The sequence below is a fragment of the Anopheles stephensi genome, chromosome 2 (assembly GCF_013141755.1).
Source record: "Anopheles stephensi strain Indian chromosome 2, UCI_ANSTEP_V1.0, whole genome shotgun sequence".
Lineage (NCBI taxonomy): Eukaryota > Metazoa > Arthropoda > Insecta > Diptera > Culicidae > Anopheles > Anopheles stephensi.
In genome coordinates this window covers 6,965,277-7,109,455 of record NC_050202.1, presented here as the reverse complement: position 1 = coordinate 7,109,455, position 144,179 = coordinate 6,965,277, and the positions used below count along the sequence as shown (strand labels likewise).

The 144,179-nt window shown below is 44.9% G+C and overlaps 1 protein-coding gene across 7 annotated transcripts; it reads right to left on the bottom strand.

The window, feature by feature from the left end:
* Window positions 1-74,573: 74,573 nt before the first annotated feature.
* LOC118507974 (zwei Ig domain protein zig-8-like) lies at window positions 74,574-123,155 on the bottom strand. Of its 7 annotated transcripts, none has more exons than XM_036047308.1 (12): window positions 122,524-123,152; window positions 119,953-120,569; window positions 106,079-106,486; window positions 105,369-106,007; window positions 98,434-98,574; window positions 91,969-92,114; window positions 91,679-91,749; window positions 88,212-88,375; window positions 79,646-79,857; window positions 78,813-78,918; window positions 78,429-78,479; window positions 74,574-77,219 (listed from the first exon to the last, which is right to left on the bottom strand). In XM_036047308.1, exons 5-12 carry the CDS (start codon window positions 98,504-98,506, stop codon window positions 77,098-77,100), a joined length of 945 nt encoding a protein of 314 aa, XP_035903201.1. In that variant the 5' UTR covers window positions 98,507-98,574; window positions 105,369-106,007; window positions 106,079-106,486; window positions 119,953-120,569; window positions 122,524-123,152; the 3' UTR covers window positions 74,574-77,097. The 7 variants fall into 7 exon arrangements, with proteins under 7 accessions (XP_035903201.1, XP_035903205.1, XP_035903206.1 ...); XM_036047312.1 differs by having other exon boundaries at window positions 105,369-106,361; window positions 106,472-106,486; XM_036047313.1 differs by lacking the exon at window positions 105,369-106,007 and having other exon boundaries at window positions 106,472-106,486; window positions 122,524-123,155.
* Window positions 123,156-144,179: the final 21,024 nt, after the last annotated feature.

Here is a 144,179-nt window from a genome sequence, read left to right as displayed (position 1 = left end):
GATCGGTCTGGCATGTGTGGGCTACGCTACATAGCGCTACATGTATCCGAATGTGACCGAATTAGCTCAATCGCGGTGGCCAGTTGGGAGCTGTCAGCTTCAGGGGGCAGCCGAGCTGCATGATAAATAAATCCCCCACCGTAAACCTTTCCCACCACTCCCGCTGCTTACTTGCACCGGGGAAAGAATGAGTCCACGTGGTGGGGACAGTTTTGGGTGAGGGAAAATGGTGGGACGGAATTGCTTAACGAACGGCTCCCAGTAGCTTTGGGCCGTTGTACAATTTATAGGTGTAACAGTGTGGCATCGGGATTGTGCTTAAATTAAATGCGCCCTCCCCCTTTCGGCCCATTCTGCCTGGTTAGACAAGGGTGGGTCGGATGGGCAGTTTGGGACTACCCTTTTGCAAGGGAATGTTTTATTTCAACCTAGAGATGCCGCCCGATTTCGGACACATGTATAGTTTCATGCGAGTAAGGGCTGGTACGAAGCAGAGGCAGAGCAAAGAAGCGATCGTAATATTGGCCTCGGCCTGGCTGGTAAACACATTGGTACAAGATACATGGCTGAGCTGAAAAACTGATTTGAAATGATTTCATATTTATTGCCCCATTAGTGGCGGCCGTTTTACTGGGGCCTGGATCGTTTAACCCCAGGAAATAGATCATCGGGCTTAATTTCGGGAGGGTTTTCTCATTTAATGTAAGACAGCTTTATCTGAGCTATCTTTTGGCAAGGAATGTTTTCTTCAATTTTAAAGCCATTCAAAGTAGTTTGGGTGCTCTAAGGTAGTAAGTTGATTTCCGAATGCTATAACAATTCATATGGAGGTTAAGAACGTTATGAGAGAATTATAGCGTGCTCAGCGTGATTGACAACTAAATAATGTTCGTTTATGGTCGTTTTTATGGAGGTTATTACAGATAAAAAGTAAATTTCTGTCTATTTTTATCTCCTATCACAAACAGCCATATAACATGGAATATGGCCCCCCACGAAATCGGCTCAAATATCCGGTAAAATTGAATCCAATTTCAAACAATTTGTAGCAGTATAAAAAAAAAATCACTGACTGCACTAAACACTAATCTATAATTACAAATTAATGCATTCACACAATTCCGTGTACGCGCATACCGGGTACGCACAACACGGTTGTGTGTAAAACCGTACATCAATAAATCATAATTATTGGTAATTTTCCAATGGATCGGATAATCATTATTCATTTCTAATAATTTCACGCCGGAACGCTTAGCAATCGGTCCAGGACTTTGTTTGGTTGCGGTTTTGTGGCAAAGTGAGAGTGTGCGTGTGAGTGAGTCAGTGTAAGAGGTCGGAACCGGGGGTATAAATAAATGATAAATGACAAGCACAGAAATAGTAGGGTGGTTGGAACTTTTCGGTCGGTGAGTTCCAACCTCCGTTCCCTGCCCCTTGCGCTCCATTTCCCCATTTAACACAAAATGCCTTTTTCCAATTGAAATGCTTCTCAAATTGGGCTTGCTTGCTTAGGCTTGACGACGGGTGGTTATTATTTGCCTACGAAAGGCTCTTCATTTACAAGCCTGTCAGGGTGTACGATCTGAACTGGCGGGCTGGTAGCCCGAATCTACCTGGCGAGTGCTCACCTGCTAATGACCACTTTCGCCTCTAATTTACTCGACACACAAATGGGAGCTGTCGGTGTGCAAAGTTTTCCGTTCCGTTCGCTTCCCCTGCTGGTTCCGACAGGCAAAACTAATAAAGGAAATAAAATCAGGTTCAGAATGAAGGGTCGCTTTTTTTTGTTGTTGGCCGTTCTTCAGCATTCAGTGCCGTAAGGAAATTTGTCACCCGGCCCTAGTAGTGGGATGGAATCGGAGATGGACGTTCCTGGATGGAATAAATTCCGAAGATCACCGTTCGGGGTCGGTACCGACCAATTCATCACCGGCTAAGGAGATGGCAAACCGGTGCACTGGCTACTAGTCGGTCAGAAGTGTTCGTTGATGAAGGGATGAGCGGCGAAGGCCGGGCGTAAGGGGGGGGGGGGGGCTAAATCTGGTTGATTATAAATTTTGTTTTAAACTCCATCCCAGGAACCCAGAAGGTTCCCGGGCGCTTCCGCTTTCGAGCGAACCTCCGAGCTCCGTGGGGTCACTCGGTTCCGGTCGGTTGCTGCTGAATGGGACGGGTTTCATTGATGAAAGGGGCGCGATGGAAGGAAGGAGGGGGAATCGGGGGTGGAGTGTTATATTGTAGGGATTTTTAACTGACCGTTAGAGTTGCTATCTACCCTTCAAAGTTTCGTTTGGAGGTAGAGAGAGGAGGAGATAATGGGGAGAAAGGAAGCGAGTATAAAATATGACAGTCAAATAAGCTTGAATAACTGTGGAACTATGCAGTTTCAGTTGCAGATTTATGTGATTGGAGCTTGTATGCGATGTGTGTATGTGTGTGTGTGTGGGTGTACAGATTTTTTCTCCTCACCCTACTTTTATGGAGAAGTAGCAGTCGATGTGGATGTGGAGGAGGAAAGAGAAGTGGCTCAAAATGCACATAAAATCACACCGAGTGAATTGAGCCGGGTTGGGTTTTTGGTGCGATGGTTGGAGATTTTTAACGTTTCCCCCCATTTGCTCGCTTGATGACGATGATTATACTCACTCCATTTTGATGGCCATGATGATGATGATGATGGTGATGATGATATGAGATGAACGAGCTAAGTATACACCAAGCGGTAGAGAATTTCTGCTACACGTATTTATTCGTCGTTAGCAAATTTGTTGAGTAAAAGTAAGATTGCAGTACAGTGTGTTGCGCAACAATTCGTTCACTGGGTGTGCTTAGTCCGTTAGTTTGGGTCTGCAAAAAATAATGCAGTAGGGTTAAATGGAGTTCTTTCGTGTACTGTGAAATGGAGGTGCCCAGTCTTTTATAAAAAATGGATTACCAAACAATTAAATATTTTGGTACTGTATTTGAAAAATCCTTTTTTTTTAGAAATTGAAACAGTTTCTTTTTCCGATTGTAACCCAATATCCGGATTCAAAGTAGCAAATCATAGTTTGTGAAGCGATTTGATATGATGGAGACGCCTAGTCTTTTGTTCGATCGAATCAATTAGCAGGTTGTATTCCGAATGGAATGTCATTGGAAGACTGATGATGTTAGCCTTACTCAAGTAAAAATGTAAAAGTTACCATCACCAAAATACTTTGGAAGGAAATTGTTTTACTTTTGATACACACTGTACCGGTGCAGTGCAGCTGCAACCTCAATCCACCTTACCGACCGATGCGTTCCCGCGCTCGGTGGCACGTGCCGGAAATTTACCGACTTATGTTGTGTTTCTTTTTTGTGATCCGCTTCACGTTCGCTGCTGCTGCTGTTGTGACATATTTTTATGTGTGCTTTGGAACTCCCCGAACCAGCTAAGCCTGCACACACACTCAAACACACACGCTTATGCTCGTTTTCGGGGGTAAAAGATTCCTCGTTTTTTTTTGCTACCACTTTCGTTCGCCGTTGGATTTGCGTGCGGATGTGGTATGTGTTTTTGTTCAACTGTTTATTTATTACCGTTTCTCCGTACCGGCGTCGAACGCTTAAATCCTTCCAGTGGGCTGGAAACCCTGTACGCGCTGTTCATCTTGCTGTCGCCCGATTTTGCAGCATTCAAAACGGGTTTGTAGGTCTTTTTTTTTGCTGCTGCCGTTGTTGGTCGGATAGCTTGCAAGTGCTTTGAAGTGGAAAATATCGTGATCCTTCGGACGGGCATTTCAGAGTGAGGTACAGTAGCAAAAACAAAAAGCGATTACATTTGCCCGGTAGCAAATACAGTCACAGCGAGCAACAAATGTAAGGCAAATAGTTGGTTGAAATTAAAAATTGCACTTGCAAGAAATACTACAGGCCTCAAATGAAGAGTGTTTGATGTGTATCGACACTTTGCAACTGGTTCGATGATGATAACGCTTTCATTGAAAGAGCTGCACCGATGTGGAATAACTCTTTTTCGTACATTAATTTTGTAGAAAATTTTCAATGGCTCCGTTATCGATTAAAACTCAGCGATGTCGTTGCCCTGGGTAGCTGATCCAGAACGGTGGGCAAATACAATTCAATGGAATGGAGGGTAAAGGCATATTTTTCCCCACATACACACACACACACTTATACATTCTCTTTTTGTAGTGTTGTTTTGTAATAAAAATATTTGTACACCACATTGTACTCATCTTTGAATGGGCTGCATAAAAGCGGTTCTGCTGATGGATTTAAATAAACCATCCAAATAGTCAGAACCGTGCTGTTTGCACAGGTTTGCTGATGAATTCCGATGCCGATAGCCGGAGCACTGCCTTGGCAAAACCCGTATGGAATGTAATAGAGCAAAAACAAGTGTTCTATCATGCATACGCCATCCCGCTTGATCATTTGAACGTGAAAAGCAATTCAAAAACTATTTGTTTTTTGGGGCAGATGAATGAGTGTATAAGGCCGGGAAACGGATTGTCCAAAACGTACACGTTTGTCTAACGAAATTCGAATACCAAACGGCCTAAGGGTGGCTTTGCTCGGACTTACAGGTTCCGAAATTCGTTGTTCAATTGGACGCTTGCAGCGGTCGTTCGGTTACCGATCCGATCGGATCCGTCCTGCATTGCTTTACTCCACGCAACGAATAACAGTGTGCAACGGCACTGTGCAACGGTTAAATTTCGAAAGGAAAATAAAAAAAACACGGAAAGGAAGCGCATAAAAACGCATAAAAAACCCCCGGTGCTATAAATGGTGCATAGTTTCAGTACCGATCAATTTCGGACCGAGCAGGATTAGTGTACTGAGTCGCCAAAGCAGTGCAGAGATTTTCTCCGGCCGGGTTTAGCCTTTTTTTTGTCGCTCCACCTTTTGTGGAAAGAGATATATAAAACAACGAAAACCCCCCGTACACCCGGAATGGTGCCGTAAATTTGCGCATGAAACTGCAGAAAACTCAGGTTTTCCCCGCAAACGGAATGCCGTCGGTTGGCCCTTTTGCTTTAGCAGGTATGTGCGGTACGCGGCACAATAAATGTTGTCATCACTACAATCTGCCGGTATGGCGCAAAATTTGGCTGTATTTCAATTAGGCGTAGAAATTTCGGTGTAATTGTTTATCGCTTAGACGACTGGCTGGGCATTCTAAAGCGGGGGGGAATGTTTTTGGAAATATTTTGGTGAAGCTTCAACAAAACGAAAAAATAGAGAACACTCGCGGTCCCACCCTGTAGAGCAGCAACATGATTCATCGGATAAAAGGGATTACGTGTGTGCTGTGCGATAACTTGTTCATGTGACAAATGGGACAATTCGTACGCTAGAAGTAGCTTAGCCGGTTGTTTGTTTCTGTTTGAAAATTGTTACAGCGTTTGTTGTGCGATTGTAGCTTAAAATGTGGAGCTTTTCAGACGAGAGTTAGAGAGTTCGCATGAGTTTTAAATGATGGAGGCGCCTAGTACTTTGTTAAATAGAGTGTAAAATATTAAGTAGGATGATGAACGCTGTTTTCAAAGTGACAGGAGATAATTATAATATATTAATACCAGAAATACTCTTGGTTTATTTTATGGTTGCTTTAAATGTTGCATCTAAAGTTTGAAATCGCATATTTTGATGATCATTCCTGTTGCGTGCGATGGAGACGCCTGGTAGTTTTTAAAAATCGTGCAGTAAGGCTAAGCCGTTCAGTTATAATAAAAACAAGTTTTAAGCGTATAAGGTAAGACACAGGACAGAAAGGATGCCATGAAATATCTAACAAATATATCGAGCACAAATAATCAGGCAGATTTGAAGTGGTGAACGAGTGACGGGGTTGATGGAGACGTCCAGTAGATTATCACATTGCTACAGTATTTTGAATAGATTTTATCATCTCGAAGGAAAAAGTTAAGATTGTTGCATATAGATACATTCTACCGTTAGCCTATTCAATATTGCAAAAAAAAAACATTAAAATAGCTCCCAATTTAGTTTGCTTGACCAAAGAAACCGACACAAAACCGACACGTGCCACCGGTAGTAAGTGGTTAATGTGGGAGTAATTTTTAATTGAATTAAAATAGCTGAATGTCCTTTTTTTTTGTTCCCACATTATCTTTGATGGACTTGTGCAGCTTTCGGTTCTGCATTTTTTTGTTGCTCCCTCACTCACTCTCTTTCACTTGCCTAATAAACTAATTGTACACTCTGTTTGTAAATGTCCTTGTAAGTATGGGGCTGGCGAATGTGCGGCGTTAGCTTGTGCTAATGGCATTACATGCAGAACGAGCTCGTTTACCTGAAGCCCTTTTTTTCGTAGCTGCTGGTGCTGCTGCTGAAAAGAACGTAAGGTTGCGTTTGAAAGCTTCCCGGCACATGTGATCTCCGTCCGTCAGTGTGAGCGCAGACCCCGGATGTTCTTTGGTTTCTTCGCCCGCTAACGGTACGTACGGCGTCTCGTACGGCTTTGCTTTCATACCCGGCGGTTGCCTTGATTCGGGCGCCCGGGGTGGGGCTCGACCGGATATCAGATCGAATGCGGTGCGCGGATGCGGAGCGGTCGGTGGTTGCGGTCACCAGGGGTAAAGACAGACGAGCTCGCAGGTCTAGGTGAAATAGCAATTACGTTTTATGCTTCCCGCGCTTTACTGCTGCCTTCTCTTTCAATTATGTTCATTATGTTCGCCTCTCAATTAAGCTCTCTCCTGCTCTTTGCCTCTCGCCGTTCACCTCCTGTTCTTCTCCTGTAAGGAGTGTGGGTACGTGCCGTCTGTCTTTCCACTGTCTCACCTGCGCTGGTGGAGGGTTTTATGCAACGTTGGTTCAAAAATCGCAAACAGAGAAGGAATCGGTGGCACTGGCTCTAAGATGTTGCGCCTGGCGGCGAGTCGAGAGGCTTTCACGCTTTACGCCGTGAAACTTCACAGCGCTCAAGACGATTGGGAAGGGAGTGTGGGGGTGAGGGACGATGTTTGCACTCCGCTCTGGAGCGCTGGTCTTGCACGTTTTTCACCCGCCGAAAAACTTCTCCAGCACCTGGCTGGTCGGCGGTGGAGGATTGTTGTTGAAGATTTACCACGAAATGACGCAATTCCACAGACGCGAGCTAACATCCCGTACTCTCATTATGGGACACCGGAAGGTGAAGGTGTGGTGGGTTGCAGGCAGTCGGGGGTCGGGCAGCTTTTGTTTTTCGGGTACCGTTCGTTCGTGGGGGTTGATGTGAAAATTTACTTCAACCTGCCTTACCAAACGCTGTCGGTAAGAATACGCCGAGTCTTAAGGACCGAATCGTGCAAGATCAGAGCATAAAATCCTTTCGGTAGTACGCGGAACAAGGGACAGGCATGGGCAAAGACCGCTACTTAACCTCACAACCGGATGGGGGAAGGATGAAAAGGGCATGCGGCCAGAGAGAAGGAAATGTGTTAGGGAAATGTATGGGAACCACTTGACGGAATGAGACCATCCGGTCCTTAGCACCGTACCGTACCAAACCCCGCAAAGGTCATCTTATCCCGGCCCACCGTACGGAGCACGTAAATAGGGAAAAGTTTTCTTCTATTGCTGTTCCTGCTGCCGCCTCTATTGTACTAAATTACTGATTTTATTTGTAATTCACATAAAAACAGAGCCCTTTTTATTTTGATTACCCATTGCGCCTTTCGACCCCTTTCGGGCCATCCCGCTCCCTCTCTCACCGCGCTTGTTTGCTTTTCGTTTTGTAAATCGAGATCAGTAGCGTGGAGAGGATGAGGGTTCCTTTTACGGAGGGGTTAGTGGAAACTGTTCGAACAAAAAGCTCCGGCAGCTGTTGGGATGGGCGGATTGGAGATGATTTTCGGAACAAAAGCTCGGAACGAGGCACAAAATAATCTCTCTCTCTCTCTAGCGCCGGGAGCGTCTCTCGGCGGACGTTGTGGAGGTAAAGTAGAGGCATAAGGGCGCGTGCGATCCATTTGTCGATAGCCCTTGGGCGCTAGACGACGGTATGCGAGGCATGAGCTGCGTGCGTGCGTGTATGTGGCTGGTTTTATCGTCTTATCCATCATGGCTCGAATGTCATTGTGCGTGATGCTTTGGTAAATCGTTTCGGAAGCCGTATATGCAGAGCTGAAGCCGTTTGACTTGCTGCTGCTGCTGCTGCTGCATGCTTTGGGTGTTTTATTTTATTCGATAGCAGCACCACTCCACCGGTGAGGGGTCGTTGTGCAGGAATAATTGTACTCGACATCAATGGTGGTGGTGGTGGTATGAAAATGTCAACCCCGGTGGTAGCATATGGTTTGACAGTATCGGCTAGACCGAAAGACACGAAAAAAGTGTGGAAGGAAATTTTTAATGTTCCAAAGGGTCTTTATTAAATCGTAAAGGGTAAGCACTACGCTTAAGACCTCGGCTCGGCTCGTAAAGCTGTATTGGTTCGGGTTGGTTTGGTGGTTATGCTTTCTAATTGTTTAATTGTTGTTAAAAGATTTAATAAGAACGAATCAATTGAGAGAGGGGTTTTTATAGCATCCATTAGTCGGGTAGAGTAGAGCGATTGTTTTACAGCTGTCCGGATCGTTTTGCAGAATAAAATGATTGTTTGGTGGATTTTTATTTAAATTACTGTACTTTGGACATAAAAATGAGGATTAAAATGTTGTTAAGGAAATTTAAATAATTTTGGAAGGATTTTGGCACACTGGAATAAGAACATTTTAAGAAGAAGTGCAGGAGCGCCATCTGCTGGAATCGCACGCTACCACGCGATATTCATATGTTAGATAAAATAGAGGAAAATGATTAGCTTTTTCACTTTTCCTTTTTAGCGATTGAAGCTTTTGCGAATAAAGTGCACCATATTACTGCCATCGTGTATTGTTACCCAGTAATAATATCATCAAACAGTTAAACTAATGTCACTAGCTCCATAGTTCTCCGTACTAACCACATTAGTCTTTCGTGTGCTCGATTTCTTAACAAAATAGTTCCTCGCAAAAGCAGCAAGACACAGCCTCGATTGCGTTTGATGGGCTGATGGCAACTTTCCCGAACGCTATTTACATCATTATGCAGCAGGCAACGCGACACGGTTGTGTAAAATAATTGGACATTTCCAATACACACTCCCACCTCGTTCATTAGTGGAAATACCGTGTTCCCCGAGTTTCTCAAGAATGGTTTTCGGGTGGTGGTAGTTTTACATCACCACAAACACCATCCCAATACGAGCTCACCCAAACGCATCACCAGCTGCTCCAACCTAAATGCTGCTGGTTAGGGCAAGTGGCGTGGAACAAGCTGCAGCGCTTTGTGCCGTCATTTTGCGATTATGAATGCTTGTTTCTGTGTTCGGTAAATTGCACCTGATGTTTTTTAAACCGTACGTGAACCCGAAACGTGTGTGAGTGTTTTTGCGACAGCACGGAGGGTTCTTTTTGCCGGAGCAGGGCGCGAGACTGCTCGTGGAAGCTGAATAATAGGGAGGTTTTGGTTTAGAGAACCGAAATGGAAAATTGCAGCCGAGCTGCTGACAAAGCGTGGGCTGTCAAAAAGTTGCGCTTTGTGCTAAAGAGGGGAGGGCCGCCGCCGCTTTAAAACGTTGGACATGTTGAGAATGGGTGAAAATTCGGACATGACATTTCATCAACTCAGCAGGACTCTATGAAGGGAGCTAGCTATGCGGAAAATATTCGAAATGGTTTAGTGGAATTTTTTAAACTTATTGTTTTATTATATTAAAAACCCTAAATAATTATGCTTATCTACATCAATTCACCCGCAATGTGTGGTAGAATTTATATGAACGAACATAAGCGTTCAGAGGAATGCTTCTTCTGCTATTTCGATATTTGCTCCAGCAACTCACGATTGGAGTTAACCGAACCAGTGTACCAGCTGTTGAAGAGTGTACCATGCTGTATTTGTGTGTGTGTGTGCATGTGCTTTTCTAATGGGCGCACAAAAGAGGGTTGTGGTGATGTGAACGAACGGGCACGGGTTTGTACCCACCGACATTGCTCCGGTTCACAGTGCAGCGAAATTGTGAAGAGTTTGAAATTTGCGGATACGGTTGAACGTGACTTACATGGTTGAAATCTGTAGCAGCTACCATTTCCACCGAACGCTTGTCCGACCTCTCCTCGTGTGGGCGGCTGGGGGGGGGGGGGAGGAGAATGTTCCGCACGCCACCGTCATCAGCATCAACGGCTTCATCAGCATCAATATTAGCTGCCGTCGTTACTGGTCCAAAAGTTTATGCTTCCAGCTTTTGGCCGGCAAGAAATTACGTAACCGGTCCCGGGAAAACTTCGGGGGGGCAGGAATGGGAACCGGATGTGTGGGGGATCGGAAAGGGGTTTTCATCGTACGCCCTCCTGATAACCGGGACCCGGGAATGTATCTTGCTTTGGATGCTTTGGTCGGTTAGGTTGGACGGATGGATGGATGGACGGATAGGAGAGAGACCGAGTGAGAGACATTCACCGAGAGTTCAAGTTTCTATTTCCGTTCCTGAGCTGAAGACGATGATGTTGATGATGGTGGTAGCAGCGGCAGAAGTAGTAGGTTTCCCTAGCAGTAAGCAGAAAGACCTCCCATCCGCCCAAAATCTTCCATCCCGAGCTCTTGTTTGGCCACATCCACAGACATTCCCGGAAGAGCGAGCAAGTTTCGAGCGAGAAGGAAATTCGTACGACATAATTGTCACACAAGAACTTCTGTCTGCGGTTGTGTCTATAGTTATCCTCCTCCGTGGGGCTTAGCATGTCTCCGTGTGTGTGTGTGCGCGCGCCCCATGAAGACATTTTTGACAAAACTGCAACAGGACTCGGTAACGAGGCAAACCGACGCAAGGAAAAAGATGGTGGCCCGTGTGCGAAACCATTTGCCATGACAACCGAAACCCTCCGAAAGCCATCGTTTCTTGTGGTCATTTCTGAGTCATTTTGCCATGCCCGTTTCGATCGTCGACCGGTGTCGCCTTGACGGCACCCGGTACTTCGGCGAGCTTCTTCGTGCAACTTTCCAACCACAAACCTTCGCGCGAGGCTCGGCTGGACAAAGGGTGCGGGGAAGGGATCAACTCTTATTATGTTGCTCCGCTTGGCCAGGTTGAAAGTTGTCAGCGAGTTCCCGCGGGCTTCCAGAGACCCGGCGCACACCAGTGAAAGCTTCTTGTGATTGGGGGATCTTGTTAGCTTCCAATGTGGAAGAACTGCCCCGTTTCGTCATGTTGGGGTGGTGGATGATGGTGGAAACTTTTTCGATACACCGACCGATCCAGCAACAGAATCTCGATAGAACTCTACGCAAGACACAAACAGAGATGGAGAGGAGGAAAAGAAGGCACATTGGCGCGCTATAGCAACACGGTCCAAAATAAGGTGAACGAAATATTTTCCAGCCAAAAAGCAAAGTTTTATTTTAATCAAGCAACGAGCGCTTGAGTTTCCCGTGCGCTTCACAAAACATCACACGAATCAATTCCGAAACTAATTTAGTGACTTTGGGACCTCGGTTCGGGTCGAACTGAAGAGAGAGAGAGAGAGAGGGAGAGGGAGTGCGGAACTTTCGATATCACTTTATAAACGGCTCGATGAGCACTGCTGATTGGGATATTTTTTGGGTGAATTTTCTCCAGAGCAACGACAAAAAAAAACGAAGTTCGGGAAAAGCGATCCATTTCTTTCAATCCTTGGAAAGTGTGAAATATTAAGCATCCGAAGGGACGGGGACGACCGCGGTTGCCTTAGTACGACAGTCTTTTGAGAAAGCGATGATTTAAGAGGTAAGCTACTTAGCTTGTAACACAAACGGAATGGAAAGGAAAACAGCTTTCTTTGCTGGGTTTTTTTCTTCTCCGTCTCGCTGTACTTGTGTCGAGTATCATGAACGAAAGGCACCGTCGGTTTTTTTTTGTTGTGTCGATACAATTGCTTTCCGGATTGACAGAAAATCTGTGCTGAGGTTAGGTGTGTGTATACTTTTTTCCTACCTTCTCTTGTTAAGCTTTGCAATGAAAAAATAAAACATTTTTGTAAACATCGCTACTGACTTGAGACAGAAGATCGCTTCGGGACGTGTTCACTTGGAACGCTCAAGAAGTCTGGAATGAAGATTGAACCCGATTGAACATTGTGTGTGTGTGTGCAACTCCCACACGACCAATGGAGCTTCCAATCGCGCTGTATTCAAATTGGGGAAGCATGAACTGAGTTGAAGTGTTCGTGGAATTTATGAGGAAATTCTGAGACACATCATACCGGCAAAGTAAGACCACTCATTCTCGCTTGCTCTTTTCGAATGAATGGATAATGATCTGCCATACACGTCCTGTGGGATGTTGTGCGTTCTTGGTAACAAAGTTAATAGAATTGGACATGCATTGGCTGTTTGAGTAGAATTTAAGGTAGCAAGAGAAGGAACCAACTTCCTTCAATAATCTATCCTCCTTATTTCATGGTGTAGATATATTTGAGCTACGAACTTGGCTGCTCTGTAAGAAGCGAACTAGTACAATAAAATTGAAATTGTAGTGAAGGCATGTGTAAAAAAGAACTCACTGGTCAACATCACAATCTGAGCCAACTTCTTCAACTGGAACACCTATCGCGTATCTGACACCATGCTCAATGCCATACGATGAGCTCGACGAACTGTACAATAATCTCTAAATTGAGTGGAGAATAAAAGTCGCAAAGCTCCCTACCGAGTCAGGACAATTTAATGCAATTAAATATTACCACCCAGCCCGTTAACACTCCTTGGGGTAGTTCACTTGGACACGGGAGGTATTGCAATAGCAAAGAGGGAATTAGTGATGGCCTGAAAGAAAGCAGGACCACGAAGAGGCTGAAGAGGCCACGATGATTAGGCGACTCCTGGGGCTTATTAGTAATTGTTGTGATAAGAAAATAGCAGCTCTTATCAAGTTTTACCTAAAAAAGTGGTATTAGGTTTTGAAATTTCCCAAAATATCGATGTGCTCGAGCTTGTGATGATGATAATGACCCTGATGGAAGACGGGCAATGAAAAATGCTTGAGTAATGCGGGTTCCTTAGCAGTAAGTATCGAGCAGTGTTTGTCCCAAGCACTTGTTGAGGCTCCGGGATGCTTAAATTAAAACAACCCCGGAAAGCAATACCGATCGGCAAAACAACCGGGCGCACAAGCGACACATTTCCCCGAATCAATTCTACGTGATGTGTGATATGATTTTCTACCGAACTCTTCATTACAATAGCCCTTAAAGCACAACATGTACAACAGAGTTGTGGTTGATGTCGTCGCTATCTACCGGGACAGTGTCTTTCTCGGGAACCATCATGTCAAAATGGAACCTGCACTCCTCTCTCCTACGGGGCCATCGTACAAAAATAACACCCGTCCTCCCTTCGCTCCAATCAAATGGGGCGCACGGTTTCAAATGAACGAGATTTTAATTGAAATGACTTGCCGATGAATGGAAGGATGATGGTTTTACGGAAAGCAATATTGTTGAGTGCAGTGTTTCGTTGAATTTGAAGATGGTCGCATGGTCCACCCTACGACCTTGGCATAATAAGTGTATGTCAGTGTGTGAAATTCTTAAATCTGCTTACGATTTCAGCTCTCTTAAGTGGGGATTGCTATTGATTGAATGTTAATAGCGAAGAAAGACATTATTAGAATAAAAGGTTAAAGAAATGGGTGGCCATAAACTTGGTAATAAATCCAAACAGAACGAATGTGCTGTAAATGTGGCCCATCTTTCTTGCGGGTAGCCTACCATCCACCAAGCACGATGCAGTCACGATCTGCACGAATGCCACTTTCGATCAGTTTGTGCTCCACCAATTGACCCTTCGGAATGACATGTGTCTCGTGCTGTCTGTAGCTTGCTTCTTCCCGTGTCAAACTGCTGTGGAGCTTGTTGCAGAACCGGGTGTGTGTTTTTTTTACACCCTAGCTCCATTCCAGCTCACGTTCGTAGACGAGCCCGCTTTCAACGGGTCTGGTGCAACATCGTTCACACGCACGTCGGATTTAGAATAGTAGCAGCAGCAGCAGTGAAATAATGTCTTCCCGCTCCTGCTTAAACGTGCCCCCCCCTTGCTCGTCAATATGGTGAAAGATGTGTGGACAGGGCCACAACGTTAGCTCACCATAATGAATGTTTCGTTCGGTTGTTGTTATTTGTGTGATTTCTTTTTTTGCTAGTAGCTGAAGCTGCTGGGTATGCTCCGTTCCGGAGGGTTAAGTCGAAGGCCCTTGGAACAATCAACCCCTCTTTTGTCAGCTGGTACGCGTACACACAAACACACATACACATAAAACAGTTCCCGGAGCGTGTCGTGTCGGTGGCGGGAGCTTTTCTTAGTCCTCGGCCCACCGTTTGCTTTTTTCAGTGTGTGCGATCGCTTGGGAAAATTGTCCCACAGCGGCACACAGCGGCACAGATTGGGTGTAAACGGATGTTGCGAATGTTTGCTACATGTGTGTGTGTGTACGTGTACGTGTGTTTGGTTGGTTGGTTGGTTGGATGGTTGTCTGTATAATCACATCCCAACCCAAACTCACCCCCCACGTACGCTGGTGCTGCTGTTCGTGTCCTTACGATGAAGAAGGAACCACCAGAACTGTCCGTCGTTACTGTTATGCCTCACTTGAAGGCTTCCAGCTTGTTCTCCAACCAGTGGAACGATCGTGCTCGTCAGGAGTTTTTTTCCCCCCAAAAACTCGGCTCATGCCCCTTGTCAGAGCGGTTGCTAGAATATCCAAACGCGTCGAGTATATGCGGAACGGTACCGAACACTGGAAGCTGCAGGAATCGAGTTACGCTCGGCAAAAGTGGAAATGTGGAATGTCGTAATGGTTTTGCTCGGCTTGCCCAAAAAAAAACGACCAAAAGGAACGAAGAAGACGAGGCAAAACGCTGTATGCACATGTGCTGTGTGTTGGTGTCTTTTGGCGTTTTTTTGTGTGTGGGTCTATTTTTCACATTCATTTTTCTTCTTCTATCGAATCTAACAATCTTGCCACAGTGCGAACCACGGCCACGGTACTGCCGTGCACGGTTGATGTACAGGACAAATAGCGTCGCGGAGGTTCGCCGGGGAGGAACAAGGCAAAAAAAAGAAGAAAAACCGTTCGCAAAACTGTCTTCGCAAATGAAGCTCGCATGTCGCTGTTTTGGCAGAGCGGGAGACAGACAGAGGGAACTGGGGCGGGGTGGGGAAGACAGGGAGGGGGCGATATTTTGTGATGATTCGGAGCAGCTTGTCAGAATTTTCTGATCAACTGAACATTTTGGTCCGACACTCATGATCAAACCCATTGGCCGTACGCGCTGGAGCTTTCTGTCAAAGCTTTAAAAGCGATTTAATAACATCCGTTCCCATGGTATGGTGGATCAAATTTTGATAATGGTGGAGTTTGTTAAATATTTTCAGCTTTGAATTAATTTTTATAAATCATAAATAAATTAATAAATACCTTATTTTAATTATTATAGTTAAGTTAAAAGCTCCCCATGCATATATGTTTTTATTTATAAAAATGTCCATGTCCTAACTGATTAATTTACGAATAAAATTAAATTGAAATTTAAATATGTTTAACGCGTATTTCATAGGAAAGTTTTTAAATTAAAATATGTTTAAGCATGCGGAATGAATTCCATTTCGTTTCATTTTCATTTATAGAATTGTAATGAAGTAGGAAATTTTATTTTATTCAGAAAATGTTTATATGTGAAAGGAATACGGCTTTTGAAGTTTAATTAAATTACCTCATCTATCATTCAAATCCCATTTAAATATAATTAAGAACATTAAGAGGCATAATTGTTGTATATAATCTTTGTTGACCTAATTGATGAGGGATTGAACTTAAAATGAAAATTAATTAATAAACGTTTTATCAGTTAAAAACAAAACATGTTTTTCGAAATCAATGAATGAAAGTATTTTTATCCATAGTTTCTGAAATATTTTTCAAAACGATACTAAAAATCAGCTGCTGTCTTCCACTAAAGTTCTAGTTCAGTGTGCCTGTAGCGCACTATTTCGGTTCCAGCTGTACCAATCCTCCTCGATGTTTTTGTTCGGTTTCCTCGTAGTTTGTTGACTGTGTTATCGCGTGTGGTTGCAAGAATGAAAAAAGAACCCACCATCCAACCCCCCCCCCCCACCCCCTTCACCTACATACGAAAGTGCAGTTTTGTTATAGAAAATGGAAATCTTCGGCTAGCCGTGCCCAATCGTGATCGTGATGGGGGCAGTAATAAAAAAAAACCTTCTTCTCTCCCCAATGTTACGTACGCTCGTCGTGTGTGGGAGAAGCATAAGCACGTCAGGTGATGGTGTGTTGGGCGCACCGAAACCGAACGGCGCTGGTGCGACATGTTGTAGCGCGCCATGTTTCGTGGGGTCTTAATATCAATTTTGATAAGTAAATTTCCCGTCATTACCCTTATCCGTGTGGGAACAGGCTTTCGCTTTGGCACCCAGTGTTGGCACAACGTGTTGGCCATCATCAGCGAAACATGCCAAGGTGCTGTGTGTGCTGTTTCGTGGAATGCCAGAGAATTAGGCTTGTTTCGGGAAAAGTTGGCGTGTGCATGTGTAGCTGGTAGTTTTTCCTCGCAAACATAGTCAGTTGTCGCTTCAGATGAGAATGCGATTGATCGGGAGGGCTGTAGGAAATGTGTTTTACGGCATCGTTAGTAATTGCAAACATCACCCTTAAGGAGCGAAATTCTTTCTCAAAGCCGAAACAAACATCTAAACGTGTCGCTGATGATGTTATGCTGATAAAAAACGAGCATCTTAAGCCGGGGCGTAACGTACCATTTTTGTTGTTCAATCCACTTTTCCATTCGGGCTGTTGTCTTCCAATATTACTATCTTTCAATGTTACAGCTTTTTATGAGTGTATTATGGGTGGTTTATTTAATTTTTATGCATCTTTAAGTATTTTTTCACTTAAAAACGGCCAGGGCGTGTTACAAAACATCAGAAAAAAGAAAAAAGAAAAAAAAGAGATGTAATAAGTAAAAGAAATCAAATAAGCATAAGCATAATCAAATAATAAAAATTTAAAAAAAGCGAGCAAATATTGAATAAAGAAAAGAAGACGAAAGGAAGAAGAAAAAGAAAATACAAAATAAAAAGAAAACCAGAAGATGGAAAATAATAAAATAAGTTAATGGAAGAGCATAAAAGTATAAAGAAGTCTAAATAAATGTAAATACGTTTTAAATGATTAAAGTCAACTGGTGATCTTTGTAAGTAGCGCTCAATCCAATAAGATTCGTCCTGGCCAACGATTGTAAAGTTGGATTTAAGTCCTAGCGAAATTACAGTTGTACTATCGACTCTGTCGCCTTCTTCTTCTCATCCTCTTTTCATCCACTCTTCTTAATCCCACACCACCAGCACCACCGTGGTAGTAAATGAGCCCTTATGATGATTCGTAACATTTGCGCACCTACTATAACTGACCATTAACGTTGACGAATCGGTTTTGTGCTTGCACTTAATTGGTTATTTATGCGATTGGATTGACACATTATGCAGTGCGGCCTGTGTGTGGAATTGCATATTTAATGGGATTAATTGCCTATTATCCGTACTATTTGGTGCTGTACAGGGAGAGAGCGAGAGCACATTGGTGGGACGGTGTCCGGACGGTTTGTAATACCATTTCCTCAAAACAACACGCTAAACACTCCTTTAAATTTTCCAACGGCGTGGTTGGAAGGGTGCTTTCGTGTGGGAATAAATTTCCCGGCTAGTGCTTGAACGCCGGACGGGTTTTCATTTTTCGTCCGTCCGGCTACCGTCGGCTCCGAGTGTCCTTACGACGAACCAAATGAAAAGGAATCCCATTTACTTCCTCACAAGTGGCCTCCGTTGATTGCGTGTCAATTGTGAGCTGGGTGGTTTGGTGTGGTGTGGTGGGTGCATGGGTTTGGGGGGAAACTAATGGTTCAATTAGCTCACCAACTGATTCTCACCATTCGTTACGTGGAAAGCACCGGGCAGTAGTTGTTAGAAATGTTGAATGACCATTCCCGGGATACGGCCACCGGCCCCAAAACCCATCTTCGGGTGGGAAATCTTGGCAGGAAATCTTGCAACCGTCGAATGGGTTGCAATGCAGCTGACAAAAAAGGGGTGCCTTATTAAAGCAGTTTCAATCTTATTAAAGTCGGAACCAGGAGAACGGAAACGGAGCAGCCATTATCGTGTGCGCAAACAGGTGAAAACAAAAGCCGAAGAATAGCATTCGCAATTGGACAGTAATTGAGTGTGAGTAGGGGAGGGAGTGGAATGGGAAGAAGGGAGGGAAGGGAAAAGGAAGGAAGCTAGAGCTGACCGCACAACTGTTCCGTACACTGGGCCGTACACTGGCCTTCATGATAAATTCTCTTTGAAACGAGGTTTGAGTCGAGTGCAGCAGCTACTTTAGCTTAGCGAGCGCTCGATTTTCCATGATCAAAAGCACACACACACACAAACAGCACGAAGCAGCAGCAAATGGCAGACGCAATGAGAAGAATCCACACTCCGCACACATAAACAAGTAGTGGCCAACATTAAACTAATCCCGGTCTTGACATGGCCGGGAACGGAGCGACCAAAGTTCGAGTTCGAGGCTGGATTTGAAGGTGTTGCAAACACGGGGCAGCGCCACAACGGCGTGCCGGTACGTCGACCGCCGACAGGTTTTGCCTTTGACAGGTTTTGCGTTTTGCGAGAGTGAAATGGATACGAACGAGCAGGTACGGCACGGTATGCATTATGCAAACTCACATCTATAGCAAGGATAGGTGGCTGTGGCTGGCAGTCGAGCTGGCTTTGACTGGGTTGAATATTTTTCCCGTATCCGATCCGTGTATCGTACCGAGGGTAGCTTTAATTCCATTTCCCAAAAAAAAAGAAAAAAACTCTGGGATACGTCACAGGATACGCTTGACCGGTACGCGGGACAACCTTCCGGAATTACGCATGTATGTGTGTGTGTGTATGTGGGCCACTTTCTCCCTATCTCGCCCATCTCCTTCCACCACAAGGCCGACCGTGCCGTGCTGGCGTAACTAAAACAGGCGAGTGAATAAAATCGGTTCAGCGGATAAGAAAAATATATTTGCACCACCGGATAGGGCGCAGAGCGATAGGCGGCAGTGTATTGTAGTGCACCGGTGCTTATACGTAAGCTCGTGTGTGTTTCTGTATGAAACTGTGTCGAGTGGCCGAAATATAATGCCGAATTTATTCAACGTGAGCTGAATTATGGAAGAATGTGCTTCGCCGGGGCGTGCAACTGCAAACCGTGTGTATGCGGTAAATGGATAATGGCCAGCTACCAGTGAAAACGTAAAAAAGGCGCCGAAACACACATACACACACAGACACAGATATCGGATAAAAAGAAAAATAGAGGAAGACAAAATCATTGCTGAAAGCGAACCTACGGGCATATACGTGCGGAAGAAAAACGACCAACGAGCCTGATTCAGAATCACTCTCGCACGGCTGACGTGTGGCTAACACGTGGTCACACTTCATTCTGTATGTACGAATGAAGCCGTGGGCCGAGGAGCGCTTTAAAACGAAAAACAAAAGTCCAAAAATGAAAAAAAAATCCTGTGTTGGCTCTTCAGGTCACTTTTGGCACTGTTGGTATGTGTCAAATTATGGGAGCGATAGTAGGCCATGGCGAGGTAAAAATGAAAGCACTCTCACACACACACACACACACCGTCGTGGTATGGATAGGGAGGCAGGATGCAGTACGGACAACCTTTTGCCACGGTAAAGCCACCGGTGTCGGTGTCCATCATTCAGCAAAATGGCGCGTCCGTCCGGTAAATGAAGATGAAAGCAGCAGCCAAGTTGGCAAAAGTCGATGGTTCATTTTAAAATGTGCGCACACCACCACGCACATTCCACAGCGGAAAAAGCGGAGGTTTCACCCATCTGGGGTCCATTTTTAGTCGGTTTTGTTTCACCGTGGTGGAGCTTTGAGATTGTTTTGTTTTTGATTTTCCAGCGATGGGTACGTGTGCAAGAGTCGAGTGGGGCGGTTTGTGTTTTGGTCAATTCGCCGGGTACGCGGCAAGCCATTAGGTCGAGTGGCACCGGGTGTCTGCGTGTATTTGTGTGTCATGGTGGTGACATGGGGGGCAGGAGGGATTTTCCATCACGGTGGAAAAATCGACATATCAACCTGGCTGGTGCCAACGCCGGTCACCCATTCATTCTGCGCACTGTACACTACTGTGCTTGCTCTCCCCCGGCACATGATCTCGTTTGCTTGATGGAAACCTACCTGTTTTCCAGGCCGGTGATGGAGAAAGCTTTTCCACCGGCTCGGCACGGGCGAAATGGGTACTCTGGCACGGGCGGAAGATATCGTCCGCAGGATTCGACCGTAACTAAAACCCTTCTGACTGGCTTCCGGTTTTTGTGTTTGGTATTTTCCTCACCAGTAGCTTTTACCAATTTGCCCCCATTTCGACTGGTTCCCGGTGCACATTGGGCGGGGTGTGGTCAAATACCGGGAAAATGGAGTTTGGAAAAATGCTGTAGTCATGTAAAAAAATTTTCAGAATACTATAAACTTATTTGAGTTGTGGGAAAATGGTATCCTAAAAGGAGAGTCGGAAATAAAAATGAATCCTGTTTTTTAACTTTTACCGTACAATTTTTTTATAAAACAGGAAAATATCAGGTTGCCTCAAACATAAAAAATGGAAGTGGAAAGATTTGTTTTATTATTTTCAAAATGTTTTCCGAAAAAGATATATTTTTTTATTTGGTGATATTAAAAAATTAAGGCGCCCAGTTCTTTGTAGCCTTTGTTTCATTAAGGGGCTCAGTGAACAGTTAGGCAAGTGTTCTAATATTTCGATCACTTTAATTAAATGTGAACAGTTGTTAAATTTAATATATTTATTTTTATTTTGACTACACTTTTATAACGATGTTTGTTAAACAAAACAACAAATGCAAATGTCCTTTCAACCCGCGCCGTTGGCCCGACGTCCCCCCCATAGTGCCGTGTGCTGCGGTCCACATTTATGATTAAAATCTGGACAGACGGACGAAATGATATGTGAATAATTGATTCACATTTTGTGGGGCATTTTAATGCAATTCTCGGCGCTCGGGACGGGATGCGAAAGGGATGCCCTGTGCATGACAAATGTAGGGTTTGCCGGCCGTGTATGCAGGAAGTCCGTGCCGTTTTGTATATGCAAAGCCGATTCCAGCATTCCCATTACCGTTCCAGCTCGTACGCCTTAGGGAAGCCGTCGTAAAGTGAATTTTACCTGCACGCGGCCCGAAATGCCATTCCGGTATGCAAGTGGGGGTGGTGGGAGTGTTGTGAGCGGAAGGAGGGGGTTTGAAATCCACTCTTGCCTCACTTCCGCTGTGGCCGAGCGGGGAGGAAGTTTATGAGACGGACCAGAAAGAGAGTGGTGATTTATTAGGTCCTTCATATGCCACTGTCAAGGTGTGGAGTGTGTGTTTTTTCCCTCGACTTCTCTACTTGAAGTTCCGTGTGATAGTACTTCCTTGCGAAATCAAACATATAAAAAACCGAATTGTTCCTGAGGATGTGACAGCTTCCGCTTAGTGATTGATGGAGAACGAAAAGAGCACCAATTTCTTAGGAGATTTTCAGCATGCGCTAAATAATTCGCCTTCACTGAATAATTGGTAGCCGGTAAGTTGACCAACTTGACCAACTTTTGTGACTTTCGAGGTTGTGTGTGTGTGTGTCTGTAAGCAGCTGATCGCTAATGAACGAGAGCACACTAAGCGGATTTGAAGGTGAAACTTTTCAACCATCGCCCGAACGGAGTAATCGGCTTGCACTTGGGAAGCGAGATTTTTCATCCGATTCATTTGCATGGCCAAATGGTTCTTGAAGTAAAATTACGTTAATGTAGCTTGTGGTTGCTGGTGGGGAGGAGGGCATGATTTCCCGTTCCCGAGAGCGGGAGTATTCAATACAACTCAAGCAAAAAAAAAACTGTAAAAAAAGGCGAAGCGAGTTCCTGTTCTTCCCTGAATTCAAGGAAATTTTGGACTTCGAAGGGCTTTAACTTCGAAAGTACTGTATCGTGTTTGAAAAGGGAAGATCGATACCCAATAATATTCCAACCAGCACCAGGTGAGCAGCCAGGCACCAGGGCGTTTAAGCGAGATTTAAAGAAGAATGATTGTAACACAAATCGATTTTTAAGCGAAAAGATAAGCATAATAACACTAAATCGAAAGTACAACAGCGTTCAGGAGGGCTTTCAGGCAGGCTGGCTTAATGAGCTTAGCTCGATTGCCTATTCGAGGGATCAACGCCGGTAACACGAACGACCATTTCTCGGCCGAACTCCAAATGTTTGCGTCCCACTGCAGCGCCAGCCGCCATTACCGAATTTCAATTTTATTTGAACAATAACATCGTCCACGTCGATTCCGTCCCTCGGGGGAGTGAAGTGGTTGGGAATGGATTCTCTAAACTGGTAACTGAATCAAAATCTACCTTTGTTTACCGGTCCGTTCGATATCGTGCGGACCGGCCGGATGTCGTGCTTACAGCTTCCGGTCCGCTGGTAGTTCTTCAAAGCATTTCTTAATTAAGCTCTGTCTCTCTCTCTTTCGCTCGGTCTCCATGCATTATTACCGACGGGGGTTGTTCAGTAGATCGGTGGTCCCAACCAACAATTGGCAATTCGATATCGTGCTTGGAAGAAAATAACCCAACCCCAGGGGCCCAGCTAAGGTAGGGAGCCCAGATGTTCCGTTTGCCGCATTCGTGCTCGCATGCCATTATGATCCGGTTTTTGAAAAGTGAATCGAAGGTTTACATCGTGCAAGCCTACGGCCAGCCTGCGAAAGGTGGAAAATAGATCAGATCCCCCTTTCTGGGGTGAAGCGTACGGTGGTGGAAGATTATTGAATAAATTAACCAGCTGCCAGACGAGGGCTCTTAATTTCTTCAGTAATTTTCAATACCTTGAAGACATTCTCGATCGGAATCTGGGAAAGATGTATTCCGCCCGGTGCTGGATTGTGCCGGCTTGCCGTACCACCAGGTGGCAGACATTCAATATCTTCCCAGCGGAAAACCCATCGGAACTGTTGGGGTGTGTCTTTGTGTCTGCGTGAGTGTGAAAAAGGAAATGAAGCGAACCGAGCAAAGCGAGCTAGCAAACCGGCACACGGATGAAGTAATCGAATGGAAAAGGTTACGGCAATTGATTCAAAGAAAAGTGATTATAACAACGATAAGGTTCATTTGGCGAAAGATTAAGGGCACACCGGGCCATATCGGTGTGGCCTGAAACTATCAGGCCCCGACAGTCTTCCCAAGCTCCCTGTTCGAAGACTTGTTCGTGCATTACAGCAATGATATTGAAAGGCTTAGGCTTTATTGTTTTAGTTTCATCCGTGTTGGTGTTACGAAAGTTTTCCCTTTCGCTGCTGAAACGTGGAACATGCTTTTTGGGTCGAGGATCGCTTTTAACCTGTTGGCTGTTTTGCTGAAACTACTTCTGGGTTCGATTCTTCAGAGACGTTCGCTTCGCTAGCATGGTGTGGTAGTTGGCAAATTTGAAACAATTCAATGAAAATCACCCCGATTTGCTTGGAACGATTGGGCGAAGTGGGCGAATCGGAAGCTATTAATGTTCGCTTTGCGTTCGCACTCAATAATCGTTTCGTGAAACTTCAGCTGGTCCAGCTGGAATCGAAGACAGAGAAACGTTGAGCTGAAGATGAGTTGAGTTTAATGTTAACTTGATGATGATGATTGCTCTCAATTTCTGTTTGCGTTGGACAGCAAAGACAGTTCTGTGTCTGCGCAAACACTTTTACTACTTATTAACAGTTTTACGCTGGAAGGGTCTCATTGCACCGTGTCTTCTCATCGTGTCTAATTGAATGGAGTTCGTAGATCAGGAAAAGAGATTGATCTAGGAATTCGATTTCAAGGACATGGTGGGTCCTTTGCTTTTAGCCAATCTAACATTTTTAGTAAACTCTTCCTTCAGGAGAAAGACTATAATATTGAAAAGCAGACAAGATCTGGTTATTTGCGATCCTTCAAATATCCAGAGCTAGTGGCTGACAATGACAGAGAGCCAAAAAATTTAATCATCTTGCATCATGGATTCATAAGCAGGGACTTTTTCCTGGACTGAAGATCCTGGGCAAGAAACACTTTGCTCTACAGAGCTCTATGCTAAGATCGTCCATAGTCAAGCAGCAGACACGATCAAACAAAAGGAATGTTCTTTAACTCAATTTCTGTCCAATAGTTCATCATTCTCCATCCAAGTTTATTAGACGTGAGCAGGAAACTACACCAAATTTTATACCCTTTTCGTATTGCCTGCTGAGCTGATATTTGCTTTGCGTCTTTCAAAAGACGAGACATATTGAACACTCAACAAAGATCGAGCTGATGCTTTCATTAAGAAATTTTGTATGAAGAGTAAGGTGGTCTTTTACAGACTCTGGACTCGAAACAGTCTCAGAAAGCCAGAAATGGCAGGCCGCGACCATTAGAGGTTCTAGTGCCCAAGAAGAGAAGGAAGGCCTCGAGACATTTCCTAGTCAACTTGATTTCCCGTATGGAATAAGATCAGAGTGCTGAACCTACGCAAGCTCTAAGCTGAACTTGCGTACATGACCAACAATAATCGAGCTAAAAAAAGCATCGTAACATAGATAGACAGAGAGCTGTTCAGAAGATCTTTCAAGAATACGAAAGATAGTTAAAACTCCACGTTGCTCTCTAGTTGTATTTAAAGCGACAATTTACTCACTTATCACAGTGCGTCACTTGCCATTCGCATGTCGTGACAATGGTTCCAGAGCTTGTAAATGAAAAGCTCCTCGTTGTAGAAAATGTAGAGTAAACCGGGTTAATTCTCAAGCGCAGAGCAAACCTAATTACATCGCAGAAACCTTCCTTCACTTCAATCCCGATTTGCTTAGTGTACATCGTCGCTCAATTGCATTGCCTTTAATTAGATGTTTAATGTACTTGTTTAGCATTTTCTCCCGAAGCAAGCGCACTGGTTAATCGCATTATAAAAGTGGTGTAATAAAATTACCCAAAGTTTTTGGCCAACTGCAGGTGGGAGGCGATTCGGCGGGGAGAGCGGATGCTCCCGAATACAATAGCCCGCTCCAGTGCAATTGTACTAAAGCGCGCTGTGCTTTCGCCATTTCAAACAACTATAGCACCTTCCGCAAACAAGCACAATGCCGTACCGTCTTGGTCGTCGTCGTCGATCGAAATTCACGGTAAATTGATGAACGACCGAAGGCAAGCTTAATTTCTGTCCATTATTAAGAAAGCGAACCGGCGACGGCGACCGACCGAGGATTGGCCCTGTCTGCACGTAAATTGAGTTCGAAAAAGCAGCCGGCAGCGCCACGGCGCCAACTTCAACAAATCCGAAAAATATTTCGTTTGATCATCGGCGGATTGGGGGCAGGGTTGGTTCGGTGTGTGGGGAAACAACACGGGACAACGGGTAATCAAGGAGCCTCATCGAGAGCTGCTCGTGAGCTGTTCAGAAAAAGCGGTTACCAAAAATGTTTCGACAAGTTTGGGGTAGCTGCGAGGATTCGCCACTGAAGCGAATCCGTTGCGTTAGACTCGGATGATGATGGGCGGTGGAAGATAAACTGTGGGGGAGGTGATGGTAGGAAAAAGTAGCAGTTTTACAACAATTTCCCTTCGGAGCTCATCGTCTTAGCTGGTGAAGGTGAGCGCTTTCCGGTGGCACGCTGGATAGATTGCGAAGGCGACGAGGATATTGTAAATTTGATAGGACTTGTTTTAATTGAATTCGTTTTGGCTCAGCTGGCAACCAGATGGGGTGCAGGTTCGGGTGGGTTTACTGGCGGTGCTAGTGCGACTACTAGGTCGGTTTTAGTCGTAGCGACCGGTAGCTGCCAAACGAAGTACGAAATAAATTAATACGGAACACACCGCTACACACTGTAAGACACTCGATGACACTCGACTCGGTGGTGCTATCCTCGGTGCACTTACCGGGACGTGGATGGGTTTAGTTCCGGAGCAAAGAAAAAAAAAAACGTTAAAGGTTTAAAATCCATTTAAACGTACCGGAGAGGGTTCTAGATTCGCCCGGAAAGCTCGACTCCAAACACTTATGCGCTTATTACTCACTTCCCGCTCAAGTATAATGCGCCATCACTCAAACCAGTACCCCAGCAGCAGCAGCAGCAGCATTCCGTGTTGTTTGTTTGTTTGATCTTGCATCAACTCCGTACCCCGTTTTACATGTCTTAGCGGGTGGGTACCAGCAGCGCAGCATTTCCAAACTGTGATGTGCATTTCTTCGGATTCGGTGCTTTGGCCAAAGACGTTTGGCAAAACACAAACAGGCGACCTGGGCGACCCTTCCACGATGATCGTGATGTGTATCGTGTACAATTAAATCGCAAAATGCGCAACCGAACGTGTACTCGAACAGGCAGCTTAGAAGAGGGAGGGGGGGCAAGACTTAGTCGAGTCGAGAGTCTTAAGCTAGCGCCGGAAAGGATAAGCGACGGTAGCAAACGCAAAGCAGATGAGAGAAATTCCTCATCTGCGGAACACGACGTGACTGTCGGGCCGGGATAGATTGAACAACCGAAAGAGGGGGGTGAACGGTGTCACGTGGGGGGTGAATTAAGAGGGGAAAGCACTGGGAAAACTGGGAAAATTCAAATTGAATAATTCATGTTATCATGTTGATTCAGCAAAAGCAGCCGTTGAAGCGAAGCGAGCACGGGAGGGGGCCGTTCCGGAAAAGTGTAGCGTTTTTCCTGGGCCGCCTGTATAGAACGGAACGTTCGTTCGAAGAAAATTCGGTTCACTGGAGCATTCGAGGGTTGTAGGTTGGAAAGGAGGAGGGGGGGAGGTAAAGGGGTTTTGGGGAGGGTTTCTCTGAAGGATGGGAACTATACTAGAGCGGAATCGCATGAAATGTTCCTGCTGCGTGCAGGATCATCCAAGCACGGAATGCGAATTCGTGCACCTCTCGCTTTTCCTCACACTCCTTCTAGCGCTTCTGTGTCTACGATCGTTTGCTATCTCGTGTATCGTACCCCTTCCCGTACCACCATCCTCACCCTTTCCCACTTGTCCCGGTCAGCAAAGAGATCGGTTGGTGTGCAACACTGCACACACTGGTTGTACAACCCTCTCGAAACGTTTCCCTTCAAACACACACACACACACACTCACTGTACGGAAGAGGGACTGAATGCCGAAAATTTTCATTTCATTATACAGTTTTCGTAAAGTAGCGGGTAGTTTGACGGTCGGCCGGGGACACAGCGGTGTGACAAGCGGCGTTAACGCCATTCCACCGCATTTTAACAGCCCGGCTACGGTTGATATTGCCAGTTTTTGCTACTTCTCTTTTTTTTTTTGGTTTCACGCCCCCTTTTTTGTGGGGGGGGGGAAAGGGGGGGTGGGAGGGTAGAGGCACGGAATTGCAGTTGGGGCAGCTGCAACTGTTGGCCAATTTGTGGCCGACAGCGAGAATCACATCTGTCGAAAGTGAAGACGTTTTTAATTGAAACTTGAAAAACATATCCGAAATGGGGCTGAAAGGGAGGAGGGGTTGGGTGGTAGAAGGGGAGGTGAATTGAACTGTTTGGGGGGTGGTGAGCGCTTGGTACGTTTCATTTGCTACTGTGCATGGATATTTTTTTTGTGATTGTAGGTCAGTTTATTCGTGTGAAACTCTGTTCGATACTGACCTATTACTGTGTGTGTTGTATTGGCGAGGTTCTTGCTTTACCGTGACTAATGGGTGTGTGCTGTTACGGAACTCCAGTGTCGAAACATCCAGCCTGCGCGTAGTGATGGTTAAATTAAAATGACGTACAAAACTCCGACTGAATCGGGAAGTGACTAAAAACATGCGAGGGAAAAGTGGAAAAGAAGGTAAAGAAGAAAAAAGAGAAAACAAGAAAGAGAAATAAAAAGGCAAAACAAGTGATACCAAACTCAGCAAAACTTAAAAATAATGCAAAACATGAAAATGTATCAAGTAAACAGAAAACTAAAGAAAAAAAAAAAACGAGGAAAAGGTGACAAAAAAGAAAATGCAAACGATTGCATTTGAAGCGTGAATAAAAAAAAGCAGCAAAACATGAAAATGACAAAACTGAAATCAATTCAAAGAGCATTCCACAACATCCACTCCAAAGGATAGTAGTGACAGTGAAATTAAAAATGGAAAAATCTCGCCTCCCGCAGATTACCACGATTCGCTGACCGAATGTTGCTGACTCATTATTATGCGTGGAAATGGTTTTATTTTTCCACCTTATCTCCTCCCCCCTCTCCCCCTCCCCCTTTTCAACACCTTCCTTCCTCCCTTCTCCGCTTCCTCCACCTTCCTGTTTCTGTTCCTTCCTGTACGGACAGCACCGACCGATTTGGGGTTCAGCGAGGTGTTGAACAACGCGGATCGAAGCCGTGTGTATGTTTTGGTTTAAATTTTTATTCCGAAACGGGGTTTTGCGTTCTTTTTCTCCTGTTCGGAAAGCACGCCACTTTCGATGAGTGTTCAACCACTGATAGAGCGTTCGCTGAACCAGCGAACCTTTGCTCCGCGCATATCAAACGACCACAGGCACCAGTTCATTTGAGCCTTTGCCTGTAGCAGGACTAGTTCAAGCTACTTTTGTGTGTGTGTGAAAGCTTTTGTGCAAAAGGGGGGAAAAAAGAGAAAGCATTTTATACTGACCAAATGCACCGTACACGATCAGCGACCGATCCCGTACAAGTCGACCGTTTCCGGTTAGCACAATCGCGCCCGCCGAGATTGTTTCAGTGTTGTTGATTTTAATTTATTATTTTGCATCCTTTCGGCAAGAATCGCTGGATGCCGTTTTCGGCGCATGAATATGCAATGGAGCGTGTGACATAGGCTAAACCGGGCGGGATTACGATTTGTGCGGCACTTTGATGATGCAGCTGCCGGCAGAGCGTGATTTACTAATGTGCAGCCCGGGGTACATGAGTGTCCTTGAAGTTATGACATGACATGAAACGGCGAAATGCGAACAAATAAGTAACGCGAGGATAACAGTCAGTCAGCAGTTTTGCTCGCGGTCGTCGGGAGTTATTTATTGTCTTGTAGGAGAACTGTTTACGCTCGACGTTAGGCAACCGGCGTGGGACGCTTTTGGTGGTTTTTTGTTGGAATATAATAGGAGCTTTGCCGATGAAAAATAGGAAATTCTGCCTGATTTCACTTTACTCGATGAAATTTACAAAATAAAGCGTTACGAAGCGTTACTTTGGTGTTGTTAAAGGTAGTTCTTCGTTTATGTGTCGTCTTGTGCATGGCTTGGTGCTAACGTGAGTAACTAGAAAATCAATAAAAATAATGACCAGCATCATCTACGACCATTTGTGGAGCAATCGATTCCATGCATAGCACTGAATATCTTAGATCTTTAGCAGGAAACGTAGATATTCCACTGAAAATCATTATGATATTCTTGATAGTGAGAAAAAATAGATTTAGTAGTAAATGCTGTGCTTGTTTTGCTCTCGGTGCGTTTGTGTGTGGCTATGGTCCTGGAAGACTGAAATATTTCTATTCCAATTCCAAAAAAAGCAAACGAAAACATTCGTGCTAGGAAGTCTTTCAGCTGGAAAAATGTGCCAAACTTCGAAGGAAATATCGACCACGCTCGCTCGTTTTTGTTTCTCCTTATTGGTATATAATTCCAGGTATTGAGTGGCAAATTTCTGTCTAGGAATTCAATTTGTTTAATAAATTACAAAAAAACAAACGAGTGCTACTTCCTAAAAGCAAGAATAATTAAATATAACTCCAAATCAATTAAGTTTATAACAATGGAAACAATAATTGCTAATTATGTTTAAATAAATATGACAATCTTTCTCCCTTACTCGATTCCTAAAGGCCAATGGTCTTAATTCGAAGAATTCCACTTTGATTGCGCTGGGTGATTTTTTCACATCGGCCCGTTACAATTGCATCCCAACGAAAGTGGGAACGGGTAGGCGAAGCAATTAAATCTGTATCCGTACGTGGAAAGCCTTACACAACGATGGAAACCATAAAAAAGCCCCTCCACCCCATCCGTCGTCGACAGACAATCAATAAGATGCACGCTATCTTTCCCCACATTTCCCACATTCATTTGCGCCGGACTTAGCAGCCCCCGTAATCCCTGTGTCGGAACAGCAAGTGCTCACCAAATCAACCGTTAAGTCGAACTAACTGAAGCGTATATTTACTGGTGTGTGTGTGTGTGTGTGTGAGACCAAGAGAGAGAGAGGGGGAGAGAATTAGGGGTTGTGTTTTGTTTTTCCATCGTCCGATACCAATCGGAGCACCGAGGATGGAGCATTCGGACACTTCTTCGCTTCACGCCAACCAAACCGTTCTGAGTGCACACATAAACACTCAATGATGACGGCATTAAAACCGGTAACCGGATCCATTCCGAACGGAGTTGGAAGGGAACGTCGGGCAGTAAGATGATTTTCCCATCATTTCCCCCTCCTCCAAACTCGCCCTCGCTGCTCCACTGTGTATGCTGATTGTGTTTTTGTCTGTCTGAAAGAAGCTCCGGTGATTTGTCTGAAGCGTGGCAATGATAAGAGAATTAGTGGAAAGCAGTATCTACATGCGATTAACGTGTTGCTGGATGGATTTTCCCCGGGTAAGCGTCATCCATTTGGGCTTAAGCTTTGCCTTCTACCTTGAATTACATCAGCTTTGTCTCGCTCTCTGTGTGTGTGGTTTGAGACGAACTTTACGATTGCCGGTGCTGGTGCGAGTCGAACGATCCTTTAATTCTTTAAATTATGAGCAGGATTAGGGTGCGGGATTACTGTGTCGTTTGTTTAGTTTACATTAGGTGTAATTTTGCTTCACTACTTTACTATTGCTGCGCCGGGCTGGTTGCATTTGCTGAATTGCTTAAGCAGATGTAGTACGAATTGTAATTGAATTCATTTGTGCTCCCGATGGCTGGTTAAAATGGATGGATGGTGATGCTTTTCTTTGGAGCGTAGACACATAGTACCCGCAATCCAAGCATCCTTCCAAAGTGGCTGGGGAGTTCGTGTACCGAGAAAAGCGGCTCTTCATCAACTTTGTTTACGCCACACACTTACACACACACACACTCACATCACGCTTATCTATCATGCACGTGCCTCCCTTTGCGTTTCTTTCTCGGTGGCATCGTTAAGCGCCGAGTAGGCTACTTGTAGGTTGGTTGGGTTGGCGCACTGTTCCTAGTTCCTGCCGACCGGGGCGGGCTTTGCTCATTTTCCGTTTCGGAGATGTGCGCTCTAGAAATCGGTGGCTTCAACCCGAAAATCATCCATTATTCTTCGCTCGTCAGGCAAACACTTGTGCCTACGCACGAGCAGCCCGAATGTTTGTAAAGTCTGCGGTTGACAGTGCCTGCTACGTATGCCACCGCTGATGAGGCAGCCGTGTGCAGCTGTGGATACGTTCCCTGGCTCGGAGTGCTTTGAGCCTGAAACGTGCACCACAGCAGGAACGGTGGAAGAAAACAAGGATGTTTTCTTAGCATTAGAAACAATCAACACTGAGTCGGTGGCTGGCGGGGGATTGATTCGGGGAGCTGAGTTAGGACGGGGAGATAAAAATACCGTCTTTCCGGCAAAATCATTTGCTGTAAGTCAATAAACTTGATCTGTTGTTTCGGGTGCGCTCGACATGGTTGGAATAATTACCAACGGGAAATAAAAATAAAGTTCGAGAGAGGTGAGTTAAAAGTGGTGCCCGGTGCCTGTAGGTCACCGAGATATTTACGTTTTACCCTCTTTGGATTACGATTCTTTGTATAGAATGGAGTATTTACGATACAGGAACACATTCTTATCCCAAGTAGAAATAGAGCTACTTTCACTATAAATAAGCCAGCGTGAAATGTTATGTCTAATCCCATCTTTTTGGCTACCATTTTCATGATGCAAAGAGCATATCAAGTCACGCAGTCTGTTCTATTCTTAGGGAACAGAAAAAGAACAAACCCCGAATAGACAAGAAAAAAGCGTGCAAACATTGTATGCCATGCGTGTGTGTGTGTGTGTGTATGTGTGCGTGAACGAGCCTCCGAGTTCCTAATTGTATCGAAATAGAATGTGATGGATCGTTGTACATGATGAACCGGGCGCACCACATGGCCCCACATGGGATGGTGCTGAAAGCATTATTAATTAGCCTGCCCGTACGAGCGACACACACAACTTAGAGGTGCTTCCTTTTGTCGTGAGCAAAACCATTATTAGTAACGAGTATTTTCTCTCGCTGCTTGTTAGGTGGGGTTTCTTTTTCTCGGGGGCCAACCAAAAAAAAAGGAAGGGTTCGTTGTGATGTGTTAGGTGTGTTTAGAGAATTCTTTCGGAGATTCGTTTCTTATTAGTTAATTTAGGGCAGCTACAAGGCTACCCATTATAGGTACGAGGAGTCCTTATTCCTAAAGGGTGTGTTCTAACGCCTGAATGTATGCAAAGAAATTCTTTTTTTAGGCAAGATATTTTTGAAGGGGTTAGTTTCGGTGGCATGACTAGAAGATATGTCAATATGTTGGGTCCTTTGGGAAAGACCTTCGAGAGAGCTCTCTTTTAGAATCGAACCAAAAATAGTCTGTGGATCATTGAGATAAAAGTAGTGTAGTTATCTCAAGAAGATAGAGTACTGATATTTACTATTCTTTCTGTTCTAATTCAACTTCGAACTTTTGCCTTGAGAATTGACCTCCCTTGACAATTGCGGAAAATAGACATCAATTATCAGGTTTTTTTCTTGGGAAAACCCTGACACAGAGATTCATGAGGCTTTTCGGTGGGGATCGTCCTCTGGGTATTGTCAGACTTTTACGGACTAAAATCCCCATTATCCCCATTACCTCCGAAAATAGAAGAATAAGTGTTCTGTTTCTTGGACCTGTACGCAGCCAGTAACGAAGAGCTTAGCTTATGGGGTTTGGTGCAATAATTTAACGATCATCTACGATTACTGATGGAGTTGTTGATAGATTTTCAGCGTTGAAAAATGATCGTCCAGCCTACGACAGTCACGGTATGGCCAATGCTACCATATTAAACGGAAATTTTCCCTGATGAGGAGGCTCATCCTGTGAACTGTCATGTTTCTATACAAACAAACCAGGACTGATCGAACAGATTCTATGCTTTTCTCAACCAATATCCTCGGTTGGAGCACATTAGGGTTCAGAAATCAACTTTGGACACTTGACCAGGACATGGTCTGTAGTTTGTCTAAGATTTAAAAATTCTGGACATGTTTCTTGTTAGAAGTGTTTGGTTCAAGTTTTAAATCTCAAGTTTAAGTCAAAAATCATCTAAGTCTTAGCTCTGTAGAGCATCTTTGATGATGAAGTCTGGAGGTTTGATAGGGTTTCGATGCTGATCTCATGAAATGAAGCTGGTTGGCACATTTTACCTGCTAAGCTAAACCCTGCACCGTGGTGCGTCACGGTTAGCTTTTGTTAAAATTTGTATAGCAGAAAGATTTCTCAGGAGAGTTCCTATCGCTATAAATACAAGCCATTCAATCAGCTTCTTGGAGATTGAATTTATTAAATGATGCTAAGAGTATAAAACACGACGCAGCTAGCAATACGCTAAGGCACCTAGGTAACACCAAACTAGCAAACTGTACCGGCATGACACCGCAAACACACACACACACACATGCTCACTGAATAATGCCATCACGTAATAATTAGGCGATAAATATGTTTGCCCGTCCCATCGAACCCATCGAACCATAATCTTTGCACCTTTGCACAGCCACACAGTCGAGTCAAGGTGAACGAATCCTTACGTCAGATTGGCGATATACCGCTTTTACTGATATAAGATTGCTTATTTTGTTTGCAACGCGTGTGTCGTGCCGGTGTGCCCGTTCTCCCGCATTTCCCGCACATCCTTCAGTCAGCCGGTGAGTGAGTTAGTGAGTGAAATCCTGCCAACCTTATGAAATATGCAATTTAATTTCGCTGCTCCCATTTGGGAATTATTTCGTGGAGCGTGTGTCTTTTTCTTTCGGCGGTTTTTTTCTCTTGTCAGCACTCGCTTCACTAGAAACGTTCATCGTTTACAACCGGTGTGTGTATGCGCGCGTTCCGGTGTCTTTAAATTGTTTAGTTTGTGGCCGTGTGGTGGTAGAAACGATTTTCCGCCGTGCTGTAAATTGAACCGCTGCCACGTCTTACGACGCCCGGAATCCGTCCGGTGTCGAGTTGCTTCTATTTATCCTTGAGCGTGTTCTTTGGCTGTCTGGAATTCGGTTCCGCTTGTGTGGACCCGAACCACCGACATCGCTTTTCCGATGTTGGCATTTGTGCTGGTGCTGGTGCTTTGTTTTTGTTTTTTTGTTGTTGCTGCTCGTTCCCGTTTCATTCACGCCGGCTTCTGAAAGTCGAGTAAGATTAGATTATTTATCGTGCACTAATTATGACACCCAGCGATCGTTTCGCGTTCGCTGGCGGTGTGGTGGTTTGCGAAAAAGTGTAGCAAATATACTGCGACGAACCCTCGCTGCTTCGTCGTACACCGTGGGGAACGCTGTCAGAGGAAGTATTCATAAATATTGATGCACCGTGGTGTGGGCGGATGTGCTAGGACGAATGGTCGATAATGAGACGTGCCTTAAGACGGAACCGTCGGTCTTGCAAGAAACGGCCCAGGGTAGCATTATTGAGGATGACTTCATTCAGGCCGGTGGCTCGGTTGGGCTGGGAGAAAATAAATGGTTCGAGCGACGGCGCTCGAGCCCGTCGCTTACCGGGCCGTGTCTCGTCTCGTACAATCGTACAGCCGAAACCTTATCTAAAGCGGGGCAGCAAGGCAGCAAAATTCCCAACCCAGTAGTGGGCTATCCTGTGGTGGGAGCCTCGGGAACACTCATTGCGCGGGGCAAAAAGGCTTCATCAGTTTCTGCGGTACACCAGTGCCGGCATGATTTGCATTCCATTTTCATTCACTAATTACTGCGAAGGATTGCCAATGAAGTGGCAGCAGTGGCAGGGGATACGGCGCACCACACACTGCTCATCAACGTCCCGTTCCCCGTGGGGCGTAATGGCGTAAATAAAGTACCACTTTCGATGCCACTCCCGTGGCACGCCTGTGATAATTGTGTTCGCGTGCATATTTTTCGGGACGAGTGATTTTTTTTTGTTGTTGGCCAAAACCGTGGTGCACTTCACCGTCGGTAGTGTTTCATTAGCGACGAACTAGGGATAGTAGCGCGCCGCGTGTGTGATAGCGAAACCACGAAGTGCACGATGGAGGCGCCCAGTACTTCATGCCGATTTGCATCGTAATGAAGATAAACATCAGTTATGGTGGATTGATCGAATTATTGATGATGTAGCCGACGAGCAGCTGGACGGCTTGTTTCGACACGCATCACGCATCCGATTAACTCTGGCACAAACTAGCGAGGGACTGGTTTGGGGAGGACGGGCTAGAGGGTGAATTTTTCTGTTGCTGTTGCTATTTCCTGTTGTTGGGTGTGCAATTCCGAACCGCAACCCTATATACTCACAATGCCCAACGGCTGTTACGCTTTCAGATTTTAAATGTAAATGGTACTGTGGTGTTGATCGGGACGGCAAGCATGAAAAAAGGTAGCTTTTTTAAATATACAATTGAGCTTTAAAGATACGCGGAATGCAAATGTATAAAAATTCTTCGGCTTTTTTATTTTTAAATTTTAAATTTAATGATTAATTTGCGTAAATTATTTAATACTGAAATTTTTTTTAATTCTATGAAATATTTTGATTGCAATGCTAAATTCCTGGTCACCATTGAAGCGTAACGGCTAAGTAACGCTTCGTCACGTGGTGTGAAGTGACACGATTATAGATCGCTCCTTTGAAACCACAATACCAGGAATAGGGATATAATTGGCGATGGAAAATAAAAAAATAAAACCGCACTCGAATTGAAAATAAATCGATGACTTTCAACAAACCCTCTGACCAAAAACCCGAAAACATTCTTCGGTGCTTGATTTATGTGTGTATCCTCCGGACAAGAAGAAAAATCATCACCACCACCGCCGACAATCCTACGCGAACGAAAACGAAAACAAAACCGTACCGAAATAGCGCCAGTGTGGCCACGCACCGATGATACAAGGGGCACATGGGGCAAAATAAATTAGAATGATGATGCAAACAACCATTCATGTGAAGCAGACCGGGATGCGTAAACTGTCAACCTTCGCTACAAAAGACCAATATTAACTTTACGGCGGACCTCTGAAGCACGGTACCGAAAATGCGTGTGCACGCACGCACTTTCGTCCGGGGGCGTCCCTGGTAGCTGGAATGCTCCGAGCTCGGCCGGTCATCCGTGAAACCGATCCACTTCCTTTCCAATCACGTGCAAATAACAGAGAAAATTGTCTTCCGAAATCGAGGAGTTTTGTACTTTTTTAGCTGTTTTTCCCTTCTTTCCTTCTCGGTTGGTCTTTGCGTTGGTTCTTTTAGCGTTGTATGCGCTTCAGTTGCAAAAGGAAAAGGGTTTTGCAGGTTGGTTTTTTGTCTTTTCTTTTCTCTTACTGTCCACCAGTCTTTTTGGGGAATTTTTCATGATGAAAAAGGTAGGTCATAGTGTATTGTGTGTGTGTGTGTGGGTTCCTGTGCCGAAAAACCTTGACGAATTTGCACGTTTTTGTGCTCCGAGTGTGACAGAACAGTCAGAAGCCAACAAATGGATGGGTGAATTGTTTTGTTCCAATGCTTTTTGCGCTTCACAGCGGAGGTCGGTTCGGTGAAAGCTTTAAAGTTTAATGGTCATGGGCGTAGGCAGTGTGTGTTTATAGGGTTTTATTGTTAAGTTGACGTGTGTAGAGAGTGAAAATGTTGGGATTCGTAATACGTGGTTTCAACAGTACATTTCGATGGACTGTTGAACGAATTCAAGAATACAAGAAAATAGATCAAACATAGCAAAAAACTAATGTTCAGCCATGTAGCCAATTGGTATTAACGGATGAACTTTCAGACGTCTAAACCAGCCTTCGTATCCCATCAGGATTCTCTATCAATGACAAGGACTGATTATTGTAATATATGATATTAATAAGCAAAGTGAAACGAATTAGATTTTCGTTAAGCCAATTAGCAGCTAAATAAGAAGAATATTGTGACCACATTTGGCATTTCAATAATCAAACGCTCGGCGGAAAATTATCCACAATCATAAAGTGTACAATTAGCTTTTCCTTAGAATTACTGTTTTGTGTATAAATAAAACAGAACGCCTGCTGGTGTGAAAATGACAGCCTTTCTCTGTAATATTTGCATGGGAAATATCAGGAAAGCCCTAAGCTCTGTTCATGGATTTGGTGCCTAGATTCGGTCTAAATTAGAATTTAATTAATTTACCCGAATATGATAAAACTATAGTTTATGTTTGGAAAAGCGTGTTTCAATGATAGATTATACATAATGAATTGATGTTGATTATACGGCGCGGAACATGCCTGTGTATAGTGTGAAAGGCTTCACATTAAGCATAATATGTAAACGCTCGGAACCCCGTGCAGCAACACGCTGATAGCAAGCAACCAATAAAAAAGGAGCGATCCAAAAGTCGGAACATCAACCACCACGGGAGCAAAGCATCGGCAACGATTCGCCAGTCAAAGCTCGCAGCCACCTCCCGCCGATGAAATAAAATAACGAGCGCACACATATTCAATTGCCCGCCACTAACGATCCGGACGTGAACCTTGCTCCGTTGCACCGTTGCACCGTATTAATTAAGCTAATTGGTAGCGAGACGAACGGCACCGTGTTCGGTTTTTAATCGGATGATCATAAATAATGAATCATTTAACGATATTTGACGGCTTTCTGTGACCGGCCGAATCTGTGACGCGGCACGATTTGGAAGCGAGACAACCGAGCCCCCCGTCTCCCCTTTGGGATGGTGGATTCGTGAAGCTGGTGTTGAAAGAAGAAATTTCCCACTCCCAGACCTTGGAACACGGTCTGCAAGGCATCGGAGGGCGGCGGGATCCCACCAACAGTGGGTGATTATTTTCCCATTTTAACTCACCGTGGGTTTTTCCTCGAGTGTTAAAAAGCTTATTGAGAATGTTGAAATTGGAGTAGTGCGTGCGCTGCAAAATTGGGGCTTTTTATTTTCGCGCACGCATCGAACCCATCGAGATGGGGTTCGGAAAACAGGGGTTTAGTGGAACACTGCCCTAGCCGGGGGGAAGCTTGTGTGCGGTCTTGCCACTAATGATAATTCGAAATGAATTAGGCTGATCCTTAGCCTTATCAACGGTGTGAGTTTGGTGTTGGGCGTTCCGTCCATCTAATCGTGCCTCATCATCGTGCCGGGCCGCATTGGCAGCATAATAATAATAATCATCATCATCTACACGATCGGCGTCACTATTCGGCTTATCGCGGTTGATAAATTATCGTAACGCTATATACGCTGCGCCCCAAAGGCCTCCACTCCCACGACCACTTCTTATCGCCGCTCGCTCGCAAAACAATGCGCCAACCGGGTGGGCAACTGTTTTGTAGTGTTTTGTTAGCGTGGATCGACGGTGCACCACGGGTTGCTGCTTGGCTGAACGCATACAGCGCGGTTTTCCGTGGAAAAAGCGATCCGTATATTGTGAGCTGGTTGAGCGTGAAAAAACTAATTTAAATCCGTTTGACACCCGTTTGTTGCGTTCGGGGTTTTGGCTGCTGATTAGATTACGGCTCGTGATGGTGTGAGCTCAATAGCTAGCGATATGCGCTATTGCGTTACGGCGATGATTAGGTTAAGTTTGCTAATGAAGAAAATGAATTCATGGGCTTTATGCAAATGAAGAAACCGGGGCACGGAAAAGCACATTTGATGAAGATATTGATGGATGGAATGAAATAGGAATGATAATATGAGGAATATTTTTTAACAGCAATATGCTCAAAATAAAATAAATTGACAAAGTCACATATGTAAATGAATAAAATGAAATAAGAACAAGTACAAAAAGCTTTGTTTTGTAAATAAATAAAATAATAAAGAGTAAAAAAGCTAAACACCAATATAAACAGTGTTAGCCGAAGGACTGGACCGAACCATAAGGATAAAAAACAAATAACAAAAACTACCAAAAGCTAGTATAGAGTTGATTGAAGAAAAAAGTTAAAAATAATAAAAAACAAAAGTTCCTTTTAATTACAATAATCATGGATAGAAGAAATGAAAAATTATCTCTTTGTTTCCCGCGTTTACTATCAGTCAACGGGAATGCGAGCCATTTTTGAGCCAATTATTACATTATGCCGTTCGTTTACCGGAATGTCAAACAAACCATCGCACTGCATGATTGAACAAAATGGCAATAACTAATGTATCATTAACCTTTCCCTTCCTTTCGTTTTGTTTTTGCATTTTGAATAGAACGGAACAAAAGCAAGCAAAAACGCGGAGCATTTGCTCATTTCCAACCGGAAATGTTAAATAAACGACATTACAACCGGAAAAAGGGCGAACAAAACGGCTACAGGCACCGGGTGCATAGCGATGAAAGGCGGGCGTAGGATTTATTCGTCGCTTTCTGCCCACAAACGTTTAACAAATTATAAGCAATTCCGTTCCGGCTGGGGTTTTTTACGAAATGGGAAAAAGAAAAACTAAAGTGACCCCCCCATACACGGCGATGCCTTTCCGATCATTCCGAGTGTATGAAGGAATAAATTTAATCGATACTCCTCATCGCTGCCATGCAAAAGCACCCGGAGCACCCGAAGGGAGGAAAGCTAGATGCCCGGTGCAGGAAATTATGTACGACAGCTACACCTGCTCCGGACTGTCCTCATTAGGTAAGCGGGCGGGGAGGGGCGATCAGAAGCACGCCGAGTGCAAGAACAGGGGTGAGTTTTCGGTTTCGGTCGAGGTGCAATGTTAAATGCCCTGACTTCCTGCTTAACTAAATGGCCACCGGGACACGGACCCCGTCGGCGTGACGGCGAAGTGCATGGCGTGAAGTGAAAATCAATTTTCGCACCTTTTTGCAAACGTAGGAGGCACCCCAACGGAGGAGGGGAAGGGTACATTTTTCCCATGTTCGCTGGACATTATTATCCCCCAGGAAAGAAAAGGTGCGAGACTGAACCAAACAGCACCAAATGCACAAGTTTTTGGGTTGAGAGTGGAAAAACGCGATGCAAGAAAAGTAACAGCAGAGAGAGAGAGAGAGAGAGAGAGCGAGGGAGAGGGTGAAAAAAACATGGGAAAAACAAGAAAACTCATACAGTCAGGAACGTGGGGCGCTTCGTGCACCTACAACACGCCACGTTGATTGAAGTGAAGTTGAAGTTGGGGTCGGGGTTTGGATCGCTCCAAGGGCAAAACTAGGTAAAAACGGACCGCAAATACTAATTCTCCCGCCCACGCTTCACACCTGCACATTAAGCCACCGTATCAGTGTATGTGTGTGTGTGTGTTGCAATGTGCCAGTCCGCTCGTGCAAAACTTGTCGGTGCGCAAAGTTTCTAACATTATCTTCCGGTGTGCGAACAGGCGGAAGCGGAACTACAAGCGGAGATGGTGGTGGTGGGATGGGCACCAGGTCGTGGCGATGGCGGCAGGAAATTACCATACTTTAGTAAAGTGTTGCAACTTTCGCTTCCGGTCGTCCGTTAATGTTGTAATGCGGAGGTGCACAGGTAATAGGATCTCCTGCACGGTTGGTAACGTGCGCCACCAAGCGTAGACCGGGAAGCCTTCCTAATGTCATCACTCATTACCGCGATACTGCAGGCAGGCAGGCAGGCAGGCGCACCAAGCACGGTGTGCGGTTTCATCACCGATCCGATCCGATGTCTCTAGCAGTGCTACGTGTTTCTTAAGAGGTTGGACAGCTTTGTGAGATACGGTTCTTTGTGTGTGTATGTTTTTTTGTTCTACGTTCAATTTAAGAGCAATGGATAGCAAATCTTTAGGACCGGTTTGGAAGTGTTGGCCGACTGGTAAAGCAAATTTTAGGGACGGTGCCGTGGTGACGTGAGCGTGTTGTTTTTTTTCCCCAATTCCGGATATTCTGGGGCACACTGTGGCAGCCAACCAGCCAGGCACACAGCTTGGAAATGGAATTCAATTTTCGCAATACAAAGAAGCAATCAAACTGCATATTCATTGCAGTGCTGCCACGGGTTTGATCCACGCCGAGACACGAAACCACACTTGAACCCGTAGCACTGCAGTGTGCCGAGCGATCGTCCCATCCCGTACCCAGGCCGGCCCTGGGGTTGGGTTTTGTGCGCTGGTGAGCTGGCTTGCTGGAGTTGCTGAGATGCATGGCTTGTGTGTTTGTGTGTGTTTTTTTTGTCTGTGTCACCATGAACACTATCGGCAACAGTGAAGTGAAGTGAGTAGCAGAAGCAAAATAACACAAGTACACTCAGCAAAAGACAAACAGCGATGAAATGCACGAATTGATAAGTTTTGCTGTATGGGCAACATAGTGGCACGGTGGGCTTTTCGGAGCAAACGTTCCGGGCAAAAGTGTCGTCTGATACTATTTTCGTGGTTTAAAACTGGTGGATATAGGGATGCTTTAATACCAATCGAGGATTTGTCTGGTGAAATAAAGGTGGTTGCTAGCATGAAAGAGCTGGTATCGAATCCTATTCGGTCCGTCTATAAGTACTCAGAATTGATCATCTAGCAAATCACCATAAGTCAAAGAAGCCAAGAATGGCTGAAACCCTTTTAAAATAAAATTAAAAATTCTAGAAAACAACAGGATGACCTCAAGGTCCTTCTTGAGACTCTTAGAATCCATAAGTTGGCTGAATATCTCATATTTGAATTTGTTATGAAAGAAATACAAAGCTAGGTTGGTTTCATCATACAGATTTTTTAAAGATTTTACCCCTTCAAAATCCCGATGTGCGAAACGGCACGAACGTCTTCCATCTTTGTGATACAGTCAGTCGAAATAAAATGTTGCACCGAAAGCAGGAAGACAATAATAAACAAATCTATTTCATGTGCAGTGGATGCTTTCTTGGGGAACGATAAGTATAGTCTACAAATAAGATGCTTTATCGAAACACCGTTTGCTACCGGGAGCGATCGTTCCTCCACAAAGCGATAGGTTAATTATAGCAGGTTAATTAAAAAATAATGCTCTCCACGTCAATTATTCTATCACCCCATGTTCTTGAAGCTTCAAGCGCTTCAGCTTTAATGTACAGTTAGTCAGTTCCTACGGACACGGCGTCCAAGGTGACATTTTGATGACATTTCCCTGTCCATCCATCCGTGAATGGATGGTTGAAAAGCAAAAACACAGGGCGAAATGGTTTTATCTTCTGCCGGTACATCCATCTACAGGCCGGCACGGTGCTCAATTGCTCGGCTTGCGTGTCTCCTCTCTTACTCTCTCTATAGATCGACAGCGAAATGCGATTCACCACAATCAGTTATTCAAGCATTTGCCAGCTGCCTGAAACGAGGGAACAGTAAGGGAAAAATTAAACAAAAACCCCTGATGTGATGGAATGTAAGCGTATCGAGTCGAGTACGGTGCTCTCAATCTGTGGATGACATTTTGTAATCTTTCCGAGCACGGTGCTCATCGCAATCACCCGACCATCGGCCATCGGGTGCGACCAGGGAAATGCAAAAGTGGAAATGATACTCTGCCTTCCAGTGGCTGTGTGCGAGTGTTCGCTTTGTTATTGTATCTGTCTTCCGAATCCGAATCGCATCCGTACGTCTGGCCGGGTCTGCGAAGGATCTGGATCGGGCGCGGGAGCATACAATTTCTAGCTCTACCGTCTCCGATCAGGCATGGAACTGGGTGTGTGTCTGTTTGAGGCCGTCTCCGTCGACTATAGCCTTAACCGCACAGAAGCAGTGAGTAACATGATTCATGCTGAAAGTAATTTCCACATTCGCCACGACAGTGTGGCGTACCGGTGGGGGGGTACTTGCTGTCGGAACACATCCCGCCTTTTCCCGAGCAAACAGGCACTGGGTGCAGAAAAACCCATGGGCCCACAAGAACTTCAAACCGCCGCCGGAATTCCTTGACGATCGGGTGCGTGTTTGAATGTGTTTTTAGCTTCATTATTCTTCAGTACCGGTGGGGTTGTGCCTTGTCGGTTTGCTCCTATCCCTCTCGCCTCCCCCTTCTCCAAAGCCGGCCATCACCGCGAAGACAGACGGCCGTGCCTGGGATGTACGCAATATGTACACGGGAAGGTATTTGTGCTTAACGAAGCTAATTGAATAAAAACCAAAGAGCGCAACGAATGCGAAGTGAGTGCTGGGGATGAAATAAAGCGGAGAAAAAGCAACAACAAAAAAAACAAAACAAACCCACTCACACACATACACTGCTCAGCAGCCGTTGTCCGGGGGGTTTTCAAGCACGCCTCCTTGGAATTTTGCAAACGATATACACAAAGCAGGCGACGTTAGTTATTTCCCGCATTTGTTCCCGCTTTTGTGACGCCTTCTGCCACGTCCGGAGTCGCAGTAGGCTGCTGCTGCGGAAATGTAACCATGTGCGTGTTAAAATTTAACATCTCCAATCGGATTTGTTTCCGGTTGCCAGGGATAAGTTCCGGCCCAGAAGGGTGTTGCGCGGCTCGGAGTTCCAGGAAGGTGGGAAAAAAATAATCTTCCAATAACGCAAAACACCCCAGAAGATAATGGGTGGAATTTGGTTTAAAGGAGCCATTGCTGGTGGTGTCGGCTTACGCCTGCAGTTAGGCAAAAGGGTATTTTTAAATTATGCTATAAAAATAACCCGTCGGTTGCAGCCGGTTGGGATTCCATTCTCGCGGAACAAAGGTCCACCGCTTCGTGATTGCACTTAATGAGCGGCGTTTGTTGCTGCGTGACATTTCACACTGAGTGAGGTTTTAATTTGCAATAAACGATTTGAGTCCCCGATTTGTGGTGCGGGATGGATGGGTTTTTAAATGACCCATTAATATACTCGCATTGGTCGGTAAAATGGGCTACCCCATTTGTTCTAAAGTGATTAGAATAGAATGTGGGGATTGATTTATTGGGTTTTGCTGGTTCGAACACAACTCCATTTCGCGCCATTGGAGGCGTGCTGCTCCCTGCACGCCCCTAATCCAATAAATCATTTATCAAGCCTGTTTTTTTTTTGTTACTGTTGGCATTATTCGCGCGAACGAGCATCCTGCGCCTGTGCATAGGAATGCAAAAGTGATATCCAACTTCTTTTTTTTTTACTCCCCCACCCCGAAAAGCATTCAAAATGGAGGGAAGCTCGATAACGGTAATGAAGTTAACAGACTTTTTTTTTCTTTCGATCGCCAACTAGTCAAAAATCAATTGTGCGTCGAATTTTGACACACAGCTCTTGCTGCTCCTATTCCCGGGACTCTGCTCGCAGCGAGTTGCACGCTACCGAATCATTTGCATGACGATTGAGTTAAGCGTTGGGCGGCTGATGGAACGATGAGCTCCCGGAGGGATGGGAATTAGGGACTGTGTAACTGTGGCAAGCTGCAAGTTTGTGCTTGTTAAATTTGCTTTTACAATTTGCATCCATTAGTGGATGGTGTGTGGCTCGCTGTGCTCTGGGGGGAGAATATTTGCAAACCGAGAGTTATGCAGCTGGATGTAGTAGTTTTCCAAGGGGGCGCAAAAAAAAAACTGGGGGAAAAGTAAGTTATGGAGAATGAACTTTATTCGATTGGTTCCGGCATGATTGATAGAATTTTTGGGAAATGGTGAGCGCGATGGGAGTAATTGAGGCTGGAATTGTTTTCAAATATCGATCTCTATTCTTTGAAATCTGTATAGAAATTGAAGCATTATTTTAAGGCTTTTTATTGTTTATTGAGAAAAATAATCGACAACTTTCAAAGCTCTGTTTGCATTCATTTGTATCCGCTTTGTATTTCTCATTAGCTAACACGACATTGATCATCTACCAGAATTTATCACCCAAACAAAACTCTGCACCCAGTCTCTACTCCACTGAATCAACACCAAGCTTGGCAGCGTGTCAAGAACCGCAGCGACTACCACCTACCAACCGAACCTTTATGATGGCAAGGATTCTTCGCTGGAGCAGCGAAATAAAGTTACCGTACGCTGCGTGATCGCTTTCTTCGAGCACTCGGCTCTTGTCATCGGACTGCCGTTTGCTTTTGCTGCGAGATACAAATCCCGTACGTGATGAAACTAACAAAACCCGAACACAGCGAGCTTGCTGGGAATTTTCGGGATAAGGCACCCCTAGCCGCTAGCGGCCGGGATCTGGTTACGTTTCCAATCGAGAATTAACGTCATTTAAGGTGACTGTCGTTTAGAATAAATCGGCGAGCTGTGGTGGTGGAAAGGGGATGGTTGGCTTTTGAGGCTGAGGATATTTGTGCCTACGACTCATGGGTTCCAGGGTATGTTCCATTATTCGTTCGATGAAAGTGGTTGGAATCGTTTAACTTAATTCGAGCCATGATAAACGGCGTCGGATTGAAATAGTTTCAATTATACTCCACACATACTGACACACGTGCTCCGCACAGCTTTTGCTATAAATAATAAAAATGAGTATGTGCAGCTTTATGGCAGCTTTCCACCGAATCGCGTATGGCTGTTAGCTGATAAACATAGGTCATTGACGATGGTTGTTTCCGATTTGTGTTTGTGCCACTATCAAAAATAAATTTTATTTCTCGTTTCACCATAAAACGGGGCGGGTTTGTTTCGGGTGGTCTCCACCCCACTGTGGGGCGTATCTCATTATATGCATATCATTACGAAAGGCAAACAACAACAACAGTAGCTGATTCGGTGTCTGTGTCTGTGTGTGTGTGCGCGAAGAAAAGGCAACAACGCTCAAAATGATGGTATAAACATAAAACCCCCGAGAATGGTGATTTTGTTTGTATCGGGTTGTGGTTGTTTTCTTGTTTTTTTGTTTTGTTTGAAGGGCGGGAAAAGCTCACACCCATAAAACATGACCCGTGCAGCAAACGCCCCCGGACCCCGGAGATGGAATGGTGCGAGCGGGCACCAATTTATGGCACGGTCTTTCACCGTGTGGTTGAATTCTTTCTGCTGACCCCCTTTATGCTCTCTCTCTCTCTCTTTCGTTCTCTTTCGGTTACTCTTTTACTGGCACTGCATTTTCCGGTCGCATCTTGATAGTGTGCCAATGGTATGATAAATATATGTAAAATTAAATATTCATTTGCTAGTCCATTAAGCGATTTTTGAATTAATTTTCGTCCGATTCACCAAATGTTTGCTGCTACGGGCCGCTGGCCGTAAAATATTTAACCGGATGAATATCGTTTCTCTCTCTCTCTGTGTGTGTGTGTGTATTGATAATATTTTGTGCGTCAGAATAGTATGTCGGCCTGATGCGCGTTCCGTTACGAGCGTGGTGTAATCGTATCAATTGATATTAAATTGAAATAACATACAGTGGAGCCAACCGTAGTAGCAGTATAGAGAGAGGCCGATAAAGGATTGACAGAAATATTGCAACCTTTGAACCGAACCCGGCGAACGATTAAAAATTAACTGGAATACGTAATTTACAATTATGCAAATATTCGTTTCTGTACTACACGATTGATTGCCAACAGCGGTAGTGAATGCTTTATAGAGAACTAGACAGAGGACGCTGTACTCGCAACGCTCTATCATATGGGTCATATTTCTGGGATTAAAATTAGTGTTTGATTTTTATTTCTATAAATTGAACAGTTTTTGATAAATTCTTTATGTTTTTCAATGTATATTTACTCTGGTGCAAGCATCAACGTAATCTCTCCTCTAGGTCCATCCACGACTACTCTCACGTGGATAGCCTTACAAAACTTTATGGGCTTGGTCGTTCGGTGCTAGTTTCATGACATCAAGGAGCCTGATGAGTCTGTACGATAGTGAGATTACTTACTTATCAAGCACTTCAACCGCCTTGCAGTCTTGGCCTGCTCCTACAACCCTCGATACCGCTCACGGTTTAGCGCCGTCGTCTGCCAATCCGTTATCCCGGCCGTTCTGGCGGATGCATCAACGCCATCACTCCATCTCAATTTGGGCCACCTACCACGCCTCCTCTGTCCGTGTGGACGGCCTAAAAGGACTTTACGGGCTGGGTCGTCCGGTGTCATTCTCATGACGTGACTAGCCCACCGGAGCCTGGCGAGTCTTATTCGCTGCACGATGGTGAGATCATCATACAGCTCGTAGAGCTCGTCGTTGTAGCGGCTCCTCCATTGCCCTATGACATTACCTTACAGCTTATTGAGAGGTTCAATGATAGTCCAACCTCACATGAAGGGCTAAAGATCCTGCTGAGCATCTTTATCTGGCACGTAGCTAACAGAAGTTAGTCAGTTTTTAAAAGAATCCTCATCAAAGGCTATATCAATTGAAAGGCGTTTTTGAGAATTGAATCTATCAATCCTGTGTTAATCAGTGTCTGTCTTAGTAAGGTCGCTAGTGGTGCCATCGTGTTGATTGTCGCCTCGTTAATCTCCTACCCAAGGTTTTGAACTACTTTCGTTAGTTTCAGCGTATGTCAGGATCTGAGATGACTTGTAAAAGATGGCCTCCAAAGCTTCAACCTCCGAGTTACTAAAAGCGCTCTTTAACGCCAGATTGAAGAGAAAACAGACAAGTTATTGTAACCTATTAAGAGTTTAGCTGCCGCTCTGTTGGACACATCAGCTTTTTATAAGATTTTCTACACCACTACTTGCTCCAGAGATTAAATACCGTCTATAATTTCACACGGCTAGTATTATGTCGATAAGTTCCACTGAAGGTCCTGAAAGAAACGAGGATGAAGCAGCAGCTGGTTTCTGCGAAATCGCTTCTACTACTATTATAACGCGTCATCGCTTAACCCTAAGCAAGGCGTTTATCCGCTATCGAGCAACAACACGCAAATATGTATGTTTGAAGTGCTTATCTTGAAATTTTACGCGTATCGCTCCGATGAAAAGCTGTTCCGCTAGTTCCAGGAAACAAATTTATCGTAAACGAGGACGATGATTTTTGCCCATTCAATCGGGATGCTTCGTGTGTTCCCGTGGATCAGTGGCTGAGTGGATGGTTCCGAAGGAAGCCTTGCGGGCAATTTTACCATCCCAAAGTGTATGATGACATTATTCCACAAGGAAGATTGCGAAGGATTGGTAGATGGTGTCCGTGTTTTCCACCACCACCACCACCACCACCAACAAATCGGAACGAATCTTGTGTGCACTATTGCACCGTAAGTCTCATCCTTCATTAAATTCACCCGGAGCCGGATGTGATACTAACACCGATAAAGTATGTATGGATGGATCCCGTTCTGGCCAAGACATGGAACACGTTTCGCCCCCCCCCCCCTCCCCCCCCCCCCTGATGTAGCAAATCTGAAATTCCAACAGTTTTACGAGGCATCCTCGGGTGCTGCTGTCGAAACTGTTTTGAAAGGCGGAAGAATATCCAAACCCGGGGCGGACGAGTAATGCAGAAACATATAAAAACGACCAGAGCTACCGCTCAATCTTTGCCCATTACTTTCGGGCTGGGGATCGTGTGGAACCAAGCTAGAAAACTAAGAAGAAAGTCAACGGAAGAAAAGAAAGAATAACAGCAAAACATCAGTTGATGCGCTTCGGGGTACAGTGATCGAGTTTGAGGATGATGTTCGGGCGGTGGTTCTTCCCTGGGGGAGGAAGAAGGGAGAGTAAAGGGAGGGTTGGATGGACCAGCGTAGGGAAAAAAGGGTTCCGTTTTTCGCATTTATTCAAATGAGAAGCAGTTAGACGATGGTATCGAGTGCTTCGAAAACCCCGAACCGAACCTGGAACGAGATGCTGTCGCTTCAGCCAACGGGTCGGGGAGACCGGGGCGAATGAATCCATAAGCTGGTTTTATATGATGCGATGAATTTAATATTACTGTAAAAAGGTTGGAAATACATCTCCGCATCGCATCCCCGAACCAGGCGGCCGCTTGGCGGGATGGGTTCGTAGAGAGCAAGAAGCTCTTGGCCAGCGCATCCAATGATATGAAAGAAAGTGATGGGTATTAGTGTGTATGTGTGTCCAACGGGTGTAACGAGGGCAGGGGAAGGAAAGGGAAGGGAAAGAAAAAGAATAAAAAGCTGTCCCATGGGGACAATCGTAGGAAATGGGTTCGGAAATGTTAGCTACCACTTCTAGCTAATGCATGCATTTTAATCTTCATCTGGGGACGTTGACGTTGAAGGCCACCTCCCTTTGCAACTGGTCCGACTGAAAGACGTACAAGTTATAGTTGAGAATCTTGTTGATTCCCTTCCCGAATTGAGCTCCTCTTTCTATCTCTCTATCCTCTGTCCCTCCCCGCATTGCTCAGCATCCACAGGACGCGATGGATTGGAAAAGGTTTAATTTAGCAGCCACTTGAAGCATGTGACTGTTGAAAGCAGCTTTAGCAGCACCGTGGTCGATCGTGGTTTGAGGATTCAATTGCTTCACCACGTACGCACACAGACACACACACTCGGAGCACTCTAACGTGTGAGCTCAAACGTCAGGAGGACAGGAGATTAAAACGGATTCCCGGCTGTTCGGGAATGCGACGACCGGGTACGCGCGTTTCGATCGTAAACAAGCGGCAGTCGAGCTCGTGCGTTTTTGCATTGACACCTCCGCTGACATTTCCGTTTCGATCGATCACGGGCAAACCTCGCCCGGGCGCCGTACGACAATAAATATCATCGCGGTGGGATTTAAACCATATAATGTTCGTACGCTCGAGGTGCATCCTTTCGCAATTTCCGGCGAGTGCGAAGATGGTGACATTCAACATTCATAAAGTGTACCAGTGGTGGTGTATGTGGGGATGAATCTGCTTAAAACGGTGAGGGAAATGGAGGAATGAGTTGTTGAATGAATTTTACTTCTTTAAGTGTTAAAAACTTTTTTTCCGAGACGGTGCTTCACAGAATTTAGAATTTCTTTAATTGTAGCCTTTTAAGATTGTAGGAGAATTGTTGGACTAATTCAAGATAAGGCTTTTTAAAAGGGGTCTCGTATAAGAGACCCCGCTGAATTGTAGATCAAATCTCCAATTAGTAAGGGACTTTCATTCTGCTTAAAGCCTCCAAGGTGCATGATCTGCTCTATGAATCTTAATAAAGATTAAGACTGTCTTATTTGGAATAAATGCTGAAGCGTTTGGTGGAGTTATGGGTTAAATTTGACAAATATATGAAAGCCTTCCGAATATGACCTGAACGCTTTAATCAATATAGAATTTATTTGCAAGGCAAATGAGATCTCAAAGACTCGAAGCCTCTATTAATAAATGACAATTAAAAAAAGATAAAGAATTTGTTTCATGTTCCAGTGTTCACATTCGCCTCTGATACATCTGAAAACTTCCTGTGAAAACTAAACTTTTTCTCTTCGCCTTCGCGTATCCAGCCCATAAAATCTTTTGCAGTAATACACTTGTACAATGGAGCCTTAAGAAGGCAAGAAGGCTTGAAAAAGTCAGGACTAGTATTTCAAGAACATTAAACTATCTCAATTAAATGAGAGAATGAGTCGTTATCAAAATTGAAGAATTTCTTCGGTTATTGTGAGGTCTTGTGAATATTCTTGGACAGGCTTGAACTGCTTCTCTAAAAATCTTAAAACCTTATCTCGTCTCACTGCCTATCATAAATTAGGCAGAATTCAATTTCAATTATTCCACTTAACTTTCCCGAGAACGGATTCACTAGTAGAAACACTAGCATTTTTCCCGAAACATCGAGCAAATTGACTCGGCAAGAATTTACAAATTCACTCCCGGGATGGAATGTAGCAACTCTTTGTAAGTGGAATAGACTGAATAGACGAATACGAAGAGCAACGAACTGACCGGCATCATTGTCGAAAGTGGAGCTATTTAAGTTGCTGAACAATTCCTCGTATTTACCTTCGGTAACTCCTGGGAAAGTATTACGATCGAAGCACGTGAACGTGAAAGCCTACAATGGTTTCCGGAAGCTGTCACTTTAAACTACGCAAATGTTTAGCATTTTCAAACAGTTTGTTCGGCAGTACTTAACTTAGCAGAGAAAAAAAATAATGTTTCACTGAAGCTTTTCATTAGCTTGAAACATAGAGCTTCCATCTTGTGACTGGTTGGTTGGTGAGTAAATTAAGATGAAACCCCTGGCAACATGCACATGCGTCGGGTCATTCTAAATTAAGAAAAGCCATTTCCAATCACTCAAAAGCTTAAATTAATTAGACGATAAGACGATTAAGGATTAATTTAATTCAATTACTAGAGTGTCAATCGAACTTCTGGTAATAAAGAATAAATTCCTTGAACCAAGCCGCCATGCAAGACAATTCGAATAAATAAAGATAATTGAACCCCTTTAAAAGGGACTCTATTCATCCACTCAGCTTAATCGAAACAAGATTAACGAGGTAATGAATTACAAAGTGAGTCCTGGAATCAAGTGAACCTATCTGTAATTAGAAAGCAAACAAACGATTACCGAGTGGCAAACAGAGCGTTTTTCATGTAGCTTAACTCCTAGAATTTTGCAAATCCTTTCGCAATAGAAAATAACGCTCATCGTACAATGCGAGCAGTAAAATCTCCCAATAATTATCATTGCAGTACGAATTCATGAGAATAAAAATGTTTATGGTGAATTCATGAGAATAAAAATGGGCTACAGTTGTCACTTCAAATTACGCAAATATTTGACCATCTTATCTCAGCTTGTTTGCTAGCTCTTAACCTTTGAAAAACTGATTTTGAACCATCCTATCATGAAGCTGAGTAAGCAAGTGAATAAAAGATGATAAAATTCAAACCACCACCTCCGGATAGTGCCGGGGGCAGCTTTCGGACGCCAGCCAAAACATTTATCAACACATTTTCCGCACACAATTATGCAACCGAGTGATTATAAAATTTTTGGACGGGAGGGAGAACATTTCCTTCGAACAGTGTGCCAATTAAAGCAATACCAAAAACAACACTTAGCTCATTCACCATCGGCCACCAGTGTTTTGAGCCGGTGTGCCCGGCACAATGATCGGATTTGCTTTCGCAGCCGGAGCAACGATTAGCCTTTCAGGGAATTATTGCTCGATGGGGAAGCGAGCGATGTGGTGGGGAGGGGACGAGGGAGTTCGTGTAGCTGCATGGGGAAAAGTTTGTTTCCGAAGCTCATCGTATCATCTCCACCGGCTGAGCTGGTTACATTAATTGGAGTTAGCCAGGTAGTAGTAGTAGTAGTCGCAGTGGGCCACACGAACGCACGTCACAACAGAGAACCTTGGTTCGACAATCTGCAACTTTATAATATGCTTGGGAGGATAGTTGTAGTGCCAAACCTTGTGCTTGTGCTGCCGGTGGGCGTATATTACATTCATTACATCTGCTTCCTGATGGATTCTGGCGTGCGTGGTTTGCAAATTCCATCCATACTGCATGGATAAAATTGCATCCAGCAGAAAAGTTGAGCGATTTCAATGAAGAGGAGGTTGGAATTTTTTCAATTAAGACAGTTTCTGAAGGGCTTTCTGTTTACTGCCGATGCAGTGCATGATACACATTGGTATGAGCTATACGGCTCGTTCATGGGAAAAGTTATAAGGAGAATGGTTTTACACTAAAGAATGTTTCGTTAGGTTTGAAAATAATTAATTTTTTGTTGAAAATTTATTACAAAATATTTTACAAGTGAATAAATCAAAGAATTAGGCTACTGATAGATTATTTAGGTGGTAGTGAGAGCTCAATTTGGAACTTGCTCTACTATCTAGGAGATCAGGAAACGACTGAAGAAGTTCAAGGAGTTTCAATCCGGCTGCTTGTGGTTATTAACTTCAAATACTAACTTCAAAGAGGAACAGCTCTTCCAAGATTCAAGCTTTAATATAACATTTAAAAATAAGACACAAGTGGAAAAAATGCACAAGTGTCTATTGGATAGAATTCCTCAGAAAATGCATGCTTTGAACTGTTGCCCTTGGGCAAAACAATTACAGGAGATCAATTCTGTCAACAATTACAATAATTAAATTGGGATTTTTTTAGAGAGGGAGACAATTGGAAAAGGGGATTCCCTTAATCTTCAACACGCGTTCTTACGTGTATATATTTGATTGATTCTTGCAATGGCGTTTCGATTCGTTCAAGGAAGCTTAAAGGCATGGATTAGAGTACTTCTAGCGAAAAAAGCCTTTAACTCTAACAAGAAAGATGTTAACGATTAGCCAGGAAGCCCACAAGTTTTTACCAACTAATACGCACGTTAGAAGGGAAATTGAATGGATTTTGAGTATTCGATGTATTTACATAGCTCTCTGTAAGGCTTTACTACAAATTGCAAATTTTCAAAACTAAACTCCAATGCATATGGGATCGTTTCTATGGAAATCAACGCCACGGCTATGTGGCATGAGTCTGCCACATCCTCTTAACGCTTATGGAAACCGTAAACCGTACCAATTTACAGAAATGAAAAAAAAACTAATCATCGCCGTAACCACAACATGCGTGCGGGAAAACGCGCGTTTCAAAATGACCGAAAGAATCCGCATCGAACCGTTTCGGGGGATAATATTCCCCGGCAGCTAACACTACGCGCACCACGCGGTTCCAGGTACAAAGCTGAAGTAGCACATGCGAGCGTTAACTACACGCCACCCTCGCCCGAAAGGCCTCCGTCAACCGACCGGGATGTTATGCCAATTTCCAGCTCGATCTGGGCAATCGGGATCGGCGTTTTTCCGAATGACAGTTGGTGGCATTTTTCGAGCTTTATGTGTGCCATCATAACCATATCGATGGTTCGCCGTACGCAACGCGTACCACCCATTACGCAGGGAAACGTATTGCAATGTGACAACTGTTTTGTTTGGTCCTGTGCGAGAGTGTGTGCTTGAATGTGTAGCGGAATCCTGTGTTGGATTCCTGGGCGCGTGTGAGTACACGCTTTCTTTGGCGTGATTGTCCCAGGATGGTCCTGCTGGATTGGCTAGATTTTGGGCCAGGATCGAATTTGTGTTTTTTTTTGTTCTCCTTCACACCACAACTGCAAGCTGTCTCCGGTTAATGTCATCATTTGGCACCTTCTTTCACGCTTGCTTCTGTGTATGGGACTCGGTAATCGGTGGTTGGTGATAAGCAGTCGTAGAAAGGCGCTAGGAGGGGATAGAAACACTCCGATTTGCAACCAATTTTCATGCAACACATTTTCTGGATGGATGATTTTGTAGAGTGTCGAAAAGAAAATTATAAAGGCTATGCGTGCGTGAGGTGAAGGAAAATTGAACACCGATGTTTGTGGGATGTGTTTAACAGTTATTATGCAGCAGCTTCGTTTACATGCCAACGGTTCAAATGCGTTGTTTGCTTTTGGAATGGAAGATTGGTTATTGGTGTATTTTAGGTAAAATAAAATATTTTTTAATGATTTGAAAAAACAATAAATCTAAAAAATATATATAAAACTGAGCTAAACAGAAGCTGGCTAGCGTGGAAGGGGAAATTCACAAAAAATGATGATAAAAACCCAAAGAGAAACAAAATATCCCAACAAACCATATAGCTCGACATCGTGCAAATATAAGATGATGAAGAAGTTGGAAATGGAATATGGAAACTTATAAAAATAAAACTAAAACAACAATTGAAACTAAACAGCTTAACAAAACATGAAGAACAAAACTTATTCTTCATTCTTGCCCTGCTCCTATGCACGTCTAAGAGACAAGGCCTGGTGTCCAATCCGTTTCCAGGTATCCATCCGATCTCCCCCAGGTCTGACTTCACTTGGTTCAGCCAACGAGCTCGCTGCGCTTCTCTACGCCTCGTGCCGAACGGATCGCTGACGAGCATCTTTCTCGAAGGGCATGAGTCCGGCATCCTCATCAAGTGCCCTTACCAGCTCCACACGCTCTGCTCGCACACACCGCCAAAGTGTGCATTGGAGTGCTCCGCCAGCATAGTCCAGGACTCGTGCCCGCAAAGGACTACCGGTCGTATCTGTGTGCGATATATGGCGCATTTCGTGCGTTGTAGGAGTCTTCTGGATCTCAGGAGTTTGTGGAGCCCGTAGTAGGTACGATTCCGCTTACATTATTGTCCGAAGTCACGATCGTGCCAAGGTAGCAGAACTCCTCTACTACCTCAGGATCGTCACCGTCAGCTAATACTCTGCTTCCGAGCCGTGCCCTATCACAGTCAGAGCCTCCGGCAAGCAAGAAGAACAAGAAGAACTTGCTCAGCAGATACGTAATGAAATTGAATTTGAAACCCTGTAATATTGTTCTATCGTTTCTAAAACTCCGACAAAGGACTTGCTAATCTTGCTTGCAATACCACGTAGCACAAATAATGGCGGCAAAACGCAGTGAAAAATCTATCAGCAGTTTTAAATAATACTATCGAATTAAGAAAATGATTTCCCCGTTCGAATAGGAATTAGTTAATAGTTCCCGGCGGTATATTGGCGGCCCGTCAAATTCGTGCTCTAGCTGGCTCCACTCACTAGGTCAATAGCACCCATGGGACGGACCTGTGGTAGGCATTTCGGAATAGCTCTGCCAGCTCTCACGGCTAAAAAACAGAATAACTTCAAACCATCATCAACACCAACCAACCGCCATGCACGGAATGCAAAGGGCAGCATTCGAGCTCCGATAGGGGGAAAAAAATCCCGGGGCTTTCCTTGGTCGACAGACGAGCAAGGGGATGTGTGTCGGTGTGCGTTGTTCCGTTTCGACTCTCGCCGGCCCAATCTAGTACTACCTCACGTACGTGCGCCAGTACGTGAGAACCTACGGTTCGAGAACTCCGCCTCATGGTGGGATGTTGCGGGCTCCGGTGTTACGGAGTTTGGGTTATCGCCTAAATCGCTTCTGCCTGCGTCGAAATCGCAGTGAAGCTTGACTGTAATTGATGTCAAAATCAGAAACCATCATACCGTGCTCCCGTGCAGCCGGGGGGGAAAGGCCTTGTACCACGGGGAACGCTGGCCTCGGTGTACATACATACGGTGGAGCGGGAGCAACTTTTTGGCTACGGCGTTTTGTGAAATGAAATGAATGGGAAGCTTGATTGAAAGCTGGAATTGAATCAAGTTTGCTAGTGTTGTGTGAAGTGAGGCGAACGGCGACGGTTCAGGGAGGACTCTCTCTCGCTCTCTCTCTCGCTCTCGCACTGGCGCTCTCTCGTTCGCATCAATGTGCCCCAAGCGAAGGGTTGAACATGAAAGTTCCGGGTTAGCCGGGTGCTCGGAATCGATCTGATCTGCATGCAAAAGGGCAAAAGGCCTCCCTCACCTTAAAAAGGCAGGAGAGAACGGGACAGCGAGAGGGAGACGGGGAGTAGGAGAGCATGCGAATGTTGCAGCAGTTACGACAACATTCCAGCGTTTCCGATTCCGGGACAGATTTTCGCGTTTCCTCCCGGCTAGCCCTTCGGCCTTTAGCTGGATATGTAAAAAAAAGCCCGTCAGCTAGAGGGAAAGAGATGCAAAGTGAGAGCGAAAGAGAGGGATAAAAAATATAAAAAAATAACGCACACACACACACACACCGAGCCCAGCGAAGGAGGTGAATCGAAATGTTCACTTTTTTCCTTGGGCGACGGAAATTGGATTGCTAAATAAAGTGTTGACGATGGAAAAGGGATCGGCGAAAATGGGGTGGGCAAGGGTTTGTGGCGGTGGTTGGGGTTGGTGGGAAAAAAGGATTGAAATAGAGTTGCGAAGCGTTTGCGCTAGCAGCGAAGGTGATGGAGCGGTTGAATAAACGACGATCCCAACCCCAAAAGGGTTAACATTCTCGATGGCTTTCGAAGCGTTCGGCCGCGGGTCGCGCCAGGGCGCTGGAAGGGCGACTGCGAAGGTGGCAAGCAAAGTAAGTCAAAGTATTTTGATGGTTCATGTAAATGGGGTTGTTTAGGTGAATGACAAAAAAATACACACATACACACACACGCATCAACTGCAACAACGAATCGAATAGAATAGAAATGGGGAAAAATGAGTGCAAAAAAAAACGGGGAAAACCCACTTCACTAGCCATGTGAAAAAGGCTGGTCAGTAAGAAAAGTAAGATGGACACGTGGCGTACACAGAGAGAGAAATCAACGTACGCACACACCCACGGAATACGCACACCTTATGACCTTCCCCCGGGGCCTCGGGCAGTGTACCTCGTGGTACACGCCCAAATGTATGTAGTTGTGCCCAAGTAAAAGTGCTCTTGCATTAGCATGTAAAGGAACTTTAGTGTTCTTCGATCGTGAGGCGATTGGCGCGGGGGAAGCAGTTCGAGGTAGGAAACAATTGGGAGGGAAGAAAATTCGACGAACATGAAACATGCATGCATTGCTCGGCACGAAATAGATTTCGTTCGAAGAATCAACCTTTTCTACCCGGGCCCAGACCGTTTAGTGGGTGAGCTGTTGTTTTGCCAAAGCTTCATTCACCTGCTGGCTGTGAGTGGTCTCTTTTTGCGTCCAAATTTTCCAGGTACACTGCGTCCGGTTTCTACAGAAGTGGCCCTATTTTTGTACGAGTTGTGCATATCTCAGCTTTCTTTTTTCGGAAGTCTTTAAGTATTAAAATTTAGATATTCAGAGGATTGAAGCTAGTATTTAATATAAATAATCAAGTGAGTAGATTCAAGCTGTGGTCAATGCTCTTAACCGTTGATTTTTTTAAAAAGAATTTTCTCTTACATTTCTCATGCATTAATCCAATCTATACATCCTTCATATAACGGCAAAATTTAACTATTATTCTATCTTTGGAAGATCTTGGAGATTTTTCTACCAAACCATTATTCTGGCCATTCTGGCTGATGAATCATCGCTATCACTCCATCTCAATTTGGGCCTAGCACTCCTCCTTGGACGGTCTTCACGGACTGGGTCGTCCGGTGTCATTCTCATGATATGACCAGCCCACCAGAGCCTGGCGAGTCGAATTCGCTGCACGATGGTGAGATCATTGTATAGCCCTTGGAGCTCGTCATTGTAGCGGCTCCTGCATTGCGCTTTCACTCATGCGAGTCAAAAAAAAAGAAATCTGTCTAGATCAGCTTTATCAACCCTTTTTTCATCATAAAAGGACATCATAGAAGACGATTAATCCACGGATCAGTATGATCGTTTCAAGACTCATACCACAGATTAGAGAAAGCTAGCGACTCTGCTAAAGATGGTATTCTACAAGACGCTTTATTTTTCTACATTTTTGACACTACAACCTGGAAAGTGACTTAATGTAGTTGGATAGCCCTGCGTATCAGGAGGTGGTCTGGATGAGATTTGAAACCTGATCCTGTCTGGTGAAGATCAGCGTCGTTGTCGCCTCGGTCACCGGACAGCGATGCAATTGTTATAGTATTTGATTTATCCCATAAGCAAACATAAATTGTAGCATATTTCAACTGTTTAAAGCCCTGTAAACATGATTCAAACTTATGTACCTGTTCCTGGTGTGACTAACTGATTTTTTTAACATTTGTCTGTACCTTTGTTGAAAATGCAATAAATTCTGGACAGTTAAATAAAACAAATTTCAATTACTTCGTTATGTATTCCTGGGAGAGGAACTATTTCTCCATTAATACCTGTAATTTATCTTATTCCTTTGGCTTTTTTGAAGTCTTGTTGAGACGTTGATCACTACTGGCTCAATAACAACTTTTAGGAAAGAACTCCTTTAACTACAATTACCATTACTACTTCGAAGCATTGATGACCATGATAAACTATGTATAAAAAATGACGGTTGTTTCTTTTTTTACTATTTTTTCCTCTTATGGAATCAAGTGGCTCGAAGGGAACTGGAAGCAGTGTATTGAACGCTTGTGAATGGAAAATGATTATGCATTTGATCTCGATAGCTTGTTCTGTGTTTCTTTTCTTTCTTATTGAAACAGATAATGTTATCCCCCCTTCGTTATAGAGCTTACCCCTATGGTAAACTATTTATACCAAAGACCTTATTCATTTCTGAGCTAAACAAAAAAAAAAAAAATTGGCAAAGAAATGCTTTCAAACTTCACTATTCAAAGCATAACTTTGTGCTCGTCAAGGGGACCCCTTCTTCGAATGGCGGGTGCCTCATGCATTTGAGCCACCTTCAACAAGTCTTTATTTACGTTAACGAGTTTCGGTGAATTTTTGAATGCTTGAAAATGAATTCTGGAAAAATTCTACCACCACCACCACCACCACCGAACCTCCCTCAAAACCAACCACCTCTTGCTGGCTAACCTGAGCTGGTAAGCTTGTGCATCGGTGATCCTCTACACATCGGTGCAGACCAAAAAAAAAAATACACACACACACACACACAAGTGATGCTAGATGGAAGGAAAAATCAAACTGTCAAACATGTCAGATAGCACGATAAAACTGTAGTTAAAACTCTTTCATTAGGTGGTGCTCCGCTCGGATGTGCTCGAGCTGTGGGAAGGAGAGGCGCGCGCGTGGCGAATGAAAGTTTTCAATATTGCTTCAACGTCTGTAACACATTTTTAGTGAAATTTGCAACGCGCAATGTGAGTTCCGCGAAAGCATGAGGATGAAGGAAAACTCTTATTTCAAAGGAGCGAATTTCAAGCTGATGTTAGCCGGTCCGCTGCCGGTCCATGTGCACACACTACACGTGTGTGTGTGTGGGTAGTGGGACTGTAGTTATGGAAAAGGCAGCTAGCAGATAGCAAATGTTTGAGACCATCACACTGGCTGTCTGACTGTCACGCCAGCGATAGTTCCCAGGAAACCACCTCCCGTTCATTATGGCGCCGTTTTTGTTCATTCACACTGCAACAGCGTTCTGGTCTGCTCAATGACGATGAATTTTTGCCATTCACCGCTCCTCTCCATCAGCTCTCCATCCAGCGCCAGCGTTGACTGTACTGTAAGACAATCTTCTGCACTCTGAGTGGTGTGCTGCAGGTACCAGGAACGGACTGTCTTGGCTTTGTGCTCACGGGTACGCCTTCATTTCCCTATCTAACTTTTCCCTCTTTCCCGGTGCTCGTAATCAGTGGGATGCAGTCACAAAGTTGTAATCAACGCTGCAAGCTACCCGGGGCCGAACACCAACGGTGGTACAAATCCAAAAACCCGTTTGCCACGTCGTTACTCCGGGCTGTTGTTTTTCAGTTTTTTTTTGTGTGTGCAGAATTTTTAATTGGCGTCGTCGACTCAAGCAGCAGCAGCAGCAGCAGCAGCACCGCCATTGATGGTGAAACGTTTGCGAGAAACATGTCGACGATTTACATATAAAAATGAGGTGCAAAAAGCGGCGGGCATTCTCGCAGCAGTCGGCCGGGAGTTTCGTGCCTCGGTTAGTGGTCTTTGCCAACCAACCGATCGCCCGTGTGTGCGTGAATGTGTGCGCAAGGAACCGGTGTGTCGGAATGCATTTATGCGGACGTGATGCGATCGAAGAAATGCTGGGCGAAATGCATCGTCGCCGGGCGGAAATAACGATATTCAGGAAGTCAATTTTGCTCCCCCCTCGCGCTAGCAGTCATTCTCGGTTGGTCGGATTCTAATAAGCACCTTCTTCACAGCCGTACTCGCTGGCAGGCAGCGTCTCCAGGAAATGGTGCTCTTGCGTTTTCGTGGTGGGTGGGAATGCACTTTTCTTTGGATGCGGTTTTTTCGCTTTCAAGTAAGTGGATACTTGAGAATGGGATGCGGTATTGCCAGTGCGGTTTGAAATTTGATGTTTCATTTTATGTGTGTAATCGGAAGGTGCTTGTGGTCTGCGGAACATATGTATTTGTGAGTGCATGTTCAAACATGCTAAAAACCGCAATGAATTGTGTTTTGATGAATTCGCAGGGTGTATGTTTACTAGCTGCCACAAGTACTGAGTTGATGCTGTGAAAAAGTCGGGTTTTTAAACAGCCAATTGAGGCTGATTTTGTGAAGCTTAAATTCGTTTTATTAAGCCCCTAAACAGCACACAAGTTCCAGTGAGGTATTAAACAGCTGTTAAACAGCTTTGAGGTTTCACAGCTCGTATTCGAAACGTCAGGTTGCATAGCTTTATTTGCAGTGTGATAATTACGTCGTTTCCATCTAGAAATAAGCACCAAGTGTAGTTCTTACGATTTTTGTAAGATTTGTGACAGAATCGTTCCTGAAATTATTCCCCAGAATAAACTCTAACAACTATTTAGGCAGTAGGGTTATACAAAAGACTTGATCATACTTGTTTGTAGCCTTCTTGATCCTGCTTCATCTCAACATCATCATCCACTATACTCCTGTCCCAGCAAAGATTGAGCAGATGCAGCGCTGGCGAAGCTTCGTTCTGCGGGCCGAGATCTCGTAGAACGCCCGTCTGTACGATAACTATTTCTACTAAAGATGTGCATAATTTATCGTGCAACACATAAATATAAACATTTCAGCGCTGGTGGCCGGGCGGTGCCGGTGCATAATCAGCTTATGTAAATTTATGCACACTATCGATTAGCTTGTCATCGCATCTAATTGAGGCAGTAAATATTGATGTCAAATCGAGCCACATCAAACGCACAGACAACCGGGATGCACCGACAGCACCCGGCACATCCGCACACACACACACAATGTGGCGAGGGCTTGGAGCTTTATTAAGTTCAAAGTCAACAGCCGGCCTGAGGTTCGGACACACAAGCACAAACGCCCGATCGATGTTGATTTTTCACAGATTGTTTCAAATTGTATGCATGTCGGGCACAGTTGATGCTGATCGAGAAGTCGTCCATTCTTACACGTGGGATACGTGTGTTAGCTTTATCGGAAGCGCCCCCAAAAGCCCCTGTCACTCAGTTTCTAATGAGCGAATCGTGTATTCGGGTAAATGCATTGGAACGATTTGCCTGTCAGCACCACGGCCACCACTTCGGCCCTTTGCCGGTCCCTTTCTAATATTAAGCTCATGATTTATGTATTTTGTTGATGAGCTCCATCATTTGCTGTACGTGTGTGCGTGCGTGCGCTGTGGTGGATGAATTTTATGTATTTTGTCCCGAAATGCAAACAGACGATGCGTGTATTGATTACATGGAACGATGTCGTTCGGGATGTAATATGATTCACAGGAATGTTGATGTTCAAAGCAAATCTAGCAAACGCTAAACGCAGTACCGAAGTTGTGTTTTTTGCTTATTTATTTTATTTATAATTCCAGTATTACGGCATGACGCCGTATTGTATATGTGTTTTTTGCTTGTTTGGTATTTTATTTTATTAGTGAGCAATGTACGGCTTTATTAGCAAACTATTTTTCACCCTGAACTCGTACCAGTCATTTAACTAAAGGCACACAACAAAAAAGCGGGTGCTTTTTGCTATGCATTCTTGCGCAACAATGTTAAGCATGCCACGGCGTATGCGTAAGTGTGATGGTTCGATGAAATGTTTTAATTTCTTCCACGAACAGCCAACCCACTAAACGCGTTTCATTCGGCATAAATTATGTGGTTTGCAGCGGTTCGGCAGTAAGGCTCCCGATGATTTACTAAACCAACACCGAGCCGCGCTAGGTGGTGGTCTCGAATCCGTACTAATTTCAAGCCCTCTTTTCTTCTGGCTGGAGCTCCCCGGGTGGGAGAAGAAACATTTCCATCCCAGCGCTGTTTCTAGTTTTGCTTCGTACGTCATTATTTTCTCAAGGGTGAAGTCGTTAAGCATATTGTTTCGATTCGTCTCTTTCCTTTCGGGGTCGAATAAATCAGTAGCCCGAGAAACGACAAATGGTGTGATGGATTGCGTCGATGGGGTGGAAGAAAAAAAAACGATATCGAGAGAGAGAGAGGGGGAGAGCGAGCGTCCAATGTACCTAGCCTCGTGTATGAGCCCGGTACGGCAATAAGGAAACCTATCGTAATCGACGCGCGTGTAGAAAGCAATACGCCAATCTAAATTGATTCATTCCCTATGGTGAACGTACGTACGCCGAAGGTGACGCGCTAGGTGAACGATATTGTGAGCCCCCCAACAGAGGATACGGCAGGGGTTTCCAAATGATGATAGTCGATCAGAAACGCTACTAAGGGCCATCTCCTACAAGGTAACATTTTCAGATGACATTGCGACTCTTATATAAATACCCCAGACATAAGCACGTGGTTGTCTTTCGTATCTAGATTTTCCAATCTTAATAAATATCTTCGTTTGCTCTATTGCTATTGCTATTGCTTTATATATTACGTTTCCTTTATATTCAAATGCAATTATTGTACTGGTGTATATTTTTCATCCGAGTCAAATTGAACTTATTGATCAAAATAAAGCCCCTGAAAGTATTACAGTGCCATAAAACCTCAGTCAGTTTAAAAACATGAATATAAATTTAGTTGTTAATAGTAATTCTAAATCATAATTACTGCTTTAATTATGCACATTAGACTCTAGATAAGACGTCTTTTAACGGTCTTATAAGGGTCCTTTTTTATTTTCAGCTTTTGTGCCTCAAATGGGTTTTTATTTATTTTCGGAAGTGACCTGATGCTGTTGATCTACCTGATGTTGAAGGGTGAACAACCCTTTTTTTTTGGCTTTAAATTCATCAGGAAAACCCTGTCTAGTTTCCCCCCCGTCAGTTAGCTCGAGCAGCGATTGTTCGGGTTGTATCGTTTTTCGCTTAATCGCCTTGTTCCGTTAGCTCATTAGGTATGTAGAATTAGGTGCTCGATTTCTTAATTCATCACCGATTGGGCGGCCAGCCGAATCCGAAATGTTAAGGCTGGGACAGCGGAAGGCAAAAGACGTTTCAAGCAAGCAGTGGAAAAAAATCCAGAGAAGAAGCAGAATTAATCACGCAACGAACAGTGGTGGGTTACAGTCCAGCGAAAGAGGACCCGAGCAATGGACAAGAAAGAATATTGTGATAAGCAAACCCGTGAGTGCGTGATAATTGTGCTGCGTTTCGGCCAGCTGTGAGATCTCGGGGGTTTTGATCCTCGGGGTTGTTTTTTGTTTTGCTTCTCTCTCTCTCAGGGTCATGTTCGAAAATGCTTGTACGGAAAACCTTTTGGGGACCCTTGATCCGGTTCCCGCGCTGAGTTATATGGGTGACGGGGTGGAAAGTATCGTTTATGGTAATAATTCCCTTTTCGGGGTTGGCGATGGATTAGACCTTTTTTAAGATTCCAGCGGGAAGTTGTTTTGCGTTGTTGTTTCTCCTGCTCGTCTGTTTCTGCTCGTTAGCAAAGCTAAGGAATTATTTTATTTTTGGGTGCACTCCAAATGGCGCTCGAAGTGTTTTTTCTTTTCTTCTGCCTTTCGAGGAGTATTTATTACGAGACAAGATTTCTAGCTGCCTCCTACGCTCGTAAGGCGTAGCTTAATCGATGATGGTGAAAACATAAACAAAAGCACAACTGCGAAAGTACATAGAGCGATGCAGAATAAGCTTCTGTTACTCACTTTTCTTCACTTAGTGTAATAAGATCGATCATCATCCAGAAGGGAAAAATACACTTTTTCACTCTCTGCTGAAAGAAAACAAGCCCCCGTAGAAAACCTAGCCTTCCAATATTGTGCGTCTACAGTGCCAGAAGCGAAAATGAAATGTCCATTTCATACCGCTCGACGCGCGCTCCGGAAGTAAGGTTACGGAAGTCGGGAATGCTGAGCAAAAATCGATACTTTTCCAATTTTCGACTCACTCCCGAAACGGTGGAAGGGAAACAGGTAATTGGCAGCGAATGTCCTTCGCCCTCGATCATTCCGCGCCAAATGAGGTTACTACGATTGGTGCCGCACTTGAGTACTTGAGCGACTATGCATACGCACCACGGGGGAGCGGGAAAGGGGGGTAGCTGGGGGGGAAAGGGAGGGAAAATCAACACTTCTGATTCGAGCGGTGATTAGAGTGGCGCTTGTTGTTGATTTCTGTTTCCACTAACCTCTCCCCCCCCTCCTCCCCCCGGGGGTGGTATAGTTAACTGGGGTGTATGTGTGTGTGTGTTTGGGATGGGAGTAAGGGGTGTATTTTTATCTAGTTAAGTGTCAAATCATTTACTTGCTTGACATAGTTCCGAAAATGTGGGATGCGGGGTGGTGAAATTATGCTTTTTTCCTAACACTTGTTTATGATTTTGTTTACTATCGTGGTGTGAAGGTGATGTAGCATGTACAAGGAAAAGATTTGGGGTACCACTTCTTCAATGTGGTTGGTTGGTACATAAGGAAGCGATTTTTATTTTTGCTCCCGGTTGACAGTTTAATGAAGTGTTCCTAAATCGCCATTAAATCCATGTTTATATTAAGCTAAATAAATTAGGGAATTTATACTTTCTGGCAGGTGAAAAAACCAAGTTAAATAAAAAAAAGCATAAATTTCGATAATGTTTGTTTAATATTTTTGTTCTTAAAAAAAGATCTCTCTAATGCCAAATAATCCTCAGTTCTGCCTAAGGAAGACCGGTGCCGTTATCGACTCTGACACTGATCATATTTGACTTAAGAAAAGCGCCCTCAGCGTGGATTTCGCTCGTCTTGATTCGATTCGAAGCTCTCTTCAAAATGTGTGCTTCATTCCTTAAAAATCACGCCTGCTATGATCCAAACCCTATGACAGCGTGATGAAGTATTTATTGTACCGGTTGTTTTGAATCGAAGCAGACGTGATTTTCATGCGGGAAGTAAGTTTCTGTTGAAAGCTTGGAGTGGCCGAATAACTGCACATGGGTGTTTGCCGTCTTCTCTCTTCATGTGGATGGCCTTAAAGAACTTGACAGCCTGGGTCGTCCGGTGCCATATGCATGACGTGATCAGCTCACCAGTGTCTTATTCGCTGCACTTCGCTTAGACGACCCAAACTCATAAGACTCCTTTGTTGTCATTTTTAAACAAACTTGGTAGGAGGCGAATGTGCCGCGCGAACAGAGCAGAGCAGAAGCAGAGGCGAAGTAATATAGAACACGCATACTTTAAACACTCAAAACCAATAATTCACAGGCCTTTTGTTGCAAATCGTAATTGATTTTCAACCCTAAAGTAAGGACCACAGCAGATATCGATGAGAAATGAACAAATGCATCAAACCGCAAGCCCTAAAATTGAACCATTTAATTAAACAACTCATATTTCCTCTTCCCAATCGATTTACTTATCCAGTGAGGTACATCCCTTTACCGCTTAGTTGCAAATTAATTACTCAACAGAATAACAAGCCCCTACAGAACCTTGGAACCAGGATGGGGAAATGTTACTCCCTGTTCCCAAACATGTTTTTGCACCGTTGTACCATTTTAAATCCTTTTGACTGTATTTGTATCTTCTTTCTTCAGCTTTTCTTTACTGTGTGGAAACCCTCTTCCAAAAACAACGCGCCTTTCTACACAAGCTGGCGGTGGGAAAATAAAATATCCCACATACAGTGAAAACAGAAAGCACCATCGTCACTTTTTGGTTCTCTTTGTAGAAGCAAGAGGACCACCACCATCTCGATTTCGTACCACACCACCGTTTGTGGGAGCCATCCCTTCTTTTTTCCTTGAAGCCTACGGGAGGTTTCACCGTTTCTGATCCGAATAAGAACAAGCATGAAACCCAATCGCTTTGCCACAGCAATGATATACTTCTGGGTGTAGCCGGAGATGTGAATTAGACGGCAGAGTGGAGGACGGTAGAGGACGGTAGCAGGGCTGTGTGAAAGCCTGCCCCAAGATGGCTGTGTTAAGGAGCAGATAAAAACGAATGACTGACTTCGGTTCGGTTCGCCCCCGTTTGTAGAATGGATCCGACTAACCTTTTCTGCACCTCACGGCAGAGCGTTACTGCCGTCCGCCCTGGAAGCGTGGTGCTCCGATTCGGAGTCGGAAGCTTTGCGTTTGCGGTTCCGGAAACCGTTGCGTATCGGGCACGTTCACTCCACCTGGCCCGTGTGCTATTAGAAAGACATTATGCGTTTTATTTGTGCCGGGTGTTTCATCTGTGTGTGTGTGCGCGTGTTTTTAAGGAGCAGGGATTGTTTGGAGCTGAAAATGCGCACACCCCTTCTGAGGGTGGATGCTGAGCACAGCGGTATTGCTGTGTGCTCTTGAAGGACAAATGTGGCCACAATACATTATTTGGTTAGTGTTGCACTTGTTTGAGACTGTTTGTTACTAGGTCCATATGTTCTTTTCAGTCTCTGGTATAATTGGAATTCTAGTAATTTAAATGATGTTATGAAGAAGAATCAAGTAATGAATATTCAAGATAAAGGTAAACAAATGGTTAAGCAAAAGAGATAAGATAAACCTTCCAGAAGTTACAGTGCAAATAAAGAAAAGGAAAAAAGAAGAAATATAATATGAATAAATGAGAGAAAAAACTTTAAAAAAGAAATTGCTTTGGAAAGAGGGACTCAAAAAAGTGACAAAGAAAGAGGAAAATCCTGACTTTTTTTAGCAACATAATATCACAAAGACCCAATTTTTAAAATAAATTTATTAAAATTATTTTAAACTTCAAATAACAAAATTTTAGCAAAAAGCAAAAAAAAAAGAAAATTTGTGACAAATCAACTGCTCAGTCACACTGTTCGTTCGAGAACCGGTCTGACATTGAATGTCTGCCCTGCCCTGTAACCTCCCCATTGCTGATTGAAGGTTATGGCAAAGCGGCTTAAGTAAAGTAAATCGGGTCAATGCGAAGGGTTTTTCGCGGTGGGCATCACCCGCCGGGGAGGCACGGGAATGGGTTTGAGGTTATTGTTATCATAAAAACAGACCACCTACTCGCAACCCGCAATCCCAAGCCAATCATCCGTAAATACGACACCGCCTTCGGGTACGTCAAGCCGGCAGCTGAAGGAAAGCGACGCAGAGAATCTCTGATGCCTTCAAATCGTAGTAAGCAAAATGAGGAAAACAAAACAAACCTCGAAGGAAGAAAGCAGAAAAAACACCCACCAAAGGATCAGCATCCAGTTCGTGGAAAGCTCCTGTGGAAAGGATAACTGCTCGTCTGCTTTTCCTGCTACTGCTTACTTCGCTCTACTCTGATTAATACCCTTTTCAGTGAGGGAGCTTTGAGAGTGCGGCTTCTGAGGAGAGGAGATTCACGGACTAAAGGTTCTGCACTGTGCAGTTAAACAAGCGAGAGGGAGAGAACGAGAGAGCACCCGCTATCGCGCATCTCACCATCTCCATGGCACGAACACGGCCACGCACACTTGGATGTTAAACTGCCAGTTTGCTAATGTTCGCGCCAATGACATTGACAACGGTGACGATGACGATCGTCATCGGATTCGAAACGCGCGTCAAGCAATAAAGCAATGAATCAATATTAGATTAGAATCGACCGCTTAGTAGCTTCATTGCTTATTGGTTTGGTTACTTTTTCCGTGTCGATTGACGGTTGGGCCCAGACCGAACGCGTCCCGGTGTTCTATGGGTGCAGCTGTGCAAGAAATCAGTTCACCCAAGGCGCCCCCGACTGTACGAGAGGTCGAGTCAATATTGAAAGCGTTATTGAACTTTTAGCGGACCCAGTTGATTACACTGCTGGAGTGAGGGGTTGGTGGGACTTTCCTGTTTTCTTTTTCAGGGTACGTGATCGCGAAGGAAATCGAAAATGGTAGCATTTGGCGAAAGCGGGACTTTCCGGGACCACTTTTGCTTCATCCCCGTGCGCGTGAGTTCGTAAATCGCATAAAAATACTTGCCCGAAACGGCGAATGGCACATTTCAATTTACGCTCTGTTCAATTGGTTCAAATTTACATTTGCCACGATTTTCGTAAAGATGCATACGAAATTTTAAGCAACCGCGCTGCTCTGGAGCGATGGGATGGCTTCAAACGAACGAGAAGCAAAGCAGCTCAATGGTTCCGATTTGCAGTAAAATTCGAAAATAAACCTCCGTGAGCTTTGCGTTGATTTTTCGGTGAACGTGGGTAAAGTAGAATAGGAATATTTTGTTCTGAGGGAACATTCCCCATTCACTCCGGTGCCCCTTTGCGATCGTAATGTTTGTTATGACCATTTATGAATTCATGGAACCATCATCATCATCATCATCATCGTCGTTGTCGCCGTTCGTTTGATTGGGAAGTTGGTGAAATGGTCCAAAAATTAAAGGTGACTTTTACGATGACCGAGTGTGCTTCGTTACGGGATATGTGTGCGTAGTGGTCGTGGTAAGTGAATATAAATAAAGTGTAGAATTTGCTCACGGTTCGATTGCACCTCACCCGGTTTTTTTTACTACAACAAATTTCATATCAATTCACCAAGGGCTAATAAACACGAGTAGTAGGAGGTACTGCTTTTATTTGCTCACTATAAAGCTGTTGTATTTTTATTGCGTGAAATTCGCTCGCCAGCATGTTCACATGCACCGTGACAAATGTGTGCATGCGAAAATGGTAAATAAATTCAGGAATGTAGTATAAACAGAACGTATATTTCGGTGTGCAATCAAATAAGGATTTCACTCTGCTAGCGAAGCTGTTTCACATAAAAGTGAGCGTGCCTTAATTCACTGAAATTGAGCTCGGTGCATTACTTCAATTTGACTACTTAATGATGCGTTCGGTGGAAAATAAAGGAAAACCCCTCGGTTCACTTTCTGTCGTTCATGTAGACGAAATTAACATATCGATCAGTCGGTAGGTACACGCGCGCTATTCCCGCCAATCAATGATGCTTTTTTATGTGCAGTGATGGATGTTTATTTTATTTACATCAGCCAAAGGGCACCCAAATCTGTCATCAGGTCTGGGAATGCATTGCACTACCGTGGTGTAAGCGGTCGTAATTAACAGAATTCTACGACACAAATTTTTGCAAAAAACGGCCCAATCTATGGAAAAATAAACAAATTCAATTAAGCTGTGAGAAGCCTACTTTCAAATTAGTATGAGCAAATATCATATTTCCTACTGCGTCTCTATGATGGAGGCGCCTGGTACCTGGCGTGAAAAAGATGTTCTTTTCCAACTTTAGTGTTTTTTTAGTCAAATTAAAAGGGGTTGGCTTTGAAACCTTATCAAATGTTTCCAACAATTTTAAAACAGCTCAAATAAATATTTATTCACCGCAGTTTGTACGAAAACTTAGAATCAACGGGCTTCAGTAGTGAAAAAGAAAAAGGAAAATAACTAAAAGTGGCACGTCTGGGGGTTAAAAATGCTGATTGCCTCGTTAGAAAATCATTTTATGAATAATTTACCGTCAAAAATCCTTACTAACCTAGCTGTACTAATTATTCCTGCATGCTGTTAATAGGTGGAGGCGCCTGGTACTTGATTAAAGAAAACGATAGAATATGTTGAATTTGTTTTGAAACGAATAGGATCTCACAAAACGTTAAAAAAACTGTTTTTAAAAACATTATTGATAAATTCATGGTTGAAGCAAAACTTCAATCAGATGATAATATCAGATGATGACAGCGATTTCCCCTGGATCCCCCCACAGCGCACCGAGCAGGTTGTTTATGGTGGGCAGGTAATTAATATTTTTTTGTACCATCACAACAATGAAATTATGAAGAATTCTCATTTTTCAAGCGATAAAACGAAATTGCTTCCTGTGAGCGGGAGAAAAAAAAACCTCCACTTTAGTGGTAAAATCAAGCCAGTTCCTCAGAATAAAGTTGCTCCCGGCCTCGGCACGATTTAAAAGCGCCCGAGTGTCGATCATCGATGGCATTGGGCTTCTGGAGAAACAAAAATGGCTCACCCTCTCTTTCTCTCCATCTGTTTCAACACTTTGCTTTGATGAGGTTCAAAGAAATGTGTGTTTGTGAGTGAGTGACTGGGCTTTAAATGATTCGGGGTGGAAATAAATCGCAATTTAATCCATCCAATATTGCCACCGGAGCGTGAAATAAAATTCACCCATCTGCTCATTACAATCAAACGAATGGGCCACAAAACGGGGAAAGCCCTTGGATGAGAATGTCTTTGTGACCTGTGCCACTGGTGGAGATTTCCTCGGGGTTTGCAAGCGCCCAGCTTTGTGTGTGCCATCGCTTTTCTTATCACGCTCGCTTTGAAGCCTTGTTAGCCGATCGGCATGGATGCGAGAGGCAGTTTTCGCGGAAGCTGCTAATCGATGGTGAAAAGTTAAATTTTGATTTTTGCGCCCAGACATCGACTGTGCGATATTTTGTTCAAACACAGCGAGTCAGAAAGCCGTGCCTGTCGCCTTTCAACTCCCCCGGGAGGTTAAAGCTTATTCAGCGCACGTGCAAACATTTTGCTTCGGGAAGGTGCTCGTTTCGCATTCATACTTTGTTGCTGTACTGCGGGGGCTGGGGTTTCTTTTTTCCGAAAATGTTTACCTGAGCTGTTAACAATTTAAGCGAAAAACGAGTTACAACAGTTAAATATAGAAGAGCATGAGCAGCAAGGTTGTTAAAATCAAGTTTGGTTGTGTAAAGTTCGATTGGAAGGAAAGTGAATTCAGGTAATAAAAACACATTTATGGTACTTTTGCGGCTTTAAAGCTCCCCTTTGGAAAAGCTACCTCCCTTTAGTGCCGAAACGTTGGCCCATTTCCATTGCCATCTTTATGCAATTAAAATATGAAACACATGTTAACATGGCCATGATGTTTTCTTGTGCCACATGCACACCCTTCCATCCTGATGGCATTTCAAGCTGATGGGAGTAGCATTAAATTCTTCAGCACAAAAAAAAAAACAACGACGTTGACTAACAAACACATAAAACAAGGGCAAAAGCCTGATTGGCGATCGGTCCATGCCAGTATTCAAAATGGCAGCATCAACGAAATAAAGCTGCTGGTGGTTTACGTGGGCAGATTAGGCAGGCGAGCTTACACAGCCCGGCTGAAAAAGACAGCCTAGAAGCTGATACCCCCCCACACACACACACACTCATTGTCCTTGGCGCTTTAAGCTGAAACGTGTACGTGTCGCTTTATTTTGGCTGCCTAAAATTTTCCACCGGAAGCCACACTTTAGCGAAATGCCTGCCGTGGCCTGTCACAGCCAACAACAGCCCCCGTGACACCGGATGAGCGAAATCAAATAGGAAGTAATCTCTTTCAGATTACGCCAGTTTATCATTCCTGGCTGGCGGGCTGGTACCGTTCCGGCCTGTCCACCGGAAAGCACAATGAGGGTGATTTTTTTTTTGTTCGTTGTTGCTCGTTGCTTTTGAGCGTTTTAGGCTTGTTTTTTCCCCCCATTTCCCTACAAATATGCTGATTACAAAGACAAGGGGGGACACACTAGGGGGCCAGTACAGTACAGCGACACGGACCGTCCGAATGATCCGCAATTGGAAATATTGCGACACCGCACACACACAACCGTACGGTGGAATGTGGAAAATGGGCAGCTGGGAAAAGTGAATTACAGTTTTTGAGAGAAAACCGAAAAGCAAAAGTGCTCAGAAATGGAGACAATTTAGCTGTGCTTAGCTTTTGAAGCGCAGAGCCTGTTCCGTCCGATGATAAATATGTGTAACGCAAGGAAGCAAGAAACGTAAATTTAAAAATAGCGCACAGTAAATGAATTTCTCCAAACCCAAATGAACAGCTAACAAGCTCCCATTCTATCGGGGTGGGTTTTTTGATTTGCTCGGACTACGGTCTGCCTCCGTGTTCGTGGCAGAGAAAAGAAATTATTTTCAACATTCTGACCGACTGACGAATTGAACTTGTGGCAATTAGAGCACCAGCAGCAAGCGAGAAGGATAATAAAACACACAGAGCGGAAGAAAAAAGGCAGCGGCTTCCGTGCTAGCTTTGAAGCGTATTGAAGCAATTGGCTTTGAAGCGTTTTATGAAACGGAAGGCACAAGCACAAAGAGGAAGCAGCTGCTTTTTACCATTGCCATTCGTTTTGCTCCTCTTTTTTAATCTGATCTCTTTGTAGCACTCCTCTTCAAAGGATGTGATTTTGTTTTTTCCTGTCACCTTGTTTGTGGTTTTACTTGTGAAGAATTTTTCACTCGAGGAAGAGCTACGAATGCTTGCAAATTATGTCAACCCACACTCGGTCGGTGTAAAAGTGGGCTTTACTAAGGGAAAGATGTTAAAGCGAGATGATAATTAAATGTGGAGAAGAAAAAAGTAACCACTAACAGTGTGAGCCCACAGCACAGCGCAGAGAAAAGTGGGTGATGATAAGAAGTTGGGTGAAAAACAACAAGAAATACTGGGAAAACTTTAACAACCTCTCGATTTGATGTAGTGAAGCAGCGGTAACAACAATAAACTCGAGGGGGTTGGACATGTACAAAATGGAAGCAAAAGTTGGAAAAATAAAACATGGTGGCATGGTCTCTCTCTCTCTCTCTCTCTCTCTCTCTCTCTCTCTCTCGTGCATCATTTTTGATGGCCTGTTTTGTTTTCCGCTGCGGATGCATACGATGATGCAACCGGGTATGTGCATCATCACTGCAGTGAATAAATCACAGCCCCAACCCATCCGTTTCGTTTGCGCCATCCCGGCCCTGCTGGTCTAGGCAATTAGTGCAAATGATGAGACGGCGTGGGAATAATGAAGGGAAGCACGTGGCGTGAAATGACACTCGGATCGCACCATCGCTTCAGAACCAAGAGCCAAGTGAAGGGAGAGGGTGAGTGTGTCCATTTGGCAAAGGAAATAGCCAGCGCCAGTCGACGCGTGAAATATTTCACCAAACGTGCTTAAATGGTACTTGGGGGAAGGAAGAACGGAGCACAAACGAACAAACGAATGGATTGAACGTTGAAGGTGGTGTGTTTTTGTCTCCCCAAAGGCTGTGATTACATATTCATTGCAGGATGTAAATGGGGAAACACTTTCACACACTATACTTACAGCACTCGAGAATGTGTTTTTTTTTGCATCTAGTCGGCGTCTCCGTTCTTTGCTGGCGAGAGAGTCAGCGCTAGAAGAAAACCGGCGAAAAGCAGGCTTCGATTTCGGAGAAAGAGGGACACTCGATTGAGGTTTTTTTTTTTCATTAAAAAAAATATGTTTGGTTTTTTATTCAACTGAGGATTAAAATATAAAAATATGTACAATATAATTTTTCATGAATTACCTAACTAATATATAACTACAATATTTCTTCGGCTGTTTTTTCTTCTTCCTCGCCCCACTTCCCCCACTTTTCGGGGCTCCATCTGCTCCATTGCGTGATCGGGAGTGTCTTTGTTTGTGTGTGTGTTTGTATTTGTGGGTTGTGTGTTTGTTGTCTGGGATGAGCTGTTGCTTTTTCGTGTTGCATTACCTGCTCCTTTTGATACCTTTTTTTGCTACTCGTCTTTCAGCTCAATCGCATCCTTTATGGCAACCATAGTGTTTTCCTGGCCTTCTTTGACTAACATTTTCTTACGAGCGCCGTTTTTTGTTTGGATTTAAAATCGAACTTTTGAATCCTCCTTCCTGTTGGAAAATACTGATCGCGTCGCTCGCCTCTTGGTGGCGTTTTAATAGTTTGTGTGTGTGTAGTAGTGTTGGAATGGCTTCGTGTTTTTTTTTGTACGTCTGTTAATGTGGCTGCTGTATGTGTATGTCTCGCTGCAACACGCTGCAATGAACCGCTTTCCCGCTGGCAATTTGTAGTAGTATAAGTAAGTTTATAACATTTTACATTTTGTTGTCCGGTTGAGCGTAAGTTTGCTATTCCGCTGTGCCGCTCAGTTGGTATGGGATAATTTTTTGTTTGTTTTCCGTTTTTTTGTTGTTGTTGTATGTTTGTTTGGGTTTTTTTTGCGTTTGCCTCGCTTTTACATGCACGTCCCATGGTGGCGCATCTGGCGTTTACTGTTTAATTTAAATAGTTATTACTGGGCGCCTCCATCGCACTATCGCTCGCATAGACTTATAACTTGTGACTGACTGACTGGTGAATGTGTGTGAGCTGCTTTTTATTTTGTTTGTTTTTCTTCTTCTCTGCTTTTCCCTTTTGTCATTTAAATTTACCTCTGCTTCGTTCTGTTGTTGTGTTATCGGTTATCGTGTTGTTGGTTTGTTTCCTTTACACATCCGTTTTTGGTTTTTTGGTTCAATAAAATGATTATTTATATTAACGTATCAGTAGGACGATGCTAACGATGATTTTCGTTTCTGTGTTTTTTTTTTCTTGTTTCGCTTCTTCTCCTGCCATCTGCTGCTGCACGTAAACCTTATTTCCACCACACCTTTACGTACCGCATTTCCACGGGTGAGTATGTTTGAGTATGTGTGAGTGTTTGTTTTCTCCCTCTCTCTCTCTCTCTCTCTCTCTCTCTCTCTCTCTCTCTCTCGCTTCCTTTCTGGTGGAGCAAACGACCGTTCCGCTCGTTCGTTTTTCACCCGCAAAAGGACGCTATGTTTCGTTCTGCCCGAGTCAACAGTCATCAATATACCATGGAAAAGTTATCCGGGTGGCACGGGTGGCACGGGCGATAACAACAAAATACGACTAGATCATATTTTCCTACACATGCACACTTTTCAGGGCGTGGGAACAGAAAGCTCTCGGAACACAAAATATGCCCTTCATCATCGTCACCTCGCAGTTCAACCTCGCCGGCCAAGCTTTAGCATCAACATCCCAGCACCGGCGGCCCCACTAACGACATGATCGATTAGCAAACACACTCGCACACACACACAAAAACAAGAACTGAGCAAACGGGAGTAGGGAGCTGGAGAAAAAACAACACAACTCTCTACAAAAAGTTTACCCCGAAAAGTTATCGAGGATACACCAAGGACCTGGGCGCCCTCGAACGGGGGCGATAACTATGGGAGCTCGGAGCACGGAAATTTTCATCTTCCCTAGCCGCAAAGGTGCTAGCAAAAACTGACATTGATGGAGTAAAGTTTTAGGGGACTTGCTTAACGAAATTGGAACTAGATGGAGCAGCATGATCATCGGTGGCTGCCCAAGGTAACGAGCGCGAACGAGAGTTGTGTAGGGAGTAGTGGATCCAGTTTTTGTGTGTGTGCCTCGTTTTTCCAACACGCAGCTAGTTGATTCCGTGTGGTTTAGCTATCGAACAGTGTGCTTTTTGTGCGGATCGGTGCCAGGGATGAGATAAAGAAAAAAAATGAGCAACATACAAATAATCCAAAAACTCATCGACAGATATTCAACCAGCATGCGGACGGACAGTTGCTGTCCTCACGAGTGACCGCAGCGTTTTTATTAAATGGCTGTCGCCACATCAACCAGGTGAAGAAAAGAGGGCACCACGAAACAGAATACAGTAAGAAAAGCCCCCAAAACAAAGTGCTGCTGGTGCTGCTCCGCCTACTTAAACGTCATCTTTATCAGTCCTTTTGCTGGCGTTAGCTACTACGGGTGAGCCCTTTTGAACCGATTGCCAACTCCACCGAGCCAAATATTTCCTGCAATTCATTCTTGATCTCGTTTCTTTTTTTCAGTCCCTTTTGTGTACTTTTTTCCCCATTTTCCAATCCTCTAAAACAAAACTTTACTGAAACTTTCCTCCGTTTTCCTTTCCTTTTTATTTTTGTTAATCAGTCACGAATGAGCTCCATTGAATCTGTGTGGAGGGCTGTTGGTGGGGGAGATTTTCTACCATCAACCCCCGCTTTTTGTGTCGTGTCGCGATTCGTTTTGTGTGTGTGTGTGTTTATATGAGCAAAATTTTTCACATCATCGTTCACATCACCCGATACTCATCATCTCCCCTTTGTTTTCCTTTTCTTCTTAAAGTGTGTATTTAGCGATAGAGAATGGACGTGGATGATTTTCGAATTACCTTTTACTGGTTTTTGTTTTTCGTTTTCGTTTTTTTTCTTACTTTGTTTCCTTGTTTTTTTTTCTGTATTTAACTTATCGTTAGCTTCGCGTACCGTGTATTTGCTCTTTGATTTTTTGTAGTTTTTTTTCTCTCCCTTCTTTTCTCTCACTTTGTTATCTTTTTCTCCGTTTTTTTTTTCGTTACTTGCTTGTTGCGATAAGTTGCGCACCGTTTTCACCTTCTTTTAGGAGGTGCGGCTTTGTTTTTATCGCTCCTGTTGCTTGCTTTTCTAATTCTGCTCCCACCCCTTCCCCCGTTTTATACGCTAGGTTTTTTATACTTAAAGACTATAGTTCACATGACAGCTTAGCTGAGCATAGATAACCAATACAAGTAGCATAACAAATGACCTATGCCGGAGTAGAATCTGCAGATTGCGCTGTTTGAACATCGATATGCTGTCTGTAGGAGATAGGAAAAGAAAGAAGCAAAAGAATGTATGATAGCAGGAAAAAACACGACTCCCGGTGGAGAAGAAATAGTGAAGAAGTACACTGGGAGAAGAAAACAAAAAAAGAGCAGCTATTGGGAACTTGTTTGATTTGCTGAATCAGTGTGTCTGCACTAGTCAGTGAATTTAAATCGAATTTTCTTCTCTGGCCAGCACAAATAATGATCAGGTCCGTTGTTGATTGCATAGAGAAAGTCCTGGGAGCTTTTAAAGAATTATCATATAAGCATATCAGACCTAATTTTATCACGTAGCCTTAGAGAAAAAGTTTTTTTATGTACAGTTCCCGATGAGATTCGATTTCACGTTCTTCGTGTTGAAAAACCGAACATCAAATCAATCTGCTATGGGAGGGTCTCAAGCAAGGTAGGCTTAGAAGTGGCATAAACTCTTCAACAGTATTGGTTTTTAGAGGCAAAACCCCTTATCAATAAGACTTAAACGACGTCTGAACAAATTCTTGAATGAATTATATAAGGTTCACAGCTTCTTTTATTAAAAGCAAAGCCATTTTCTCGTCTGAATATAACATATTCAGCCCAATAATAAGTGATTGAAAATTTCAATAACAAAGTTTCAATAAAAATCATTTTCCCTAACGTGGTTCTTCACGTAACATCTTTCATATAATCATTGCACGAATGATCAAACAACATCTTGCTCCAATAGCTATAATCTCGCGTACTCACTATTGCCTGCCGAGCGTTTCATCTCCAGTCGGCTATCGAGACGGATGTTAATAATCAGGCAAACATTAAACTTCATGGCATAACTCTGGCTGGCGCACAAAACAAAGCGCCATATCTGCAGACGAAGTCCCACAACACAAACACGGCTGGCTAATGCCAGCTGTGGCACATTTTACAGATCCGTGTGTCACAGCTGCAAAGCGTGCATGCATCTTGCACCGAAACCATTGAACGATCTCCTCCTCAGCCCACCAACTGGCGGGCGCGGTAACTTCACGAAAGTACCTCTCCCCCCGACGTTGTCAATAGCAGTGCGCGAGTTCATGATTTATGCAGAACCAGTGATGGAGGGTGGTAGGTAGTGCAAAACCCACCACAAGCCATCACCGGGCGGGGTTCGGTTGGTTCGTTGGTCGGTTGGTGTACCGAATGCTCTATAAACAACAGTAATGAGAATTCAATTATGCTTACCATCAAACAGCGATCTTGCCGATGACGTGACAGCGGATGCAGACGATTCTCCTGTTCGGTTCGGGGCCAGGCACGGTTGACAGCGAGTTGTCATCGATGGTTTTGCAGCAGTATGTACGTGTGTGTGTGCGAACGGCCAGATACGGACGCAGGGTGCAAACGAAATCACAAACAAGCAGATCAATATCGGGGTATGTAAAACGGAAAATAGTTAACGGCGGGGTCGTATGCGGCAGGCGCGCTTTTGTAAAGTCCTTTTGCCAGAACAGTGTGCGAGTGTGTGTGTGTGTGTGTGTGCGATACATACACACTCGCACACAAAAGCTCATATCCGCACACACCGTTTTGTTAAGCTGAGCGGGGGCTGGTACGTCGATAACCTACCGTTGATAACGTGCAGTGAGACAGTGATCGGTGGACTGTTGGATGGGCTGCAGGAGTAATTTCCGGAGTCCTTCTTTCTCGTCGATTCTATTATCAGCGAGCCAATCTGTTTTCGGGAGGGTAGCAGCCGGGAGTGGAGAAGGAAGCAGACAAGAACGGTTGAATGGGTGCATGGGAAGTTAACTAGACAATTGATTTATGATCAGATTTTAACAACGTTTCGATAGTGTCTGTTGCAGCTGTGCGCTGTGTAGCTGTTGTTGGAACCGGCATAGTTGGATTAGCATAGTGATGGGGCTGCTCAGAAGTTATTAGAGACCATTTTTTAATAGGTTCTGTGTCAATTTTCCATCAAAAGTTCTACAAAAGAAAAAAACTGGTCGCAATCTTTCTGCAGGATATGAAAAATATTATGCTGTTGTCTATGAAATTTTCACCTTGCAATCAGTGTTTCGACGGGATTCACTAAGTCTGTTAGTTTTATTAAATTCACCACAGATGGCGCTTAGAGCAAAAACTTGATCACTAGGAATAAATGAGCCATACTATACCGTTATCAAAACATCAGTCTTAAGCTACAGCATAGATTGAATTTAATCGAAAAGAGTCTGTTTTGGAGTCGACCTTTATGCAATACTAAATTGAGATGCTTTTGGAATGGAAGTTTAAACGTATCTTCTTCTTTACTTGAGGAACTATTCTGCTATAATTTTAAACCTTGAATGATTTGGTCGTGGCCTATGATTCAAACTGCTAAATGATTATACTTGTACATCAGATAGAGAGTAAGTAAGACTTCTTTTTTTCAAATTTGCAGCCAACCTGTCACTTACCGTACTGTGTATATCTCCGTCGAGATCCGGTGCGCCACGATCCAGCTGTGTCTTCCAGCCACGCCGGCTCTCGGTGAAGATCTGCTGCGTACCGTGGTACCAGATGATGTAGGAAGGTGGCTCGAGGGCACCCCGGACCACACATCGCAAGATGACGGCACTGCCAGCCTTGACGTAGCGATCGGAGTCACCTATAAGCTCGGTTCTTGGCACTGTTTTTTGTCGTCGCGGAGGTGGGCACAGCAACAAAAAAAAACGAAAAAACGAACGTCCAAAATAAGATTGTAATACTTTATCTCGTCTCCTATCGATTTACGCTGCATGCGACGCGGGGTATAGCAGGGTGTTGGGGGGAAGTTGGTGGGGGAAGTGAATCGAGGTGAACGTAATGGCTTGAACCGGATCAATTGGTTCCCACACCCGTGGCCAAGCCACACAAACCATCCAGCTGCGCTATATATATATAACTATCTACACCTCGACTTAAATAAAGTTGCGAACAATAAAGGCGAACGACTTTTTGTTTGTTGTCCGAGGAAGGCTAGAACGACGATGTACGACCCCGGGTGCACGGTTGAGCTTTTGGGCTCAAACCATCCCGCGGCTAGTCAGCCTCGACTCGGGCCAATCAACGTGGCTGCTCCACCTTGGAAGCGAACAACCAGGCAAGCAGGCAGTAAATTTTCATTCCACTCAATTTCGACGATCTAAAGTTGTGTCAATTTTCGGCAAATTTTCCAACGAAATTGCCATCGGCCACGACAAACACATACCCCGGGTCGAGTTGAGACACTGGGCTAGAGCGACACCGGAGGCGACAGCAAAGCGAGCCAAAAAAAAAGTGTAGATGCCATGTAGTAGCAGCAGTAGTGGCTGCTGATGGGAAAAATAAACCCGAAAGCATAAATTCTACGAAAAAAAAGAAACGAACGAGCGGGGCGGACCAGCTTGTGGGGGTGAAAAGCAGAACATAAACGACGCGAAATCCTTTCCTCAGTCTCAGGGCGTAGCGTCTTCCCATGCCGTTGGCCGGCCACAATCGCAAAATAAAACCTGACTGTTGGCTTGGAAATTTATGGCGCTTTTAAGCCAGTCTCAAGCCGTCTGCCGTTACGACCGTCGATCGACAGCGACCCGGCCCGGCCGGTCCGGAAAAAAACGTTGACGGGCTAGGTCGCAGTTTGGACAGTCGGACCCGGAAAGGTCCCGAGCATTCCTGCGGAAAATTCCTGAGCAGCATGTTTCTTTTTTATCGCTTATCGGGTTCGGCACACCAGTCAGCAGGAATGGCTGCGGCAGATCGCTGCTCGGCAGGTCTTGCGGTTTAATGGTTCTAAATTTACTGTAAAAGCCCCTGCTAATCCCTGTGAGTGCTTTACCGATTGCCGGGACGGTTTTATTTATCGTCAATCGGAATCCACCAGCGCGACCCGATGTAAGCCCGCGATAGATGTTGGGCGCCCCTGGGGTCCCTAGCCGCTACAACAGGTCGTTTGTTGGCTTTTCGGTGGTGGGCTTCGTCACAAATAGGGCTTCCGCGGGGGAGGCCGAAGCGATGTGCAAACGGTAGCAATATTCGAATTTGTTATGCGATGTGCATTCGATTCGAAGAGTGTCCACGAGGGCTCCCCGGGTAAGTTCGTACGGTGAAACGTCAAGCGAGGACCCATTAATGCAATATAATCTACTTGAATAAATCATCCACGATCAGGCACAATCGGTACGAAACGGGAATCACAAGGATGAAACCACCAAACAACACCTATTATATGGCGCACTTGCTTCGAACGTTGCAAAAGAGTGCTTGAAGTGCTTGCAACAGCTCATAAAACCTGCTGCAATCTTCATCACCCCAGCGGGTGAGCCTCGCCGCGCCCGGCACCAAGCACCCGGGTAAGTGGATTTCCACCAACGCAAGGTAAGGCCGTCGACCGAATGGCGCATTTTACATCCACTGCCGTGGCATGGTCTGGGCAGGGCCCTCACTGAACGGCACTTGAGTTTGGAACGGTGGAAGCGACGAAAGGTCGAGCGAAAAGGTAGGTCATTTAATGGCAATGGTTGTGTGCCAGCGCACAATGGTTGATGCTGCTCGGACTGCCTGCTTTGTTCGCACTCCGAATGTTCCTCCCCGGGCGCGGACCACTTCATCGATAGAGCACTTTTGCGAAAGCGGTTACACATTTTAAGCAAATTATCGTCGATATTCGCGCACCAAACACGGCTCGAATGATGAACGCACAACGCACAAACACACCGAGAACTTTATCATTGTGCAGGGATAACTCAAACAGACGTAAGCTAGGAGGGCTAGAGAACACATCCCCCAACTAAAAGCGCTACGCTGTTTATGCGTTCCAATATCTCCCTCGCAAGGCAACATTAGTGACGGGAGGGATTTGCAGTGAGAAATAAAACAGTGCAAAATAAAATCCGAATCCGTGGGTAAGTGTCAACGGCAGAGAGGCCGGGGGCTAGGCATTACGGAGTGTTGCTCATAACGACGGACAACTTAACATAATCGAGCGTTGTTGGTCGATCGGGCACGTTGCTCCGTTTTTGTTGCTGTCGTTGCTGGTGCGCCGGTTTTATTTCACCGTTGTGTTGTGGCGCGAGACGAGCGCGTTGAACTATTTCCAGATTTTAGTGCTTGTTGTTTTTCTAGTCGGCGCTCGGATGAAGTGGGTGTGTGCACACTCGAAACCTCCGACAATGGTTATATTGTGTTACGTGGCTGATGATTGTTTTATGTGTGCCATTTGCTATGTTTCGCTCGGTGTTGAACATGTACTCATTGTTGAGCGATAATGATACTCACAGGCAGTGCGTGATGTACGCGGCCGCTTGTAACACAATTCATGTCATATGGTTTATTTTGATTTAGAATTTGAATTTAAATTTACACCAGTTTTTAGATGTGTTCATACGAATTATAATCGGGAAATATTGTTGGAGAAATATTTCTGCTGAAAAAAAGGAGTGATTAAGCCCCGTAAAAACCAGGGAAGTGTTGAACTAAGTGCTGTAAACTCAAGCTATAATCTGTTTGCGCTGTCAATTGCTAGTATGCTGTCAGTGCTGTCAATTTAAAATCACAGCATTTCCCTGTTTTTGAAACAGATTATGCTCTGTTGTTAGGCCACTTACACTAAAGTTATCGCAATTACTTTTAGTTTTCAAGGTTCAGCTGGACTTTCTTTTTAAATTACCACATAATTTATTTGAAAACTATTTTGAATCAATACTAATGCTAATCTCATATGAAACATTTATAGACTGTTAACTAAAGATTTCTGAAATTAGTTTGATAATCAATTACGAGTTCCCGTGCTATAAGCCCTTACTACTATCTGCCCAACGTACCAATTGATATTATACTGACAGTTCCGTCATATTACTGCCGTAATTTATTCACAGCACCCTCTATAGTACAATATTTTTCCGCTGTTAACAAACTTCTTTCGTTACTGGCGCTCTCCAAACTTGCAACGACTAGCGGCGAAAAAAGGATGCTCAAAGTGCAAAAGATTACCACACCAACGACGCTAGTCGCCAAAATTATGACGAATGTTTGGCCCGCAGTTCCCGAACCAGACGCAGAAAGACGGAGATTATCTGAGGCGGTTTGTTAGCCACTTCTTACCAACCAACCGCTCACACACACACTCACGTACTCACAAGCCAGCGTAGTTCCCTGTGCGTTGGTGGCAAGTTTTTACCTCCGCTACCAAACTCCCGTTGCTGCCAGGGGGTGAGCGATTGTGATGAAAAGAAAATTTGTAAACTTCTGGCAAAACTTGAAATGTGGGTGCACTTTTGCTTCAGTATTTGTACGCCCGAAACCGAAACTTTGAAGCCGGTCATCGTTTGAAGTTTCCGTGCCCAGAGGTTTGCGCGGGTGCAGAAACGGTTTAATCTGTTAGTTGGTTGAACTGGCGCAAACCCACCCAAAGGCGTCCAGCAGCAGTAGCAGCAGCAGCAGCCGGGTTTTCGCCCGAAAGTTTGCAATGGAAATTGTAAATTTGAATAAGGTAGGAAAAGTTTGTTTTGGGTGGGTTTGGAAGGCTTTTCGATAAATTTCTGTAGTTTTGCCCTTATGGTGGTGGTGTCGGGCGAAACGCGAACAAAGTTGAGTGCGCGCGTCTGCAAAGTGGGAAGGTTCAGGTTGCCTTAGATGTTTTGGCCTTTTGCTGCTTGTTGTTTTTTTTTCCCGGATATTGGTGGTGTGAAGTATTTCGTTTGAATTACTCAAACGGCTTAATTTTATTTACGGGAGAAAAATGGCATACGGAATAAGGGTAGAAAGTTTCTGGTTCCGGGGAGTGTAGAAAGTAGTCAAATTGTATGTAATGAAAGAAGCAAATTTGCATTTTTCTGGTGAGAATTATTGGGGAATGGATGCGGGAAAATTGCAAAATAGTATGATGTAGCTATTCAGACATACTCTTTGTCTCTAGGAAATAGGGATTTGATCTTCTTATCTTCCTGAATTTTGTTTAGCTCCTAAGGCAAAAAATGAAGCATCTTTTCTATGAAGCAATGGAATTTTGCATAAAGTATGCCTTCGATTTTGATCACGAAACTAGATAAAAGCTTTGTCCTGGCAACGAAAAACTGGTGAAGATGAGGACCGAACCACGGTTGTTGTTGCGTAGATCTGGTTCCGAAACCACATTACCATGAGATCAACGAGCTTTCCACATGCTAAATGCTAATAAAGCTTCACGCCCTAACTTTCCTCGAAGGATTCACAGCTACAAGATTAAGGGTAAAATTGTGAAAAACTTTAGAAAATGTAAGGTATTAGCTAAAAGCACAACAATTTAAATGCTTTAGTCGTACAATTCAAGCTTGGCTCACATCCCCAGATATTCATGAGTTTAGCACGCATGCTGCATAATAAATATCAATTACACGAGCGTTACTTTTCCACCCTGGAATGTTTCAAACTTTCATGTTTATAATTCCACCGAATTATATCAAACGCCCTGGAAAGGAAGCAAAAAAACAAAATGGCTTCAAACACCGGAAACCGCCGCTCCACAAAAGCTATTCGTAAAGCCGCCCAGCTGCCTGCCGAACGAATAATAATGCACGAGAAAGGATTATCGAATCCGGTTGGGCGGTCGGGCGAAATTTTGTAACCGTACTTTATTGCACGACGGTAAACCTTCCGCTCCAAATAAAAAAAAAACCCACCACCACCGCTCACCGAGCCCCCTATTGGGTGTGCATCAAAGCTGTGTAGCGTGCTGGATCCAGGATCCCCCGGTGTATGATTATGACAGGAGGGAAAACTCATGTTTATTGCTTCTCCTGGTGTAGATGGTGGAAAAAGAAAGACCCACAAACACACTGATACACACACGCACACACCCACCTTACCATACGGCCATCTACTGGTGGCGGCTTCATTGGCATCGGGATTCAATAATTTGTGGCTTAATGTAGTGTACGAGGTGGATGCTTTGGCTGAGGCTTTTCGAGACCCGAAACCAAACAAACAGTGGCCTAGGGACCGACCGGGACCGGGCTGGCCGCCACGCATACATTCTGCTCGATCGGTCTAATAACACTGTGTGTGCCCGGTGTTGTTCACTTGCGGAATCGATGCACGGAATGGCAAAAACTCTGCCGGTTTCGGTTACGGGAACATCCACCCCGATGAACATCGGGCCACGTACACACTGGTTTGGTTTGGTCGTTTCCGGCCAACCACACGGTAAAGCAAACCTGGATGTACCCGCGCTGAAAATAAAACCACGTACGAGGGCAGATGAGAGCATGAATTCACCATGAGAGCCGCACCGAGGACGAGGACGTCGATGTCGACGATGACGACGATGCCCCGGTTGCTGTTGGCAGGCTGCACGGAACGTTAGCTTTTTCCCCAAAAACGCTACACGCCCCGTAGCCCTTACCGGCCCCGTGGTTGTTATTTACTTCGTGCACCGAATCACTAATGATGGTCACAGGAGAAATCAGATCGTAAGACCGGAGGCCCGTGTGTGTTCCAGAGCTTCCGCTTGTTCCGTGTGCTGAGGAACTTCTTTCCGGCACCGTGACAGAAGGGCTTGATAGTAATCCGGTAAGTATGTACGCCTGCAACTGTTGGCATTTAATTAAGAACGCAGCAAAACTTTGAACGCCTGTTCAAGTTGCTGCCGACCAGAACAAGGCGAACGTTATTTATCGCGCCCGGGAAGAAGTCTTTCGGCATTACGGCCGGGCTGGTCGTTCTGATGGTGGTGGATCAAAGGTAGAATACAAGAACAAGCAAGAGGAAAAAAAGGCAGAAGAAGGAAACGGGAACCATTTTTCTCTCCCTTGCGGAACAAGTAGTTTGAATTGCGGGATGCCCTTTCGTTGCAGCTACTTCGAACGAAAGCGGACCCACCTGTAATAAGTGTCTTGTAACAATCGATTTATGGCCAGTCCGGCCGCACAATGGCTTCGGAAGAATGTGAAGATAGCGCTAGTTTGGCAGTGGATTTGTATATAGATAGAGAGAGAGAGAGAGGGAGAGAGTTCCTGGGACATTCATGCACAGTTTAGAGTTCCCGTTCCCGTTTTAGGGTTCCCGGGAATGTCAGCTACATATGGCGCGTTATCGTGTGCACTATGGCCGGGGATAATGGGGGATGTTCCGGAGGACGTGGGACAAAATCTGGTAATCTGGTATACACGTGCGCTGGTTTTCGGTAGTACATCCGGCTGGGATGGGAAAAAGTTGTACTTTGTGCTGTGTTTTTGACAGCGTACCGTATTACTTTTTGACGAGTGCACCCAACCGAAACCAGCAGAAACCTGGCTGGCCGGCTCAACCGAAAGCCGACCTAGGGCAAGGTGCGGCACGTGGGTCCCAGATAGGCCGGCCCTTATCTGTGTGTGCGCGCGCGCGCTCGCGTCTACCGAAATCGAGCGAACCATGCCCTTTTGTTTCGAACTTGGAGATATGATGAATATTGAATAGGGAAAAGCGACGACCTGGCCTCACCGAAAACCTGGCCAGCTGCTGTGCCGTGCGTATTTTGGGAGCAGGGAGCTTCGGCCCTAACCGCGCTTGGGTGATGCTGCTGCCTATCGAAAAATCAACGCACAACTTTTGTTCCTCCAGCCAGCCCCATCCTCCGCCACGCACCATCCGAACTCCCGGAAGCATTAGCCGGCCTTCAAGGGCTGGATGCTCGGTCGGAACCGGCTTTTTGTTTTAATCATTCAACAGCCAGGAAACGGCCATTATTTGGCTGGCTAGCAAAAACGTGTAGTGCACCCATCATCGACTGACAGTGACGACGTCATCGTACGAGATATCGAACGAGTCAAGAGTCATCATGTCCTCGTGTACGATTGTTCCAATAGAATGGCTTGCAGCTTGGTCGAGAGGATTATGTGCCTGGTTCGTGGTGTGGACCGAAATTGGTAGTAATAAACATTTTTCATATTTAAACTACAGTTCGGATTGACTGGCACTGGGACTCGAGAGCACGATCCGAGAAGTGAAAGAAGCTGGTTCCGCTGGTAATTCAATAAAATAGTATCACAAACTAGTTTCCTACACACATTCCGGGCCACAACTGCTACAACCACACCACGCGCACAAAAACCACACAAACCACAGCAGCTGGCATACGGTTTCGTAGTCGCACAAAACCACAGCAGCACGGTACGGACCGGGTTTTGCTTCATGCAAACGTTGCCCATGCCCATGCTTGCCTTGCACGGCAAGATTAATGCAAAAGTTGTTTGTGGATTGAAAGTAATCAACCCTGCAAGAAAATGAATTTGAAGAGACAACTCGACCAAACGCTCGTCCAAACTACCTGACTACTAAATTTAATTAAAACGTAAGCCAGTTTTCCCAAACACAGTTCTCGCACACACACAGAAACACACGTGTGTCGTTGTACAAATCCCCGTGTGGCGGGTTGTTGCGGTGGACGACCATTTGCAGATGGGTTTTGGGATTCTATTGAATCACGAGCGTGCCGATAGGGTGGATGATGGAGGTGGATGATGTGTACTAAAGCGGGGACGGGAACGATGGAGATCATAAGAAGAAACAAACATCCATCCAATCCCTTCGGTTTTCCTCGTTTCCCCGGTACCAATGCACCCGATTGCACGTACCTAGACTAGGAATCAATATTTGCAATTGGCGATGAAAATTGCTTGATTTGTGTGCGAGTAGTGAATTGATAAGTAACTGTTGGGTTTGACAGTTTTAAATCGATCTTCTTGAATTGCAGAGATCCTTGAAGTGATTATAGGAGCTAAGTTGAGATATTGAAGAACACCCTATTCAGAAAGCAGCTAAAAGCATTACAGAAACGATGATGCTGTCTTCGGAACAAGAGCAAACCGCATCTCATCAGCATTCCTGCGATGTCCATCATTTCCCAACAGACATCCGTCCATCCTTTCATACAACTTATCAATTCGTGTCGACGAAGAAAAAAACAGCCTCCGTACGAGAGTATTGGAAACCGGATGCAATTGAATGGAATAGGATTGGAAAGAAGGGAAAGGGACGGCAGGGTAGGGGAAAATCGATGTCCATACTCACCAACGACATGCAGATGTACTCGGGCGCTGATTTTCGGTTCCGTCGACACCTGACACTCGTAAATGCCAGCGTCACGGGCCTGCACGTATTTGATCTGCAGCGTCCACACACCGCTGCTCTCCACGTAGAATGATTGAAAGCGCTCGTCGGCTATAAATGTCATTCTGCGCTCGATAGGCCACCCCAACCCGAGCGTGTGTGTCGTTTTGATTGCAGTGTCGGTCGAATTGCGATCGATCGGCACATCCGGGCCGATGTGAAGCAGCGAAGATTTGCATTAGAAACATCCATCCGTTCCGTTCCGTTCGAGTTGACATGGTCGACGATGAGTCCATGTGAGTCAGCACATTGCCGACGATGAGAGAGAGAGAGGGAGAAGGCGAGCAAACAGGTGTCCAAGGGTGTTCCGGGTTGTGGCCGTCGTCGGGACGATGATGTTGGTGTAAAATATCAGCAGGCAAACATATTGTGCCGAGGGGTTTGCGTTGTGAAATGAAATGAAATGTAAAAATCATCGAGAGAATTAATATGCTGAAAGCAAACATCGGTACACTAAGTCCGGCAATCTCGGTGGGTGTGGAAGGAATCAATAGAATCGGCCGGCCGGATCAGTTGCTGCACCAGCATGCCTGTTCGCCTTCCTACGTTCAATTAAAATTGAATTTCATTGCGAAATTGATTGCTACTGATCTGCTTCCCCCTTTTTGCATGCCTTTTGTGTGCCGTCGAAAATGGGACCATCGCTTTGTCCCCGATCAACGGACCGTCTTACAACGTTGACAGTAGAAGAAATGTGGTGAGAAGAAGCATTCCAGCATTATTGCGAGTGGTTTGGTTGCATAGCAGAAACACATTATTAAGACAGGCACAGCTTGTTTAGAAAAGCGCAAACACAGCACCACAGATACGGACAATCACGGAGAGTGATCCGTTACTAATTGTCTGGCAAATAAATGCCTCAATTTTCTAAGAAATTCTAATCTGGACTCTTTTCGTGGTAGTTCTATTAAATAGACTGTGTGTGGATTTATAATTGAAAGTATTATAGTCTCTTTCTATGAAACCCTCGCATCGTGCTATGAAGGTGAATCAGATTAAACTTAACCAATCGCAAAGCAGGACAGGACAATATCATCAGTTACAAACGGATTTAATAGGGACCTTGGCTTTTGAAAGGTCTGCAGGTCGTTACTTACTTAAAGATTTCTTAGTCTAAGGGATTGAATCGCATAAGAGAATTTTTTTCTTCTAAGGTGCTTCCTCACTCAAGAGACTTTGTCTACCAAGTCATTAAGAAGGAGTCTTGTCGTTCAGTTCTATTTCACAAGACCTTATAGTCGAAGAGGTCTATTTATCCTAAGGAGATCGTATTCTACCACCAAAAGTTCTTGGCTACCAATAAACTCTATCATCCATGGGTATTTGACTATCCAGACAGCTCGTTGTTAGAAAGATCTCGTCGAACAAAGTGATTATCTGATCAAAGCTATATTATACAAGAGACCTCGTCTGTAAAGCGTTCACCAACATATTATTGAAGGGGCCTCATCGCACAAAGGGCCTGGTAATGATCATGTGATATCTATACCAAGAGAACTCGCAGTCCAAGGAACGTTTCCTCCTCAGATAGTCTGTTGCCTGAGGGTTCATGGCTATAAAAATAGACTTCATCATCCATGGGTGCTCAACGCAACCCATCAACAAAGCACGTAGTAAGAGAGGTTTCACCTGACGAAGCGATCGCCTTATTCACGCTAAATTTTCCAAGAGACCTCGTTGTTGGTTGGACCATATCTAAGGAAAGACAGTGGCATAAACAGTCAAAATTTTATGTACCAAGGGATCTTAGCTTCGAAGAATCATCTAATGGAGCATGGAGTGCAAGGGACCTACAATGTACATAGAGCCATGCTCAGAGCTAATTACACTAAAGGCCTCCTAAAGTCTAGTTGCGTTAAAATCATCAGCTTATTTTAAAGATCAGGGCATTACGTTTAAATGAGCTTCAGGGAAGTACGTAACTAGCACCGCTTTCTTTGAACATCCCGGAAACACTTTGGTGCCTTATAATGTAGAGCAATAGCGATATTATTTTAAAATGTTAATCGTTGTGTTGTGTCCTCAAACCGATTGATGCAATTGCCCTCTCTATTGTAATAATTCATGTGAAATTATCCGGAAAACCCCTTCTTCTTTAATGCTATAAAACTATTCCAAGAATTCAAGAATCCTTTTGCACAGACGTCTTACCAACAAACCACTGCGAAGACAAAACAATTGACGCATTTTTTATGATAAACACAGTCTCGCAAGTATGGGAAGTAATTCCATGTTTACATAATCGATTGTTTTGCTCACTGCCATCATCGCGTGTTGCACTACTTTGAATCCCCCTGCCTATGAATAGGCTATTGAACCGAGTTGTGCCATAAAAATAAATTCCATTACTTCCCGAACCGCTTAAAGCGAGGCCCCGGCTCGATTCAATCGAGTGTCGCTCTAATCGAGAGAATACTTTAATCGTGCTTCCGGCGGGCCATTGCACATCGTGCCGACGAGCGTAGGGACACTTTCAAAGGATAATTTACCCCCAAACCACCTTCCGAACCCCTCGTGTTCAACCGGTTCCCTGCCCGTAAGGGACACAATTACACAGGCGGTGCGGCCCACTGGTATGTTTTCGAGCCGTTTGTCGTTAGAGCTGATGTAAGATAATTTTGTTAATGCGTTCATACAACAAGTCGCTAATAATGTGCACTTGAATGCGATCGTCACAATACGCCCGGCGCTTTATGCGGAAGTAACGAGCAAAACATGCGCAAGGGTGAGGTTGGGCAGAAGGTACAGGTAATTGTCCTTCTTCAATGTGTGTGCCTGTGTACCGTGGTGGCGGTCCTTAATGAGCACCCGGCACGATTTTATCCCCCACCCTGGCACCACGGGGCACCAACTGGGGGATGAAGGAATTTTCCACGCTTTGATGTGACGAAACCGGGTAGAAACCGCGTCGGCCGATTGCACCACACCACCAGTAGTGCCCGGGCACTGTTTGCTCGATGGCTTGCTGCAGTGCAAACAGTTGTCAATAATCCCCCCTCTTTACTGTGGCGTCGTTGGGTGGGAGGCGTTAACGGCGAAAACCCATTGAAATCCTTCCACCCCAAAAACCGTGAACGCGACGAGGCTGTTTCGGAGCAGACCGTCGCTTCAATCCACGTATTTTCCCGATATGAACATTCTTTTGTAAACGCTTCTCATTCTACGCCACTGGGCACAATTGGTGCCTGATGCTGCCTCGACCCAAATTGCGCAAATCGAATTTCTGTCCGTACGGCAGTACGGGAATTTGGTTTTGGCTGTGGGTAGAGATCGGGCTTCGGGCAGGCACAGCACACCGGGCAGCATCCAGCCGGGTTTGGTAGGCTAATTATAAACGCATCAATCATGGGGCATGGGGTTTTGCTCACCTGTCCACTGTGAGAATGTGATCATCTCTCACTCGTACCCACGAAACAGATTTGTTCCCTAGCTGTTTCACCTGCAATGAGAGTGAGAAGGAAGGAGGATAAATGATGATTGCATCCTTCGTGTGTAAGGGATGAAAATGCGCACTTGTCGCAGTGAATGGGGACAGTGAAAATTAATATGATCTCTCCGAATTACCCAACAAAAAACAAGAAAAACGGAAAAGGATGAACGAGGAGATGGAAAAAAATGAGGTCAACTTCATTCCACAGCACGCTTCCATCACACTTACCTTGCACGGCAGATATGCATGTGTTCCGATTTGTGTAGTTACATTGCTAACGCCGCTCCCGTCTAGGTATGGTCCAGCGAAAAATGTTGCACCAGAGTTCAACTTACTTAAGGCTAAGGATGTACTGATATCGCCCGTTACATAATCTGAAACGGAAGCGTTAAACGAGCAGTGAAAACGAGGGTTCACACACACACACATACACACAAAACCATTCCCATCGAGCTACATGTTAGTGTTGGTTGCTAGCCATCGCCATGGTGCCACGCTTCACCAAAGCCTACTGGACCATTGGCCCCCGGAGAATCATCGTGCACATCATAATAAATTTTCTACAATGTAGTTTGCTTTCTTCTTTCCTGTAGTTTCCAAGGTTTTTTTCTTCTTCTGCTTTAGGCTTGCCAGCAAAACTCTCTTTCCCAAATTTGGTGTTCTGAATTTTGCTAGTTTGAAATTAGTTGCCAGCCAGCCTAGCTACAAACCGGCGCCAACCCAACTCTCAGTGACACGGACCATTTGGACCGGTTTGGTTCATAAAAAAGTCGTAAAAAAGTCGTCATATCCGTGTCCGCTGTTGGTTCGAGCTGCTAGGACGGGTAGAACCGTCCAAGAAGTAAATGAGCCACATAATTAAATACAGTTTTGTTCGCGCAATCTGGGGAGCCCTGACCGGCTGAAGCGTCCGGTTACCGGCGTGAGTGATGGAGTGAGGCCTCTTTTTCGAAGGAAAAGCGCTCGCCCAACAGTGCCAACACCCCAAAGATGATAGTGGAAGTGTAGAATCTGGATTAGATTGTGAATGATCTGTACTCTTCTGAGGGAGCGCGCGTGTACCGGACTGGCTGGTTTGATTGAGTTGTTTTCCAAAGTCGTTTCCAAGCCGGCTTTTATGCCTTCAGTATCAGGCCTGACGTAAACATTACGATAAAACAGATCGTGAAATGTGCCATTCGCAGCGCTCGAGAGAGCGCCCATCCGTTTTGTGCGATGTCCGTGCCACATGTGCGTGTGTTTGCTGATGTTCAAGCCGATTAGTGACGCATTGGAAGGATCGTTTCTGAGGGGCTGGGATGGGCCCGGCACTGCCGTGGCTGTCTTGGGCCAGTCCAAAACTGTCCTTAATTAGAAGTATGCACAGTAAACGACCGAACACGGTAGGAACATCAAAAATCAAGTCTTGTATTATCTGCTGATAGCCAGCGGCACAGTAGCGTTCGTTGTTTGTTTTGCGCACCGGAGGCTTCGATGAGCTCGATAGCCGTGGTGAAAGTATTTACGCGAGTGGGAGAAATAAAATTGATAGTGTGTCCTTGTCGAAGGGAGTGTAGCGAGAGCCAAATATAACATTAATAAAGCATTGCAATTAGTCATTTCTCCTTGAGAAAGTGTATGTTTGAGTGATTCATAGGACTTGAGTAGGATGGAATTTGATGCTGGTCCTTCATGTTAGTAATCGGTGACTTATAACTTATAACATAGCTTTATTATGTGACGTCTCACGTTAAAAAATGGATTTTTCCACAAAATGTGATAAATGCACACTGTTGTTAAGATGGTGAGAGATGTGCCAGTATTTAAATAATTGTGTCCCGAATTCCTAACTATTTCTGTGGGCGTTATTTCTGTTTTCTTTTCCACAGGTCTTGGTCTGCCATAACTGGTTGCCTTAATTTAATTTCCCCGGAGCTGTATACTCTGTCCCACGTACGGTGAGACGATACGTGGGCGTTCACACTTCCCTCAAATGCTAGCGAACCGAATCAATTTGTATCTGCATTTTACTCCCGGAGCTGTCAATTTGAATACCTCTGTCCATTGATTACGGAAACAAAGTGACGTAGTTCGGTTCGATCCGGTACGATGTGTCTAATCATCGTGTCAGGCAAGTGGATGCATGTTTTATGATCTGGAAAACACTGTAATAATAGTTTCATACTCAAATGTATTGTGCATGGAAGTTTTGGACAATGGTATTCAGCCACGGACAGCAACCGGGAGTGTTTATCGGTATATGTTTACTCTAAACTTTGTTCTTCTCCGTCCAAACAATATCTTGAGTTTAGTGAACCAGAAATTCGGACAAAAATTCAATCAGCATAATACTAAAAGCGTCCACTAAACATAGCGTAAGCACGCCATAAACCTCCGTAATGTCTTCCTTACGATCGCCCTATTTGTATCCAGGTGTACTTATCGGGTTCATTAATTCAACATAAAACTATCCTACCCCCGGAAGGATTACAACTAATCTAAGAGTCCGCTTTTTATCGTGCTGACCTTTCGGGTCGAGAAAAAAAAACACATACACAGACACTATTGCATCCTCGCCCGGGCGTAGGCGACCCGGGCGGGTGTCTCGAAAAGCTCGGTTTCATCATCATGATCGAGCTCGCATAATGGCAATGAGTGGCCTCCACCTACGTAATCCGACGGACCACTATCAATAGAGCGACATCGTCAAATGGACTATATCTCGGAGCCATGATCTTGATTTAATCGATAGTCAACAAGTAACCGGATGCCCGCATACCCAGCCCCCCACCCGCCGGGGTGGTACACCGGATTTGGCGATTGTTTTCGTGCTCTTATCCATTCTGGGGCCCATTCTTTCCGTACCATCGGGCAAAACGCATTTAGCTAGCATCAGCTAATCCTTGAACCGTCGTCACAGTTCCCTTCCCCCGGTTCGCCCCCCCCCCCCCCCCCCCACCCGGGTTAGTTATTATCCCTCGCTTCTACATCTCTCGTCTGCTCTCATTTGCCCCAACGGAACGGACTGTGCGCGTCACACATGACCGGTCACCGACGTTCTCGTCGCCGTGTGTCCTTTTATTCATTATCCGCTTTTACTTCTGCATCCTGCATTCTCCGACGCTTCTTCCCAATTTCTGGGCCCGTCCGGCAGGCCCACAATAGCCTACAAAACCGCAGCCGCAAGAGTTACCATCAAATTAATTAGATTATCTACCCTCTCGATGGACAGCAGCGCCTCGTCCGCACCGTACGACCGGGGGCAACACATTTTCGTACCACCTTCGTACTTTGCGGGTGGTTTTGCTTGGCGGTTAGCCGGATTTCGAGCCCTCGGCGCACGCGATACCGGGCAGCGCACGTTTCCGGCCGGGTAAACTCAAGGTTTAGCTCGTCCACGATTTTACCATTTCAGTTCGATGGTTTCTGTGGTTGAGCGTTGAAGCTAATCGAATTGAATTACACCGGCATTCGCACACAAACACACACACTCGAGCAATGCAATCCTGTGGAAGGTGCAGTTGCTTTTGTCTCGTCACGCGCCCACACTCACTCAGGCACAAAGCCTTTGCCGTTCGGTCGGGCGTACCGGGTGGGCGCGAGCGCTCGCTCGTTTTCCAAGTTTCGTTGCGGTCAGTAAGAATGGCCACCCAGACCACCCAGCGTGTGTGCTTGTGTGATGCAAGAGACTCCGGTCAGCCAGCCCGGAACACATATTTACATTCATTTGCATTATTTGCCAACAAAAGGGTCACTCTCATTTATACGTATGATTAGCATTATATGGGACGCCGTGCTGATGTTGCTATTTTGTGGCTCACTATCCGTCCACCACTCCTATCGCCCCACATAGTGCCTCGAGGACGAACGAAATAAATGTTGAACGTTCCCGGGGGTGGTGGTGGTTGTAGCCCTCCGGAAATGTTTGATTAGCTGCAGTTGCGAGATAATTGAAGTTGAGGAGAACTTTAAACCGGGATACGCCCGAAGCGTTACCGTGCCAACGTTTTCGGCCATGACGTCAAACGGCTGATATGGTGGTGCAGAAATACTGGTTAGCCTGGAGCGAAGCAAGTGCGGCGATCTCGATCGGTGCTTTTTGTGTGTGTTGCTCTAGTGTGGCGCATTCGCGCCGCAAGTAATCTTCAGACCAGCTGAACGAACGGCCTTCCGGAGATTAGTTTGTGCCATTATAGTGATAGTGCCGCTTACGCTTAGCTGCTTAAGATTGATTGATTTCCAATGGACGATTATTCAATCATAACAATCGGCCGGCCTCGGTTGTGTAGTTATCGCATGCTCGTCCCAATTATGTGAGCAATTATTTGAAGCAAAGTATAGATTACCTTGTCAGGCCACCTTGTCCGCCGAGGAGTGATTACGAGTGGGAAAGTAAGCGCTTCCTGTACAGCACTTAACCACCATGTGTCTGTCGGTTCCAATCAAATCCTAAAGACCTCCGACAGGACCGTGTTATTAGTAGTGGTAAAAATACGCTTCCCAAAGAGCCTTCCAATCGGTGGCAATAACGGCAATCACTTATTGATTTATTTATGCCATACCGCGAAAGGCAAAACCTGATTCGCCTCACAGCGTGGGACGCCAAGCGAACCCCAATTTCGCCGCTGGCAGTGACTAACTACAGTTAACGAATAAACACAAATATTTCCTCAAGGTTGGATGGCTCTTCGGCACAAAACTTACTCCTCCGGCATATTGATTTAATTCTCCTTCCCAAAGCTACTTGCCCGCTTGCCGCGCGCGATGGGTTCGAAAATGCTTCCGGTAGTTTTAGAACCATTTTCGAGGCCCTCCCGGAACCACGCTCACCGCGAGCTGGAAGTGGATTGGGCCGAATCGAGCCGGTGGGACGAATCGCGCACGCAGTCGCGTCCTGGGCCGTGTCGGGTGGACTCCGTTTTTCCCGCGCATAATTTATGACTTTTTGCCAAGCCGTGTCGAAGATGTAAACTGATGAGCTGTTATTATCGTAGATAGCGCACGAGTCAAAGTTTGGTGCGCTCGCCCCGAGCCCGACGCCAGCCCGCCCATAGGAATGGCATAATGGGGCAGGCGAAACGAAACTCAAAAAAGAAAACGAAACCCTCCGCTACTCATACGTGGAGTGGGAGTGGAAAATGGCGTGGAAAAAGCGTCAGCATCGGTGGGCACGCATGCTCACATAAATCAAAAGTTTGATCATTCCCAGGCCAAGCCTTTCTGTCGTTCGGTGACTTTTGGGCTTCCGGTCCCCGGGGCTAGGTTGTGACGCGCTAGCAAAAGAACAACAAAAAAAGCATCACCCGGTAACACACGGTCCTTTGTGTGCGCTCACACGGTGCACACACGAGTGGCAGTTATGAACTATATTTACAAATATTTGATTCCCACACCGACCGAAAGCACGATAATGGAAAATATTTCACCAGCGAGGAAAATTATTTCCCCCCCCCCCCCCTTTCCACTCTAGGGGTTGCTTAGAGAGGGAAGTGGAGGTGAAAACACACAAAAGAAAAAAGAAACGATCCTTATTACGGATCGCCTACCAGGAAGCGGACGAAACGATGTAAACGCACACTCAGCAATCACTTCCACAGGGTGGTCGAGTGGGTGAGTCGACGAGGCGAGTATTTGGGGGGGGGGGGGAGGAAGTGCGTTTCGATGGCTTTCAACCTCCCTCCTCCCTCCCTCCGTTTCCCACCTTCCCCCTGGGCGATATGGAATGTTGTAACGGAGCTTTGGCTTAATTAATGTTGGAATGTTTCGTTCGGTAAAACTGTGCTTCAAAAATCGAACCAAAATTCCACATCGCCATAACCGGATGGCCGGCACCGTGGGGTTTTTCATAGGAAATAGAAATTTTCCATCATCCGGTGAAAATTATGCTCGTATTGAATTTTAAGAGAAAACAGTTTGCTCCCGGGCGGATTCAGCTTCGTTTGTAGTTTCAATAACTTTTCCCTAAACTATTGGGGTGATTTTTTTTTCACAAGTGCAGCTCCTGCATACTTTGGATAATTAATTTAGTCATGCAGTAGCGGTGTTTACTCGGTGAAAGTTGTTGGCCAGGGGATGAAGCAAAATATTACATTACATTGTAATTAAAATTATTTTCATTATAAGTGCATAATGGCGAGTTTTGAGCTCGGAAGGAAGTTATATGAAGTTATAATAGATCATCAAAATATCTTTGATAGTGTAAGGCTCTGATGAATTATGAGGCGATCAGTTAAGCATCCAACTGCCACATGGTCTGAAGATGATCTAGAAGATCGCTTCTCTTTTCTGAAAAAGAAAATTGTCTTAACATCAATTCTTGTTGCCTAATTCTTTAAATAAATTGTTAGAAGTTTTGCCAGAATATTAATAAACGGACAGTCAACATGGCAGATCTAGGAATGTGGATATTACGATGGAGTACAGATAGAATGAGAACACTTATCAGATAGGCTCCCCACGAAACCCACAATAAACGCTTGTTCACAGCGCTCGATAAATAAGTTACCAAAAGTATGCCCGCACACCTAGCAAGTGTAAAATATGCCTAACTCACTCTATTTAAATTGCTTCAAAACTTCCCAATAGCAATTACTTTCGGCTTTTGGCAACAGCGCACCAACGCTAAACATCCTGCCGGTGGGAGAAACGAAAAAAAAACCTAAAACTCCCAAAATGCATGCAGATAGAACTTCATCTAAAAGTTTTAATACTTACCAGTACAAATGAAGAGCACAATGAATATTAAATTAGAATGGCACATTTTGTTGCGTTCCTTCAGAGTGGACATGTTCCGTGCGGCCACGTTCGTGCTACGGTGCGCAGTACCGACGTGTCACAATTCATAGAAGACTGAACCTGCGTTGTCGAATAGAGACAGAGACAGAGAGAGAGAAAAACATGAAATAAATATTACTCACAGCGACTCTAGCTTTACACGATCGCCGCAAGGGAGCAGCGAAATGGAAATGGAAATGGAACAAAACTTTTGCCTAAATGCACCCGGAAAATCGTTCTCCAGCTATTGAGGGGGGGTGGGGGGAGGGAAAAGGAAAGGCACAACACTCCGGTGGGTTTTTCGGCTCACAGGGACAGTCAATTGTTCTGTACATTCGGGCGGCGTTCCGGAAGGCCCGTGGTGGATTCATCAGTGGCGCAAGCACCCATGGGCTGGTGCGTCACAGGCCAGAACCAGACCGGACTGCAACCCGATTACACAGTTGGCCGATTTCCAAATCACCAAACAGGGCACAGGAAAATCCATTCCATTCGCCCAGGAAAATCCAATCCAATTTTCCATCTTCTGCAGCAGTAGCAGCAGCGGTGGCCACTCCCGGAGCAGTCTTCACGTGAAGTGGTAGTATAATTTCCTGCAGCAGCAACGACTAAAGAAGTGCCCACACACACACATACAGACCGGAAAAAATAACGACGCCCAGTGCTGCCGAATGGTTTATGCAGTGTGCCCGGAGGCCATGGCAGCTCTCGTTCAGAACAGATGCTCACGATTAAATCTTATGACGGATCCGTTGCCCGGTTTCGCGACATCCCGAAACCCTCGGATGCCTACGCAGGGGGATGGGCCATTTTTTGGAATTTCGAACACTCCCCAGAGTCTTCACAGCTTGCTTGTGGCTCGATGAGCATTGTCTCCATGTTCCAAACCCACCGCACGAGCTTGTAAGTGATAATAGAGAATAGGTGTGTGTGTGTGAGAGAGAGTCTGTTATCTAACCGCAGCTATCCAATGCAATCTGTGGTAACGATAAAAGTCGCCAGCCGAACCCACACCAATTGGGAACCGTTCCAAAGGTTGTTTGATTATATTATGCAAAGAAAAGAAAGGAACACACACTCACACATACACTCACACAGGCAGCGAAGCCCTGGCCGGCAGCTGGGTAGGATCGGTTGGGTTTATTTTGCCTTTTCTTGGATGGTTCCGGTTATTTAGACATTCGCTCGTCTCGACTCGACGTCACGCTTTCCACCCGACTGCATGCCAAACTTGGGATATTATGGAGAGAGAGGAAGAGAGAGAGAGAGAGTGAGCGTGAAAAATCCAGCTCCTCCCCCTCCGGTTGCCTTTTCTACCCATCGCATGATCTTAATTTTTCCGAAAATGCAACCGTGCGATGATCGACGTCGTCCATTTTGGCAACGATTTTCACTCCCTATCTTTCTCTCTCTCTCCCTTGCTTCGCTGTATGTTGGCCGGAAATATTTGCAAAACAAAAAAAAAAAACGAACGTTGGAAAGTGTGTGGTGAGGTGGGTGGAAAATTACAGAAAACCCACTTTTCGCTTTTTCCAATCCCATCCCACGCCTTTACGCTTCAATAAGCCTCCAGAATCGCGCGATCTGGTCAGCCGCGTTTTTTTTCCTCCCTCACTGACTAGCTGGCTCTGCTGGGTGGCTCTGGCTATCGAAAGCTTAAAATCTCCCCGCGAAGAAAAGCAGCAGGAAGGCGTATGGTTTTTCTTTTGTCTCTGTGTGTGTGTGTGTTGACTTCTTTTGTTTGCTTAAATGCGAATTTTTTTCATCCCTGCGTTCAGTTGTTCGTCGGGGGTCCTAAAAATTTGCCGTACTGGTGTGGTGGTGGTACTTTCTGGTAATGATTTTATTTCTACCTTTTTTTTAGCTTTCTTTGGTTCCACCACCCAAGCAGCTTTACTTCGAACATGGTTCGGTTTGGGCTTCCTAATGCGGTGCATGGCGAAATGGTGCCGGGCTCTAAATTACAGCGAGGCGCTTTTCGGGCTGCTTCTGCTCATTAACGGTGGCCGGTACGATTTTGGGCGACAATCAGTTTGATAGCTGCAAATGGGCTTGCCGGCTCGCCCGAGCCGTGTGGCTGAGGTGAAGACTTCCTATGGGGTTTCCACTTCGTTTTTTTTTCGTCGTCATTCTTTCTTGTATGTCATTACTTTCGTCCCGATGGAGCTACCACTGTGGCGATATAATGACAGAAGGGGAAAATCAATAACGCTGGCTGGGAGCTTTTTAGGTGTTTTTTTTTTCGTTGGTTTTTCCACCGAATTGGCCACCGATAAAAGATCAAATTTCAGGGCAACCTATTACACAATAGATTGATTCTCATCATCATCATATTTTGTCCCACTCTCCAGGTTAGTCCCTTTACGAAATCGGGTAAGTTAACCGATTTGCCGGCTCGATCTTCACCACGGCGATCGTTTACAAAAAAAAAAAAACCGTTGACCATTTCCCGGTCGGCACCGGTTTTTTTTTTACCAGTTTTGGTTGAACCAAAGGTAGCACCAAAACGGCTGTACAGGCAGCTTGAGCCAGGGATGGTCTGGTAACGTTGAGATGGATAAGCGTGTTCGATAATACCGAGCAACCGACGGGGGTTGATTATGCAAAAGTGAAAATTGTCTTGCTTTTAGGCTTTTTTTCTCTCTCGTTATACCATACGATGCACACGCTCACAGACAAGCAGTTTCCAACATCCGAAACACGACCGATCGAGACGAATCAGAATTGGTCAGCCAGAAAAACCAATTTTCCGCCCTCACAACTTTGTGTGCCGGCTTTTGGGGCAGTCGTTTTCCCATTTACGTTTTTCGGTTTCGGGCCACTCAGTTCGTTTTGCCTGGGCATGGATAAAAATTCATATAAGTTCATTAGTTGTCCTTTTTGTATTCGACAGACAGATAGGACAGGCGTGGCGGCGACTTTGTCTGGGCGACATGGGCCATTGCAGGGAAATGCCGTACCCGTAGTAGACCTTAAACTTTCCCCGGGACGAACTACCGATCTCTCTCACTCTCTCTCTGTTTCTCGCTCTCGCTTTAACTGCTACCCCGGAGGGCTTTTGTCGCTGATGCTCCATTTTCCGGAAAGGCTCCCCGGTAAGGCTTCGGTACAAACTAAATTCTTTCTGTTTATTTTGGACTTTCGGGTAAACTCTATCGAATTAGGAAATTTTGTTTGACCCACTCGCCACTCGTTACTCGGTTGCACCGTTTCCGCTCTAACCTTACCACCATTTCATGCCGGTCCGATCTTTTCTTTCGCCGGTCCGGATCTCGGTTGACCTTTCGCAGAAAAGCGGGCTCCGAATGGGATGAGTACCCACTTACCGAGGTTGCTCGGCAGAAGAAAACGGAAGCAACTCAAACTCAAACACCACCAGCGTACTGGGTGCTCATTGCCCAAAATAAGCATAAAGGTGATGGAGGTGATCTGGCTGCTGGTGGTGGTGATGATGGGGGAAAAACTTTAACTTTTTCACCCTCATTTGTCATTTTCCTTCGGGGTGCGTGCGTCGCACGGATAGGGCCGATTCGTCTTTTGGTGGGTACACAATCTCCACCCTCTCTGCGTTCGAAACGCAATCAATGTGTACCAACCAGCCCGAAAGGAAGGAAAAAAAGGTCCAAGGAACAAGGGTTTTAGAGTAGAAACCAAAAAAAAAAAATCCCCAGCAACGCCTCCTGGTTGCTGTGGTTGGAAAAACTTGATGATCGTATTTTCTTCGGAAAAATATTCGTTGTTTTTATTGCCGGTTTTTTCCTTATGTTTTGGTTGGTGGTGTTACCGTAGGACTCTTGGTAAAAAAAAAAACAAAAAATTGGAGCAAAAATCCTACAAACCACCAGGCGCCTCCATTTGTTAAATTTTGTCCAAGTCCATCTCCGTGCGTTCTCGGTTGGTACGGTTGGTCGTTCTTTGGTGATGGTTGGTACTTCTACTCAAAAGTTACACACACACACTCACATCGGACCAATGGGTGGTGGGCCATACTTTCATCATTCTTCTTCCAGGTTTTTGTGTGTGTGTGTGCAGGGCATGTTTTTTTTTCTTCTGCTGCTGCTCCTCTACTCCTAAAGTAATTTTGCACAATTTATGAGCGAAAGCAATTTTGAAAACTTTTGCCACCCATAAATTATAATCAAATGAAAAGCGCTTTTCGCTCGTGAGGCCGCGACCGAATAAAACGCCAGTACGAGCAAAACCCGTATTCCGGTGCCGGATTATGATGGTGTATGGGAAGGGGAGGGTAATGTGGAAATGGTGGAGAAGAGGGAGAAGGGCCATGATTTGCCAACCATCGTTGGACCAGAGGTTTGGGTTTTGTTTTTACCTGTTTGTGCTCTTCTCCCGCTATCTCGTAGTGTTCGTTCCGTTTTTTTCTTATTCTTACCTTCAAGTGTAACAAATTTTCAGGACACAAGAAGAAGGTACAATAAAGAAGAGAAATAACAATCTCGTTTAGGGGAAAAAACTAGAAGTTATTTTTCGAATCACGACCTTCCGAAGGAAAAAAAAAACGAACGAAATGAATCGCAACCACCAAGGAAACAAGGTGAGCTTGCTTCACCAAGTAGTGAATGTAAAGTGTCCATCTCCTCCAACCCTCTCGCACTGGTGCTAGCGTTTGGTTAGTTTTCTTTTGTCCACACAATAAGTCCTCTTTAGTCTTTGGTGAACGTTTCGGGACATCCTGTGGGGCTTCGTCATTCGCACCCACACGGGAGCTATCCTTCCCGGTTCAGAGCTGCCATCTCTTCATCTCATAAAAATGTTACCAAATGGTGGTTAAGAAAACTACCGAAAAATAAGAAAAGCTCACAAAAGACCCGCAAACCGCACAAAAACGCGAAATAAATGTCTGCGAAATAAGAAAAATGTAATAAGATACGGTGGTGGGTGGTTGTTTTACGGGGAGCAGAAAAAGTCGGAAAACTCGAAAGCAAGAGTTGACAACTGTCAGCGAATTCGTGCGCTCCGCGGGCGTCACGTAAGGCGTGTGGCAAATGAAAACTTCTGCCCAAGAAAAACGCACCACTCCATGCATTCCACGGGTGCGCTAAACGGTATGAAAAATAGCAATATTTATTCAAAAGTTTCACCCAACACACCTGCACCATGTGCCTCGGGACCGTCCCCGTAGGACGATCGGAGCGCTCGTCGCACGTGTATGTGGGAGCGTTTCCTGTGTTTTCCCCCCCCTGTGCTTGCAATGTAAGGAAAGGCCTTCCCAGGCACCATCTCAGAAAAATAAAAATGAAACCGCAAAAAAAACGCGCTCCAAACTGATTCCATGGTGAGCATTGGTGATGTCGCCCACCACCACCACCAAAAAGAGGATGAAAAACACCCGCTCGTGACTGTTTTATTGTTCTCCAACTGTATTGCTTTCTTGTCGCTTCTCCTTGCCTTACGGGGTACAGCGCTTTATCCATTTTACTTGCGCGCGTCCCCGGTAACTAAACGGACGGCCGGAGAATATAAATATTCATTTTTTAAAGGCGCAACCACTGAACGCACCCGCCGAGGTGTTGACCCAAAAGGTGCGAGTTGGTTATGCTTCACAGAAAAAAAAACCCCGGAGGCTACCGAGCATGAGGAAACGGATAGAGCGGTAGCAGTTAAATGTTGTAAAATTGTCAACTTTATTCCGCTGCGTCCATGGCGACACGGTCCAAAAAGAAGACCGACGGAAACCCCTTTTTTGCCACCACACAAACCATCCAGGCCTCTAGCGGTGGGGCCAGATTTTCCATGTTCACCGGCGATAACGAGAATGGGCCGATGGAAGTATAATGAGTGCTCTCGGGGGGAAAGTGGTGTTGAGAAGGTGAGAAAGGAAGGTGTGTGTGTGTGTTCCCCCCGGAGATGCGTTGCCCAAGTTGGGTGAAAATTGTTGCTGAAAACCAGCCACCACCCGTCAGGTGACCCACTGTTTCCAGTCGCCGTCTGTGGTTAGGAATGATATTTTTCTCCTTGAGACTTATACGCGCAAACACACGCACAGTGGGCGATTGTGTGATTTTTATTCCCAAATCTCTTCGACGCTCGACCCAGTAGGATTAATGCACATGAAAACCAACGCCCACCAACGTCGGTTGAACTCACTCAGGGCTCGGTAAAGGATTTTCTTTTGCTTTGCCACCCGCTTCTTTAGAGACCCGAAGCCCGGCCAAGGGAAAAGTTTTTGCTCGCCTGCTCCAATCCCGGTGGAAATCCATTTAATGTGGAATTAAGCAATGGGGTTACTTAAAACCTACGCACCCGCAGGGCGGCTTTTGTTGCAGCAGCAGCAGCAGCAGTAGAAGCATCACAGTAATTTGAAATAAATTGAAAACAAGCCACGTAATCGTCGCAATCATCTCGATGCTTGGCACGGTTGAGAAAATGAGCTAGCTCCAAAGCGGTGCGCACAAAGAAAATGCACACCACTCCCCCCCAGCAAGCATCCTCTCTGGGAGGAGAAATTAAACTCTAAAATAATTATGCTTTACAGGACTGAGAGTGCGAGACAAACAGAAAGAGAGAGCGAAAGGGAGCTTGAAACAGCGTGTAGGGAGAGGAAAAACAGCGCAACATAACAAAAAACCACTGGAAAAACATCAACAGAAAGGAAAAGTTTGTCGGACGAGAGACAGTTGACTTGATTTCCTTTCATGTTAAATTCATTAGAAACTTTTGTAAGCGCCCCCTTAGCCAGCGTCAGCTTTGCGCGCACAAACAAAATAACGCGTAAGCACATATTACCCACCCTGGTTTGGGGGGAGAGAAAGTGGAAGGAAAATTGTGCGACGGGGAAAAAATGGAGTATGAAAAAATGGGCCGCCAGCGCTCATCTTAAACTCATTTCCAAATTGAACTCTTAATATTTTACTCACCTTGTTTGGTTGTGTTGGTTTTGGTTTGTTCGTGTTTTTCTCTCTCTTTCTCTCTCTCTCTTTTTGTCTACTTTTGCTTTGCTTTCTGCTTTAAGTATATATTTTTTCTTCCTTTCTCCGTTAAGCTGAGTTACTGTTCCGGACCCGTCCGGAGTTGTCCAACGCTTACCGCTTACGGCAATCTGACTTTCACATCGTTTGAACTTGTCTGGCACGGTGCGATGAAGCAACGAAGCCTGTTTTTTGCTTGTTTGTTTGTGTGTGGGTTTTTTGCCTTAATTTTCTATTTCTTCAAGGCAATGTTTGCCCGCTGTTTAGCTGCGTGACTTTCGCTACACTCAAAATTCGATGATCTCGATCGTCGAAACTTTTCCATCAACACCGGCACAAGCGGGTCGTCCTTTTTTTCGGTTAGGTCCGTTGATCTTTCCCTTTGAGCTGGGTTTACTTAATGAGTGTGTGTGCGTGGATGCCCTCTGTTAGACCATCTCTAGCATGGTTGTAAAGGCCGTACCTTGGCTATTGTTTTGATGCAAAAGCACTCATAGCGCTTTGCGTTGCTTTCATCGCTGGAAAATGGATTTAATTTCCTCACCGGTTGTTCTTTTACTCCTGTCAGGTGCTTTATCCCACACGTGCCTTGAAGGTATTAACACTTATTACTTGTCAGTAATGTCGCTTTCCCTTCTCGGCTTATTTTTCTCGTTTACCTCAAGCTTGCGATGCGTTGGAGTACGATTTTCCGCTGGATGGAAGTGGTGCCCACACTCACGCTCGCTTTACTTTCTATTTAACAGCAAATATGAGCACGCTCACCTGTTTGGCTTCATTAAGTTGAACAATTGCACACGTCGTCTTGCTTTCGCTCGCTCTGTCCTCTATCGTTCTCGGTCGGTGAGCTAATGAATTATTGAAATATACACACGCCTATCGGTTACGGGTAGATATATGTATCGAGCGAACGGTTTCTGCTGTTCTGGGTTTCTACGAACTCTTTACAATAATAGTAATTATAATATTGATTAGTTAGAAGCTATATACGCTGCTTGTTGTGGGGTTGGAGTGAGCGGTGATGCTTATACAGAGCGTGTTGCTTTACGTACTATAAACTGGAAAACCTGAAAGGAAACAGATAGAAAAAAAAACTTTTACTACGATTATAAAAATATTATTTTTGGTTTTAAATTAATTTTACTCGATTTGACATATATTTATTCGATTTGACATTAGATCCCATAGTGTAAACACTCTCTGACAGGCCGGCTGTCAAGTTGTACTAACAGCCTGTCAAATAAACTTTTGACAGCCAATTGACATTTATAAGGAACGATTCGGCCTTGAAAGGCTAATTTTTTTGGGTAGGGATGAAAAAAAAATTGATAGATTTTTTTTATCTAATGCGGTTTTTGTATCGTACTCCATCCATTCCTTAAACATGAATTTCTCAATCTATAATATATTCTCAAAACCCCTGTAAATTGAAATAAATCATAGATTTTATCAGAACACTTTCTACCGATAACTTGCGCTAAAAAATGACCAAACCCATCGGAAGCTCGCTCTTTTTCCAGCCACATAAAAATCTCCCCTCTGGGCTTTAGGAATGATAAGGCCGAGCAGAAAACTCACCACCCATACAGCGTATATTAACTGATCTGATAAAGGAAAAAGAATTGCACACCCATCGACACTAATGTGCAACGGGGCAACCCATAAATAGCTTTGTCACTCGGCTGTCACGTTCGTACAGCCGGCCAGTGGCATGACCGAGCCAAGCAACCCCGGCGCACACCCTTTAACCTTTTGCGCCCGATACCATTTGCACCGGGAAATGAAGCCATCATCAGGCCGGCATGCTTGCAGGTCATTGCAAAAGGTTATTGAAAAATGAATTTCACACGACACCGAGTGACACACCGAGTGAAGCGTTCACACCTTAAACGTTATCCTGCCACGAGGATGTGACGAAGTCAAGCGACGGGAGGACAAATGTACCGCCTAACATCAACTGCAACTCATCGCCGTATCTTGTTTGGGTTGGATCGATTTGAAGAGTCCGCTACGAAATCGCTACACTGGGTGTAAACGAGCGCCCTTAGGCGTCTGGCTTTCTGTGTGTGTGTGAGTGTGTGCAAGGTGCGAGGTTGAGTCGGCTCGAACAAACCTTGGCCCGCGGCCATCATCCGTTCAATCCGCAACGTGTAACGCAGTGAACGATAAGGTGAAGTAAAAAGAATTGCGCAAAAAAGTGGTAAGATTCACCAAGCTCGCCCTTAGGCCTACCGAGGACCCGGTAATGGTCAGAATTGAGGACCCATTTTGCATCCCATCCCCTAAAGAAAACCCCCTCAATGGACTGGAACGAACGGAATGGTTCTCGCTTCTCAGAAGAAGCAATCTCCATATCGGGTGCTGCCGGAGAGCAAGAGTTGTTATTTTCCGATTTTTCCACCTTTTCCTGGGTGCTGCATCCCTCCCCCCCTTAAGGCCTTACGCAATTTATTAACCCACCCCATTAAGCTTTGCTGTTGTTTTACGTTTGCGCTGCCCACTCCCTGCTCAGGAGTTTTTCCCCAGTATTCGATGCCCCGTTTTTTGCTTGTTACGATTGGTTGGCCCGGTACTGAGGTGAAGGTGCGTATCTGACCACTGGCAAAATGCGGAAGAAAACAAATGACGGTACGTAATCCGAGTTTAATCGGAATGTTGTTAACTAACTGCTTTCCACTTTTGCTTACTGGCAGAACCGGGAGGTGGTTGAAGGTTGGGGAAAATCCGGACTTCGAGCTCGGGATTCGGGTGGGATTGAGTTCGCTCAATTTATATTTATGGCAGGATCTGCACCCGTAACTAACACACTTAGACGACAACAGCCGTTTGGGGGGAGGGACATAAAAAAAGAACAACAACGACTGTGGAAGGGTTTTAAGGACGCTCTGGGAGTTGTGGAGTGATGTTTGATGTCATAAAAACCATCCCATAACTAGGGAAGTCATCCCAGGGACGATGGTCATCAAATCACGAGCGGTCTCCACAGAGAGAGGCACAGAAATTGAGGGCGCCACGGGAACTCCTCCAAAGTTTTGCGATTTGTAGTTTTATGTTCTGGAACGAAGCAATATTTCGCTACAAAAACGCACTTGCACGATCGCTCACACTCACACGAGAGAGCGAACTAGATTCTTGTTAGCAACTTCAGTAGCAGCAGTATGGCAACTTTCTAGGAGGAGAACCTCAAAAAAGAAGTATAAAACACTGAAACGGCACAAACAGAATAGTTAAGCCCCTCAGGCACTCTTGGTGCGTTCAGCTCGAGGCAGCGCCGCTTTGCTTGTGGCATAAGTTGATCCAGTCTCTCGCACTCCAAGCCCCTAAAACCATATGAAGTGATACTCGAACTCGAGCGAAAGTACATCAGTTTACGATAAATACTTCCTCCCCAGGCCGGGAACAAAAGCCTTTCCAAGAAACAACATCTTGTGCAGTGGGACTGCCGGTCGGTCCGACTGCTCGGTGACATTGTTTGTGGTGGGCAAAAGTCCTCCAGAACCCCAGCCAAGAACGCTGACGTTTGCTGTAATGATGAGAGTTTTCGGTTGCAGTCCAACCAGCCCAGACCACTAACTTGTGCCACTCCGTGTCAGAACTCACTCGTTGCACTCGTTTGCTTGGTCGGTTGGTTGCGGCAACTGTACTGCCTCGTACAGTACGTGCTTTGTGACTGCCGCTTCCGGTGCGGAGGCAAACTTATTAAAAGTTATGCCCAAGAGGCAGGATGGTCGACGAGCACAACGGTTTTGAAGATGACGACGATTGTGTGTTTGACGAGCTGGCGAGCCCGAAGAATTCACCGGCTGTCCGGATACGACCCGGGCTTATCGGATGGAGTGCTGGAGTGTTGGTTTTTTTCTCTCTCCTCTTGGTACTCCTCGGTGCCGGAACAGATTAGCAAACTTTTGGGCCAAAAAAGGATCTGAAGCATTTCAGAGCAAACAGCACTCCTCACTGCCGACTGATGTGGGTTTTTTCGTGAGACTAGTGCAAGATAAATAATAATTTGATGCACGGATGTAGTTCGTATATCCCAACTGGAATCTCATTATTAATTCAATTAATGGGCATGATCCGGACAGGCTCAGCCATGTCTTGGTGATGTTCCATTACACTAAGCTTTTACCATAAAATGGTTAATAACGATTCCAGCAAACCATTGCGAAGTTTGTGCACAATCAGGATCAGTCCTGCTTTATGGACAACAAGTATATGGTGCGCCATTATTTACTTTTCCACGAAAATTCCGCAAAGGTTATTGTTGTTGTTGCGAGTGTGGGATGTGTTTATGGGTAAGCTCATCAACAGCAAACAGCATTGCGAAACAGATACTCAAAACATCAGAAAGAAAGCGCGCCCAAGTAACATTACAATTGAATCAAAACTTTCCCACGCAGAGCACCGAAAAATGCCACCGCTCGTCCAAACTGCTGTGTGTGTGTGTGTGTGTTGTTTCAATAAAAAGACACATCAATGTTTGGCAAACAGCAATAAACGTCGAATGTTACGTCGTCGTTGTCCGAAAGCACCACACCACGGCCACCTACGGCTAGGAGGCGACCGATGTGCAAATGGCTTCGAACGCTATGAAAGTGTCATCAGCGCGTGTTCTCTCTCTCTCTCTCTCCCCACAACAAGCCTCGGCCAAGTGATCGGCGGACACAACATTTCCGGGGCCAGTCACAATTCCCGTTAATGTAATGGTCATGTCATGAACTCCCGAAACGACTTCCAGCTCGCAGTGGATGATGGCGGCCAACACGGCAGCGTATGTGTGTGTGTGTGCTTGTGGCACAAAGCGAAGAAGACAGGCCGCTGTCAGGATGGGATCATAAATATCCAGCTATAATTATGTGCGCCCGCTGGATGAGCGTCATCGAGCATGCAGGATGGAGCATGCAGGCCTTGCATCCACCGTGATATGTGGTGTGAGTGTCCTTCCGAACGGTGACGTTGTCTTTAGGTGTGTCCAGTATGGGGTGAACTTTGCGTGTTGAAGATAGCTTGTCCCGGGACGTCGTTTGAGGCCCGGGACACATCTGCAACTAGACGAGTGAAGAGAGCAAGAGAGAGAGAGAACGAGTAGGGATCGGTTTTGAGAGGGCGGAGGGAACTTTAGTACCACACGAGTAATTAAGCCCGCTTAGTAAGAAGCCATCAACCTTCGGCCGAACGCCTTCGGGTCGACAAATGTGTCAAGCGGCAGTCAACTCGTACCGGCCCGGGCTCGACAGCAAAACAGCGGTTATACCGGATGGCCACAATGACAAGACAAGATTTCCGCTGCTCTGCGGTGAGGTTTGGCCGGGCAGTGTACGGGGGAAAGAGGGATGTCGAGCAAGGACTTGTTCTTGTCGCTATTTCTGATCCGCTTAACTCAACCGTTCTTGGCCACGCGACCACGCTCCCAGGAACGGCTGCTAAAATGCCAATCCGAGACGTGCCTGGAATGGATCGATTTTTAATAAGCTGTCAACGGATTTTTCAGCTAGAGCCTCGTGTGGGGCGCTCGAGTGTGTGTGGTTCAAAGTGTGCGCGTGTACAACTTTAGATTATTAGATTTTGTCACCTCATCCCAACGGGCCGGGCAACCCTAGTGGAATGCCGGGCCGTTCGTGAGCCGTGCCACGCTTGCAAGATTTACCACCTGAAGGCTAAATTTGTACGGTTGAATTTCGGAAAGCCTCGAACGAGGCGTGCCAACCATCGTTCGCTGGTGCTCCGGTTTTGCTACCTTCCGGGTAGAGTGCGAAAACAATTTCATCCACCTCGAGCACAAAGCGGCCGACAAAGCTCGTAACTAAGCTTGTCAGGTATTCGGCGAAAAGAAACCCCCGGCCCGACAGAATCCGGGAAATACAATCTTCTCAGCATGAGAAGAAAAGGACCGAACAAAAAAGAAAAAAAGAATGAAAACAATCACACATGAACAAAACGAAAGCACTTTTGATGGGGACACCCAAAATAGACCCGTCACCAGCAGCAAACTACCGGGGGGTTTTTCGCGGTAAAGGCCCCAGAAACCGCTCGAAGGATTTTCGGCGGGTTTGAGGTTGCTTCTTCATGCTGCCACCCGATGACTTCTTTTTTTCCGATGAAGAAAGGATTTTCAATTAGGAACAGTTTGTCCCTGTCCGAAGGGCGACGGCGGCGGTCGAGGCGCGCTGCAGCTTTGCTGCATTTGAATGATGATGTTCGGCTCGTGTCAGTCGTGTTGTTCTGCCAATTTGCTGCCCCGAATGAAGCGTAATCTCATTTGAATGGTTTGGACGTGTGTCGTATCGCTTTAGTGGAATTGGATCAAAGGAGGCAATAAGCCTTTTCGGGGCGGCCACCGTTAATGAGAAAAATCAATCGAGAGGCAAAACCGGGTCCGGCCAAGCCGGCTTCGATCGATGCCGGTGCCCGTGTGTAGTTACAAATAGCATCTGTCAAACAGAAAGAAGATGGAGGAGAATGAAATAGACGAGATAGAGAGAGAGAGTGAGAGACACACACATTCACACGCATGGTTGGCATGGAGAGCTGTAGGAGGCTTAAGAAGTGATTGAATTTGATTGGTGTTGATGATACAGAGAAACTAGGACAGATACACACACACATGTATTGCGTTTTGATTGGTTATTTTCTGTTGCTCTATTACGTTGGATTATGAATGTGCCTGTGGATAGTTTATGGCAAAAGCGAATATTTGCTAGTAGTAAATTGCTTATCAAACTACTGTTGATTTGTTTCTAAACTCAGAAATTTTGAAAGGATGAATTTACTTCAAATAATATTGGTAAACTCATATGAGATTATAAGTTTACTTTATCGTGGAAAAGAAGAGAGAATTCGTAACGCTAATTATGTTTTCAATGAGCACCAGTCCTTACCCGGTAGGACTGTGGTTCAAATCACATCCAGACCACCATCTTGTACGCAGCATTTGACTGTCCAGCTACTGCCTTATTCCGGGAATACTCGGTTAGTATTAAATAATTGATGATTTTTTTATTATTTTATTTATTTATTGATATTTCTAGTTAGACGGCTTGACGCCTTATGGACTGATGAATCTCTTGTTAGTAGAAAAATTAATGAGTTTAATGTAATTAAGAGAAGATGGAATTCTCAGAAAAAAAAAAAGATAAGATTCTTGTTCATGGCGAAGGACATTCCATGACCACATAAACTACATCACCCGAGTGATGATTTTTTCAGACTCCTCTTGTTGCGAACGCGACAAAATAAAATTGATCTAAAATGACTGGCATGCAAGAGTTAGAGGAACAATTATAAATGACTAAATATCTTTCGTTTAGGATAAATTCTCACCGGAAAATATTGTCTTAGGAAAACAACCATAAGTCACAGAGAGGCCTCATACCGCGAGAAAGACGAAATTATGGTAACATGTTAGGGTATGTCATAAAACATCTCGAAAAAGGGACAATATCCAGACATATGGAAATCATAAACTCAAGCCATGTAATAAAATACGAAAGTGAAGAACATAGGCCGAAAAAGGTTAACGCTAGAACCCAACGCATACGTTATCGTTGCGCGATTAGTTTCACGAAAAAAGGACCTGCGCGAAGATCAAGGCACGGTCGTAGGGCAGTGAAGGAAAGACCAACTTGACGAATAGAGTAAACGACGCGCAGGCAAAAGGCAATAGGAAAATAAACATACGCACTTGAACCACAGATGCGCGATGCATTACCCATGGTCATAAAACGATAGGGTAACAATCGCCAGACATTGTAACGTTACAGACCTCCTACACTAGCCGACGTCAGGCAGGGATCAAACGCATCGGCATACCGAGTTAGGATAAAGGAGATCGATGTAATGCTATTTCATGTTCTTTTTCCCACAGAATTTTAGTATATAAGACAGGTTTTTTGAGAATAAAAATCGACTTGTAATCCAAACCTCAACGAAGAAACTTGTGTTTCATTGTTTGGGTATCAGTACAGATTCGGGATAGTTTCACCTTTGCCTTCCCTCCGGAAATTGGTTACGCACTTTGGTGTCTCCCCACTCCGTCGGAAGAATTAGGCGAAATCAAGCCAAGCAAGAACCACGGTTAGATACTTCTCCTGGTTATCCAGGAAAAAAGGCTAATCGTCTGATCGAGCTACGGCATTCCCGTTGTCCACGCCGAGTTAGTGTAGTGCGAGTCCGCCGCTAAAAACTTCTCTTGGTTATCCAGGAAAAAAGGTTAGCCGCCTGATTCAAGCAACTCTGACAAGGCCAGGAATCTGCGCGGAGATCTCCGAATCGACCATTCCTTCGCATGGTCGGTTCAACAACGGTTCGTTATCGAACTAACACCTCTTTTACATAGAATTGTATGCTTCAAGCTTCACTTCACAAACGAATTCCACATTCCAGACGCACCCTTTTTGACATATATGACCTCGACTCGACACGCTACAATAACTCTTTCTCCCTCTCCCGTTTCGCCGAATCCATTTCTATTCCCATTCCGATGAACACCAACAATGCGCAAAATTCATCCTTCGCGGTAAAATCCTTTCGCCGTGATACCGAACAGCAAGGCTTGTTGCTTGATCGTGCCGCGTATGTAAAACTTATTGACGAGAAAACTAAATTTTAATTACCGGAATTCGTAACGCTTTGATCACAGTTTTCGTTCTAGGTATTTGGCAGGTACCCCGGCACGGAAACTTGACAACGCCATATGCTTCGGTAATGCTTTCCACTCCAAAATATCGAATTTTAACCTGTGATGACGTACGGATGCCGGCACCGATTCAGATGCTACATCACCGACCCATGCAACTGGAAAGTGTAGCACATTACGAAACCGAATTCTTTCCAGTGTTTTGTGTTACATCGAGTAGCGAAAAAATCTCTGTAAATTTAAATGAAAACGACTTAAACGAAATCACTTAAAGATGTTATTCGTAACTATTTTCCCTTCACCAGGACGAAAATGGCTGCGTTCGAGATACACAAAGGGAGGAACGAATCCTTACACATTTTTGTCCCATGCGCTCGAAATACAAATCTTTGTGCAGCGTACTCACCTTCATCTCAAAACCATTACAACAAAACCCCCGTTCGGTAGCTAGTCCCCAGCACTGGCCAGCCCGGCACACTTGAAAAATGATGCAAGCTGGGGTAAGATAAAGGTTAGCAAAAGCGGTGCGCAACAAAAAAAAAGAATATAAAGTACGTTGAAGTGAAGTCCCTGCTTCCACAAGCACCCTCCATAATCGTCCTCGGTGTGCACTCCACACCGGGGATTGGGAAGGCATGATGGGAAGCTGGGAACGGGAGGCCCGGCGAAAAAGGGAAACGGGAATGGATTGTGTAGAGTGTTCTGTGTCGTGTCGCCTCGAGTGGATCCCGTAGCACGAGTGGCCACTTGTGTCGGATGAGCCGAGGGAAGTTGTCACAGTCGAGAAAAATCTGCACCGATGCCCCACCGCGCACACACACACACACTCGGCAAATCAAATGCATCGCATCCATCTTGCCTTCGTACGTAGTGCCTGCCTTATTCAATTCCCGTTGACATGGTGCTCGTCGTCGTCGTCCGTTGCTCTGTGTTGATGTCCGCGCAACACACATCCCGAGCGAAAGAAATGTAGCACGAGATGAGCAAGACGGGCCCAGGTTAAATTGTGGAGAACTGACTTTTAAAGAACCTAGCAAAATAGAAAATACACCGACAGACGTGCAGGCGAACAAGAGCTGGGAAAAAGGTGACAGCTGAGAAAAATCTTCGCATCTTGACTTGAGTAAGCAACAAACAAATGTGTACTTTCTTCGAACGAGCGTTGGTTTATTATTTTGCCCATCCAGCGCCAAGCAGTCCCAAGCTTCCGATTTCGATGCCGAGCTTGTTCCCGGGATATCTCCGCTGCAGTGTGAAACTTTCGGGCACAACACACACACTTGTCATGACGCAGCACGCCGGAAAAGTTGCGTCCCGAAGCTCGAAGTGTCCCGTTACTTGTGTTGGGTCCAACAAAAGAGAAGGAGAGAGAAAGAGAGAGAGAGAGCAAGAGAAAGCGACGAGAATCATTACCCCCGAGGGGAATTTACGGTTCTGACGTGCCAACCATGTCCCAACTGGAAAACACTGTGGTGTCACTGTGCCACCGGGAAAACCCGGAAAAAAACGCTCCGAATCCATACACCCGTAGGCCCGCCCCACACCCAGTCTCGGAGGATTACACGTAGAACTTGTTGAAGTTCTGTTTCATGACAGGGTGTGACAGTAAAATAAATAAACGTAACAAAACCAAGCAGTGCGTTTGATGGCGACCAGAGTTGACTTCTAATGACGTTTCCGGGCCGAAACGAAACGAAAAAAAAAAAACGGTGGCAGAAAACCACGGCCACGGGTGTCGGGATGTTTTTAGTGCCCGTGCACGTCATCGTAGTAAATTGAATAATTCGATTGCTTTCGAAACGACCGAAGCAATCACGAGTCTTTGAGCGACGGGGATGACGATGACGCGTGAAGATGAAGTGCGTTCTCCTCGCGCGACACACGCCGACACCACTTGTGGCCACATTTTCACTTAGTATCGTGTTGAGCTGGGGGGGTTGAAAATAATTAGAAAAAAACCTCCCGCTCACGGAAAGGGAGTCTCACAGCCGAGTGCAAGTGGTAACGTGACGTTATAGTGGTCGTATGACACTCGCAGAGCAAAACATGCGTAATGTCGGTGTCAACTATCAGTGCGTGTTTAGTTATTTCAACGTGAGCTTGGAAGGAGCGGACGGTGCTTCTACGAGAGCTGTTGGTCGCCGGATTTCTGTTGGTGTGCTTCTTCTGAGTCCCAGCCACCCTCAAGCAGGCAGGGTCATAAACTGCCAAGAGATTGGTATCGTAAAAGGTAACGCTTTCGCGTGAAGGTTGATTCTTGCCTTCCCGAAGGAAAGTTCCCCCTCCCCCTCACAACTGCCAGCTCACTTCACCGGGAGGGGATTGTGGTGGCCATAAAAGAAGGTGTAAACATGACACCCTCGTCGCCAGTATTATGGGTTTCGCGCAACAGATGTGTCCTGTGTCGGCCAACAGCAGCAACACCGTTGCGCCTGAATTATGTGTTTTATTTCTGCGCCTTTCGAGGGTGGCTAGTCCTTGGCCAGTGCTGGTGCAATAAATCGTACCACACTTTGCTTACTGCAAAACCTGGCCAAACACCGTTTACTTCACCCAGTGGTTCACCGGTGGTTCATTGTCGTATTGTGGTCGCGCGTGATGCATTTGCGTATGTTTGGGGAGTGGACGAAACAAAAAAACAAAAAAAAAATCTGCCTGCTTAAAAAGGCATTAGTTTTAGAGGAAAGTTATCTTTAATGGTTTATAGTTGTGGTTGTGAAAAAAACGAAATGGCGTTTTAAGGGAGCTTGATGATAAACGCGGAAAAAGACGATTTAATGGTGGTTGTTGTGTGTTTGTGTGGAGAAGCTTGATAAAAGAGCGGCTCACGTTCGGAAACTGGAGCTGGCGTCCAGCATTGATAGATATTTAAATGGAAAATATTTGTGTGAGGATTAAAAGCATCAGAATATTATAACCAATACTTAAAGGAATGCAATATTGATGGGGGAAAATTTTAAAATTATTTTCTGAGAAGCTTTATCAATTTTTTCTACCGTTTGAGTGGGGAAAATTGTAAGGTCTTACATACACTAACATACTCTTTTTAAATATATATTTACTAAAAGCACACTTCAACATATAGCTCGATGGACTAAATTTTGCAGTAGTTTCATATTCAAAATACTTTTTTAAATTGTATTTTAATCCAAAATCGCTCCAAACTTTTTACTCCCAATATTATCGTGGACTGTAGCTGCACCTGTTGTAAGCTTAAATCTTGTAAAAATACACAAACGTTTTTCAGATAAACCTTTTCGAAGCTCGTACTGTTATTTCTTGGAAGTTATTTCTCTTTCTTTGCTAATTTGTAGAATCTGAGTAATGTTTGCCCATTAAGTTTCGTCGAATAAGCTTCTTTTTTGTCCAGCAATATGAAGACCAGCCAAGTGTAAGGAAGCGTATTGTGGATAAGATATTTTTCAAAAACGCCATAAAACGCTCGTTCAGATTTGAACGACTCTGAATGATATATTTCTTAAGAAATATCGAGTTTCTTCAGAATTTTTAGGAAGATTCATTTCCTGGGAGAGAATACCATCAAGGAGAAGATTTTTGTTTGCAGTTTCTTAGGTTTTTTCTGATCTTATCACAGTGGTAATTTAGAAATTCTTTAGATTTTAGAAGGTTTAAACGCTTTCTTTTAAACTCCGAATTTCCAGTCGCTAATCATGAACTATGCATTTCAGTAAACATTTTTGGTGACAAAACAATAACCTGATCAATAATCTGAAAAAAAACTCATCTTTAAAACCCGTTGATAAACAGTTAAAATGTGGAGTAGCCTTTCCTTGTAACTGTTGGCTTTGAGATTATGATGATTGACGTAAATCCGTATACAATAATCTTTGACTTGCGTCAATCGTTTTTCTTGCTTCAAAACACTTCTTAAAATACTTTTTCTCTTAAATCTCACTATCAGCTCTATGAAAGATATTGCTACAAAGCCTTACTGTTTGTAGAATTGGTTGTTCCGTGAATAAAATCAAAAGGAACGACATCTCATCTACTGCACATCGACCAAGATGAGAATTATAAGCGCTCAAATGCGTGGGATAGCTGAGAGCATTCTCCAGTGTCGAGAAAACCTCAACCTTCTTTCTAGATCGATTTGCCTGTCATTTGTTCCCATCGATGATGCATAGGAATTCTGTCAAAGAGGTTTGCTCAAGTCATTCTAAAATCATCTAAAAAATTCTACGAGAAAGAACTGTCACAAATTAAATTTCATGAGGTACGAGGATGAAGTTCCTCATAGCCAAATCTAAAATAAATAAGATTAAGTCTTAAGACATCCTCGAGAGCAAACCAACTGGAAAACTCAATATATTCTACTTTTAACATCTTAATAGCCGTCACCGCTTTTAGTTCACCTCAAATAATCCGACGACAGATACCACTCTTCCCAAGGCATTTGAATCCTTAAATGTTAAGCTGCTCATTAGCATAAGACTAACCAATTATAATCTATGCCAGCCCATGGAAAAAAAACATTCGTTCACTCCTCTTACATTCGTTTCAATTTTAATAAAGTTCAACGCAACGTTCAAAGACAGAAACAAAACCAACAGCTTCTCAGAATCATTTTCGTTTGCAAACAACAAATACTCATATGGGTGCGCACTCCCTTTTAGTCGGTTCGCCAAACTCACAAATGTCAGCGTGTAACGTTATCCGCACGTGGTAAAATAAAACGCTCAAACCAAAGGTTCGTTCGTTTGCTTGCTTGCTTGCTCAGCCAAAGAGTATGGTCGAGCCGCCTCCTGCCTTTGCGTTCTACCTGTTCCGCGAACCAAACCGTGGCGGACCGCACCCAAACATCAATTAAAACGAAGTGAAATCCTACTCCATCCGTCCCCGGGATACCTAGAAGGACCGACCAGTTGAGGAACAATTCTCCGAATGCATCCGTACGCAACGAAAAAAAAAAAACCCACCTCGGCTTTCGTCAGCATCCAATCGACAGTGCAGGCGGAAATGGAGGTGGGAGAAGGGCGAGCGATTTAATTATTTCCGGGGCATAGAGCAAAAAGATGTCCCCGTTTTAAACCCTCACCCCACCCAACGCATTTTAATAATTCCTTTTTATCCACGCATTTTCCATTCTACTTACAGATAAATTACTCCGAACCCCGTAGAACCCCATGCAAACACCAATTTGACATTGTCTTTCCATTAATTATTCAAGGCTCTCATTAATTAGCAGCTAGCACACCAGGCCTGCCGAGCCCAACACAAGAAGAAGAAGAGGAGGAAGCCAAAAAGAAAAGAAAAAAGAAAGGCCAGCAAAAGAAAGCAATTTGGCGGAATGTGCGTAGCATTTGAACTTTGCTGACGGTGTCTTCTAATCTCAAGGGGTTGGCATTTCGGATAAAATGATGGATCACATCGGTGTGCCAATAAGGCTGGGAAATGGGGGAGGGGGGGGGGAAGGGTTGCTTTGGGAAAGGATTTCAATCAGCCTCGAACTAAATCGGCAGGCCTTTTTCCTCGTCTTTTCTCCTTTTTTTCCCTTGTCTTTGGTTCGTCCAAATTAGACGATCATATTTTTTAACGATCCTAATTTATATTTCACACTGTTGCACCACTCGCTTGCCTGATTGTTGGGGCGTAATGATAAAACAGCACGCATTAAAAGTGAGACGAGGGCGGTCGCCGTTTTGTGTGGGGTGGGTTGAATGTTGGGTGGATCTTTTTAATTTTTCCTACACTCGATTAAGGGATTTTCTGTTTTTTTGTTTTAGTTGCGAAATGATTCCATAATTCATATAAATCGCTTCAATTGACGGTGGCAAGCGCCACCAGCGATCGGAGTAAAGTTATGTAAGGGCTGCAATAAAATTGATCCATTCACACATGATAAGTTTAATGACGCACAGTATGGTGGTCAGATTTAGTTACCTTGTTTTTGCTGCTTAGCTCTCTAGCGCTTAATTGTTTTGTTCTCGCTCGATGTAATAGTAATATGCATATGTATCCTTGCTTACTGGAGCTGCTGATACTGCTTCTGAAGCTAATGAATGCGAAACAACGTACAACACCGATAAAAAACGTGGGGAGGGCTAAAGTTGTATGTAGATTATTCCTTCTTCGCTTGTCGTGGCAATTTTCCACTGCTCGAGCACACACACACTTGCTGTGCGGGTACTTAAATTATCCAAACTCAGTTTTCTGCCGGGGTGAAAAGTGCGATTTTATTAGCGCACAAACACACACTCACACACACGCGCCTCGGTTTCTTCACAACCCGAGCTCGAAACGCCACAACACGCTGAAGGTGTACTGCTTTATTTTGGATTTTATAATATTTTTCCCACCTTTTTCTTCCGGGCGATGGGGCCTCGGTCTAGCACTGTGCTTTTTCGCTTGGTTGTCTCGTTTTTTTCCCCACCAACACTCACACACACACACTCCCTCACACAAACACAGTAAATTTAGCACACAGAAGCGATGGAAGAAAAACACTACTACGGCATTCGTTATCTCTCCCGCTCGGTTGCTCACAGTGATCTTCTTCCCTGTACGGACGGTGTTTGTAAGAAGAAGAAGGAAAGAAGGAAGGAATGAAAAAAAGCACAGAAACAGTTTTATTTGCATTCAGCTTCACAACACTAACACGCACGCAAAAGGATGCTCCCGAAAAGCTTACACGAAGCAGTACACAAATATCAATCTCTCTCGCTCTCGCTCTCTCGATTGTGCTAAAGTGCTTTGCGCTCTCTCTCTCTCTTTCTTTCACTCTATTGCTGTCTCACTCTCGCTTGATAGTGCCGTTTCACTTACACCACTAACACTCACTCACACACACACACACGCATCCAATCCAACCGAAAGCTCTTCTGCTTCTTGCAAGATCAGATCAGATTATGTAACGCACATTCACAGCGGGCAGTCGAGCGGGGTGAGCGAGAGAGAAAGAGGGGAGAACAGTTAGGTTTGGGAGGAATTGGTCCTTGTTCACTTCGGGTGGTTCGTTCGAATGTCGTAAACGTTGGGACCACCCGCTTGGCGACCCCGGAGGCGACCGATTGATTTCGTATTCCGTTTTGCGCTAGCAGGCTCGCACCAGCTTGGGCTGCCGACGTCACAGTTTTGCTGCCGGTTTAGCAAGAAAAACGCTCAGCAATGCGCTGGCAGGCACCATCACTGCCACCACCACTACTTATTCGCACTCTAATCTTGATGAAGCAAAAGGCGGTTTTGCGGTAACCGTCGCCGTTGTTTGGTATTTTATTTGCATTCGGTTTTAACATCCTCCCCGGCACAAAGATCGCATACACACACTCACACACAAGCACATGTTTCGCCTACACAGGCACTGCCGAGAATTGCGTTCACATTCCACGCTACTGCTGGACACGCACATAGGGCACAAGGACGCAACAAAAAAAACGGACGCCCTACTTCAAAGTACCGACGGGACAAATAGCTTCGCCGTTTTTTTTTTGGCGGTGCAAAAAATTGTGAACAAGGTTATTCTGTATTTTTTTTTTTCGTTTCGGTCCAACCCCTATTGTTTTGATGATGTTGAAGCGTGTTCTTTATGCACCAACACTAAATAATTGAACAAGAGCTTTTACGTTCGGTTCACAATCAATACCGGTCGACCCAACCCGGTGTCTGTCTGATGGAGGCGCATGGTGCTTCACGAAGGAAGCGAGTTTTTGGGCGATTAATTTTTAATGCAAACCTACCCGAACAGTTTACATGAAGATTCTCGTTTGATGTTAGAATTTACACGATTTTTTAGAACAACAGTTCCTTGGGAAAGCTTTCTCGACAAAAACAACGTTTTACGCTGTACGCCCCTAAAGGTATGCAATTCGACGTAATACTCATTTGAACAAATAACAACGTAACCGGTACGCTGGCCATCCACCACTACACATTGCTATTGACCCGTGTATTTTTTTTTTCGCTGTGTGATAATCCGGATCGTATGTTTTCCTTTCTTTTCTTCTTCTTCATCAACTCGAGCTGCTCGCTACATAACGCCACACAAACGAACACCGGTCTAGTAGGCCTTCGCACTAACGTGCTTAATTATACGTGTGGCGGAGTTAAATCGTTCGCTCGATTACGACGCGCTTTGTTGGCCTGCTTCGATGATAATCCGCTTAAATGACTGAATGGCTAGAGCCGTCGCGACGCAGCAACGCTCCGGACCAGGAGAGAAAGAAGAAGACGACGACGTACAAGAGGAACAAAACACGCACGAACGCACGCATGAACGCACGCCACGCACAGGTCCGGTTCACCGGAGCCAGAAACCACCAACAGCCCGTTCAAGTACAGCTCAAGTTCACCTTGTTTTCCAGTGCTAACTCGTCTACTTGACAGTTTGGGTTGACCCACCAATTGCGTGCGTGTGTGCGTGTTGTTGTTGTTCTTCTTCTCCTAGTCTACCGTTCCAAGGCTCTTCACTATGGAAAGTGACACAAAAAAAGGCGACACAAACTCACACATACACACCCTTTTTATGCACACACTATTCGACCGCTTGCGGTCGGTTGTCACATCAGCTTCACCACGGGCACCATAGCTTCGGTCTTCAGAATTTCCACACACGAAACTGATGACATTCACCACATCGGAACTGCGGAAGCTGCACACGGCTCGGACGGGGTTTGTTTGCCTTTGTTTGTTGCCACCCAATCCGCGAGGGTATCCGCGTTTTACACAACTGTTTCCCCACTAGTATGAGTGAGCGTTTTTGCTTCTGCTTTTTGCTACTGCTGTCAGGCGACGAACACGCTGGCAAAACTATGGTGACACATACACTTCAGAGCAACGGCACTGCACTCGCATACACTGTGCGCACGGTACGGATGCTAACACTCGTCTAACGCACGCAGTCCTAGAAATTCCTGGTGCTCCGCTTGGTAGACTATGAGCGACCGAGCGAGGGTTTTTTTGTGTGTTGCTTCTCCGTGCCGTGGCCAGCTTGTCGGGGGCTCTGCTTGTTGGGCAATCCGAATCCGAAGCCCGTGCTCAGTAGGCGTTGTGCGAGCGTTGGTGTGAGTGAAACGGGACGACGTTTGTGGGCCTCCTTCCATCACCAAGGATAGCTGGCGTGAGAGCGCAATGAGCGCGCACGCTCACCTTCAGCACGATGTGTGTGCGGTTGACATCTCGCGCGAGGACTCTCGTCGGGCAGAGTCCTCATCATCACAAAAGTTCCCCTGTGGAGGATTCGATCGGAAGGTTGAAGGTGAGCAAAACATTCACCCGATAGCTCTCGACTGCTGGTCTACTGGGATTCTGTCACACGCATGCGCGCCGCTCAGCTATTGTTTGAGGTACGCTCTCTCGCGTTCTCTCGCTCTCAATTCTAGGGCTTGCGAGTATTGTTGGAGAATCAAAGGTTGTTTGGATTTTTGCAACCAAACATCCCAACAAAACCCCTCAAATCTGAGAGCTTTGCTGTTCGCCTCTATCTCTCACGACCGCTTTTTCCCTGCCTCCCAAGCTCCGGAAAAACACCAGGTCCAGCGTCCCTGACCGTCCCTGACCTAGCCACCAGCGGCTGGTTGTTGTAGTTTCTGCTAGTGCTGCAGCGTCTTACACCGTGCCCGTAGTGCTCGGTAAATCACCGTTTTAACATGTTTGCATTTATTTCAATAGTCCGGGGCGATTTATTACGGTCCACATCCTGACGGCCCCTTCGAACCATCTTGGGCGTTTTGTGGGGTGCTGGTGGTTCGAAAGGAGAAAAATAATCCTCCCAACCCCCCACGTGGGGTGGATGATCGTTTCGCCGCATTGGACGTTGGGTCTTGGTGCTTTCACCCAAGCAAAGCAGGGCCAGAAGTGAGCACCAGCCACCTTCCTTCCAGAAAAAAACACGATAAGAATCTGATATCCGATTAAATAAGTCAAGCAGAGCACAAGTAACGGCATCATCACCATGAACGGTGCCGCACACGGGCAGAAAATGAAGTTCATTCCGGATGCTCTTACGTAATGCAACGAAACGGACGCCATCGGGTTTCCCGGAATGCGTCCAGTCATGTGGACACTCTCGTATCGCTTCGCAAGCCGGGTTCGGAATCAGTTCTGGTCACTTGAGTCGGTTACAGTAATCTTGCTGAAATACCGAGTCCGTCCGTCCGGTGGGACTCAGAAGGGCAAGACTTTGGTGGTTATGGGCGTAATGCAGACGGTTGGTCCGTGGATCCATTAGAAGATAGACGCACTACGCAGTGGATGCTGAAATACCGCTCCATACCCGGAAAAAGGTCATTCTACCCAGGCAACAAAAAAAATCCCATTTCCACGTCCTCGTGACAACGACCCAAGGTTCGGTGGTTATGACGATGGATTGTCCTGCATGGCGTTCGGGCTCATGTTTTATTTTCGCTTCTTTTGCTGTGTGCGAGAGCTTCCTGTCGCAAAACTGGCCGATTTTTCTCTGTCAAATTTTCCACGATTTACCGACTGGGTAATGGGGGGGAGGGGGGGGGACGGGAGGCGTGATAGTGACGAGCAAAACAAAACTCCCAAAACTCACACCTACCCGGACCTCCATTCTCCCTTTCTCACCACAGTCACATCAATAAGGAGAGCAATCGAATGGAATTGCGAGCAAGGAGCTGCTTTACCCGAGCACAAGACAAGATGAGATGAGTAAATTGCTGCTGCTGTACGTACCTGGAGAGCCTGCATTTTTTTTATTTTGGAGCGAGAGCGAGAGCAAGGTTTGCTATAAAAATGAGCGAGCGGTGGTAAGAATGCAGAAAATGTGAATTTTTGAGCACGGGAAGCGGTTGGGCGCCACGAGACGGGGAAATGACCCAAAGAAAACATCCGAAAATGCGAATATCACATACATTCGCACACACACACACACAGCCTCTAAACGACAAATGACATAAAAAACGTAAGGGCGAAATAAGAAGAGAAAAACACAGGAAAACATCGCTTCATCCCTCGAGTCATGAGAGCACCCGCACTCGAGAACGGACGATCGGACGTTTGTTACAGCCTTTTTGTTGCTTTGCTTGGGAAATGCTCCGTACCCCGGTAACGGCAACGTACGGAACGGAACACAGCATAATGTACAAACAACTTAATCATCAGCCCGTAGCACTGTAATGCCGGTCTCCCCTTTTTCCGCGAACCTGCGGAAGGTGGGTGACTGACTGTCGAGGGGAAAGGGGTTGGTTTTTGGGCGATCGGTCACAACGGGTAAAAATTTGGGCATCGAAAGTTTTCGAGAGGGATAGTGTGTTGCACTGGACTGGAAAAGTGTTTTGCGGTTTTGAAAGATAAGCGTAGGTAAAACTATTTTTCGACGTCATTACATTTATAGCTCATTTGCATTGATTAATGGCAGGGGTTTGAGCGTGCCATATCGCAATGGTATTGATTATTTTTCCCTTTTTTCGTCTATTTGAATGCAGATATTGACGGCCGGTAACTCTTTAATCAAATTAATTATAATTGAAAATTTTTTGGAGGAAATCTGTTTTTTAATCAAATTTTTATTTTTAATTGGTCTGCTTTTAGTATAAAATTGTTCCTATTACATTTATTAAGCTGTTTTATACATTTTAAAATAAATATGGATTCATTTAAAAAAATAGTAATTTCTGTACTATTAAAAATCCCTATTGCCACAGATGCCTCTTCAACATTACTAAAAGTTGTAGTTACATCTAGAAAATGAAAATTGAAAATAAAAAGAAAGGCAATAGAGAAAAAGACGAAGAAAGACGTTGAATAATGAGGCAAAATGTAAAATTTAAAAATATAACGAAAAAAACACGAGGAAGAAGAAAGAGGTATGTTACTTTGTGCAGAAAAAGAATATTAAGAAACAATACTATACAATGAAGAACAAAACAGAAACAGAAACAGCAGAGAAAGAGGAAGAAAACTGGGAGGAAATGGAAAAATAGGAAGGTAAAAAAGATAAACGAGTATTATTCAACAATTAATAGGAAAATCAAACGAAAATGAAGGGCTTACAGTGGGAAACAGTGGGAGAAAATATGTTTAAAAAGATAAACTTTCAAAAGTTTTGAGAAGGAAGTAAAAGAAGAAAATTGAAATAAAATTAGAATAATGAGAAGTAAAATGAGAAAAGTTAAAAAGAAAACGAAGAAAGATAAATTATAATAATAAAAGGTGAAGAGAAAAAGAAGAAAATAGCAAGAAAATAAAAAGAGTAAATAAACAAATAATAACATAAGAAAAAACGAAATTAACAAAGGAGGGGAGAAGAGAAGATGCAGAAATGAATTGAGCTAAGCTTTAGCATTTTACAGAAGCCAAAATTAATGAAACTCAATGAAGTGAATAAAAAAAAAAATATTATCGTTTGATTAAATTACGATGAGAAATGTTAAAAAAAACTACGAAATTCAAAATTTCAACTTTACAAATTTGCGCTACACTCATCGTTGTAAACACCAGTTCTACCACACCATAACCCATTGTTCGGAAAGTCTAAAAGCTTAGCTTGTTTCTTTCTCCCTCTCTCCCTCCCTTCTCTCTCTACCACGCCTTCCACCTTCACCAGGGGGGGAGGGGGGTTCCGCGTAAAACCATTCCACCGCACACGACACGAATCCGACAGTCGTGTACATCCTAAATGCATATCCTAGAGGCAGAAATTGTTCTCAAATTTTCTCCATTCTTCTTGCATTCCCCTTGTTCCGTGGGTCATTCCCCCCCCGTCGCTCCCTCCCCGTTTCGGCTCCACGTGGCCGTTACTGGGCCGATCCGCTTAGCCGGACTGATCCATTCCAGCAACCATTTGCTGTCCCTCGTCAGCGGTCGGACGTGCGAGAGACCGTGTCGCGCCGAACGGTGAGGGCCTATAGCCACAGCATGGATTTGGACCGACTTTTATCCAAGTGACATTTAGAGGGGGAAAGAACGGAAAAAAGGCGCAGAAGGAACAGAAAAAAAAAATCACCAACCCACCAACATTGCACCACCATTTTGTTCTTGCTTACCACCGATCGTCATTCACCGTCGTCGTCGTCGTCCGTGGTAATGGTGGACGATTTTTGCACTTTTAGGGTGCTCACACAATTCTACACGATCACTTCACAGCACTCTGCCTCTCTCTCTTTCTATGGTCCGGCAAAGCAACTTTCGTCCACCCCGATTGAAATGTGGCCGCTTGTTTCTCACTGCACCAAATGCGATGTTTGGAAAAAAGCGAGTGGCAAACACACAGAGAAAGAAAAAAAAGGCCCACACCAGCCCGTATTACTTTTAATGAACAAACTATTCATTAGTCGCCGTATTCGGCGGAAATTCGTTCCTGCTCTCGGTAAAACTACTCAATTTATTCTTATTGTTCCCGTTGGGATGTAGCGCTCGGAGGAGGGGGCCCCCGGGATTGCGAGGGGGAAAAAGTTTTGTCTTCTCGTTTGTTGCCGCTAGCCCCACCGGCATGTGAATGGGTGCAGTGCAATTGGCGGGCATTTGTTTTTTATTTTTTCCTCATTGCTGATGGCTGCATTCTAACTAACATTTTCGAAAGCCTTTTCGCTCTATTTTTCTTTCCCCGGCGCGGTGTTCCTACAAGCTACAAGAAGAGAGCGTTTGATTTTTTGTTTTGGAAAAGGGGCCTTGGAAAAAGTTTCCCAAAAATGCACAACATTCAACAATATTCCAGAAACAAACAGTGTGCGGCGGCCAGCAAGAAACCAATGTTTCTATACGAGGAGGGAAAAAAACTCCAACCGCCCCATTGGAAAATTCGTTTTCGCGCTTCTGTTTCGCCCCTGGAATGCATTCCGGTCAGACTTTAGCGCCATTTTTGTGCCGGTTGATTTGTGACGACGGTTAACGAGCGTGGTGGTTTTAAGACAGGGGCCTCTGCATGACAACATCCAGGCACGTCCTCGCCTAGAACAAATCAACTACATTGAATTTGACGCAAGAGTACGTACACGATCGTGATGATGCAGTCGAGCTGAGTCACAAACACTCGATGCGACGGACGTACCGCGGTGGACAATCGAAAACTCAACGAACACTCGTCGCATGTCCAGGAAAAAAAGGAATGGCTCCGTTTCGGAATGAAATTAAGCAAAACAATCCCCCCAATTAATGAGGCGACAGTTTTGCCTGCAGTGGAAAGGAGTTTAATTTATTGTTAAGTTGATGTCACCGGTATCACCAGGCCGGCTAAGTGGGTGAATGTAATAATATTATTTACATAGCCAAAATTAAAATAGGGCCCAGTTAATCCCGAACCCGTGTTAAATGGAGTGCGCTCTCGGTGAGCGCAAGAGCGCGCGGGTAATATTAAAAATGCAATCACGAAAGTAGTTGCATCGATCAACTCGTTTCAAGTGAAAAGAGGGCTCAGGTTCGGGCAAATAAAAAAGCGGGGGCACCCGAGAAAAAGCTCGTTTGGTGGTGGTTTCGTATTTTCAAACGAACGGCTTTATTACATTGTACGTTGCAGTGGGAAACAATGTAATGAGATAGGGTGAATGTGCAAACTGTGGGATGAAATAGCGAAGTTTGTGTTTATCAATTAGGCGGGGTTTTTGGATGTGTACAGTTGGATATTAGATTGCAGCCACCTCAAATGGTCAATGTAATGGTAGTGGATTTATGTGGATGGTTTGTGGTGAAAGTTTTTGACGGGAAACTATGTTGCATTTTACTTTAGATTGATGTTTTTTGTGGTCATTTTTCCAGTGAACAGAATCAAATATCTGTGACTGGCTATTTTTAGTCATGAGATATTAAAACATTCAAATTAGTATCTGTGGGAACCAAATGTGTGATGATGATTCTCAGATTGTTGATTCGTAGCTGGTCCACAAATTCTAGTGCAATAACCAACGACTAGGAAGACCACCAACGTATTATCAAGTTCAATCAGTGTGTACTGATGGAATACCTTCCTGTCATCTCTCGAATCATCCATGTTGGAGGAGAAGGAACCGTCTCAAAAGTGTCAAACTTGAAGTATCATTGAATTGGTAGATCGTCACATGACTATTTACTGTTGTCAATTGCGTTCAACAACTGTTGACACTTTTGAAGGCATTGAGACCTCTTATGGTGAGCAATACGATTTCTGGAAGCTCCTTATATCTGAGACTCTTGGTACTAAGTGGGATAGGCTCCTATGACGCGGTCCTTCTTGGCGATACAATTCAAATTTGTCTCTGAATCCACATACGCATTGGAGTAATCCACCAAGATAATCCATATCCTTACGCAAGTAATAGCAAATACGGTTAGTCTACCATCATTGACTACGCTACGTTTTGCAGTTCATGCTATAAGCTACCTGTGTGCTATCTTTCGATGACAAAAATTATTCTCCCTTGGCACTACAACCATGAAAGACTCGGCCTGCCATTTTTAGCTTTCTGTGATTTTATTTTACCCGTAGTAAAGTAGTCAGCCCTACGTACGGGGAGGCGGTCTGGATGCGATTTGAACCGCGGTTCTGCCGTGAGAAGACCAACGCCGCTGTCGCCTCTGCCGCCGGACCGCCCCAGTTGGCCTGCCATTTCTGGCTTACTAGACTTAATGATACCACGTATTTAGACAGTCAGACTTCACAACGGGAGAACGCACCGGATGGGATTGAACCCCGGTCCTGCAGTATGAAGACCGGCGATCCATATCCTTACTCAAATAAAGCCAATTACAATACAGTTGACTCCGCTTTTTATTGCAGTTCTTGCTATTAACCATGCTTTTCGTGTGTTTTGGCAACAAGACTAGCTTTCCTAGGCTAAAGGGGACGTTGCTAGATCTGCATTGAAGCTCATTCGAGATATGAACAGCTCAAGAGACACGATTCTTTTCCAGGACTAAGTGCTTGCAAGGACTCAATAATTATAGTAAAAAAGTTTCCTTACTCAAATGAGCATGCATGGCCCCAAATTCAACCAATTCCATCTTCAAGCCAATTAGTATATTGGCAGTTCACCACTTTGAGCCCAGGTAGAGCCTTAGTAGAAATAACTCAAACACCATCCAGGGTCGCAATTCGACTGCAATTCGCGTTCTGATATCCCAGATGCAGTCCTTATGATGAGAGTCCTTAAGTGCAGCATTAGTCTGCTCTGATACTAATCAGAAAACAGAAAGCGTCTTATCAATTTGAACAATGATCAATTCAGCGTTACACAGGTAGCCACTACACAGTATTGACCACACAATCAAAGCGAGGCGCTGGGATGACCTTAATCTTCTGTACCTTTTGCAGTTATATCCTGCCAGGCATTCCAGATATAGCTGGACAATTCCTCAGAATAAATTTCAGATTAAAAGGATGCCTAAATTACCTCGCGGTTGATCTAATAGGATTACGACTTCCAATACATTTGTTAGTGTTGATAAACAAGCAGATTGATTCAGAAATGTTTGTGCTACAATTTATAAAAATTTCCATGAACTGAAAGATTTACCTCTTCTTGGGAACCTCAAATTTATTTTTGAGTTGTACAGGGCTGAAATCAGAATTATATGAAAATTCAAGCCAGGCCACTTGAATATTGTAGAATCACCGTGATGAGCACCGAAATTCGTAATACAGATTTAATTAATTATTCCAAACTGTGTGTTGAAAACCCATTTACCCCGTCTTAAGCATAATTTGTACATGACAAAGTATCAGTCTTGCCCGTTACAAATCAAAACAAAGAATTTAATTACTTTAAGTTACTTCGCCCATTAAGGTAATTGAGCACTGTTGGCTCTTAAACTGCTATCCACCTCCGGCAAATACGCAATCGAACCTTCAACGCATCGATGCATTTAAGCGTTTTCCGAAGAAGCTTTTCCTCTCTCTCTCACACACGCATACACACAAAATTCCAGCAATCATCGAGTGCAATTGATTACCGTTAAAATTAATTACTTCAAGCCCGAGCTCGAAGCAACAATGAGCGCTTTAACACTAATTACAGCAGCAACAAAAAAAAAGTTTCCCCCGTTTTTGGCCTCTACTTTCCTTACACCCCATTCCGTACAGATCGTAAAGAAACTCTAAATCAGCTACACTACAAACCGGACGGAGCGAGCTACACAAAGCAACAGCTACCAGATGAGCGATTGATTGAATCTGAGCTTCGAATGCAACCGTTTCCCTGTGAGTTGCTTAATGGTTGCACTTTTTTCATTCCCACCGATGGCTCACACGCCATCTTTCGCCTTTCAATTAATTGATCAGTTTGGAGGGAAACAAAAAACTGCCCCCTATTTTGTTGCATTTTCTGGTGCACTTACACAAAAAAAACCACACCCGCTTTGTCCGATGAGCAGCACGGAGATGATTAATTGACTGTTGAGATGGTACGTTCGAAGCGTGGAAATGAATGTGAAATCCGGGAAAAGGAGGCAAAAACTCGAAACTACGGTGAGTTACTTTTGGGGGAAGCATGGGGCGAACGGAAAGGCATAAATCAAGGCGTAAAGTGTATTACGAAGTTGAGTGGAAAACAGTGCGAGCGGAAGCAAGGAAACAGGAAGGGACACCTAATTTCAGCACAACCACTTGGAACTGAAGTGCAGCCGATGAATGTAACATCGACATCAAACGATTGCTTTTTTTTTCTTCCGTCAGATCTAGAAAGTAGGAAACGGTAACGATTCACAGCTCTGCCGTTTGCTACAACACACAATGTACCCAAACACGTCGGGCTGCTCTCGATGAGGTTTTGATGTCCACTTGTAACCTAATGCCTACACCTGCCTCCTAATCCGGATCTGAGGTTCGGAATGAGGTGACCAGTACGGTGGTGGAATCCTTTGCACACATCGTTAACAAGCTGCTTAGCATATGCACTTATCTGGTTACATCCATTTCAAGTGCACTCGATGCACCGCTCGCATGACAACGATCGTGCGCACACACCGACTTGCAGGTGGCTGGAAACATTCATTTTCATTTCCCAGACCCCTGGCACAAAAGGATCGCTCGAACGCCCTGTTTCGGTAACAAAGTACATACAAATCACTTTTACTGATGAAGTTTACCCGCGACCGAAAGCGCAAACTGCAGCATTACTGACCAGCGAAGCGAAACGATCCGCGTCTATACCGCCTTTGCTCACTCTCTCCCCCCGTCTTTTCCCCATCGACTGACCTGCGATGCATTTTATTGTTGTTTACACGCAGCAGCAGTAGAACCAGGCACCAGCAGCAGCAGCAGCAGCAGAAGCAACGGTGCGAACGCGGCCACTGTAATGAATTTCACTTTGTGCGGAAGTTTACTCGTCCTAATTTGATAATACGGCTAAGCCGAATTGGAAACAGGAACCAATTTGCTTGCATCCATCCAACCATTTGGTAGGGTTTGGGCCGTATCGCGCGGCAGATTGTTTGTTGGACCCACCCGGATCGACCCCGGTCGCCCGGGGCGGTTCATTTACGATCATTATCATTTGTTTTTGCAGCGAAGGATATTAATTTGAATCACTTAAGTACACGAACAGGCTCGAAAGTCTCACTGCTGCTGTGCCTATGTAGCTAATAGTTGGGGGATACTTTATGGGGGAGAAGTTAAAATATTTTTAAATATTTTGTACGATTTTGCACTACAATGAGACTCGCTTACAGGCTCCATATTACGTTGGACGGGATTTTAGTAGGAACACAAATGAGGTTCCTTTTTTCCGGCAATTGGAACGAAATCCTCTGTTTAAATATGTATTTTACCGTGAACGAAGCGAACTGATTTCCCACAACAGGAGAAATTTTTGACTAATATTGCGCGGAAATGGTTGGGCTTTGCTTGCTGCACGAAATACCTCAGTATCACTTCAATCTCGATCGCATTCGATGAACTGACCGCGGCAATTTTTGACCTCTCTACCCACCCCGACCCACACACCCCCTTTTACCCCTTTGCCTTCCCTGCACCGATCAAATCGAATGCCATGTACACGCATTTAATTAAAGCAAACACATGGTCAGCAGCATATGAGCGTATGAGTTTTGTGATTCAATGTTTGCGGGCGCATTTACCGCATACGCACACACACACACACACGCACAAATTGTTCAACATGTTTGATCAACTGCAGGCATGCATCGGTGCATGCGGACCGATATGCCGGATATAGTATATCCCGGCTTGACCGTGGCGCGCGCGCCTTCAAAACGCTGCTAACCGCAACCGTATCGACCTTTTGCGGTGGACGCGACGCGAGATCCGCGATCAGGATTGGGGGGTGGCCTGTTTTTTTTTTTATTACCATTTTTTATCTGTGTGCTTGCGTGTGTGTGCGTGTGTATGAAAACGAGCAGCAATGGTGGGGTTGATGCCCCCGGCGGATGCCATGCCGTTTGTCAAAATGTAATGGTTGCGCTGTGGTGGCTTGCTGGGCCCCGTGTTGCATGGCCGGGGCTGAATATTTTTGAGGCTGAGATTTTCGTTCTCGCTCCAGTGTGTGTGTGTGTGTGTGTGTATGCAGGGTTTGGGATGCAATAAAGTTCTTCCCAGAAATATTTTGAGAGATGTCCCAATAAATGTGTGCTTAAGCTACGAGGACGTCATCAACATCAAAAGGCATTTAAAAACACACACAAAAATTTTGAATAGTTATGGCCCTCAACATAATTGTAAGGAGCTAATAGAATACGAATCTGCAATAGGAAGTATCAGAGCTCACCAGGAAACCACTTCGAACCATTCGAGGTAAATCACTTCAGCAACACTTGGAGAACTCCTGGAATACTGCCTTGAAACTCATCTGGACGGAGCCGAAAGTCTTGGGCTAGATTGACCAAGGCGTTGAGCGCTTTCGCTATAATTTGACGAATTCATCAGTTCCAGTAATCAACTGAATCCATATCATACCAGCGATGGGATGTTCCTCCTCACAACGGGACGGTGAAAGTTTGATACCATCCAGAATTGGCTGAATGAATTAGGACCGGAAGGCATTGCGGGAAGAATAAATTCTGAATAATTTTACAGCTATTAGAGCGTATAAAATGACTTTCCAAATATTCTGCTGCATACTGCATACAAGAGGTACTCTTGTTAAAAATTTCGTTAGAATTCATCTACCTTGAATAGATGATGGAGCAAAATATATAAACCAACCAAATCTAAATTCTCCAACACTTTTGAGCACAGCATAACAGCCATGGACTTCAAGGAAGTTTCTGTTGCCTTAGGTTGAGTAACACTGTGGAAAATTATTTAAGAGATTTTTTCCGCAATTTATAACAAATTGCAGCATTATTAAAAAGGGATTGCCTGTTTCATACACTAGAGAAGCCGTCAAACATTTGGGGCATGATATGCACTCAAACTCTCCTATGTCTTCGATTGTCTGTCGGAATGTTTCTGTTATTTTTTATAAGCCATTAAGATGTGTTGATCTGAGAAGAATCTTCTTCTTCTTTTTGGCCTAACGACCGCTTAGATCATGCCTGCCATTTATGGCCTTCCAGACTAATTGATACCGCATAGCTGGATAGTCAGTCCTCACTATATGGGAGGCCCAGATGAGATTTGAACCTCGGTTCTGCCGTGTAAAAACCGGCGCCGCAGTCGCATCTCCCAGTATATATCCAACCAAAACGCAAGGCCATTTAATTTGTATATTATATAGTTGGCGATAATCTCAAATAGACTGTTTGAACATCCTGGATCTCCCTGATGAATGTCATCCATGTATATACAAATCCTGATGGTGGTGAAGGCCGCACAAAATGGTCGAGGCTTATGATAAAGATGGTGAAATCCTGCTCAATTGAGAAGGCAGATTCGACCTAGTAAGAAGCCGGTTATAGCCTGGCCCTGATTAAAATATTGAAGCCAGGAGTGTTTATTACATTGTCACACCTCTAAATTTCAATTAAATTGATGCGCTGTATGCGAAGAACCCTGCAGTAAAAACTTAAACATACCTTCCGCTTAGCCACGATAGCTTGTATCATGATTTCGCTGGAATACTGGATACGATCAGCGGGTCGCGTATATCCGCGCGTGCTTGTTCGCACCGATGCTTACCTCTCTCGCACGGGCGCGACTGTATGCATGCATTTTGTTTAGCAGGCATTTGGTTTGACTTTTTCGTTCAGTTCAACTACAAAAAAGTCCCCCTAGAGCGTGCGTGCCTGTGTGTTGGTGGGTGAACCAGTTGCTTGTATGTTTAAAAATGTCTCCCATGTCCAGCCCCAGCAACGTCCGGCGGGCGATAGCTATTGCTAGAGCATTTCTGCCAGTCGCCAGTCGCCAAATGGTAAAGTCATGTCAAAACTCCACGACACCGAGAGCCAACACAGCACAATACATATAATCTTTCCTTCCGTGCGTTCCCACTGTTCCCTGCTATTGGTTTCAACTTCTACACCGCCGACTGAAAGGTACGGAGACAGCAACAGTATGCGTGCCAGGGAATCATACTGTGTGTGTGTGTGCGTATTCTAGTGACGACCTCAATTGCTTGAAATGGTGCATGTAACGCCGAAAGCAACGATGAACGGTTTGGCGAACAGCAGCAGCAGCAGCAGATATAAAAAAGTCTAAAAATTGCCCTGCATTCCAGTAGCTGACAGCTTCCGGTTGCCCTGTTGCATCACCTGTCGTCTTCTGCTCCAGCTCCATTCAGCGCGCACGCTGTATGGCTCCAGGTTTTCCCCAGAACTGGACTCAAAAATGGAGTTTTGTATGGCTGCCACTACTGCTGCTGCTGCTGAATGCTTTTCGCTCTTCGATTGAGGGAAAGATTTATTTCCCACCCTTCCTACGGACCTGCAGGACGAGTCCTGTGTGTGGCAGCGAGAGCAGCAGCGTCTTCCTGGATCGTTTCCGTTATTTTTCCTTTCAATTTACTGACATTTCCTGGGGACACTTCCTACGCCCCGGCGTTTTTTTTTTTTTTTTTTTTTTTGGCTTTATGGCCTTGGTTGCTCCTTTTTACTTCTTTTTCTCGCTCTTTCTCTCTTTCTGTGTCAAATCGAGTTGTATAAATTGAACTCGAGCTTTATTCACATCCAAACTGCGGTGGTTGGTGAGAGTGTGGAAATTTTTAAAATTCCTGCCCTACAGGTACCACCGCGGTAGAGAGCGCCCGAATGACAATGGCTACGCTACTGCGCTAATCGTATGCCGATAATCGGCCCTGGTGTCGTATTTGCATTTTCCACTCGAGCCCGGGCTCTTTAATGGCAGTAGAAGCCAAATTTAAATATAAGCATGCATATTCCAACTCTCCGATGCGGGAAGCAGCGGTACCTCGTCTGTCACTCAGACGACCCCAGAGACGACCCCCATCGGGGATGGATATTTCCATGCTCCAAACCGTCCGATAGCATACGTTTCTTTTTAACGCGCTTTTCAAGGATTGCCTCCCAATCAACCTGGCCTCTCCCCCTCTCCCTCCCTCTCTCTCTATCTTTTTATTCTTCTCCTTCGTCCCGGTGTCCTTACTTTTTGTGTCCCAGTGGCCGATTAAGAGTGTTACGACTAGAAAGTGTCATCCGCATACAATTCAAGTTTAAGCATTATATGTAGGAGCGCACCGGGAACCGGGTGGCATACGTATGGCTCGGTTCGGCGTAGGATAACGTTACCATTGGTATTTAAATTATTTTCCCTTCCCATCCTACGGGACGGGAATTGGGAGACAGAAAGTGAGGAGGAGAGAATCTTTTTGTAATGTATATCACACCCGACATCCGGGCCCCGTGCGCCTGTGCTGTCCGCCACCGCCACCGTGCTGCCGTGTAGGGGTGGTCAACCGATAGACACAAAGCAGCTGGGATTAAGCGTGTGAGTGAAAATAGAAAGCGGTGAGCAGGGGCAAACGGCCGAGGACCGAATTACTAAAACCCGGCACAAGTTTTCGTTTGCCATCGCTCGAGCACCCTTGAAGAAAGATGCCAGGGTCATGCATGGTCCGTACTTATGTGTGTTTTGTCATTTTGTGTGCCAGAAACACTGCCGTGCCGAATGTGTCGGGGTGTACTGAGGTCAGCCGGTGACCGATCGAGGGAAGGGATTAACGAATTGTTTCTTTATCCAGTACAGTGTGTTGGATAGTGTTGGATAGTGTGGGGCCGAGTATTAAAGTAATCTGGATGAAGGTTTTTCTGGGCACAGTAAGGATCCGAGTAGCGCAGGTAGCTCGTTTCAAAAATATTATTTGCTGTCTGATTTTACTCTGCTTAATATTGTGTGTTTTCTCATTTATTGAAACAAAAAGATACACAAATGTTATACTTTAATTGTTATTAACCATCAACTTCGTCTTTTTGTATAATTTTCAAACAGGTTCATTCAGCAGTGCTTTCTCGTAGCAAGGACTGACTATCCGGCTACATCTGACTAATATAGCAATTAGGGGAGGCCTGATAGTAATGGCGAGAGCAGCACCGGCCTTGACACGCCAGGATCTCGGATCAAAGCCAGACCGACGCCCCGTACGTTGGACCAACTATCCAACTAAGTGATATCTTTCAGAATAGTAAGCGAGAAATAGCAGGCATACCTTGAGGGATTGTTAAGCCAAAATGAAGAAATAGAAGACCTAACAGATCATTATATGATTGAAAAATAATATATTCGAGACAAGGATCGACACTAGTATTGGATAGTGAGCTCTAGTGCTACCAGGAGGCCTCACCTCTATAAATTGAGAGCTCAGAGCACACTCTTCGTTTTCAAAATGGTATTTAAACACTCTTCTCGAACTCAACCTCAAGAAGATGCTCACATCAATGGGAAAGAGAGAGACAGAGGAGCTTATCAGCACGAAACTCAACCCTCACTATGAAGCTCTGACCTCACAAAGTTACTTTTCACACTGTTCGAGCTTTTCGCCCTCACGAGATAGCTCTTCACACTTTTATAACTGTTCGCCCTCACGTGGAAGCTCTTTGACCTCATGAGGTAGCTCTTTGCAATCCTTTAAGCTTTGTCCCCCAGTGAGCGCCAAGCTACAGGGATGATTCATGATTTCTAAAATTATTATACGTTTATGATGACTTTCGCTCTCTTTGCAAATGGTTGAAATTTTGTAATTTTCTGTAATGCTAATTTTAACGAGTTGTTCAAATTTAAGCATTTAAAATGAACATATTAACCTCATTGTACTGATCAACATTGTAGGTCCTCTCATCTCCAATCCACCCTTCTCCCGACGTTCCTGTAATCTGGACGCAATCCTTAAGCTACATATTAAAAACGAAAACAAAGTCCGAATACCATCAAATAGCATCAAATAGTAATTTATATTTTTGTACAATTAAACCAAGCATCATGTCCTCCGCACATATTTCCCACGACTCAGTTTGTTGCGATGCGGAACCATATTTGCTACATGTTCCACAACGCTTCCCGAAAAACAAAAGGGAACGAGCTGAAACGAACCAAGCGCCGGCTCCATTCCCATTCGAACTAGCACTTCCAAACTAGTTGTCCTCAACGGTTACGGTCGTGGTCGAAACGATTTGCTTCGAGCGTTTCAGCACCATCGTCCAGGACACTCTAGGACACTAGTTTCCCGTATATCTTTTCGTTCGCTCTTGGAGCCTTTTTTGTTTGTTGTTTTGTTTGGTTTGGTTCGCTCGTCCCAAGTACCCGTATGGACGACAAATGGTTCGCTCGATGAAAATCGTTCCCGGGCTCGGTCCCTCGGCGCTGGCCAAGCGAAAACAATCCACCCAGCTTCACCGGGCGGGTTCGGCCGGCGTCCGCTTCTTCCGGTCCAAACTAATACTAATTTCCTAAGCTCACTAAATGGATTTGGCCCTTGGAGAGTTTGCATCGTCCGGCGTTTTCGGTCCGTCGGTGCACTTTCGCCGACCTGAAGTGTTTCTCTGAAGTGGTCGTGGCCTTTATTGTGTGGTGTTTTATCTTTCCGCTTTGTGTCCGCACACTACTGTTCTACCGCTTGGGGACGCGGGGGGAGGAGGGCCAGCCCTGGGAAAGCGAAACCGTTCTGTGAAACCATTTTTACTCAGGGTTCTGCTCACTAAACCTTTCCTCCCTCCCTCAGCTCGAAGCACTCGGTGTCTCGGAACCCCAATCAAAAACTTCCACCTAAATAAAACGGCAACTAATGCTACCGCACGCACACACACACACTCTAGTAGAACAACGCAGCACACGACATCCGCTGACATTGAAAGGGCCAAACCAACCAACCAACCAACAGCCATTCCATCGCATCTGATTGATGGAGTTGTTTTACGATGTTACAAATTGTCCCAGGAGCTAGAACTCGCTCTCCCTCTGTGTGTGTGTGTGTGTGTGTGTTTGTATTTTATCTTCCGGTTTTCCAAGCTCTCGAGCCTTCAAAAGTTCGGTTTCGGGAAAGAAATTCATAACCGTTCCACACCGACCGGTTGACGTTTTGACGTTTATGTAGTAAGAAAATACCGAACGGCGGGTTCCCCTGGCGTCAAATCATTGTGACATTTTTAGCAACAAACCCGAGCGAGGTTTCCTTGCCCTGGTCCCGCATGTGTCTTGAGGCTGGTTGTGTGATTGGAGGGAACGTCAAACCCGCCCCCGAGCGGGAGAGAGGGGTTGGCCACCGGCTGTTTCTTTGTTACCCGGTGTCGGATAAAACATGACACGAGCAATGTGATAGGTCTCGGAAAATAACAATCCCCTTCTTCAAACGCTTGTTGATTTCCGACCGACAATGAGATTAAGTTTCGAGCTTTCGAGCTGGGCCTTTGGTTTTCTGTGTTATTGTTTGCTTGGGTTGCTCGATAGCTTTAGAGTTGTTGCATTTAGCTCGTAGTAATAGCCCTTATTTGCTGCTGCTTTCCTTTCGTAATGAACTGGATAGTAACTCTCATACCAACTGTTGCGAACGCGACAAAATAAAATTGATCTAAAATGACTGGCATGCAAGAGTTAGAGGAACAATTATAAATGACTAAATATCTTTCGTTTAGGATAAATTCTCACCGGAAAATATTGTCTTAGGAAAACAACCATAAGTCACAGAGAGGCCTCATACCGCGAGAAAGACGAAATTATGGTAACATGTTAGGGTATGTCATAAAACATCTCGAAAAAGGGACAATATCCAGACATATGGAAATCATAAACTCAAGCCATGTAATAAAATACGAAAGTGAAGAACATAGGCCGAAAAAGGTTAACGCTAGAACCCAACGCATACGTTATCGTTGCGCGATTAGTTTCACGAAAAAAGGACCTGCGCGAAGATCAAGGCACGGTCGTAGGGCAGTGAAGGAAAGACCAACTTGACGAATAGAGTAAACGACGCGCAGGCAAAAGGCAATAGGAAAATAAACATACGCACTTGAACCACAGATGCGCGATGCATTACCCGTGGTCATAAAACGATAGGGTAACAATTGCCAGATATTGTTACATTACAGACCTCCTACACTAGCCGACGCCTGGCAGGGGTCAACGCATCAGCATACCGAATTAGGAAAAAGGAGATCGATGTAATGCTGTTTCATGTTCTTTTTCCCACGGAATTTTAGTATATAAGACAGAATTTTGAGAATAAAGATCGACTTGTAATCCAAACCTCAACGAAGAAACTTGTGTTTCATTGTTTGGGTATCAGTACAGAATCGGGAAAGTTTCACCTTTGCCTTCCCTCCGGAAATTGGTTACGCACTTTGGTGCCTCCCCACTCCGTCGGAAGAATTAGGCGAAATCAAGCCAAGCAAGAACCACGGTTAGATACTTCTCCTGGTTATCCAGGAAAAAAGGCTAATCGTCTGATCGAGCTACGGCATTCCCGTTGTCCACGCCGAGTTAGTGAAGTGCGAGTCCGCCGCTAAAAACTTCTCTTGGTTATCCAGGAAAAAAGGTTAGCCGCCTGATTCAAGCAACTCTGACAAGGCCAGGAATCTGCGCGGAGATTTCCCGAAACGATCACTCCTTCGCGTGGTCGGTTCAACAACGGTTCGTTATCGAACTAACACCAACCTCTTCATTTTCAGTAACGAAAAATTCTATCCAACCCATCTTCCTCATAGCAATGATTCGGGGGAAAAGCTAGTTCTTCTAAGCTTTTCTTTCTTTTAAAATCGCCTAAGAAATCTCCTAAACTAGAGTTTCTACTAACGTGGGCTGATCTTCTTCTTGAGTTAACGACCCCTTAAGTCATGCCTGCCATTACTGGCTTGCTGGACTTATTGATACCACAGAGATAGATAGTCAGTCCTCACTACAGTAGAATGCCCCAGGTGAGGTTTGACCCCCGAGCTTGCCTGGTGAAGACCAGCACCTCTGTTGCCTTTACCACCCGTCCGTCACTTACAGTCCAGTCTCTTAGCACTTCAGCAGTTCCTTAGTAGGCTTCTAATGATTTTAATATTTTTCACAGATTTTCCTGTACAAGTATTTAATAATAAACTTCAATAGAGATGATTTTTGTCCTTTGCAAGATGGGTATATTGATCGGATTCTTAGCCAGAAAAATCAGTTAAACGAGAATTTCTTTCAAAGGTCCAGTCGAGGCCACAATCACGAGATACGACGCAAAAAATTCTCTTTTGGACACTGCCTCGGAGCTCTTATTGTTCAAGTCTAATGGTAGCTTCTTCTTCTTCTTCTTTGGCACTACAACCTCGAGAGGTCTCGGCCTGCCATTTCTGGCTTTCTGTGACTTAATTTTACCCGTAGTAAAGTAGTCAGCCTTAAGTACGGGGAGGCGGTCTGGATGGGATTTGAACCCCGGCCCTGCCGTGTGAAGACCGGCGCCGCTGTCGCCTCGGCCACCGGACCGCCTCTACCCCCTAATGGTAGCTTGGTGGAGGTAAAATTCACCAGATACGTTCCATGAGACTCTCACACACTTAACAGACGAACATCATTGCCATGGTTTGCTCCAGCCTAACAAATTGGTGCACTAGAGCACAGGCTATCTGAGTGTTGCTAACCTACCTGCTGAAGCGAAGTATACGCATCCAAAAAGGTGCGGCTGAGACCAGTTCAGGGACTCAGCAAGATGTCAGCCGGAAAAACCATGAAATCAATGGAGATCTTTTCTACTTGTTCTATAGCAGTGGCTATGATCTCTGTAGATGAACATGCTACCGCGACAGGCAGTAGATGACTTAGGGAAGCAGGAAGAGTCTCATTTGCTCTTGGGAGACCATGAAGGTGATCAAGAAACTAAGACGACCGAAAAACCATTGGGTATCCATGAAGACATCCTACTTCAAACAAAAACAAAAACAGCGTAAAGTTCAAGCTGGATAAATATGGCTCTTATTATTCGGCACTTTTTATTGGCAGGAAGTTTCCCCACTGGATAATAAAACGCATACTGTCTCACTTCAAAAAAGTTTATTTTAATTATTTGAGTGATCTATAAAAAGGTAATTTAAAACATGTCGATTCACAAAATAATACCCACCAGAAAGCAGAGTGAAATAAGCGAGAATTAAGCGTATTTACCAAGTATAAAGTGAACCCGGTTGGGCGAAAAATCATTACAGCGTTTGCTAATTACAATCATTGTTGTTGTTTACTTAAAATCATTGAATCACAATTGGATGACAATCTTCCCGAAAGACAATGCTTGATATTTTCCAACGTATTCCTCTTAACAAAAAAAAAACCCCTTTCAATATCAGCACAGAATCAACCCAATTAAAATTAATAAGAATTTACCGCGAAGAGGTTGGTTTCCAGGGCGCGCATCACACATCACTTTTCCATCCCACACCCCATTGGCACGCAGAGCAAGATGCTGCCTGTTGTGTTGATCTCCACCGAGCGTTCGGCAAAGTGAATCAATGCCGGTGAGAAAAGGTTAAAAATAAAAAAAAGGAATACAACGCACATGTAAATTATATGCGCGGAAAGCTGTGCGATCGGAGTACACCGGATTCGTGGGGAAACTTTCCATCTCTCTAACTGTGAGCGCCTTTGCTACATAATTCATTTTTCTACACACACACACACACATATTGAAAGGGGAGTTAGCTCGGAGTGCACATGAACCACATTATTTCCGATGCGTTTCGAGGGTGGAAAAAATTGATTTTCCTTCCCCGGTAGACAAAGGAAAGGCAAGTCGCGCCCATTTCATCCCATTGTTGTGGTATTCAAAACAAGCATTACTCTAGTTTATCCCTGCACAAGTTGCTCCTGAATCCCCCAAAAACATCCACCTTCCCCAAAGAAGGGTTCGACATGCCCGGGACCACGGCGAAAGGATACGTACGATAGCCCCGCAAACGATATGCAAAGCTCCCCAAAGATGGTAGCGAGATCCGTTACGAAGTCGGTTTCGATTTCGGCTTACCGATGTATCCGTAACCAACCGGAATCGAATTGAAAAGTTCGCACAGCAGCAGCGCTAGTAGGAGTGGAATATTCCGTTTCGACAAACTACGCACAGCATCAGACGCATCGCCATGGGAGCTTTTCTTTGTGCTTCGTGTTGCTTTTTGTTGTTGCTTTCTTCTTTCGGCGTGGTCTGGCCATTCCTTCCCGACCACCGTACCGCAAGCGATTCGAAGAATTTCGCGTGTGTATTTTTGTTTGTCTCACCAAAACCCGATGCGAGATCTTCATCTAGATCGGTCGATGCGAACGCAACCAACTGTTGTTTGTGCTGGCCACCATCCCGGTACACCGGCACTGCACTACATCACGAAAAACCCGGAGTTTTGTGGTAAAGTCAAACGAGAGAGAGAGAACGAAAAAAAAAAGGAAGTCCAACCTCGAAAGAACTGTGAAGCTGTTCCCCGGTAGAGCAGGGCAGAACGCACCGGCCGAAAGTGAACCGCTATTTATTCATGATCGAACCGGGGTGGCTTATTGCCGGGTTGCTTTCACTGCGAAGATGTGAGTGCGGGCTCACCGTTTCGGTTAAAATATGGCAGCTTAAAGCAAACCACACACATCCACATGAACGTTTCGAAACAAAACAAAAGATCCGCGTTCGCTTCATCTTGGTGTTGGTTTGCGAACCTTTCGAACCAGTACTTCCCTGGATTCGGTGGTTCTGGCTGTGGTGGGCCACGAAAAAAGGCGTTCGCCTGCCAGATAGTAAAGTTTCCTGGTTTCGATTTTTACCTCCCCCCCGGTACCAGCATTTTCCCGCTTTGTGTTTACATCACTTTCTTACTTTTGTGTAACCGAGTTTCCATCACGGAGTGGTAGCGCCCTGGTGACGATGCCGGCCCGGTACGGTAGAATCCCGGTCACAGGCACTTGT

What these genes read in the sequence shown, in the direction of transcription:
- LOC118507974 (XM_036047313.1), bottom strand. Translation starts at nt 98,506, where the DNA reads ATGTCCACTCTGAAGGAACGCAACAAAATGTGCCATTCTAATTTAATA. An exon ending in ATGCATATCTGCCGTGCAAG is followed by an intron (nt 91,750 to 91,968) that starts GTAAGTGTGATG and finishes CTCTCATTGCAG; the next exon opens with GTGAAACAGCTAGGGAACAA. An exon ending in GGCAAGATCGCTGTTTGATG is followed by an intron (nt 77,220 to 78,428) that starts GTAAGCATAATT and finishes TATCTCCTACAG; the next exon opens with ACAGCATATCGATGTTCAAA.